We start from the raw sequence: 144,179 nt of genomic DNA, 5'->3' as shown, positions 1-144,179 counted from the left end.
GTCTCGCTGTCTTTCAGCACTCCTATGGCTTTTCCTAACTGTTTATCTGCATGAGTGCACCTCAACATTTTCCATGATGAGTTTTCCCATTCTGTGTAGGCTCAAGAGGCGCACCTGCTGTCCGTCTGTCTGTCTGTCTGTCTGTCCGTCTGTCTGTCTGTCTGTCTGTCCGTCTGTCTCTCTGCCTGTCTCAGCTCAGTTTTGTATTGCAAATTAATTTTGCTTTCATTGCTTTTTCCAAGTATTTTGCATACAAAGTGAAAATCTGTAGCAGGAGTTATAGTAACAACTACAAGTAATATGGCATTTTCATACATTTTCCAGTTTCAGTTTCCATTTGCTGTTGTCTAATGAAGCTTGAAGACTTTTAAACTGGTTTCGGTGCTTTGCATTTCTCAAAAGAATTTCCACTGTCTGTCGGGTGATAAGTTCGGATATGGCTATATGGTAGATAACTGATTGTTCTGTTAATACAGGTAGTTGCTTAACATTTCAACAGGCTATTTAGCATGGCACTAATGAGATCTGCATCTCTCACTTAATCACTTATCAATATGCGATACAATAAGAATGGAAAACTTATTGAAAACATGTGGGTATTTCAACAGGTTCTCACTTGAATAATGACTACATGTAGTTCTTATATATATGCTATATTTAATGTTTGAATCCTAACGATTTCCTCAGTTACTCGCTGACTAAGTGAAAGCCTTCATAGAAATGGAACCAAGCACATTTAGAGCTAACTTGCTTTAATTTACAACATGCAAAATGAAATAGAATCGCCGCTGCACCACAGCACCACCTCTGGACCACCGCACCACCGCACCACCACAGCACCACAGCACCACAGTGCAGCAGAGCTAAGGACTCATGCTGTGCGGAGGCAATTTATTGTGTGTTTGTTTTAAGCGCACATATGTGCTCACATATGCTCCAATGTATCTAACAGATACTCAGATACTCGGATACAACTCGTGGAAACGCTGCCTAACTGCAAATGTGAGAAAAACACAATTAGCTTTTGGCGGCGGTGCAACAGTGCGACCACCTGCTGCTCCACTCGCCTGGCTATCAAATCAAATAGGAAAAAACAAAAGCAACAACCACAGCTAAAAGGAAAAAAAATCAAATCGGAAAACAGAAAACAAAAACTTTCAACACACGACGCGAAACCTACAAAAAAAAACCAAGTTTAAATGCAGTTGAAGTCGAGTAGACTCGACTAGCAGATACACTACGCACGCTAGATGGCGCTAATTGCACTTTTACTCACTCTTCATTTCACAATAATTTCTTGAATAACTTTTGACTTCTTATTGGACTGTGAGCAAACATCAAAGATAGCTTAAAAATGTTAAAAGAAGTCCAAGTTTAAGGTAATTTTATTTTAAGAAGAAATCGAAGAAAAGAAGATACTAAAATTCAAGGCAAAAAAAATGATTTGGCTAAATTAGAAAATTTTATTAAAGATATCCTATTTTGGCATGTGCTAAGTTAGCTAAAATATTAAAATTAAATTAATTTTAACTCATTTTTAAATTAAAATAATAAGTTAAATTTAAGAAATAATCATTTAATTAAAATGAAAACTTAGATATATTTATTAATATATAATAATACAACTAATTTTTTTTTACCTAAAAAACTGTGAAATTTAAAAAAAATATATATATTATAGATTAACTATTAAATCCAATTTATTGTAAAGCCTAAAAATAAGAATTTTATAGTCATTTAAGGGCTATTTATTTAAAATGAAATGGTTACAAAATAAATAAAATTCTAGATAAAATACTACTTAGTTTCCAGATAAAACTTATAATAATAATCAACAAAAGTGTTTATTTAAAATATGATTATTATAAAGTCAAAGTTGCCTGTCACATTCATTTGCGAAGAGCTAAAACTTCAAGTTTATAAATTTTCCGAATAAATACAAAAAAAAACAGATAAACAGACAGCTGGACAGATAGAAGAGGAAAAAACTAAATACAAAGCTCCGACATATATAGTTAAAACTAATTGCACATAGAAACTGACCGCTGCATTTATTTATTTTTTATTTTGATTTTCATTCTGAATTTGCTATTTGCCCATAACAAAATCCGCATGGCAAGTTTAAGGTCAGTTTGTTGAGCAAAAAATGCAACAAATACAACAAAAGCAACAACTTGATGTAATTGCATGGCATTGCTGAGGTTGAGGTTGAGACTCCGTTTGTGGCAGCATGGAAATAAGTATATAAAATATATATAGATATGCAAAAAGCAAGACAATAAAATACACTAACAATAACAATAACAATAACAATAACAATATGGATAGTCGTATCAATAACAGACAACAAATTGAAACTAATCGAGTTTTGGCCGAAAGGCAGCTAATAAAATCAAAACAAATCAAAGAGAATAAACCAAGTCAGATACAAATTGTAATAAAAATCACTTTGAGTATCGACGAATAGGTGTGGTCCTAATTACTGATATTAAAGCGGATCTATTTCATCTGGTCGGTTGGTCGGTTGGTTGCTTGGTTTCTTGGTTTCTTAGTTTACTCCACTCTCAACCGAGACAATTTAATATGATACGATTCGATCTGCCACGCGCTGAGGAAAGAGACAATGAGAGGGGGAAGGGGGGGAAAGAGTTGCGGCTTCCTAGACTCAACTTCAAATGGACAGTGTTACAACAAAGTTGAGATTTGTGTTAATAGCATCAAATATCTGTAATTTCACTTGGCAATTCAATACAACAAATGCCCAGCAGCTTTGGGGCTTTTTTTTTTTTTTTAAATAAGGAGTGACCTCAAAGTTGTCGCAGCTGCAGACGTAAAAAGCTTTTGGACCTATCGTTCTTATCAAGGCCAAGACAAGCCTGTGCTTTAATTAGATAGCGGCACATAAAATACAATACACTTAAACTGCAACTGCAACTTCAGCTTCAACTTATAAAATCAAAAGCAGGAAGTTTGGTTTTGGGTTTGCCAACTTTCGTTGTATCAATTTCACTTGCCTCCCTCGTTTTGTTGGTAGTCTAAAGTCGATGGTCGATAGACGATAGTTGGCCAACTGGCCAGCGCTTAGAGCCATCAGTGTCAGTCTGTCGGTCTGTCAGTCAGTCAATCTTTCAGTCAATCTCAGTCTTGGCCGTCTGTCAAAACGCACGCCCATTCATAAGTTGGAGTTTTAACTTATGATTTTTTTTCTTAACATTTAATGCTCAATTATTGTGTACACTTAATGAACTCATCACATGACAGCGCATCAAACAATAACTGCAAACTGTCAAAACATTTTTGGTCAGCTTGAAGCTACAAACTGATTGAAATGCTTGCCACAAATCAAATTGGAGCACGATTCAATGGCAACTTTTGCGTGGGAGAGAGAGTCTCAATCTCTGTCTCTGTCTCTGTCTCTGTCTCAGTCGAAGTCTCAGTCTCAGTTGTCTCGTCATTAAAGAAAGCAATTAACAATTACAATTACAGCTTGATCGGACGCACCATTAGCTAAGACGACGTTAATCCGCCGCTTTTCAAACTGTTTCTATTAGCAAAAAGCTTGCAACAATGAGCAACACTTAACTCTTGCCACAAGCTGTGGCGATGTCAGTTAGAAATTGGCCCACATTAAATTCAGCCAAGAAGAAAACAAATTTATTAATATTTATTTATTTTATTTATTAAATAATACATATATTATCTCAAAATATTTCTATTCTTAATATATGTTCATATGTATTAAGAAATCTCAAGCTGTTTAATTAAACTTTAAATACATAATATATTTATATTTTATTTCTATAAAATCAATACTTTGGGCCGGATTTTCAAAGTGTAGTTTAATTTAATGAAAGACACTTTTTTTGTAATTATTAAATAAATTATATACCGCTTAGTTATGTTATTAAACCCTTTACGTGTCATTTAAAAAAAATGGATTTAAATTCTATGCTTTTTGATTTTTGATATATAAAAATTATTCTGTACACATAATTTAATTTTGCAATTTATTCTCATTGATCTGATTGATTTTATCTGGGTTATGCTTAATCCTTAATCCTTACTCAATTTTTTGGATCAATAATAAGTTTTAATATACTCCCCATTATTTCATTACTTCTATTCAAATTAAAACTATTACATTTTGTAAATTAATTGTTCCCTAAAAAAATTATAATTCTGTCTTATATTAGCAAATAATTGGTTGATGATTAACAAATAAAAAAAACAATCCATTCTATGGCGACTGTAATATTAACTGTGATATAGGATACTTTTCTTCTCTCTGTCTCTTCTTTTTTATCTCTTTCTCTAGCGTTAATATTTTAATGCACAACCTGCAACTGAAATGTCTGACAGTTACTTTCTTGGTATGACAGCCTGCTGTTCCTGCCCCAAGATTAGAGCAATGAGGCTCTTCTAAAATAGATGTGGAACTACATTCAATACAAGACACAAGATTCGAACTCGTACACCTTTCTCTTCGATCCTGAGTCATGTGAAATCTCAAATAGTATGTTAGTACTTATAACCGTTTTATTTTGTATGTTTTTGCTGTTGTTTTTGCTGTTGTTGTTGTTGTTGAGGGGGTCTAATTGATTGTTGTAGTTGCTGGCCGCCACCTACTGACCTTCACATTGATCGCAGTAGCAACATACATACATACACACATACACACATATATATTGGACAGTATCCGCAATGCGATCGATCCGATCCGATACGATCCGATCCGATCCGGCAGACAAATGTCTGGTCTTCTGTGTCTGTTTCGTGCTTAGAAACATACTCGTAGATGTTGAGACCGAACGAGTATTAGATATTGTTGTTGTTGTGGTTGGTGTTGTTGTTGTTGCTTTTGAACCAGGGTCCGACCACACAATGGGCGCCGCGTTAGATTGCTAATCGATTTGCTGCTCATTCGATTTTTATTACGTATTCAAATTGGAGCAATTACCACTTGAAACTTGTATGGCATTAAAGTGGGTGTGCCCACTGTACCACCACCACGAGCACCAACAACAACAACAACAACAGCAACAATACCAACAATAATAACAATAACTACATGTAATCAAAAACCTACGACTAGCAACATTTTTTATACCGTGTGCCCATTTAAAGTGGACAGAAAAGAGTCAAATGTGTTTGACAGAAAGTATGTAACATATTTAAATAATTAAACAAAATTTGCCTGCTTCTTTTTATAATTATATTAATTAACTAATACCTTTCATTACATTCAGTAAAGAGGATTAACTTTTTCCCACTTTAGGGCAGGTGAAATAAAGTACACATATATATAAAGTATATATTCCTAATTAATAAATCAAATTTATGCTGGAAGTCTGTCTAAAAGTTTGTTGATTAAAAGTTCTATCGGTGCTATTTTTTATTGCACAATGTATGAACATTTGTGAAATCTGGTACGAATGGGATTACCATATTATGTAGCTTTTTAAGAAACGATCGCTCCCAATTCCAAACTAATGTCTTCAAAAACTTGGTTCCTTAAGAATAAAACTCAGACACAGAAAATTATGAATACTATTTTATGGTCATTATTTTACAATGTGAATGTAGTTTATTATTATTAACACGACCAAATTAATAAAATATTTATCAAACAAACTATTTTATACATACAGAGCCCATTTTGTGCAAATCCGAAAATTATTTTATATTACTGTCAAAGGAACTGTCAGTCGAAAGTTTAATTTATAACAAGTTTTCAATCTTATTTAAAATATGTTATTTTCAGTTAACAATCCTTGTTTAATTGTCCACAGCGAGAGGGTTAAAAGAAGTCGTAGAATAAACAATTTTTTTACATCGACCGAGTACATCCCATAGACAATTAGCTAAATTTAAAATAAATCTTTTTTTTATTATACGCAAATGGGGTTAATATTCTTAGACTTACGTTGAAGTACTTTCATGCCCAGAGTAGAGCTGAGCCCAATGAGAACCAAAATGAGCAATGCCAAGTATTTCATCTTCAGGTAAGTGTTGATTGCAACTGAGCCCAAACCACAGAAGCCACTTCTTATATAGGGGCAAATGCAGGCGCTTATCACTGAGAAGGCATATTCCAAAAGCAAATAAATGCTATTCATGGTTTCTCCCAGAACTAATCAGACAAATCGTTCCTTTATTTCTATACATATGTACATAAATATGTATTTAAATATATATTTGCAGCTACAATATTCTATGAGTTTAAATCTGTATTGTAGGTCAATATGGAAAAAGCAAAGCAATAAATTTGAATTTAATGAGCAACAACTTTTGCAATTAAGCAGAAGAATTATTGTTTGTTTTCAAAATTTTATTTGTTATCACTAAAAGTGTACACTGATAAAAAAAAAGTGTTCTAAAATCAAGATTTTGGTCTCAGAACTAATATTTTTGGCTTAAAAAATGCGTCGAAAACATAAAATTCTTAATTTAAGAGAACACATCTTGATTTTAAGAACATTTTAAATAAGACCAAGTTCTTATTTTAAGAATAAATGTTCTTAAAATTAAAATCAAAAAATAAATAAATTTTTTTAATTTTAAATTTTGATTTATTTACATTTTATTATATTTTAGTAATTTAATAAATGTAATTTTAATTTGTTACGAGGGGGATTCGAACCGCCGCCTACTGCTTCACAACTGAAGCGGCCTCTCTAACCAGAGCGCCACGGTGCGACCATTTGTTTGATACAAAATAGTACCTATTTATACTTTGTTAACAATTTGAGATTTTTATATTAAGATTTTAAAATTATTTGGATTAATAATCTTAGTTTTAGTAATTTTGGTCTTAAAATAATCTTATTTTAAGAACAAAATATTCAAGATGAATATTCTTGATTTAAGAAGTTGGTCTTTTTTTTCAGTGTATATAAATATGTATTTGATTATTTATGATACTATATTTCATGTGTATAAATGTAGATTACAGGTCAATATGCGAAAAGATTGCAAAAAATTAGCAACATGTTTTGGAATTAAGCAGAAAAAAACCCCGACTTAATTTATTGTTTTTGTAGTTTTGCCAAAAGATTAAATTGTTATTTTTTAGTGGTTTTATTTTTGGTGATAACAGTCGCCGGCAGAAAAACAACTTTAATTGTGGCAGGTGTAGACTATAGCTAAAAGGGAAATTGATAGCTGAGTTGACATTTGAACTGGGATTTAGCACATATTTTTGGTTGTTTTTTTAACAATAAATATAGTTGTCTTTCTGCTGCCAACGCAAAGTCCAATTCCAATTTTTTTAGATAATTATTTTGAACTAGCTGAGATGTAATTGTATATGTTGCCATGAGTGAATTTACAACCACATTTAGCTATGTATTAAATATGTGTGCACCACTGTGCACTGAAATTTCTCTAGTAGTGTTTAAATTACCTGCCGGATTTGAAGACAATGGAGCTGAGCAGCCAGAAGGTAACTGGATACCTTCTTTCACAAGAGGAGCAGCAAAAACAAAAATACAAAAACAAAAAAAAAATAAAAATGATATTTCATTCAGTTATTGCCATGCCACAAGTGGCAAGGTATGCAGATATTTCTGTAACCACAGTGGGCAACACTTGCTGCCTGGTTGGCTACCCAGCCTTCTTTTTCCCCCACTAACTTGGCCAACTACCAACTACCAACTGCCAACTACCAACTGCCAACAACCAAGTTGGTTGAGCTCCTCTGACTTGTTGCCAATCACTCAATCAAAACGTCACTTGGCGTGGCAGTTTTGCGTGGCGTTTGTTGGAAAATTGAAATAGAAACGTCAGAATTTCTGCTCTAATTATAAGGCGGTATTTTTTTTACGTACTCGCAGCCAGAGTTTCTTGACTTCTCTATCTGTCTCTCTGTCTCTCTGTCCGTCAGTCAGTCGCTTGCACTGTCTGTGTTTTTCTTCAATGAATTTTGTTGCAGTCTGTGTTGCAAGAAAATTATGCTTTGATGCACTCACGTTAAGCTCACTTTACAGTTACAATTATTGTTTAATATCTTGACTCTCGACTCTTAACAAATACAAAACAAAACAGCAACAGAAAACAGAAAACAAAACCGCATCGCGACTTGCAACTTGCAACTTGCTGCTTTGCAACACTTGCCGCATTTTGTGTGCTTTTTGTTTTCTTGTCTTCTTGTTTTTTTTTTTTTGTCTGTTGCAATTTGAGTCGCACTGGTTTTAATTTGCAATTATTATACATTAATTGTGGGTGGGATGTCTAGGATGTCGCCAGGTTAGAGTTGTTTTTGTCAGTCTTTCCAATTGCAACACCAACATAACTGCTTTAAATTCAGCTGCTGCCAATTGTTGTTGCCAAAATAAAACGAAACGCAAATTGTTTTAGATTGGCCCAAAGCGGCTAACTGTTAACTGTTAACTCTTAACAGCTAAAAGCTAACAGCCAGCAATGGCAAATTACATGTAGTATGTTGCCACGTTTTGTGTCGCTGCTGATTATATAAATCGCCACAGAAATTGGCCAGCAAAATCAGCAGCAGCAACAGCAACTGCAACAGTAACAGTTATTTCCTGCCACGACATGCCTGAAGCACCCTGTGGTCAATTGGACTGCAGATTTGTTAGTGGCAAGTGTCTGTTGTGGCTGCCACACATGATTATTGTCAGGTGGAAGTCGAATCTATATGTAGCATATATAATATAGAGTAATAAACTTAAATAGGCTCATGCAAGCTGCGTATGCTATAAAGCAGCAGTGTTTTGCCCTCATAAATAATATAAATAAAATAATATAAATACAATTTTTATCCACCTGTTGTTCGCCCAGTAGGCATATTTCGCATCCACTTCCAAAGGCAGCTGCCACACTGCATTTTTCGGACTAAAGTATTTTTTTCCTGTTAAAGTACTGCCAATTTTTTAGTGCTCCTATTTCTGGCCTATTATTAAAAGACAAATATTTTGGAAAAAATTTTACTCAAAATTAAATTTTAGAATTGAATATTTTTTGCTACAAGAACTTGAATTGCTCAAATTAATATCAAAATATTACTCAATAGAACAGGGATCAATTGTAAGTGGCTCACCTGACTCACCAAACTCTTTCCATTATTTCTAATTAATTAACTTCTGTCAGCTTCTTTGTTTTTATATATTTTTCTAAGTTTTTACACCTATTTTCTATAATAAAAAAGTTTAAATTTGTTGCCTATACAATTTTAAAATAAATTGCATTAAAAGTAATAGAAAAATGTCACAATAATGAATAATATACATAAAAGTTGTTGAGGGTGTACAAGTTTTCAGGACATTGCCAGTAATAAATTAGAATATTCTAATTATTTTTTCTAATTACCGCAAGGACTATTATGTTTTTTATTTTTTAGCCTCTCTCCTTTAAATTGTACTTTTAACCAGTTCTTTAATTTTTCCAATTTTACAAATTTTCAGTATTGAAAGTAATATTTTTATAATTAAAGATTTTTAATTTGAGATATTACAAACGAACTAGTATAATTAAAAGTAATGCATTAAAAATAAAAAAATTAATTTAATTTCATCGAAGATTTGTTTCTTTTTTAATTTATTTGTTGTAATATTTGATTTTTTTTTTTTTTGTTGCATGTTTATTTTATCATATATTATATTTAAGGAAGATTTAGTTGACCTTGTAACATGCCAAGATTTCAAGCTCTACCCAAGTATTTATAAACACTAGTGACGTAAGTACCTTTTTGTTAAGTGTAGTGTATGCAATATTCTGTAAACTTTAGCATATATAAAATTGACTGCTCGTTTCATTTAATTCACTGTTTGAATTTCTGATTAGGCATGCAACAACACAAAGCTACGTACATGCTAAATGCTGCCGACGGCAACAGCAGCAGCAACAGCGACGGCAACGTCGACGTCGACGCTGGCGTCAGCAGAGCTGCTGCTATTTGCCGCTGGTTAAAAAATTTTGCGCGCTTTGCGAGCGTGTCAAAAAATTGGTCATTGTTCGTAATTATGAAAATTGCTTAATTGTTGCTTAACAGCGGCAGCAGCAGCAACAACAACAGTAACAACAACAGCACAATATTTCAATTTTTTTTATTTTATTTTTATTTTTTTTTATTATTTTATATGTTGTTGTTGCTGTTGTGGCAGTTGCAGTTGCAGCGAGTCGAATGCAGTCAGGATTACAGTTTGGACGCAGACAATTGTTGTTTTGGCATCTGCTTAAAAAACACAAAAATTTGTTATGAATAAAAGCATTAGTGTTGGCAACTTTTATTGCCAAATTATTAATCGCAATAATCATTTTCTGTGTGGCACTTTGTGGCAGCCGTGGGCCAAATAACTGCGCCCATTTCACGCCGCCTTTATTACCGCTTGACTAAGCAAATTTTTGTTTTTGGTTTTTGGTGCATGTGTGATTATAGCCCAGTTTCTTATTGTTGTATTGTGTGCTGGCACTTGGCTCAGAAATTGGTTTTTAATTATTATTATTGTTATTATTATGGCTAGCATTTTTTTGTACCTTCATTGTTGTTGTTGTACTTCTGCGTAATGAGCAATTTTTGCTACAAAAATTCTTTCAAATGCTGCCCCTTGTTAAGCTGCAATTAAATGTTACTCATACGACCCTGTGGCCGCCCGCAAATTAAGTCAAATTGCGGCAGCCTGACTTATTAAGGCAACAGCAGCAAAAGTCAGTCAGTAAAAAAAAAAACCAATAATTAAACGCCTTGTGCACAGTTTGTCATATGGTTTTTTTTTTTATTATTTTTGAATTTTTTTTTAATAAGTTTTGCATAGATTTATTGGCTTTGGCTTTGGCAACTCGAGCAGGAAATGCCTGACGTCTAAGCTGTAAACTGTAAATTGAAAAACGTTTAAGCGCGCTACATTAAAACGCTATAATTAACACAATGCACATATTTAACATATGATACAAACACACACACACACACACACACACACTCGTATGTTGTTCAACTTGTGGTGTAGTTGGTTAAATACGAGTATATAAATATATTTATTAGAGCTTCTGGGTATGACCGGCATTCAGCGCTATTTTAATTAGACATAAATACGCACAGCAACAACATCAATAATGATGATAACGCTGATGATCATCATGCAGATGATGATGTTGTTGTTGCTGTTGTTGTTGTTTGGGGTCTGAAAGTGTTTAGTTGGCAATTACATAAAATAAGGAGCAGTCAGCCAAGTGGCATGTAACGGCTTGTTGTTGCCGTTGCTGTTGTTGCTGTTGCTCTTTATGCAACGCACTGCGAATTAACATGTTCAACAGCAACAAGAGCAACAGCAGCAACAGTTGCAAGTGCAACTGCAACTGCTGCCTAAGATGCTGTCATCGGACTTAGCCACAAGACACACGCACACACACACACACACGCACACACACACGCACACACACACACATTAACACGCACACACGCAACTTTGAGCCTTGCCTTGCTCTGATTTCAGTCAGCGACAACAACATCGACAACAGCAACAGCAACAACAACATTGACTGTGGCAACAGGTGCCTGACAACGCCCATTGCGTGCGGCAAAAGGCGGCGACTAGAAGAAGAAAAAAGAGACACGTAAAAACGTTGACGATAAGTTGCACGTTGCGACGACGGCAACAACTGAGACTCTGCGTGAGAAGTTGCAACGGACACAGAGGCGGCCTTCAAAAGGGGCTCAGAAAAAGAGAACGACAAAGTCAAAAAAAAACGTTAAATTATTTAAATTCATCAAAACTTTAACTTAATGAAAATTATAATATACATCTTTAAATTAATGACATAGACAAAGGTTAAATAAAATTAGAATTATACAAATTGTAATCAAATGAAAACATACAATATCTCTAAGTGCTCTGATTTATTTCAACAAACAACTGAACTATATTTTGTTGTTTTTAATATATTAAAATATTTTATTATCAATTTCAGTGATTATATTTTTTTCTTAAAGCTAATGAAACTGCTTGTCTTTAATTTACACATGCTTATCAATTAAAAAAAAATTCTTTATTTGATTATTTTCTACAATAAATTAAATGAATTTAGTGATAAGAATAAGTTGGCGGTCATTTTTCAATTGAATTTTAAAAGTAATGCAAAATGAACTGTTTTATTGAATCTTCTAAGAAACTTGACAAAAGTGCTTATGCTTAAAATTGAATTAGAAAAAAACTAGTTAAGACCGCCAACTAATTCTTGTCTTTAAGTTCCACCTTAAAGACAATTACCCATATAAAAAACACAAATAACTTGCATGTAAAAAGTGTAAGCTCCATATTGTTTTTAGACCCATGATTTCTTGGGCAATTCTACATAGAGTTCATCGAGGATTACGATTTTCATTGCCGCTTTGTCGCAAAAAAAATTAACCCACTCTAATGTAGGTTGAGTAATAAGTTCAATAAAATTGAGTATTTTCTTTTCAATTATTTAAAAATAATTTTTGACAAAATTTTATCAAAGCTTAACGTTCATTTTTAATTTACTTATTTTTTAAATGGATAATATACTGAGTATGCATTTGGGGAAAGTAGACATAGATATTTGGATTAACAAATATTTTTTGAAAAATGCATAAGATATTTCTGCGATTAACTTATAGATTTTTAAATAATTGAATTTTTGACTAGTTCATTTATTTCTACGGAATGGAGAAATAAGTAAATAAAAATCGATAGGCATCGATAGTTTATCCCTTGTCGCACACCACTGGCAACTGCGATTGTCTGTCTGTCTGTCTGTCCGTCTGTCTGTCTGTCGTACTGTCTGTCTCTAGGCCTAACCGCCTGCTTTTCCAACATTAACTGCTACCTCAACTTCAACTTGGCAACGAGACGAAGATGCGTTTGCTCTGAAGCCGACGCTGAAGTTGAGGCTGGCGCTAAACGCTTTTGCCATATAAATGTCTTCATTGCGTATGAGTGATGAGGCAAGTCAGTGTGTGTGTGTGTGTGTGTGCGTATGTGCGTATTTACCTCAACTGGACAAGAGACTGCAAGGAAGCCAGACAGGCGACTGTCCGTCCTGTCCGTCTGTCCGTCTGTCTGCTGCGGTTGGGTGTTAATTTTTTATTTATGCGCTTTTAATGTGCGAGAAAACATGCATTTAAAGTGCATTTATTATGAATGAAAATCGAATCTTAATTAACAACGTGCAACGTCGACGGCAAATGAAAAAGGCGCGTCGAATTCATTTTCAATTTCATTTTCAGTGGGGATCCGATTGTAGGGTGGGGCAATTACTAAGGCATTTTTTGTGGCACAACATTTTGTCGCTGAGGGAATTGCTCAATACTCGTACTTGCCCCAACACTGCCCACATCCTGCGTGCAACGCTGTGCAACACTGTGTGGCACGCATGCGCGGCATTTTAATGTGCAAAGTGCGGCAACAAACATCAAGAGCAGCACGCCCACTTTTTATTTTATTTTTATTATTTTTTATTTTTTCTGAATTTTTTGTTTTGTTTTTTGTTTTTTTGTATAGCTGCAAACAGACTGAGACACTCTTTTCAGATTTATTATATTGTATAATAGGCCGTACGAGATTTTATTTATTGCGACGCATGCCAACCACCAAGCACCGCCAAAATCAATTGAAATGCTATAAAAACACTCGTTTATTTATTGTTGCGTTTGTTTTCGCATTTGCTGCATGTATTTTGTAAAGTATTTCAACATTTTTTGTTGCTCGCATTGCACCAAATTGCCAAAATGACCAAATGGCTAAATGGCAAAATCGTTTTCTGCTTTTTGCCAAATGCTTTTCGGGTTGGTCTCCTTAACCACCGCCGGGCTAAAATTTTAGTTACTCGTACTTGTCCATTTTACCAGCTACAAATCGAAATGATCAAAATGTGCTTATGTGAATACAAAAAAAAAAAAAACAAAAAATAGTGTGATTACTTTGCGAGTTGAATTCGTAAAAGTAACAGCTCAAAATTTATCAGCTTGTTTCATTTTTATTGTTAATTAATTGTTCAGATATGCAATGTTTATAACTTAAGTTTGTTGCAAAATTAAACTATTGGTTGTAGACAAATAGTTTAAAAATAATCGACGGACTGAAACTGAAATATTTTCATCTTTTAAAACAAAACTATTTTTAGTTGATGTAAGCTTTGACAATTTGACATTAATATCAAATTATCTGTAGTTCTACAAATGATCTATATCTATACCATATAAGTAAATTTCATCTGTGCATGATTAGATATATATTTTAAACAGAGACCTGTTTTTTATATTTTCAAAAATTAAAAATCTAAATTAATAAATTTAATAACAGCTTATATTTAGTTTTATTTATGCAACAGTCTAATATATTTATTTTTTCCATCATGTTTTAAGCATTTTAAAATATAGAACCATTGGAATCTAAATCATATATCTAAAACAAATAATAATTTATTTATTATTTACAATAATATAAACTATGATTGAGTTAGAATTACTAATTATAAAATCAACAGATCATCACATAAAGAATTTAATTAATTTTCTGCATAGTTTTGCTTTGGCTTTATGGACAACAAGTTCATGGACGATTTAAATTTGGCAAAACCTTTGGCTTCATTCATTGCGAATCAATATAAAGTACAAAAGATTCTTATAGAGCTTGAACCCCATCAAACTATTAAGCCTACAACAAAAGATGTGCTCCTTTGTAAATGGCTTAGTGGAGACTAAACAGGGTCTAAAAGATTCAAACACATAATTCTAAGTCTCATCAGAAACAACTCACAATATGAGTTCCTTTTAAGCGGAAATGCCACACCCATTTAGCCATTTTACCGGGTTTTTTTTAGTTGTTTTTGTTGCTGCTGATGTTGGTGGACCAATAAAGTTTTATGATCGTTTATGGATATGGCTAGAAAACTGAAAAAGTGTCAACACTTTTCTAAACTGATTGTAAATGCGTGTAGGCCATAAAATCAAATCAAAGCCACTTTGCCAGCTGGCCAAGTCGTTTACTGTGCGATGCGATAAACCACCCAAAAAAAAACATATAAGAAAAGTTATAAGCCAAAAGTGTTAAAGCCATAATTGTGGCGACTCTTTGACGTATTATGAATATCTATAAGTACCGCATAAAATCCATTCACTTTTTTGTTACGACGCTGCTGATGATGATTTCATAAAACCATAAATCCATAAATATATGCAGGGAATATCTATGAGTATCTAAGCAATTTTATATGTGTACACATGTATTTAACGCATCTTTAAAGTTGCCATTGTCCAACGCATTAGGCGTAATGCAAAGCCAACAAATAACTTATTGATGTTGGCTCATAAATATTGGCCAACTGTCAGGCACAACTGATTGGCATCGTTGTGGCAACAAGTGTGGATTTAATTTATGCTAATGCCACTTGAAGATCTCTTTAAAAGTGAAGCTGCTGCATTTAAGTGTGCACAAAGTAAGCCAAAATATCTGAAGACTCCGACTCAGACTCGTACTCTGCATAACAATCAGGGCCCAAAGCGCTCTAAACACCAAGATGGCCAAAGGCCTTTTTGCATTTGAATGAATGCCTCATAAGAATCTCACGGCCCGTTGCAGGCAATTAGACCTATGAATATGAACGCCCTCAGTCTCGCAGTTTAAACTCCAACTCAAACACAAACTATAACTCTAACTCTGACTCTGTCGGACTGACTAAACGTCTGACTGACTTCGCGTCTAACATGTTGGGCGTACTTGGCTTTTGTGTTGCATGTTGCATATTTGCATAAACGATCCGAGTAGCGACACCTTTGAATGGGCCACTGAAACCACGCATGAATGGCACCGACATGCATCTGAGTGTGCGGTCTCTCTCTATCTCTATCTTCCCCTCTCTCTCTCTCTCTCTCAATACCACGCTGTGTGTGATTTATGCTTGGAATTCTATTGCTACGCTTTTGGCTGGCATAACAAATTTATTAAAGTGGGAAATAGAAAACGCTGCGATGGGAACTAAAAACTCCAATGGAAACTTTATTTATTTCTCTATATATTAAGCATTTTAATAATGAAGGTAGATGCATATTTTAAGTGTCTAATTCATTATTGTTACTTTGCTGGAATTGACAATTTTCGTATTTCCTCTTTCGAAATGAAATGATTTCAACTTCAATATCTGCCTGTCAAGATTTTTCTTGGGAATTTGTTTCTTGTTTTCATAGCATTTAAATTTCTGGCTGAAAACTATTAATAGAATTGATCTAGTTGAAAATTTCTCATTTTTTTTAACTTTTAAGTTAGCAATTAAAACATTATATAGAATTTTTGTCTTGAAATAATTTTATGAAAAGTCTAGAAAAACCCAAAAAACTAAAATACATGTACCAAAAACTTGCATTATAAAATATTTTAAATCTATTATAAAATAGTTGTAGATATGTTGTCAAATTTTATTACTTGACTAATTTTTTTCAAAATATTATTTGCATTTTAAAAATTATTGTTGAAATTATTAACTTACAAAAATAAAATAATTAAAATATATTACATTAAACATCTCTACATATATTTCATTAAAATCTCTAGTGTCGACTACATTTGCCTCAATATTTCTGCTGTCTCAAATACAACAAATTAGTATTGTTAATTGCAAGACTGAGTCATCGAATTCAAGTGTGACATTCAAGCACGAGCTGATTCATTATTTATTTGGTTATATATATTTTTGGAGTTATTCTGTCTTGATGCGGAAGCCTTTGCTTGGCCACATTGCGCACTAACTTGCCCAAGGACGTTGGCCAAATTAACGCTTAATAAAGCAATCAATGGCTGGCCTGCAAATCAAATTGTTAGCCAAGTTGCAGCACCAAAATTAAACAAAATGCGCTAAATTAACTAAGTATTTTTTTTTTAAGCAATGGCAACAACAATAGCAACAACAACAGCAACAACAGCAGAAGGAAAAACAAAGGCAAGCCAAGAGTGGGAAAATAAATGTACTGTGCTAACAATGGCACATCGACTTAAATTGGGAATCGGACTTAGACTCGGTCTGAGGCTGAGGCTTGGCCTGAGTTGTCTTTTGGCTATAGCTTTGCTTTTGGCCTGATCTGCAATGGCCTGAGCCTGAGTTGAGTTGAGTTGAGTTGCAGTGGCAACTTTGTGGGCGCAGCTGCTGTCCGTGTATGCCATAACTATTTATGAACAGTTAGTTAACTCAAATGCTAGGTGGCAATTAAATGGGCGTGACCGCCTTTGCCACATAATCACAGTCACACAGTCAGACAGTTAGAGTCCGAGTCACAAATACAACAATGTTAAAGAAGTACCGGCTACAGCTTCTTGTGTTCTGTCCAAATCATAACCTTGCCCTGACCACAGCCAGAAATAGAGAGAGTTAGAAATACACTCAGAAAATTAATTTTCTATAATTAAGAAAATTGTCTTTAGGTGTAAAATAGTTTTCCCAAAAATATAAATTAAACAAAATACAATAATTAACCAAACTGAGAGCTAACAAATTATTTCATAATTAAAATAAAAATTAAAAAAAAAAAATTTATATATATATATCTTTTCTCTTTATAATAATGCCAATTTTAAAAATGTCTGCTTAAATGCCTAGGAATTTTTCGCAGACTTGAAAATATCTCTGATTAAAATTTTTGTAAATATTTAAAACATATTATGTTAATAAAGACTTGATTGATAGATAGAAATTAAAGGTTTAATTTTATTAAAGGTTAATTTTATTTGAATCGTTAAAGAATAAGCTGTTTTTTATAATTTTAAAAATGTGATGCAAAAAATATTTAGCGCTTTTTAAGGGCATAATTCTAAGTTTTAAAATACATTCTAATTTATTTTGAGCTGTTGGAGAGTAATTTAGTTTTTTTAGTGTAGTAAGAGAGCGAAAGAGAATGAATGATAGCTTCAGTTGACCATATAATTAGCATTTGTTTTTTGCAGACTTCTACTGAGGAGACTCGCCCAGTTCCACACCCCGAAAATGGCCAAGACAATTTGTGGTTGTTCTTTGTTTCGGCATCTCAATAATGGCCAGCTTAGTTGGCCACTAATTTGGCTCCGCCACATGCCTTAATTAAAATGGTAAACTCTCTAATAGATAAATTCAACATAAAATTCAATTAAACACGGCCTCCATCTTCATCTTTAAAGCATAGGTGTAAAGTTGTTAACACAAACATTGAACTTCAAATTCAGCTTGGCTGTGAGTTCGACTTCGACTTCGAATTCGACTTAAAGTTTGGCTATGGCTTAGTTTGGCTCGATGAATCCATTAATTTACGCCTGCGCCCCCAAACGGTAATAACATTAACTGAGACACAACAACAACAACAGCTACAACAACAGCAACTGCAATTGAAGTGCAAAGTTGAACAACAATGTGGCTTTATGGTTGTTGCTGTTGCTGTTGCTGTTGCGATTCCTTTGCCCATTGGAACCTCGCCTTGTCTGGTGTCTACTCTTTTGCAGTCCTAGTCCAATCTTGATCGCATTTTTTACGGCACATAAATATATGCCAAAACACTACAATGAAAATATTGTGCTATACGAAAATGTGGCAACAACAACAACAACAGCAACAACTATGGCAAAATATGAAAACGTTTTCAATGAAAATTAATGGGCAACGCCGAAAATTTTGGGGTTGCTCGCTGCGCGCATGCGCAAAAATGTTAAAATCGTGACCAAAGCTGAAGCTGGAGCAAATCTCCCAGCAACAACAACAGCCACAACAACAACTACAGCCACAACGAGAGCAACATCATATTGTTGCTGGACTGTTGTGCGGCATTGTCTTGTGGCAATGTCTGTGGAGCGCGTGTGATTTAGCAAATATTTAGACCGTATATGGAGCACCCGCTGCCCAAGCTGTCCAGCTGTCCAGCTGGTCCATTTGGTCCATTTGGTACATTTGGCACATTGGTCAAGTCAATGGCCAACAATTTCCTGCGTTGCGCAAAAACCTGAGCAACGGTTCACATTCTGTGGCACATTGCACACTGCACGTTGCACGCTGCACGATGTCACCAGGGCGGCAACAACGACGACGGCTCCATATTGATAATTCATAACGCGACCATTTTTGGTTAACCATTTGAAATTAACGCGCCAAACAACGTCTCGACTGCCTGTGGAAATGTCAGCTTCAATTTGTGAGCTCTTTGATAATACTCGTAATAATACTGCCACACACACACACACACAACAAACAAAAAAATAGTAGTCGAAAAACGTTGCCAATCTTCGCAGCAATCCATGTTGAGGCAATTAAAAATGCGCATACGCCGCGTTGTCAGCTAACTGAGCCTCACTTGGCGGCTGACTTCAAAGCAAACGCTTGACAACGCGGAAAAAATAGAAGAAATATAGAAAAAATAGACCTCATCTGGCAATAACAACTAATTTCCATTTTGATTTTTAATTTTGAAGAAATTTTTGGCGGTTGCGAAGGTGGCAAATGAAATACGTGCGTTTATTTAACACAAAGTGTCAACAGTAAAAAGGGTTAATCAAAGAGAATTAATAAAATGTTATTGAGTGTATAAATTTTACAGATATCAAGACTGAAAATAGTAAATGTGGCCAAATAAACCAATATCTAAATATATGTTACATATCTGTATTTATCCATATTATTTTGGCTTACTCTAATTGCTAAAATATAAAAAACTGTAGGGAAAATTATTAATTTTTATATATATTTTATTATGTATATATTTATTTTAAGTTTATAATATGCAAACTAATTTAAAACATTTTCTTATCTATGGAAACATATCTAAAGACTTATATATATATAAATAAATAATATTGAGAATAAACCATAAATTTAAGGCCTTCGAAAAGTGGCAAAACTTGAACAACTTGTTTAGCTAATTTGGAAAAATAGGCACAAAAAATTAATGGATTTATGTTCATACGATTATATTTAATATAGAAACGTTTTAAATTAATCTTAATCTATAATTTCAAATAAAGCGATAAATTTAAATTACATTACTTTAAAAGTAAACTCTACAGGCAACCCTCTGACAAGTGCAATTCGCAACGAAATCAGCAAATTTGAAGCAAGTATTCATTGGAAATCACGCGAATCTATTGGTGCACTCATTAGACTAATAAATCGTAATCATATTCGTATTCGTAATGATATGTATGGAGCGCACTGAATTTCATTATTCAATTTACTACGCCTCGCTGGAACAGATCACGCACTTTATAAAGCCATTATATAAAAAAAATATATATATTTCTAAGCAAATGCTTTGCTTTTAATTAGCTTATGAGTTTTTCCCGCCCGCCCTCACATCTCTCTCCTCTTTCCATTTCTTATTCATTGACAAAATATCAGTTTGCTTTGAGTTTGAATTTAAATTTGAATTGAGTTTGAATTTGAATTTGGTTTGCGTGCAAACTGTGACCAAGTTTATATAGTATATTTTTGGTTAATTAGAGTTGCAGTTCATTTGAATGTTCATTAATGTTTTTGGCCAGGTGTGAACAGGCATGAAGCTGTGTCCGTTATTGCCAAAATATTGCAATCATTGAAGCATTCCCACACACGCCCCAATCCAAAGCAAACCAAACCAAACCAAAGCAATTCTAAGCGAAACTCTGAATGGAGTCAGAGCCTATGGCGTTAATAATGCCAATTGCAAGTTTTATGTGCCACAACGACGCCAATAACAATAATAAACTGCATATTATTAAGCGCTTTAAACTATTTCCAACGTGCAACGCGACGCGACGCGACGCTCGCTTTATAACTCAAAGGCCGACCGACTGAGCGACCGACAGACAGACAGAACGACCGCAAAGCCGGATCTGAGGCTGGACGACCTCTCGCGGGGGCACACACGCTGCCCGGCCAGACACGGCGACGTGGTCAGTTCCCCAGACCCGACATTGTTGTAATGCCAACCAAAGTTGTCGCTCTTGTTGCAGTTGTTACACTTTTGCAAGTTTGTCAATACAAACATACTATAATACACTCGGGTGGTGAGTATAAATAAAGGGTCAATTTTTTTAGAGCATTTAAATTTGATTTTCAAATAAAATCACATAAAATAAATATATTTTTTCTTATTTTTAATAAGTTTCTAATATCCAAAAACTACTTGAAAACAACTTGAAAACTTTTTTTTCCATCGCCCTATTACTTGACACTTTTTCCAAAATTTCAATGTATCATAACTTTGTCAAATCTTAACCGATTTCCTTGGGGAATGTCAATTTTATCATTATTTGGCATCTACTTTGATTCTGCATCAAAACTTTACCTATCTAAAAAATTTTATTTTTTTCGATCACTGTTCATTTTCTTATTACTTTTTCCATACTTTCCCCTTGACACTTTTTTCAAAATTTCAATGTATCATAACTTTGTCAAATCTTAACCGATTTCCTTGGGGAATGTCAATTTTTTCATAATTTGGCCTATTTTTTGATTCTGCATCAAAATTTTACTTAGTTAAAAAATCTCATTTTTTTCGATCACTGTCCATTTTTTTTATTACTTTTTCCATACATTCCCCTTGACACTTTTTTCAAAACTTCAAACTGTCATAACTTTGTCAAATCTTAACCGATTTCCTTGCGGAATATCAATTTTGTCATTATTTGGGATCTATATTGATTCTGCATCAAAATTAAATTTAGTTAAAAAATTAAATTTTTTTCGATCACTGTTCATTTTCTTATTACTTTTTCCATACATTCCCTTGACACTTTTCCAAAATTTCAATGTATCATAACTTTGTCTAATCTCAACCGATTTTCTTGCGGAATATCAATTTTGTCATTATTTTGCATCTATTTTGATTCTGCATCAAAATTTTACTTAGTGAAAAAATTTCAATTTTTTTCGATCACTGTCCATTTTTTTATTACTTTTCCATACATTCCCCTTGACACTCTTTTCAAAACTTCAAACTGTCATAACTTTGTCAAATCTTAACCGATTTCCTTGCGGAATATAAATTTTGTCATTATTTGGGATCTATATTGATTCTGCATCAAAATTAAATTTAGTTAAAAAATTAAATTTTTTTCGATCACTGTTCATTTTCTTATTACTTTTTCCATACATTCCCCTTGACACTTTTTCCAAAATTTCAATGTATCATAACTTTGTCTAATCTCAACCGATTTTCTTGCGGAATATCAATTTTGTCATTATTTTGCATCTATTTTGATTCTGCATCAAAATTTTACTTAGTGAAAAAATTTCAATTTTTTTCGATCACTGTCCATTTTTTTATTACTTTTCCATACATTCCCCTTGACACTCTTTTCAAAACTTCAAACTGTCATAACTTTGTCAAATCTTAACCGATTTCCTTGCGGAATATCAATTTTGTCATTATTTGGCATCTATTTTGATTCTGCATCAAAATTTTACTTAGTTAAAAAATTTCATATTTTTTCGATCACTGTTCATTTTTTTATTACTTTTTCTATACTTTCCCCTTGACACTTTTTCCAAAATTTCAATGTATCATAACTTTGTCAAATCTTAACCGATTTCCTTGGGGAATGTCAATTTTATCATTATTTGGCCTCTATTTTGATTCTGCATCAAAATTTTACTTAGTTAAAAAATTTAAATTTTTTCGATCACTGTCAATTTTTGTATTACTTTTTCCATACATCCCTTGACACTTTTTACAAAGCTTCAAACCGTCATAACTTTGTCAAATCTTAAACAATTTCATTGCGGAATGTAAATTTTATCATCATTTTATTATTTGGCCTCTATTTTGATTCTGCATCAAAACTTGATTTACTTGAAAAATTTAATTTTTTTCGATCACTGTACATTTTTTTCCCTTGACACTTTTTCCAAAATTTCATTTCATAATATCCTATTTTTTATTATTTTGATTCTGCATCAAAATTGGTAAGTTAAATTTTTTTGCCATCACTGTCTATTTGTTCCATTCATACTTTCACCTTGACGCTTTTCCAAAATTTCAAAGTGTCATTACTATTTACACCGTTTTATTGTTCCGGTCGTAGAATCATTTATATAGCCGATTTCTAGCTTTTCCGAACTGCATTTGGCTTTGAGAAGAGGGGAGAGAAACTTTGGTTATCTGCTAAGTGATTGATGGAACTGTTGGCACCTTCATGCTTAGCCCGGCTAATGTTAATCAATTGATGGCAACGAATAATATTGAGCGAGCGTCTGCAACAAATTAATTAGTCGCTTAATAGTGACACTAAGCTCAAGTTGGCAGACCCCAAAAGCGAACAAATTACCAGGGCATTAGCATAATAAAACGATGCAACCCAAACGATACTCATAAATTATGCATAGTTTTGGACAAAACGAAACCGTTTGGGGCCATTCCAAGTTGCGATTGTTGCGATGCGATGCGATGCGTTGCGTTTTGCGGTGGCACCACTCGCTGCGGTGCTGAATGAGGCACCACAAAATTACAATAACAAAAGAAGGCGAGACGATGAAGCTGAAGCTGTTTGCTGATATCGGCGAGGCATCGTCTGTGTCTGTGTCAGCTTTCGCATATATTTCATTAGTCGAGAAAAAGGCGATTGGCGAAAACTGCACGCTAGATGGCGCTGCCGTAAACTGGTTCACATTCTGTGCCAAGCAGAGGCACGATTCACACTGGGCAAATCAGTTGAATTTGCAAAGAAAAACTCAATTTTTTAAGCATACAAATCTGACAATTTTTGATCAGCATTCGATTACAAAGAAACTAATGAGTCTGTCGATATTTTAACCATTTTTTTGGTTTATGTCTCTCTTTAGAGAATAAAATACTGAATAAATATAATGTTACGTATCTAACGAGTAAAAACAAATTTGTTTTTTTATTATTAGAATTTTTTCCTAACTACTTATGTTGGTAAAATAGAAAAATTGTTTTATAAACAAAATAGCCAATAAATATATTTTGTTTTTAAATAAAAATTATTTAATTATACACATAAAGTTCATTGTTGGATGATTACTATAGAAAAAGTATAGTCTTAAAGCAGTAATTTATTTTTTATTATCTTTCCGCTAAAACAGCTAAATCTTCCACAGTGCGTTGTGCAGAGACAGGCAGTCAGACAGGCAGGATGATGCTGATGATGATGAAAATCGTTATTGACAACGGAAGACGACGACAACGGCTTGAACGATGAACTGAACTGGACTTTGCTTAGCAGCCGTCAGCTGAGCGATTTTCATGCAAATGGCCATGAAATGGAATCTCCTCGACGGACATCGACTTATCTGCAACAAACAAACGTACTTGAACCAGAAAACGAACGACACTTTAATGCAAGCCGACATTGAAACGTTGCCGTTGTCGTTGTCGTTGTTGTTGGTTGTCGGTTGTCGCTGTTGTTCAGTTGTTGGTTGTTGCCTGTCATGGCCAGAAAGTGGCACACAGGCGAACAATGCGTAAAGGAAAGAGAAAAGTGCCGGCTGTGTAGTAAAATTAATTGAAATGTCCAGCGGAATGCGCTGCAGAAAAAGCATTTATCAATTTTTTGATTTTTCAATTTTTGGGCAATGGCATTTGCCGCAGATTGGACGCTTTTCAATTAAACCAAAGCTAATTGCATTTGACAGCGGCGTCGCCAGGCAATTTATAGCAATAAACGCAGCCAAGTTTGTTGCCTAAGTCTTTTGTTTGCCCGTGTGTGTGTCTGTGTGTGTGTGTCAACTGTGACGGGGTGGCCGAGCAGCAAGATGCTGGCAATTTTGAGCAAAATATAATAATCATAAAATAAAAACGCTGCCAACAATCAAACGGCCACAACAAAAACAACAACAACAACAACAACGGGGGGCAACCTGTGCGATAAAAAAGAAATCTTTGTGATTTCGCAAGCTCAGAGCATTGGGAAAAAGCAAAGCACAACTGAAATCAAAGCAGCCAGCAGCAAAACCGACTGTAAAACTCCCCAGAGATTTTTATGACATTTTCACAGGCAGCCCAGTCCAAGAGGGAGGGTGATACAGAGAGGAGGGGGGGGGGGGGACCGAGGGGGAAGAGATGAGGCGGCTGCTACATGGCAGCCATCTGACAGACGCGTCACTACGTGAGCGACGTGTTTAAAAGTTTAATGAGCCGCAAAATAATTGGAAATGCGGCGCATGTCGCCAAAACGTAGCACAGAGGCAGCCACAACTCGACGTCGCAGTCGCCGTCGCAGTCGCCGTCGCAGTCGCCGTCGCAGTCACCGCGCAGTCGGAGCTGAAGTCGAAGCAGCAGCCGAAGAAAGACCAAACAAGTGAGCTTGCTGTAGTCAAGGTGCTCGACCTTTACATGCCCAGTAAGCGGAATTTTGCAACCTATCGATTTAATGACCATAAATAAAATACAAACATGAGGTTAAAAAATTATTTAAAATATTAAAACAACCGTTTCTAAGCTCAAATATATTTTTGGTAATAAATTGAAAATTTTCTAATTGTTTTTTTTTTAATTTTTGCGCAGAAAAAAAATAAATTAATTGAAACTCATTTATTTATATATTTAACAAGATTACAAATTATTATTTTATCTAGTTTAGGTATAGCACAAATCAAATTAAATGAATAACTCAAGTATTCAGTAATAGGAGTAAAAAGAAATGTATGATTGATGGTGCCAAATTATTAATAACAATTAATATTTCAATTGTCTTCTCTGATTTTAATCAGTGATTAATAATTTTTAGTCGATCTTCATGAAATTTACAACAAATCCTTACACAAATTACACATTCTGTTTGCCAGATCTCAGGGCTGAAATTGTATAGCTGTCCCTGTTTTTTTATTTATATATTTACAAAGTCAAATAAATGTACAATATTTTTACCCAAGCTAAGATTTGCAAAATTATGTTAATATAAATTTAAATGAAAGTGTATAAAAAATTATAGTTAAACTTTAAGTAATAATCTATTTTTTTGTATATTATAAAATAAACTAGAGCTGCATTTGCAACAAATTTGTTTGTTTCTTACAGTCTGTGAGAAAAAGGTGGTCATACGGTCGGACAGACATGGTCACATATCTATAAGTCTGTATACCCTTTGTCTACTGGGCCTAAAAGCAAGCAGGCGCATAGAGTTAAGGCAGAGTGCAATCAGATGGCCAACACCCCCTTGCCATGCAGAGGCTGCACCTGTTCGAGGGCGTCCACAGGCCACAGTCGATGCGGTTAGTTTGGTTTACTGTTTACTGTTTACTGTTGTTGTTGTTGTTGTTGTTGGTGTTGGTGTCGTTGTTGGTGCTTGGTGTTCGGTGTTTGGTGTTGGTGTCGGTGTTGGGGGCACTTAATTGCCAAAAGCGTGACTTACATTTAAAAAATCATAAAAGCCACGAGGACCAGGCAACAGCTAACAGCAAACGTACAAAAAAGATAGCGACCAGATAAGGCTAGACGGATGCTAAGCGTTTGTCAGTTTCGCAAATTAACGAAACGAAAAGTAAAATGAAAATAAAAAATGCTTAGGACAAGATTGCAGGCCAATTAGGAGCACTTACCGCTGCCAGTTAAAAACAGACACTGGTAGACAGTGGTTAACTGAAAGGGAGACAGAGGGAGTGTCAAAAGTGGCGTCTCTGATGAGTCGCCAACTGGTTGTCTGACTGATTTGCAGTTTATGTGAGAGATGGATATTCGCAAAAAAGAATTTACATTGGCATCGAGAAAAATATCACAAGGAATATCAGCTCAAAATAAATATTTTTGTCATATACATAAAGTTAAGATTAATTGGGTAGAATAAAAAAAACCTCAAATTTTATTAATTTTTAATTTAATGAAATATTAAAAACCAAAGCTGAGTATTGGTATATTTCTTTAAACCAGTAAGTAATTTATGCAATTTGTTTATATAAAAAAATCAGCTCACAAACAAGCTAAAAAATTACAATATAATAATCTTTTCAAAACTTTTTTTTTGCTTTTTTGACAAGTATTTAAAATATGCATTTCTATGGCCTTTTTTTTTGGTGGCTTCCTCTGGGTTCGTTTTGATTAAGAAAATGTAACAATATTGAAAATAAAAATATATATTGAAATTTACTAAATCATAAATAATTTTTATTACTAGAGAAAATCAATATAATAATTATAGCTGCATATAATACTTCTATGTTATTTATATAAATATAGTGCCGATACAATATCGAAATTACCGTATTGATGCCATCGCTGGTTCGTTGCCATTTGCTTTGTTGACTTTTAATTAGCAGCGTATTAAAAGCTTTGACACATTTCTTTTGGCCAATACGTTTGGGAAATTCCAGTTGCCAATATGACAAATCCCCACCAAATACCAAATAAGACTTATGAGTGTACTCTCGTATATAAACCATAAACTGCGTCAGCTATGTGGGCGTAATTGCCTCAACACATTGTTTTAAAGCTGCAGATTGAGATTGAATGAACATACAGAGGGGAGACATAGAGAGATAGAGAGAGAGAGAGAGAGAGAGAGAGAGGGAGACTACGCACAGCACGTTAAATGCCTGGCATACATAAATCATGGCCCAAAGTGTCAACCTGGCTGACAGCGTAGACACAATATCGCTTGCCAGATTCCAATTCAAAATCAATTCCGATTTAGATACAGATACAGATTCAATTCGAGATCTGGAGCAATGGATAAAATATGTGCGAGTTTGAGTATGACTCGTATTTAACAAACAATCAAGGGGAGGGTAGAAGGGTAACATATAAGGCTAACAGTTGCTTACCAGCTACTTTTCTTTCGTTTCTTTTCAACATTGTTTCTTCCTCATCTCCGCCTTCGTCTTCGTCATCGTCTCTGTCGATTTCGATTTCGATTCATCAAAAAATTTATCAATTTCTAAATGTTTTAGCGCGTGCTTGACGCCGTCAGCTTAAAGTACCCGCTATTCATATTTCTTAGGGTATTTCCGAGCTAAGCTTTAATCCCTCGTCTAACATAATTATTTGGCATGGGGAAATATTTCTCGGGCGGATGGTTATAGTAAGAGATACAGATACAGATACATTTGTAGCGCAGGGATTAACGCGCCATTGACATTTATTTGTTTTCTAGCGGACGCACAGCAGGTGATGTTTGTTTAATGTTGTTGTTGTTGTTGTTGTTAGTGTTGTTAGTGTTGCTAACGAAGCGGGCGGATTTGTAAGCTGGAATATCTTATAATCAAGTGTAGCTGCGAGATGGTATTTGATTTATTTGCTGGCTATTTTAATGGCTGGACAACGGACTATTCGTTGTTTCATTAAACAATCATTGACTTCTATCCGTCTGTCCGCCTGTCCGTCTGTCCGCCTGTCCGTCCGCTCGTCGCTCAGTTAGCTTTTATGACCATCATATAAACATGCATAAAAATTCATCAGCAGTTTGTGAGTTGATTTTAGTTATGTGCCCGTTTTCCGTTTTGTTTGCTTTTTATAGTCTTACAATTCTGATAATGTTGTTGTTGTTGCTGTTGTTGTTGCTATCTGGTTCTACTGCTGGTCTCTCACTCTCTTGGTGTTCAGTTTTATTGGCCCAATTTGTGAATATAGCGCAAGAGTGTCGAGCATAACAATTAGCCTGCGACTGTAAGTTCTGCTCGCGTTCGTTGCCTAAGTCTTTCGTTTCATTTCTTTTGCTTTCAATTGAATTCAATTACAATGCGATTCGATACGATTTAATTCAACTCCAACGCCACAAAAACATTTCGTGCTGCATGATTTGTTGTTTATTTGTCGTTCCTAATCAAAAACAAATCAAACACGCACCTACAGTCCAACTGTGTAGAAATGCATATAAATTACAATTCTCCAAGCAAACTGGCAGCCATAGAGTCTTAGAAATCAACATTTATGCATCAATTGTGGTTTTTTTCTTGAATTTTTTTCTTAATTTTAGTTTTCATAAACAAACAGCGCAAAAATTTACGCATTATTTATGATTGCAAGGCATGTAATTCGTATGCTAATTGATAAGTATCTCAAAATTTATTAACCAGCTAGACGAATATGCAACAACGACAACAACAACAAATGCGTGCGTGCCGTGCGGCGTCAATTTTCAAGTACACAAATGCAAAAATTGAAATCTTGATATATATAAGGCAGCAGCAACAGTTGCTGTTGTTGCTGTTGTAGTTGCAATTGTTGCTGTTGTTATTGGCCTGGCTGGTTCTCACGCACAGTCCGCTGAGCGCAGCTGCATTCGGACAGCGTTCAGTTTTATTGTTGACCCCGGCAAGCGACCCCTCCCCCCGCACTCCCCGCACCCGTCCTGCCTTCCCCCGTCAATCTAGAAGTCAGCCTATGACTTTTTGTTATACCGACACCAAAATCAAGTTCAAATACAATATAAATCTAGAGTTGCTTTAATTTTGCGACGCGATTTGCAAGGCAAATTCATTTTGTGTGCTGTTTTTGTCAATAGCGCAAATATTTGTGTAACATAAAACCGCCAACAACAGCAATAACAACAAGTGCAACCAACACACACCAAACGGCAACTTTGTAACATGAAATCAAAGCAAATGCAACTGAGACCGAAACTAAAGCCGCGATTTTCGTATCAACAGCAACATTAATTATAACAGTCAAGCGAACCAACAACCACCAACCACCAACATCACTAGCAAACAACTAACAACTCATAGCTAACAACTAGCAACTAACAACAACACGAGCCAAACATGCTAAAAAAGTGCGTTTTATTTTCAAATTGAAATTAATAAATAACAATTACACTGTGCAAAATAAATAAGTGATTTTATTAGACGCATTTTTTATGCTTGTTAAGGAAACAAAAATATTTTTTTTAAATTAAGAAATATTAAATAATTTTATTTTTTTGAAATTTAAATGATTTTTTAAAGTTTTAATAGTAATATTTATGTCTAAATTTTGAGTATTTGATAAAACTAAATTGTTTTATAAGTTTTTGATAAAAAAAAAAATATTGTGCTTTTGTTAAAAGTTAACAATTAAAATTAAAAGCAGTATTTTTTATGTTTTTTAAAGAAAAAATTATTATTTAATACAAATTAAAATAATTTACATAAAACGAAATGTTAATAAATTTGTATAAAGTGACAAGCTTACTATTAAGATATATTTTAAAGACTTTTCATAAGGTCAAATAATTGATAATATAGTAAAATATATCAATAATAACGAAAAATTTAAGAAGATTTGACTTTTGACTTTAGGTTTGACATTTCGTTACTCGGTAAAAATGTTTTTTGATGATCTATCCGAAAAGTGTTTTAAATATGTTTATTGCAGTACAAATTTTGATGAGTTCTCAAGATTTAGTGCCCATTAAAGCGACTGATGTAACACAAATGATGACGTCACGAACATTCATCTCGTTAAACAAATTGCAAAAAATAAATAGATAAAATGTGTAAACTCGGGTTGAAAAGGAGTCGCCGGGGAAGCACTGTGTTTGCAATAATTAAGTTTTTTACTATAGAGGACAAACAAAATGTTACAACTGCGTGTCGATCAATAACAACAACAGCAACAACTACAACAAAGCAGGCATGCTCCGAGTGTGCGTATGTGCGTGTGTGTGTGTGTGTGAGACATTTTTGTACATTTTCGCCTTGATCTAGAATTTTTTCCTATTAATTGATCTCATAATGACAGACACTTCAAAAGCGACATCACGACATTTATTAATTAATGCACGCAGCGCCAACTCGAATGCGAACACGGTGCGTATACGTAACATAAGTTTTGCATGCATTAATAATAGCAACAACAACAACGAAAACAACAACAACAACGAGAACGAGCACGAGAACGAAAACAGAGAACAAGAACAAGAAAAATAGTGCCGGCAACTTAATTAGCATTTTAGATTACATTTGTATCAAGTGCGTAGCAAGAAATCGGCTCGATCTTATGAGGTTACAGCGAAGGTCGCAGCTAAAGTGCATTTAAATAAATTTAATAAGCGTCTAACTATGATTGAACTATGCTAATTACACTATACTTAGCTGTCGATGCATTTCCCGTTTCTGAATACTTCTCTCTCCCTCTCTCTCTCTCTCTCGCTCACTCTTCCCGTATCTCTATGAAAAGTGCTCAACACATTCGCCAAATGCCAGAGACAAAGTTAAGCGGCATCTCTTGTGCATTAATTAAAGAGGCGTTATCAATTAGCCAAGTCAAGCAGAGCCTGGCCAAGAGACGACTTGACGCTCAACGCTATTTCCCATGGACTGCTATCTGCAAATCATTGCGCAAATGCACGCAGCTCATGTTGAAACTCAATTGCAATTAAAAGTCAAAGAAAACAGAAAACAGAAAAAAAAAAGACACAAAATTACAAAAAGCGAGTCAATTGGATGCTGTGCTCGTTAGCAACTTTAAATGCTTTAATAGAAATGGCCAAGAGACTGAAAAGCATACGCTTCCCGTTGTCCAAATTGGCATTATCAAAAAGCATTTTCATAGGCCATAAAATGAATTGTAACGTCAGCTTAAGAGCTCCTGCATTTTAATTACTATAAAAAAAAAATAAAAGTTTGGTCTATAGTCAGCAAAGTAGTTATTTTGACAGAATAAACAAGTCACATATATATTATACATTTTTAAAAAGAATATAAAATATTTATTGACTTGATTTATATTTATATTTAAACAGTTTTTTTTTATGTTTTTTAAAACTATTAAGTGTTTCAGTTTATTCAAATCATTTGTTATTATATAATTTTAAACTTTTGATTAATATTTTATGATAGTCTTTTAAATAAGTCTCTTGTTATATTTTGAAAAAATAAAAAAACAATATATACTTGATTATAACTTATATTTAAATAGTGTTTTAAGATTATTAAAGTTATTAAATAAATACATTTATTTAAAACATTATTAATATATACAAATTTAAAAAAAAACTATAATGTGAATTTTTTTAATTTATCAAAACAATTTGTAGACCAATTGTATATATTTATTAGCACTTTGTGTATTAAAAAAATTGGTAATAGCTTAAATAATTGGTTTTTATATAAGCAAGTATAGTATATTGATTTTTAGTATCTGCTGATTGAGTTTGCTTTTGTTCCCTGCTGGATTTATGCAAATTTGTTGCGAATTTGTCAAATTACGTGTAGGCGAATCAAGTTGAGAGCTGGGAAGTGTCGCCGTCGCCTCATCAAGTGACGCCCCCGCCAGATCCAGCCCCGCGCCACCGTAGCAACAAGTTCATTGAACCACCTACGAGAAATATGCAAATCAAAAGTTGCAAATACAAAAAAAAGAAACAAGAAAAAAAAACAGCAAACAAGCAAAAACAATGAGCGAAACGAAAAGAAAACTAATTTTTGATTTCATTTTCATAGTCTTTGTTTATCGCAGCTGAAATTTAAAATTTATATGCATGAATTTTGCGCAGAGCTCGCATTTTTTACCCTGCACACATAGAAATTAATAAAAAAAGAGGTATAATAAAACAGGAGAGAGATATTAACTTGGGAATTTCTATGGCTTATTTCCAATTAAAATTTAAACTAATTTAAATAGATAGAGACTTTGCTTAGTAAAGGGTATTTCCAAGTCTGCTATACCATCGAGTAACTGTTGCAGCCACATCAAAGACAAATTAATTGATGTCACAAATAATATGCTGAGGAATTTTTGCTGCTGCTGACATGAAGATTTATGTTTCAAGTGTTGTTTTCCAACAATTTAGCGCAGCAACATTTGAAAATATTTGCTTAAAATTACGTATACTGCCTAGACTATCAGTTTATCAAGAAAGCTTATCAAAATTCATCCAACTGTTAAGCACATAAATAATTTATAACTAAAATTAAGAAACTGCGATGCTACAAATTATGAATGCAAAGCAACTTTTGTATTGAAATGAGTGAATCCAATCAAAGAAATAACATAAAATGTAAAGTTCGAGCCAAAAATGGCTAATGAACTTAAAGAAGTCGCATTTGCCATTATTTTTCACGGCTGTCAATTAGAAACTGTCACAGGCATTTTAATACAAATGTATCCGTAAATGCAGCAAATTAATGTCGACATGTTTGACAATTGCCAATTATCGATTAATCATTTGCAGCTTATCAGCCTGCATGTGTTTATCGATAATTATAGTGTCCATAAACTGAGCAATCACTTGTCTAATTCTCCCGCTTATTCTCTAATAATTTATATGTTGGGAAACACTCTCGACCTGCTTTCAAATCCCATGGCGATCATTGATTATTATTATAATTTTGTTGATTCTACGCCCATTTTCTGGCTTGTAGCCAAATTAAAAGGCCTAGAAAAATTCATTAGGCCACCAAATTTCTCACTTGATTACAGTTGGCTCGATCAAGGCCCCGAAAATGTTGCCCTTTTTTGGACTAACTACTTTTGTGTGTGTGTGTGTGTGTGTGTGTGTGTGTGTGTTGTTCAAGGGTCGTCAAGTCCGCCACATGCGGTGTAATTAAATTCTCTTTGTTGTTTGGGAATTCGCTACGATTTTAATTGTCGATTGGTGCTAAAGCACAGGGCCTAAAGGCATTTAGGCCCTCTCATTATGGGGCAGTCACAATCCCAGGGTTGGGCCCTTCCGCACTGCCAATGCTACAATTAGCAATTTCATGCGTTGTTTGTGTGAAATTGATTATGATTGGCAATCGCAATCGGACCTTATAAACGGATCTAGAGAGCTTTTCTCACTCACATTTTCATGATTTGAAATCATGGGAAAATGTTGCAAGTATTGTGGTTAATTAATGTAAAAGTCTAACTGTGATTAACAACTTGGCTTCAACTCCTCCTTTGAAACAACAACAACGATTTGCACATCTTTAAATGAGCCGAAGAGCGTGCTCTTTGAAGTGTGTTTTTATCAAGAGTTATCTCAATCTTAGCGACTACAACTTGGACTCAAACTCGCACTGGGACAACTTGAAGACATTATAACACACACTTGCAACAAGCACATTCAAATGACACTAACGGTTCTGTCTGTCCGTCTGTCTGTCTGTCCGTCTGTCCGTCTGACTGTTTGTGTGAGCGCCAGTAATCATGTTTTAACGACACTCACTCATATTCATAAACACACACACACACACACACACACACGCACACACACACACTCACATGCAGACAGACAGGCGCGTCATCTGCGAGTTCATATAGAAATCTTGTAATCTGATAGGCATGACAAGAAATATTTTGCTTGTCATTAAATTTACTTTTATTTATGCAGCAACGTTGATTGTTTGCTGTTTGTGTTGCCGTTGTTGTTATTGTTGCTGTTGCTGTTGTTTCATTCGCGTGTTTTGTTTCGCAGCAACTCGAAATTAGTGAAAACTCTTCACATTTGTGGCCTGAAGTTGGCTTAGAGTATCGCGAAACTTAAAATGTATGCATATTGTGTTGGCGCCTCCAAAAACAGCTGCCTAGCTCATCGATTATGTCCGTTGTTGTTGCTGTTGTTGTTGTTTTTGTGTTTTGTATTGCATAATAGACGAAATATTTGCGCATGGCTCATTACAGTTGGTTTGGTTGCCGTAATCGAAATATTCCGGGAATTCCGTTGAATGACGAAACAAAAGACTTAGGCAGCAAACTTGCCAGCATGCATCGATACAACTGCAGCCTTAGAATTATGTACGCAGCGCCTTGCTAAGAAGAGTATCAATCGAGGTTTTTCAAAGAAATTTCTAATTTTGGTTTTAAAGCCACAAAAATACTAAGAACAACGATATTTTATTTGAAAAGACATAAAAAATTCAAATTTCAGCGACAAAATTAATTTTATTTTATAACAACCTCATTTATACAAAAGTAACTTCATACGAATCAGCGACATTTTTTTTGTAAAATTAGAAAAAATTGGCGCATTTAAAACATGCAAAAGTTTCAAGTCACAATCTAAAACATATTCAATTATATGCACAATTATTATTTTACTTTTCTTATATTTAATAAAGTAAAATCATTAATATTTAAACACGGTTTTATTAATACCGAGATTGTCTAAAAAAGAAACAGTTTTCGAAAATTAAAGATAATGGTATTAACACGATATTTCGTTTGAAAACATAACAAAAACTCCAATTACCGTGTCAAAATCTAAAATTTATTGAACTACAAACAAAATTAAAGTTTGACTTTATTAATATTTTTAAATATTAAGGTATTAATTAAAGAAAACATTTTTTAAAATTAAATTTTTGTTTTTATTAAAGACAACTTTCAAAAACAAAAAAAATATATATTTTAAAAAAGATGTTTTCTCAAATATTACGAGTAATTTTTTTTCGACGCATTATTTCAACTAAAAAACTTAATGATTTGAATGTTTGAACATCTGAAAATTATTTTTCTTCTCCCCAAGCTAAAATTGTCTTTCAACATATGCATTGAGAACAACAGTTTTAGTAATCAGTGTATATGCTGCATTAGTAGATTTAGCCAGAAGTGCGTGACATTTCAAGTGCTGTCAGCCGATGACGGCGATGACATCAGAAGCTGGCAACAAATGTCAGCCAAAGTGCGTCATTGATTAAAGTAATTTATGTATAAACAAAGGGCAACATCGTTTAACTGGAAATCAAAGCATAATGCTGCTAAACGGCAGCCAACAGACAGACACATTGACAACGACTGACTGACTGACTGAATGACGGACGTGCAAACGATCAGCAAATGACTGGCGCACAGACAGACAGACAGACAGACAGTTGGACAGACAGTTTGTCTGCCGCCTAGACAACATGTGTAATGACGCGAACGACAAAAAAATCATAAAATACAATATGAAAATAACAACAATAGCAACAATTAGAGGCAAAGCAAATCAAATGCAACGCGTTACTTTGAATCAGTCACAATAATTGCATTGCGCATAAAAACAGCAGCAGCAACAACAAAAAAAAAAAATTGTTAATAAATTATGGCAGCGGCAAAAAAAAAAGTATTAATTAAAAAAAAGCATAGCGAGAAAAACATGGCAACGGCAACAAGATTAAACAAAATGCAGCCAGACGGCTATTAAGAAAATTTTCTTGTTGACTCATCCATTCAGGCTGGCCAAGTCAGTTCTGGCCAGGCCGGCCCACAATTAACAACTCGGCTGAGGCTGTTACCAAGAAAAACCGTCCGGCAACATTTGTTGTTGAACTCATTTGCCGCGCTCGGCAATTTCTTTGTCAGCAGTTGCAATTAAACAATTGCCGACTTTTGTTGTTGTTATTGTTGCTGCTGCTGTTCTTACTGTTATTGATGCTGCTGTTGTTATTGTTGTTATTGTTGTGGTTGTGGTTGTGGTTGCTGCTGCTGACAATAAATTTAATTTAATTCGCTTTATGTACCGAGTACACGCCCAATTGGATCTGGAATCTCGTGACTTGCGTTTCGCAATTGTGAGAATTAAATAATTCTTTGCATATTTATTTGCAACTTATTTTTTTGTTTAATTTCCTTAATGTTGATTAATATTTTTTTGCTGCTTTAATTAGTGCATTTTAATTGTCTTTGTTGCATATACAAAAAAATCAGCCTGAAAGCAGAATGCAAAATACAAATACTGAGAGAACCACAGGGGGAATCAAGTTAATTGTTAATAAAAATTTTAATTTCAAGCTTAGCTTCCGCTTTTCCAATTTCCTAATGAAAGTCGCAATGAGAATAAAGTATTCTATTTTATTTTAATAATAATAATCATAATAATTATCATTATTGTTATTTAAGGAAAAAACTCAAGCTGTGCGTGTAAATATTGAAATGTAATTTCAATTAGGCATGCCTATAAAACGTTTTTCCAATAAATTGCATCACAGTCGACGCGTACATTAAGCCTGATAATTAGACGGACAGTCAGAGAGTCGCAGAGTCAGAGACAATCAGCTGACGACTTTGATTTGTCGATTGTTAAAGTGTTGAAGTGTTTTTATTTAAATTGTTCAACTGAACTTGTAATTATGGCAACGTACTCCCAATATAGTTAACTTTGTTGTTGTTGTTGTTGGCCTGAACATAGCGGCTACTCTTTGGATTTGTTTTACATAAAGCTAGGAAATAGCTAAAAGCCAAGTGGCCCGTTTTCTCTGTGTTTCAAATCACTGCAATTAATGATTGTGGTAAAACTTTTAACTAACGGTTTTACAGCCGAACGCACCAACAACAGTAACAACAACAACAACAACAGCCACAACTCTAAAACTAACAACTAACTGCGATCAAGGCAGCTGCTTTAGTCTGTTTAATTGTAAATTGAAATCGTTGTTGTGGCTCCGTTGTTAATTGATGAATCTATACGATTTTAGCCCTGTCTAAACTTAGTCAGCTGGATGTCTGCTTAATGACTGTTTTGCATCAATTTGGTCTGTAGCTGATGCTGCACATAAAGTGCAATTAAAGCCGCATAAAACTAAATAATAATAATGAACGAATTGAAAACAATTACACTTACCGCATTCGAAATTCAAATCAACAGCAATTAACGCACTGTCGACTCTAGTATAATTTTATTTTGTATTTTGTTTAACTATTATTTTGCATTTAGCAGATATTCTCTGACACTCACACACACACGCACACACACACATAGAACACAGTGCACAGTGTAAATAGACAAATCTCAATCTTTGCAACGCGGATGTGACGACAGTTGCAAAAAGCAGCACGTGAAATATTTATGTAAATTTATTTGGCTTTTTTTTTGTTGTGGCAAGACATTAAGAGGCACACTTGCAATTGTCGTTTGGCTGTGATTTGATTAAAGCTGCAGCCAGCAGCCAACGACGACGACGACGACGATGACGATGACGACGAACTGTCCGTCGATTGTTTTTCTTTTCGTTTTATTTCGCTTCGTTTCGTTTCGTTTTTGTTTAGCTTTTTTGTTTGCCAGCTGTGCAGGATTTGACTTGTCAATTAGTTTGTTGCTTGTTGCATTTTGTTGTTGTTGTTGTTGTTGTTGCTGATATCAACCGAACCGAAGCACCGTTATCTGGCGCAACACTCACAACACTCAACTCACGAGAGCTATGAAAACAGCAGCAAGTTCGTTGCCTAAGTCTTTTGTTTAGCAGTTGTGTTGTGTTATCGCTTCTGTTGTTTGTGGCATTTGTTTTGGGTTTGTTGTCGTTGCTGCTGCCTATTCGTGTAGTATACCACATATATACATATTTTTTTTTGTTATTTTAAAATCGTAAACTTTTTTTATCGCATCATGTTTTTCTATATACAATATAATTAATTTGCTGATATATTTCTTTTAACTGCACGCTTTTTATGTGATCTTTTGGCGGCAATTAAAATTAATTTAATTTAATTTGTTTTATATTTATTTGTTACTGCGCGCTGCCGTTGATGGAAACAAGTTTCTGTCTTTTTTGATTATACTACTAAATGTATTATATATACACGTGTATACATATAGCTTTATATATAAGTGTGCTTAAACATTTGGTAGCTTAACGAAGGGCATATGCCATGTACATGCATATTTAATTACATACACCAAATGTGTATGTTTGTGTATATAATATCATTTGATTTTAATTTTATGGCAGCTTTGAATTGCTTTTTACTGTTGCTCTGACTGTATTTGATTTTATGAGTGATTTGGCAGCCACAGATGCTATAACATTAAAAATATTCAAAGCTTTTGCTTTCGTTGTTGCAGCTGCAGCTTTGGAGCATATGCCTCAAGATTCGTATCAACAAAGACGCACACAAATCGCATGTAAAACGCGCACGCGACTGCAAATAAATATATTAAACTAAAACAGTTTGATTTGTTGTCTGTTTGTGATTTTTCGCAACGCGCGCAGCCCGCAAAAAATGTTTAAACAGTCCCGCAAGAAAGTCGCACAGAAACTGCAAGAGGATGAAAATTGCAGGCAGCTCGAGCTCGAGCCGAACTCGAAGTTGCCGCTAAATGCAGCGCAGCAGCGGCAGCAGCAGCAGCGACAGCGACAGCAGCAACAGTTGAGTGCAATTGCCGTTGTCGTTGCCGGTGCAGCGGCAACAGCTACAACAACAACAACAACAACAAGTTGCAAGACACCAACGAAGCGCAGCGAGCGAAAAAATCGCGCAAAACAAAAAAAAAAGTGGCAAAATAGCAACAACCTCTCAAAGACCGACTGACCGAGTAATACAGTCCAGCAACAGCAACAGCAACAACAATACGCTGCCAACAGGCAACAGGCAACCGAATGGAGCCGAACATACGAGCATACGAACGGAGCAACGGCAAAATAAAAAGCCGCTAAAAAACCTGTTGATCTGGGCTGCGTTTTGTCTCTCTGCCAGCGTCGTTCGTTGCTTCGTTTATCGCCGATCGACGCTGCTCTCTCTCTCTCTCTCTCTGGTTCTTGCTCTCTCGCTGATTCAACGTTGTTGAGTTTCGTTGTTGACTTTCCAGTTAGCGGTTAATTTCCAGCCCAGCTGCGCTATCAGTTGCCGATCAGCTTTTGACCAATAAAAAGACGTCTCAGCAACGTCACTGGAAAGCAGCGCAGCAACTGCGACGCTTACAGCAAAAGAGAGAGAGACAGAGAGAGAACGACGAGCCAAAGAGCATTTAAGACATCAGTTAAGAGCGCTGCCTTTTGGCCATTTGGCTGATAACAAATTGAATAAAATTATGCGAATTTTATTAGCCAAAAAAGCGAGTCAAGCTTAAACTTTTTTTTTGCTATACAACTTCTTGCTGCTGTTAGTGTTGTTGTTGTCCATTTTATGGCATTATTTTGCAGGCAATGCTGCAACGCCTCTTCACAAGTTTGAGCTGAAAAATATCAAGGCTCATTTATCAGCGCTGAGCAAAAAAATTGCCAATTTTCATGTGCGAAAAGAACAAAAAAAAAGGAAGAAAGAAAAAACTAAAGTAAAAAAAAAAAAATAATAAAATGAAATAAAGCTGTTGCTGTTGATTAAAATCATAATTGAAAAGCGCAGCTTGCGCCAAGTGTTGCACATGGCCACAAGCAACAGCAACAGCAGCAACAGCAGCAACAGCAACAGCAGCAACAACAACAACAACTTTGACACTTGCCACGCGTCAATGTCAAAGGCCTGCGCTTGACAATTTAATTGTCACACGCCCGCCGCATTTGGTCAGTGGCTGCCACACGAAGCGAGACGCGACTCTCTCAGTTGCCACAGTTGCCACACGAGGCTCGAACTCAAGCTCGAACTCGAACTCTATTAACGATGCCAATTGACGGACACTTGAATGCAGCAGCGCTGTCAGCAAGAAGGAAGGGAAAGAAGGAGTAAAAGAGGGAATAAAGAGGACAGTCTCGAACTTGGCATTAACATAAACAGTTTTTGGGCAACAGCAGATGATGTTGCAACAAGGGAAGCTGCAACTGCAACAGCAACAGCAACAGCAACATCTTTGAACATTGTCATAAATAACGCGCCAATGACAACTTGTTTGTTGCCCAGGCAGCGCATGAAATGGAATAAAATTGGAATGGGATGGGATTTCGGATCGCTGCTCGAATTGGACACAGCGAATAAGAATGAGACTTGAACTGAGCTGGAGACTGAGACTGAGACGGAGACTGAGACTGAGACTGTCTTCTAATACAGCAATTGACGTGCGGCGTTTGCACCTACCACGTTTTTGAAGCATCCGCAGCAGCAGCAGCAGAGGAGGAAGAGGAAGATGTAGCTCCCCAGGCGGAGTCCACATAAAAGTGGCGCGGCAATTGCCAACTTTGGTCAATGCCGGCGACAAGTGTAAAACGACTGTTGACTGTCGACTGGCGGCGACTGTTATTGTTGTTGTTGTTGTTGTCCTAGCTCACAGTGGGAAAAAACAGACAATATAAGTCTTACAATAAATAATAAGATTTGTAATATTTACTTAAATATTAATAAATTTAGCACATTAATTTCCTTATTTCTTTCTTTATTTTTTTTTATCTATTTATTTAATGTTCACTGTACACAGAGTTGACCTAGAATAAATAAATATTAAAAATGATTTAAAAAGGGCTTCAAATTGAAAATTTTATTTTATTTTGTAAAAATTAAAATTAAGACTAAAAAAATAAAACAAAAACTTTTGAATATTGAAAATTAAAAAGGTCTGAAGAAGCTAAAAAATTATTAGGAGATCCAACATTTGTGGCATGGCTTGAGAAAAAAAATAAAAAAAAAAAATTAATAAGTATTAGTATTGGCATTAGTAATAGTTTTAATTTATTTTTGATTAAGTGTGGATCATAACATTTTTTAGTAAAAGAGATTTTAATTATTATATTTGCTTACTCAAATATATTTTTAATATACAATAATTTAAAATTAATTTTAATTAAAATTATTTTGCTTTGCAGACCACTCTGCAAACACAAATTTCTTTCGAATACTTAGGCTATTTTTTATACAAATAAAATTATTTATTTCTCCAATTGATTTCTTAAATTACAACCATTCAAAGCCTGTACTTATTTGAAAAATTGTTTTTTTTTTTACTTTAAAAAGAAAATCAAACTGATTTTAATATAATTTTTAAATGTTTCAAAATCAAGATTAAAAAAAAGGTTTACATAGTAAATTTTAAAAAAATTTTGAAAATACTTAAATTATCCAAGCGAAAAGACAAACAAATTTTACCTTTAAATATGTACTATAATATGTTAAGTAATTGTTTTGACATTGTTTGATTGTGTAATAAAAGTGGTAAGTAAAATAGTTCAACTAACCATAAATCTAAACTATATAAAATACATATGTATCTTAAATTAAAATTAATTGACTATATGTTAGACTAAACAATTAAATTTAAATAAATATCTGTTGGACTAAACATTTTTCCCACTGTGCTGTTGCTCCAGCTACAGCATGTTGCTGTTGTTGCTGTTGCTGGTGCAAGTTGGTTCCTTTCGAGTTGTCGCGTCGACGCGTTGACGGCGTGTTTGTGTGTTTATGGCAGCTGCCGTTTGATACTCATTCAAGTGCCGCCTAACATGATTTTGGTGTCATCTGCTTTTCAGCTTTAATATCGCCAGTTTAATGTGACATTTGGTAGCTGCATGTTGTTGCTGTGGCTATTGCTATTGCTGTTGCATTATTTATGAGGTGTTCTTGTTGCATGCAACAGCATCTAACATTTCCCTCATGCTGGAATCTTAAATGTTTTTTAATTTAGTGATGATTGATGTCTTGTCCACATTGCCTTGACAACGAAACACACACACACACACACTCAGCTCAGATACATTTAAAGATTGTTGCAACTGTGGCAACTGAGGCAAGTGCCTGTGGGGATACGCAGTCCAAACCATACAAAAGTCAATTAAGCGTCGATTTAAATGCAGCCAGGGTCAATGTCAGTCTGCAGTCTACAGTCTGCAGTCTTCAGTCTACAGACTAGAAAGCATTGCCAACAATTGCCAGCCAGATTTGGCCTAATGGTCTTTTCGCTCTACGTGCTGCCCATTGTGCCCCATTTGACCTGATTTTATTTGCAGTATTTTGCTTTTATTACTCACTGTGCTCAGGTCTATGGTGCAGCTTGGCAATGATGCGGAACTGAATTCGAAATGAAATTGCAACCACAAATTGCAAGTCGGCCCATCGACAATTTCATTTTTCTCAATGCTGTCGAGTTCAAAAGGTTTGCCAAATTATAAATTAAAAGTAAATCGAATCGAATGCGCGTCCATTTGTCTTTGAACTTGAAAGTCGCTTAGTCTTCTGGCCTGGTCTTCTGGTCTTCTGGTCTTTTGGTCTCCTGGTCTTGGCCAGCTTGGAAAGCTGTGAAAGTCACTGCGATATCTGCTGGGGTCAGAGCCCAGTTAACAGCAACAGCAGCTGACAACAGGTGCATGCCAAATCCGTTTGTCAGCGTGTGTTTTTCTACTACTTTTTTTCTATTTTATTTTATGCCAACTTGTTCTAATTTGCATGCAAACGGAACTGAAGCCGGACTAAAACTGGCATCCAGATGCGGGAACTTGCACTTGCCACATGCCATGACGAATTACTTGACACTGGCAGCCAGTTTACCGAGTGACTCGTAGCTCGTTACTCGTAAATCGATGTGTGGGCGGAAAAAGTGATTGCGATTGCGATTGCGTTGTAGAGTCTCATTTTTATCGATATTGATATCAGCGGAAATATCACACATGATATAGTATCATAATAAATATGGGGCATTATGAATTCAATACCCATCGAAAATACTATTTTAATAAAAGAAGCAGTTTGTTAGAGAATGAAGCACATAAAATTAAAATATTATCAATGGCTGCATTCTGCAGTTACTGATGATGGATCAATATATCTGTGACTGCCAAATATATTTTAAAACGTATCCAAGAATTTTATACTAGTCGTTCAAAATAAGAAATCTGTATCAGAAATATCTTTTTTTCATAAGAAAACATTTTAATTTTTGGTATATCAGTTGACGGAGGGATTTGGAAAAAATACAAAGAATTTTGTGGAAGCTCTGTTGTCTTTTATAAAATAATTTTCATTCATTAGTTTAAATTCTTGTACTTCAAATTTCACAAAGCGTCTTATTGCACAATAAATTTGTCTCATCTATGTTTGGTCAAAATATCAGCCTACTAGCTCTTACCGTTTGGGCTGCACAAAGATCGGTCAGTCAGTCGTATAGAGTATAAATTATTGTTTTTTAGTGTAAGGGTCGATATTTCAATATCTTCTTAAACTTTATCAAATAGATATTTTTAAATTTGACACTAATTAACTTTGATTCTATACATTTCACGTCAAAACATAGCCGATATAGTTATCAAACCCCTTATATAGACATTGAAAAATCGGCCCTAAATCGGTTTTAATTATTTTTAATATTTTCGATATCGATATCATTTTTTTTAACTGATTTCCATCACTAGTCCAAAACGTTTGCGATTGCATTGTCGATTCTCATTGCGATTGCTGCAATCTCAATTCATAACGATTATGACCATCATTAGTGTGAAGTGGGGCAAGGGGAACAACGGCAGCAACAGTTGCTCCATTGCTAATTGCTATTGGCGACTTTAACGAGTCCTCGTTGGCCATGGCAATGGCAATGGCTTTTGGTCGTCGCCTGATTTATGCCCACGCAATGCCATTGCTGTTGCCATTGTGGAAGTGGAAGATTCCTTTTGGCCATTGCTATCGCCATTGGCAATTTGCTGTCAGGTTTTAGTGCGTGCATCACTCATTGTTACAGTTAGAGAGTTGGCGTCTCTAATTTAATTTAAATGAAACTCCATGTGGCCAAAACACCCGCGCATGCCACATGCCCCATTCCCCATGCCGCACGTTGCACATTTATCTGCCAGCGGCGGCAACTCTGGACTCAAAACTGCAAGCGGATCTTGGTCAACATCCAATTGGCTACAACTTTTCAACTAGGTGAAATTTTGAGCTGACGTGGGCGTTGCGATATTTTCGTTTTTATGGCTCGTCGATTTCTGTCGCTCGGCAGGCCAAAACATGGCCAAAACTGGGACTGCCATTAACCCATTAGGTTGCATGTACCTGCTGAGTATCAGCAATTTTACAATCATTGCCTTATCACAACTGCATAGATTGTAAATAACAGATTTGAGATCTAATTGATTAATTATTTAGCAGTTTGTTATCTGAAATTAATTGGAAAAACTAATGCATCAACTGTCGACTTGAGCTTGTCTCATTTTTGATCAATTTTGCTGGCAAGTGGAATCTGCAATTGTCATCGTCCGTCTCATTGCTGTTAATTCATTTTGCTTGCGCTTATCAACAGCGCCATCAGCGCAAAAGCGAACATTTGTTAAACACTAAATGCACTTATTTGTTTTCTGGCAGTGGCATCCACATCCGCAGTTTCAGTTGCAGTTGCAGTTGCAGTTGCAATTGCAGCCACCGATGTGGCAGCACTCACTGAAGAATGCAATCAGCGCCGGCCACACAACAGCGTCGTCGCTGCTGACAGCAGTTACACTGACAGAAAAATCACAGAAATTTGTAGAAATATATATTAACGCATATGCTTATATAAAAATTAAATATTCGTTATTTAAGTAAGTACATTAAATTAGTAGGAGTTTGAATATAAGGAATATATATCCTTTTAAAGTTTTAAATTTAAGTACATGAAAATATTTATTATTTATGTATATATATATTTTTTGATATTTCTTCTTTAAAATATTATACGTTAAATATTATAATTCATTAAAGTGAATATATTATCATTTAAAGTTTAAAATTTTAACACATTAAAATAATTTATTATTAATAATAAAAATTTATAATTTCTGCTTTACTATTATACTTCTTAAAACGTATATTTCAATAGAGCTTGAAATAATATTACATTAAAATATTTCATTATAAAAAAAGATAATAAAAATGTATAACTTGTGAATAATGGGATTCTTAAAGTTATTGTTTAAAATACAAAATATATTTTTATAAATAATTTTATTTGTGATTTGTAATTACTAATTTTAAAATTGCTACACTTTTTAGCAGTGTAGGAGCTGCAACTGTGGCTGCTCAGTGGGGAAGCTACTAAAATGAGCAGCAAAGTCAAAGTAAGCCCCATGGCGGCGGCATTAACTCCAACTCCAACTGCAACTAAGACACCAACTCCGAATCCGACTCCATCTCCGTCTCCGACTCCGAGTTCGTCTCCAACTCTGAATGAGACTGAGACTCCCACGTTTGCGCAGGCGCATTGCACAAATTGCATTATTTGCACGCCGCGCAGTTGTCTGCCAGTTGAGAGTGTTTGTTGTTGTTGCTGTTGTTGGTCGGTTGTTGTTACTATTATCATCAACATTGTTCTTGTTTGGATTTTGGCCGCTTTGGTGCGCAAATTTTCTAACGTTTTGTGGCTCGATGCATGACGGCAGCAGCGGCACTTGACGCCACGAGAACATAAACATAAAAATGCTTTTCAGCACTCAAATGGATGACGCTGAAGCTGCAGTTGAAGCTGAAGCTGAAGCTAAAGCAGACGCTGCCGCGGTTGTTCAACTAAACTACTCCAGTCAAAATAGCATTTTAATAGACGCAACAACAACTGCAACAACAACAACAGTGAGTCGACACGACGACCTGGCAACGGCTTTATGACGCTGCAACATGTGAAAATGCTTGAGAAGATGAAGCAGAAGAAATTACAAGCACACGCTTTTCTAATCTAAGAACCTTTTGCTACAAGTCCAAAAACAACAACTACAGAGACAGAGAAAACTAGTCGAAAATGCTATAGCCGAGATCCCGACCATAGAATACCTGTTACTTATTTAAATTTATATTTAAATAACTTAAAGAATTTTGACATAATAAAAACTACTGCATACTTTTGGGTGCTTGTATTGCCTTAGTTTTTAATAACTTTGGTAAGCTATTACAGCCATTCTACTTCTCCGATCTGTCTGCGATTAAGTGGAATAATAGATAATATTAATAGATAACGTTAATTACCATAAAAAACGTCTTATCTTAAAAACTGTGGGTGTAGTGAGCCTGTTTAACCTGTGTATTTGTGTGCCAAATTTGGTTGCTCTATCTCTTATGTTCATTTAGACGAACAGACGGACTTGGCTATGTCGACTCGGCTGTTGATGCTGATCAAGCATATATATGTACTTTATGGGGTTGGAGATGCCCCCTTCTTCCTGTTACAGACATTCCAACGAACACAATATACCCTTTAACTGATTTTTTAAGTAACGGGTATACAAAAATTTGAAATTTTTTTTTTGACAGTGGGTTGCGGGCGGTCAAAACTTTAGTTTGTGTTTTATGTTTGCGTCAAGTCCAGGGTATAAAATGCAGTTAGCTTCCTTGGCCCAAAGCAAATAGCACTTGCAACGCCCAGCTTGTCGGCTCTCAGACTCTGATGGTGGTAAGTGTTGTTCATGTTGTTGTTGCTGTTGCTGTTGTTGTTTCGTGTTTACTTTGCTGCTGAGTTGATGCTCATTTGGCTGAACGCTTAGCGCTTTTTTGTGCTTACCTTTAGCCCATTAACTTAGTCGCTTTTTGGGTGGGTGTTTTGTGTAATGAGCAACTGTTTATTGCTGTCTGAAGTTGGCAACATTCAAGTGCTCATCATGACAGCTGTTGAATTTTGTTTTTCTTTTTTGTTTTTTTTTTGTTATAGCCAAGGCAAAGATGATTTATAATTGTCATAGACTTCCTGGTTTTATTTGAGTGAAATGCACTGTAAATGGCAAACTGCATGTTCAGCTTAGATACTCGTAATCGTAATCGCACACATGGCATATACATTTCAGCCATTTCAGCCAACTCAGCCTGTCAGTTGTTGGCATCATGACCTGGCCCAAAACAAACACTACAATGTGTTAAGTGCTTAACACAAGGAAGGGCAACACTTTTGTGTTGATAACATTAACTGCACTTTATAATTGCTAAATATGCTCTGCGCTGCATTTGAGTTTTAGCAAAAAAACAAATATATATTAAATGAAAACATGATTAATAAAAATAATGATGCATATTATTATATTTTTAAAGAAGAATTGAAGGCAACTGAATAATCTAATTCAAGCTGAAAAAGAGATTATCTACAAGTTTAACTCAATTATTTTGTTGACAACCAATCAAGTTAATTAATTCGATTTTCATGAAATTCAAACTATTATATCTTTGTCAAATCTTAACCGATTTTCGTAAGGAATATCAATTTAATCATTATTTGCCCTTTATTTTGATTCTGCATCAAAATTTAACTTAGTTAAAAAATTTCATTTTTTTCGATCACTGTCAATTTTTTTATTACTTTTTCCATACTTTCCCCTTGACACTTTTTCCAAAACTTCAATCTCACATAACTTTGTCAAATCTTAACCGATTTCCTTGCGGAATGTCAATTTTATCATTATTTGGCCTCTATTTTGATTCTGCATCAAAATTTTACTTCGTTAAAAAATTTCATATTTTTCGATCACTGTCATTTTCTTATTACTTTTCCATACTCTCCCCTTGACACTTTTTCCAAAATTTCAAACTGTCATAACTTTGTCAAATCTTAACCGATTTCCTTGCGGAATGTCAATTTTATCATTATTTGGCCTCTATTTTGATTCTGCATCAACATTTTACTGACTTCAAAAATTTCATTTTTTTCGATCACTGTTCATTTTCTTATTACTTTTTCCATACATTTCCCTTGACACTTTTTCCAAAACTTCAATCTCACATAACTTTGTCAAATTTAACTGATTTCCTTGGGAATGTCAATTTTATCATTATTTGGCCTCTATTTTGATTCTGCATCAAAATTTTACTTTACTTGAAAATCTCATTTTTCCGATCACTGTCAATTTTCTTATTACTTCTTCCATACTTTCCCCTTGACACTTTTTCCAAAATTTCAATGTATCATAACTTTGTCAAATCTTAACCGATTTCCTTGGGGAATGTCAATTTTATCATTATTTGGCCTCTTTTTTGATTCTGCATCAAAATTTTACTTAGTTAAAAAATTTCATTTTTTTCGATCACTGTCAATTTTTTATTACTATTTCCATACTTTCCCCTTGACACTTTTTCCAAAACTTCAATCTCACATAACTTTGTCAAATCTTAACCGATTTCCTTGCGGAATGTCAATTTTATCATTATTTGGCCTGTATTTTGATTCTGCATCAAAATTTTACTTAGTGAAAAAATTTAATTTTTTTCGATCACTGTTCATTTTCTTATTACTTTTTCCATACATTTCCCTTGACACTTTTTCCAAAACTTCAATCTCACATAACTTTGTCAAATCTTAACCGATTTCCTTGCGGAATGTCAATTTTATCATTATTTGGCCTCTATTTTGATTCTGCATCAAAATTTTACTTACTTGAAAAATCTCATTTTTTCCGATCACTGTCAATTTTCTTATTACTTTTTCCATACTTTCCCCTTGACACTTTTTCCAAAATTTCAATATATCATAACTTTGTCAAATCTTAACCGATTTCCTTGGGGAAGGTCAATTTTATCATTATTTGGCCTCTATTTTGATTCTGCATCAAAATTTTACTTAGTTAAAAAATTTCATTTTTTTCGATCGATTTTTCAATACTTTCCCCTTGACACTTTTTCCAAAACTTCAATATATCATAACTTTGTCAAATCTTAACCGATTTCCTTGGGGAAGATCAATTTTATCATTATTTGGCCTCTTTTTTGATTCTGCATCAAAATATTACTTCGTTAAAAAATTTAATTTTTTTCGATCACTGTCAATTTTTGTATTACTTTTTCCATACTTTCCCCTTGACACTTTTCCAAAATTTCAATGTATTCTTAACCGATTTTCTTGAGGTTTCTCAATTTTGTCTATTTTTATTAATATGTATTTTAGTTATTCATAAAATTTTATTTTATTTCATCACTTTGTATTTTTTTCATTCTTTCTTGACATTTTATCTTTTCACCTACCTTGGTTAAATTCTTGAAATTCCAACTTTTTGCTCAACTGTCACATTATATGGAAATTGATCAATCACATTTCATTCATATGCATATTTGCGAGTCCATAAAATTAACTTGCAACTGCAAATCGCGTAAATGGCGAAAATTATGCAACTTTAGCCTGACCAGAGGCAGAGGCAGTCAGTGGCAATTAAATTAATTACAACTGCATGAAAAAGCACACCACGCCCGGTAGTAAGTATTTTAATTATTATCAAATGGGATTCATTACAACAGACACAAAGACTAAAACAAGACAGAGAGTCGAGTGAGGCAACTCAGTGAAGCGGACCACAACTTGGCCAAAAGAAATAAAACAAAAAAAGTAAATGAGACAGAAAAATGCGAAAATAGTTCGATATAACGAGGGTCATTTGTAATTTTATTAGCTATACTGCAATCGACTATTCACTAGTCTGTTCTGGGGCGCAGTTTTGAAATTTGGCGCAACAGAAGCGCCCCCTGGCGTTGGATATGTGCGATTGGCCAACAAGTTGTTGCTGCATTTTTCGACATTAGCTTGCAATTTGATGGCCCAAAGCTGTCACGCCGGCAACTCAGACTTTGGGAGCAAGAGAAAGAGAGGCAAAAATAAGTAAAGCAGTAACACATTTGCAACATTTTGACTTCTCGTCAAAACCAAAAAAAAAAAAACTGACTTTTCCGCCGACCCGACAATGTTTGCTAAACAGGCACACGTCGAGCCACCGAGACACTGAACCGTCGCACTATGGAATAAAAGCCCGATATTTTGGCATCAAATCTATATTTAAAGCTAGACTTGAAGTTTGATATGACTTATGTAGAATATAATTTTTTATTTTTACCTTTACCTTTTTTATATATTTACAAAAAATCCAATTAGGAAATTACATAAAATCTAAACGCTTTAAATTTAGCATGAACATTAGTTCGACTAAAGTGGATTTTAAGAATTTTGTATTTTTGAGATGGATTGTATCAATTTTGATTATAAAAACTCTAAAAGCTATACACTTCAAATTTGGAATATTTGTTAGTTATACCTAAGCAAAATTTATATTTTTTGGTTTTTTATTTAACCTAATTCGCATTGCAAGTTGCAAAGAAATTTGTCGAGCCTTTTTAGTTCTCATGGCAACTCTAAATCATTTGACATTAAGGGTAGTCCCGACAAAACTAAAAAAGTTTTTTTTCTATCTTGGGCATTTAGAAAATCCAAATATTTGTAAGATACTAAACCACAAAAAATTTGAATTAAAGGCAAAAAAATTTGGACTCTTTTTCCCATAGTAGAGCGGAGCAAACGTTGAGGTCTCAGATAGAGTTAAAGCTTCAGCCTCTGACATATTCCTTGTTGACGGCTCACGACTTGGCTAAGGACGGTCTGGCAAACGGATTGAGGGCATCATTATGATGTGACTGTGACTGTAACTGTGACTGTGACTATGACGGTGACTAAGACGGTGACGGTGACGGTGACGGCAACCTTTCGGGAGGGGCATACATAAACATTTTCATTTTCATTTTCGTTTGGCATAGAAACGTTGCCGCTTGGCACATTTATCAAAAAATGCCTTACTGACATTTGCCAGCCACTTGAAGTGGGTTAGCACAGTTTTTCGAATTTTTTATCTATTTTTTCTCGTATTATTTTGTTGTCCAGTTCGAGTTGTAAGCTCATTAATATTACTATATTTTTTTGCCTCGGGCATTGCCACGTGGCGATTTCTCAATACGCAGTTTTATAGCCCAAAATTTAGTTGATCGAATTTGCCAAGTAGAGTTTCAAGTTTACAAGTTAAAACATCAAAGGGCGGCCCTGTAATGAAATCAAACCCAAATCTGTACATTGATAATGCATGTTTATTTTAAACGATTCAAGCACTAAATCAATTAACGCCTCAAGCTGAAACTGGTCCAGATAACAAGCCAGAAAACACAGCTAAGCTAATTTCAAAAGCAAATTATTTTGACATTTGCAACCGCAATACGCCCCGCTTTATACCACTGAGCTCTGATGTAATCAGATTGTAAAATATGTTTTATCGCATTTATTATCAGCTGCACAAAATCGTCTATAATTGAAAAACTGTTAACTAGATTAGCGGCCATTAGAGACGAACGCGTTTTGAACAACATTCAAAGCAGCCAGTATTTTTCAGCCAGTTTATTGACGTCAGTCAGTCAGTCAGTCAGTCAGCTACTCAATCATTTACTCAGTCAGTTGGTTAGTTAGTTTGTTACCAAAATGCCGCTCAAGTCAAATAAATCAACCTCAATTGCCCAAAGGGACATGCTCTCCATTTATTTTGTGTTTATTTAAGTGCATTCAAATATGCCTTTTTACTTTTCCAAATCTAATTAAGTTGTTTAAGTGGAATTTGTGGCCATAAAATTATGCAAATATTGCTGCACTCTCACGAATCATTCGCTTTATTCATTTTTGCATTCGTAATTTGCGCATTAACGCCCTCGGGTGTCATTCGGGGACTCGTAAATCACATAATGAATAACTTTGGTTTATTGCCACACTGTATGGCAGCGACATCGTCAAGCGAGGGTGGAAACAACAATTACTTTACACTTGTAAGCCAAGGATTTTGTAAGCAGTGGCTGATAAAACTTAAATAAATTTATCAATTTGAGTTTGGTAAATTCGGTTTTAATTTTTTTTACTTATTGTAAGTAATTACGGTTGCGTCAATATTTATTTAAAACTCACACTGTTAATTATCCTATTTTTTAATAAAAATTTTTTATCAGGACTTCAATAACATAGTCCTAAAAATTCTAGAATATTCATATGTAAACTTTAAGCGAATTTTATACATTGTTTATTTTATAAATTTGTTGAGAAAGTTTTTCAAATCTCAACCAATTTGAATAATTGGTTTAAAGCTCTTGTCGTTCTTCCTGATATTAGCCTTGGATGTTTTTTATTTCAATATATCGAAGAGATTTGGTAAAATTAAAAACTTATTAAATTAATTTTGATATGTTATATGTTGCATAAAATATTTGAAAAAACTAAATATTTTTTTTACATTTTAATTAGGTCTAGGCCGATTTTTTGTGACTACCAAATTGATTAAATTTAACAGAGATAAGTGCATCACAGCTGATTAAATTTAAAGCACAACTATTTTAATTTAATTTTATTATTTTTAAGTTAAATTTTTCATTTTACTATATTTATTTACATATAAATTTTGCGTTCTAAGTTCTCTTTTAGTTTAAATAATGCTTAAGTAGGTCTATTTATTGTAAGTATCAACAGGCTAAACGTATAATTGGCCTTGTGACTCTTAAAACTTCCTCAAGCAATTTTACAGCTTGCTCGTTACAGTTACAGTTACGCCACATGACTGTGTGTGTGTGTGTGTGTGTGTGTGTGTGTGTGAGTGTGGAGGTGCACTTATAAAAATGTTCTCATGATCGTAAAAAAAGTGCATCATGAATTTTTAATTGTCATTGAGAGCTGAAGACGCGAGTTAAACCTAAAATGTAAACGCATTTTATTTATTTGATTTTTATGACGGCTTCTACGTGGTCCACTGTCGATAATGATGATGATAGTGAAGATGATGATGATGATGATCATCGATGATGATGATGTTGTGTTCTCTTGCTTGTTTAGTGCCCACACACGCACATAAAGATGTCAACGCTTAACTTATCAAGCGAATGCAGAAGAAGTGAAGAACTGAAGCAACAACAACAACAGCTACAATAACAACAACGCTGCCGACGTTAATACGACTACAATAAAAACTACAATAATTTTCTTGTTTTGAGTTTTATTTGCGTGCCGTTGTTGTTGTTGTTAATACAGAAAAAATACAAAATACAAGTAGCGCCCACCGTTCGTCGTTTATCAAACAACAATAAACAGTAATTTATGAAAAATGCTTGTAAAATGACGATAAAACAAGTGCCAGGCAGTCGGCCAGCCAAGTGGACAGACGGACATGGAGGCAACAAACACGACAAACAACAACAGAGACAACAACAACAGCAACGATGATGATGACATGGACATGGACATTGCTGCCAGTCTTGTATAGAGTTTAAGCCATGTGGGTGTCTCTCTCTCTTTCCCCCCCTCTCTCTCTCTCTCTATGTGTGTGTGTGTGTGTGTGTGTGTTTCTGTGGGTGCCCCAAAGCCAAGACAAACAATTCATTGTATGCAAGTGTCTCGTGGTCGTAGTCTTTGGGGTCTTGCCATCATCCCAGCTGCATCTTCACTTTTTGGCCTGAACATTTGACCATTGTCGACACGCTTGCTTCTTCTTCTTCTTCTTCCTCCTCTTCTTTTTATTTTTTTGTTGTCTGCGCCAGAGTCAAGTGGGCAACCAGCAATAACAACAACAACAATACAAATAACAAGCTTAACAACAGCAACTGGACAGTGTTTAGGCCAGTCTGGTGACAGTTCAAGCCAACAGCAACAGCAATTGCCCAAGTCGACAACTTTTGCTTTTTATTTAGCTCTTTACCTAATTGTTAGCCACAACAAAGTTGCAAGTCAGCCCTTAAAAATGCTGATGCCACACTTTAAGCAAACGCACCCTTTAATGTTACCTGGACTAACAGTTTTAGTGGGAATTTACTAAGAATTAACAGTCTAGAATAACTACTGACAAAAATGTCAGTTGTATTGTTTAATTTATTCATTTCTGATTTTAACGCTAGATATATATAATATATGTCTTAAATTTTGACCATACCCTTTTTTAAGTAGAATTGAATTCTGAAATACATAAATGCTAAGCTGCAAATTTGTCAAATCATATCAAATTTATCATATTTGAAATAGTTAATTAATTTTGAAGCACATCTCTTGATTTAAAAAACACTTGCTTTCAATATTATGTAAAGATGTTTATTGTAAATATTTGAAATTTCATTGGCACTAAATTTTTAGAAAACATTTTTTAAATAAGAGATATATAATATGATTTCTAAATAAAATGAGTTAAAATAACGATAAGAAGAAAATAAAATCATATTATTGTAAATAAGTTTATAATAAAGGATTAAATATGCTAAGCATGCTGAGGAACTTAAAGACACAGCTAAGAATAATATCATGCGAAATTGAGTCCCGTAATTTTTAATTTTGTTGACCAGTGTAAGTTCTTAGGCTCGGCACACACGTCGAATGCGCAATATTTGTATCAGCTAAACAGCACACATGACAACAAGGAGTTATTTCTATAGATAAGAATGTTGAGTTATTTCTGCCATCTCATGGTTGGTTAAAAACAATTAAGTTGTCTATGATAAGATTCAAGATAGCCTGCAAGCAATTAGTCATGCTTGTTAGCCTCGATATGGGACAAGTCTGTTGTATTTTGGATCCTGTCGAAGTAAGTCGCGAATCAGAAACGACTTTTGCCTAATACGTTTGTTGTGAGTGAATAATTTGCAAGCTAATCACGAATAAAGCTACTGCTTAGCAAAATAGAAGAAAACCAAATGCAAATAAACCCGCGAAGATGCGACACGACTCATTTGAGCCACAGCAATGAGAAACAAGCCAAGAATTCTGTAGAAAACCAAACGAATTATGTAAAACACTCAAAGAAACAAGCGCCCAACTACGAGTACGAGTTCGAGTACTCGTATCAGCTAACAAATTGTGACTCACTCCCCATTGGGGGAGTGTTGAGTGTTGATCCTGAGTCTCTGGCTAATTTGCATAAAACGAGGAGAACTGACATTTAGCTTGTCAGCACGACTTGTCTATAGAGAATTCCACCAGGTGTCAGTTTTAAATAGTTGCAACAGTCCCAAGACTGCATTAAAACATTAAACATTAAAAGAAAATACTATCTTGTACATTTTTAAGATGTTAACTATGAATTTTCATTAAGTGTCTACTCTGACAACTTCTACAAAATTTTAACGACTTTTGATAATGATTTATCTTAGTCAAATAAATTACTGTGTATATTTATAAAGTGTCAACTCTCGTCATAATGGACGGAATTTCATTAATTGATTGATTAATGGTTTATTTTCGACATTATTAAATTATACACAAAATTATACGTCAAATAGAAGAACTTTATATTAACTTAAAAGATTGCTTTGAAAAATATCCTTTTAATGATATATTTTATTTAATTCCGAATGTAAATTATGTCACATTAAAAAGTTCATTGTGGATCATTACATATCTAAATTTTATAGCCTACTGTGAGGGAATTTCATTAATTGATTGATTAATGATTTATTTTCGATATTATTGAAAATTACACAAAATAATACGTCAAATTTTAGAACTTTATATTAACTTAAGAGATTGGTTAAAAAAAAATCCTTTTAATGATATATTTTATATATTTCCGAATGTAAATTATGTCACATTAAAAAGTTCATTGTGGATCATTAAATATCTCAATTTTATAGCCTACTGTTAGGGTATTAAATGTTAGGCATTTCCTATTGTGTCTAGGGTATGAAAAGAGTCATCATAATGTCTGATAGAGTTAACAAATGTCTAAATAAATCTTAGGATATAATAATAGATTATGGGCTTGACTATTTACTTTTAAGAACCCATATTTTTAAGCCTTGAGCATGCATTGAGACAATTGGCGTACAAGTTGAGAGAAATAAAAACAATTTATGGCGCCACGATTTGTTGACAAATTTCTCACAACACGATCCATAAATTATGTGGCCGTGACCGTGGGCAGGCAATGACAGTCAGCCTGTGGAAATGTGGAAAAGTGGAAATGTGGAACCAGAGATGGCAACGGAGTCTGATCTGCCAGCCGCACGACATGTGAGACAATTTGGAATCGTAATCGTGCTCTTGGTGTCAACTGGCAACTGCAGACTGCTGACACTATTTCCCTCCCAGGCCACAGACGCTTATACTCCGCAAATTACGGCAAATTATTATTTAAAAAAAAAAAAAAGAATATGAAAAATACTCTTTTCACTGCGTCTCGAAGGTCGACACTGAAATTTCAGCAAAGTTTTGCATGCTGACCTCAAAATTGAGATGGGAGAGGTTCATATAACTTTCTCTGCAGCTGCTTGAGCCATTGTCGCTTAAGGATCCGTTGCGACGATCATTAAATTTTATTACACACATAAAGAACTCCCGAATGAACTTTGACATGCAAACAAAAAACTTGTTTAAATATTATATTTTTGCTTCAAGCTCTACAGCTGTAGGGAATAACAAAAGAGTCGCGTTATTTGTTTGCCAAAACTCTTAAAAAAAACAAATATTCCTCTCAAAAATTCTACAGCTTGCTGTTGCTCACATTTTTATTTATTTTTCTTTGTTTGAAAAAATACTATAAGCATTCGACACTGAATTTAAATGAAGAATGAAAGTAACAATTAGAAAATTTACATTTTCTTGTTCATGAATTATTAATTTTACATTTTCAACTATTCAGTTGGGCTTTAAATTCTTTATTAATTTTTATTTCATTTTAATAAAAATGTAATAAATAAATGAATAATTTTTCTATATTTTCCCTAGTCCTTTTTCACAATAAATCATGTGGTTTAATGGAAACAAGAATTGTGTCTCGGAATTGTATTCTCTGTACGCTTTGATAATGCAAATGATTGGAGAGAGAAGCATCTTTTATTATAATCCAAATAATCGCGAATGCAATTGGAGCTGTTATCAGCAACAGAATTTCACCTCCCAGCCAACGTGGGTGTGGCACACACAATTGCCACATTATACATTGAAGGAACAACACAACAAAGAATTCTTTGTGCTGGCATGTCTATCTGAGCAACTCTACAAGACTGAACTGGAGGGATTATTGAAGAGTGTAAGTCCTTTGCAGAATGTCCGAGTGCTAATCGAGCTGGCAAGTCTTAATAAAGTTCCACAAGAGGATTATCTGGCCTTGGACATACTCAAATGTTTATGGAGAAGAAGTATGCTCAACTTGTTGTTGTATTTTCAACATGCTACAACTCCATTAAAACTCTACAGCTACAAAGTATTTCCACAGTTTACGTTAATCCAGCAACGTTTGGATTTTATTAAAAAGCCAGAAGATTTGTTTCCCAATCAGCTGAAGGATCTTAAAGGCTACGAATTGCGAGTCTTGCATGGTTATTCTGAACCAAATACGATTCTCCATCGCGATGCCAGTGGCAAGAGGCATCTCTCGGGTTTCATGTGGCATTTCATAAAAACATTTGCCAGCAATCTTGGCGCCAATTTAATCCCATTGCATCCAACGTGGAGAGCAGGAAGACTTTTATCCGAATCGCATATTCTGGAGTTTACCAGAAATGGCACCGTGGATTTTGGTCTAGTATCTGCGTCTGCGAAGAATATATATAAAAGGTAAACAAATAGAGTCGGGGAAATTTAACAATTTTTGGGCCAAAGATTTGCATCGATTTGTGCCCAAAAAAATTTAAAGATTGTCACTCAAATTAATTTTATACCATCTAAGATTTTTCGAGTTAAAAACAAATTTAAAAAAAAAAAAAAAAAAGCACGCAATTTTTGAATCAAAAATCGGGGAGTAGGTATTGATTTTAGAAATATGGTTTCTTGGTGAATACTTCTTAGAATTGGCATTATATTAAGAATTTGGGTAGCCCTTAATTTGTAAAAAATAAAATAGATGCACCCTAATGCACAGTGGATAACTTTCATTCAGTTTTGGATAAAATTTTTATGACAAAATTTTTTTAAATAAAATATAATTTATAGAAAAGAAAGTATTTAATAATATATTCTATACTTTAAACTAATTTCAGGTTTCAACAATATTCATATCCCATATACTCTGCAAATTGGTGCATTATGATGCCATTAGAGCGTCCGATGGGAAGAAGTGTGTTATTTAAGCACATTCTGGAGAACAAGGCATTAACATTGCTATTAGTGAGCTTTCTGTGTTTATACCTACACCGAGGAGTTAAATTCAACCGTCTGCCTCTCTGGATTCATCATTGTTGGCGTTGTTGGCGTCTAGCTCCCAGATTATTGGCTCTATTTCTGCTAAGTCTTTGCCTGGCTCAACTGTATCAGCTGCTGATACGACGCCCAGAGAAAACCCATATCAATAGCTTTGAAGATTTACTGGAATCGGATCTACACATCTTTGGCTTAAGAGCTGAGTTTGATATGCTGTCGGATGAGTTTCGGGCAAAATATGCGTCGGCTTTTAGACTGACTGACAGTCTAGCTGAGTTCTTTAGAATGCGCAGCTCCCTCAACACCAGTTGGGCGTACAGTGTTACCTCGACCAAGTGGATTCTGTTTGAGGAGCAACAGCGACACTTTCAACGTCCGCTCTTTCGCTATTCCGACATATGTCTGCATGGAAGTACTCCCGATAGCATTCTACTGACTGATGATTCTATATACCGGGGGATATTGAAGCTATACACCATGAGGACTCAGCAGTCGGGACTTCTCTTGCACTGGATGCAACACAGTCTCTACGACATGGTAAAAGCGGGAAAAATGCAATTCAAGGATTATAGTACACCGATCCCAATGAGTCCCTTGAATGTGGAGGACTTTCGGCTGGCCTGGCGTTGTTGTTGTTGCGGATTGTTTCTGGCACTGTTCGTGTTTGCTGTAGAGTTGCTGCGGTTCTATGTCAATGTATGCCTGAATCACTTGTAGACTTATTCAGCCACAAAAGTCACTGTTGTTGTTGTTGTTGTTGTGGCACATAAAACCAAATGCAAATTGGCTGTCAGGAAGCCACCGCAACATCACGACGAACTGAACGAAAACTCATTTCAGCCACAGAATTGAGAATTGAGGTGCAACCACAAGAAAAACAACCAAATTATGCTAAATCCAGACAACAAGCATCAACGAATTAAGGCCTAAAACCAACCAACACCTGCAAAATAAGACATCAGTCACCATCAAAGCTGCAAAAAGAAATGCTTTTCACATCTTGTAAGCTCTGATTCGGATTTCGAGTATTTTACACTTTGAATTTGTATATCAATTTCTTTATTTATCTGGATATACTTTTAGCACTAGGAAATAAGAAAACTAATAAATTTGGTAGCTTAAAAAATTTAGTAGGTAAAGAAAATTCTTTTTCTTGGTGGTAACCTCTATTTATTATTTGTTAAAGTAGGAATTTATAATTTATATTTATGGTTAATTGAAAGCTAGCATACATTTAGAATTACAGAGCTGAGACTTGGTTATATCTATGCATCTTTTTAAAGATTTAAAACTAATCGTCCATGGAAAAATATTTAAGATTGTAATTTAATTCTACAAATAAAAAATTTTAATTACACTGGAAATTATTCCCGGAGCCGCTAACTAAAAATAATCATTTCGTTTTTAGTAACGTAAGCTAAGCCGTAACCGAAATAATTTTACTGGCATAAATTTTGACGTTTACAGTTCTTAGAGAATTTAACCGAAGTCAAATATTAATATCTTTATCATACTGATACTGATTTGTAAGCGGGCAGAATGTCATTTTGATCATAATTCGACTTTTTAATTTATTCTGCATTAAAATATATTTAATTTTGTAAAATAATAATTCTTGCCCACTGTGTCTTGGCTCCAATTTCAACTTAAGGCATTCATCATATTATGAAAGGATTTAGCAATGTTTTCTAAATTTTGTTTCTTTAGATATTTTGTTGACTATTGCTGGCGATTGAGTGCATAATAATATGCAGGAATTTATTAAAGCTCTGAAATGCAAAAGTCTTGCCCTTACCTTGGAACCAATCGCATGACTCACTGTCAGTCTGTCAGACAGTCATTCCGGCCAATCGGCCGGATTGTTGACCGCGTCATCGTCATCGAGGTCCGCGTGGTCGTCCAGGTGTTCAATTAAACACTGACGTTGACCTTAATACTCGAGACTGCCAGAATTTTTGACAAATTGTCGCTGAATGTGCACAGAAATCAAGTTTATGGTCAATTTGCTTGAGCAACTTTTAAAAAATACTCATTCACACACACACAGAGTGCAGAGTAGCCCATAAAACCAAAAAAGAGCTGGCAGATTTCAACTCTATCAGAGTGTGTTGAGCTCGTGTAGAAAGTTGCCACAAAGCTGGCATTAAAATACCAAAAATAGTCAACGGCTAAAACCGATTGCAACCGATGCCAATTTCAAAGGTGTTAAAATACGTTAACGTATGCATTAAAATTGCTGATGAAGCGTCTTGTTGTCTCGGCTAAGGAGGATTACCAAATATTTGCGATTGCTGCCAAAAGTCAAAAGAAATCAATCAAAATGCCACAATCAACAACAATAGCAGCAGCAGCAGCAGCAACAACAACAACAACAACAAAAGCAAGACAACAACAAACAGCAACTGAAATTGCAATTGCAACTGCAACAACACACGCCAAAAAAAAAAAAATAACGACAGAAGCGACAGTCTGACGTGTGCCTTAGACGCTTAGTGGCTGCCTGGCTGGCAAACTAACAGATAGACCAACAGACAGACGGCCGGACAGACAGTCGGACAGACAGACCCTCGTCTCTAAGTGGACAACAAAACGCCTCCAACACTTTTGGGCGCGAAAAATGTGTTGCCATTGCCAGCGATTCACAGTGGGTTAAACAGCTAGTTTAGCGTTTATACACTGATAGAAATAACGTATAGATTACTTTAAAGCAATTTAAATTTAATATGAAATATATTTGCAAAATAGTAAAATCAATGTGAATATATAAAAATTTCACAGCAATTTTCTATTAGTGTAAATTCAAATTTTAATATCTTTAACGTAGCTATATTTTTAACCGTTATCATTTTTTACTAAGGATAATTTTTGTTCAATTTTAACATAGATTTTTGTATTGTTGTGATCCTTTTGAAAGCAATGGCAAATTTTTTGAATACATCAACTTACTTTAACTTAGTGCACATAAAATGTTATTTACTACAATTCAACAAAAATTATTTAAGTAATTAGTTAAATACTAACTAAAAAAAAACTAAATATTGTCTGCATTTCTTTGTATTTTTGGACAAAAGCAGCAATAGAGCGTTTCATTTAAAAAGTCGATTGCTCAGAGTTGTAAGCTTATTTTCTTTCTCTAAATCTGATTTCAATTTTAATGTTAGTGTAAATTATCACACTTGCTTAAATGAAATAACATTAATTTAATATATTTTTCTTAGCTTAGTTATTATATTAAAACGTTTTTTTTATTTTCTTATGCCTCATGAGAATTTTTTCCAACATAGAACTTTTATCACCAAAATGTGACTCTTTTTAATATTAATAATACAATAAATAATAGTGCTTAGATGCAAACAAATTTAAATTAAATGGTTTATTAAGTTTTATGAAATAGAAATGATTGAAAAAAGTATTATTTACATATTACACTTAAAAAAAACAATAGACGAGTGACATCTTTGTTATTTTTGAGGACATTCATTTTCAGTTTTACCACTGTGAGATGCTGCTGCTGCTGATGTTGCTGTTGTTGTTGTTGTTGTCTTAAGCTTTTCTAAGCCAAGTGTTTACCAAGTGCTCTGGCAGTCTCTAGCTAAAGTCGCAACAGTTGCCACGGCTGTTGCAGTTGCAGGGGCGTAACAGCTTTTGTGCTCAACGAGAGAAAGAGACAGAGATAGAGAGAGAGGGAGAGAGTGAGAGATTTAAGACTCATGTGTTGCATATAAAATAAATAAGGCAGCGTTGATCTTCATTTGTTGTTGTCAAGAAGTTGACATGACTCTGCCATTGCCATCGGGTCTTGACACATATTTGCATACTTTGTGCCGAAGGAACCGAAAATGTTGACAAGTGTCAGTCAGGCGAACGATTCGGATTCGACTTTGAATTCAACTGCCTTCTTTCTGTTCGTGTTGTGTACAAAATTTGCATGTGGTAGCATCTCACGCTTTGGCCTATGGATTTTTTTTGGTTTTTGTTTCTCTTTTTCCATTTATTTTTATTTTTATTTTTTTTTGAATTTGGAATACATTTTGTGGTTTTGGGCCAAAGAAATTTCATTGGGATCTATTGAGCGCACCTTTATGGTCTATTATACTAACGGGAATGGCCCGAGAGCAAAAACCGTTGATGTCGATGTCGGCAATAATAATAAGTAAATTGATTGAAATGTGCGATATCATGTTAGCCGCAATTGAACGGAAATGGCCAACAGACAACCGACAACCGACAACCAACAATCGACAACCGACACACACAATTTTTGTGGTAGCGCATTCAATGTCGATTTCATTTTGCACCCGAGGCGCAGATACGCAACCAACGATAGACGATAGGTCTGCGTCTCGAAGTGGGAGTGGAAGGGGGAGGGGAAGGGGGAGTGGGAGGGAGTCGCTGCCAATGCCACTACGCAGGCGGTTGCGTTTGGGTGCGGCACTGAGCGACCATGACGCCCACCCAGCTAGCCCAGCGGGCAATCAGTTAAGGTCGGGGTCGGGGTCGGGATCGTCTATCCACATGGCTTAAATAAATCATTAACGCTTTGGTTATGGCTTAAAACGGTTGCCGAGTTCTATGTTCACAAGCGAGTGAATTACATAATTACCTATTAATTCATTAAGTTTTATAAAACCTTTGAACTCATTTAAATTCATTCAGCGATCGTATATAAGTTTTAACATAAAATATTAACGACAGAACAATTATTTATTAAGATATATATATTTATTTATTTGTTTTTTATATATTTATTTTATTTGTTTTAAAATATATATTTTTTTTAATATTAATTTTAAACTAGCAATATAATAATTACACTAAAACTTTTTATTTAAAAATTAAAATATATTTTAAATTACATTTTCAAGTATAGTTTACGAAAGGAAAAAATCAAAGAGATAATTGAGTTTACAAATAAAATATATTTTGAATAAAAAAAAAATCTATAAGTACGCTTTTAAATTTAAAGCACCAATAACTATTTTTATTAATGTAAATTTTTATTTGTAATAGATTGCTTATTTCCATAAATAGGACTAAATAAAAACATTGATGTAATATATCATATTCTATCATATTGCCTTCACATTGATTTATTTGGATTAATTTGTAGCCTGGTTTTTTCATTTATTTCAAATATTGCGCAAGTTCGTTGCCTAAGTCTTTTGATGTGCGTGTGTGACAAAAAAATGCAATCTGCATCAAATTTGCAACTCCTTGGCGACATGTTGCCGGCATGTAATTAGCATGCTAACTGGCTGTCAGTCCGACACTCTGACACTCTGTCATTGACGCTCTGACGCTTTGACGCTCTGCTGCGGCTACACCAAAGTCTGGGCGCACCTGCAACAGTTGCCGCTTCCGTTGCCGCCGTCATCGTCATTTCAAATGATCTCATAAAAATGCTACTTAACACGTCGTTGTCGTTGTCTTTTGTTGTTGTTGCTGTTGTTGTTGCTGTTGATTTTGGTCGGCACCTTAAGCTCAGCCGCAATGATAACTTTTTGGCTCGTGCATGCGACTGGCTGCCGATTTTTATTGACTTTTCATTTCATTGATTGCCGACGAGAAGCAAAAAATCAAACCTTAAAAAAATTCTTTTTAACGTTGCCGGCTTTTTTGGCACTTGCGTAATTAAAACACAGTTGAAACTCGCAAATTGTCGCTCATGTGATTTCTTTTTTTTGTAATTTTTTTTATTGTGAAAAAAAGGTGTTACATGTGCCACTTATAAAAGAAGGCATTTTTGACAATCAACAGCCGAGTATCTATCCTATTTTCTGTTAGTTTGTCTTAAAATAAATTTGGAAAGACAGATTTTTGTATATCAATGTATAAATGATAATGATAGTGTATTGAATTAGAAAAAAAATAATTAATAAAACGCGTTTAAATTATTTCGATTAATGATAATTTCCCAGATAACCTATTTTTGCATGAAGCAAAAATAAATAGTTAATTTCTAAGTTTCTTTTTTATTTATCGTCACTTTAACTTTTTTCTTTAAATGAAAAAAAGAAACTAAAAATAGTAGTAATATTTTTATTTTTATTAGGATGTCACAATATAAATCTCATCATTAGTTGTAATACCAAAATGATATTTATATACAAATTGAAATTATTTAAGTTAAAAAAATGTATACCTATTTTTATATTTGTTGACTTATTTATAAGAAAAATGTTTTACATTTTATTTTGTTGATAGAAATCTACAAATAAAAATTATTTTAAAACATTTAATTAATGCAAAACCTGAATATAATAGAAGGTAATCGAAAGTTAAATTATTTACTGCGTATCTTGTAGTCCATCACTGTCTCTTTTACATGGTTTTCATATGGTATTTATAATTTATTTTGGTGCATTTAGTAATTCACCTCCTTATAGGTTAAAAAAATCGAGCTGATGTAATACGTTTTAATGCGATACATTAATGGATTCTGTTTTTATGCGCATGCAAATAAATGGTTTCCTGTCTGCTGACTGTCAGCAATAGCTGTAGTTATAACAACAACTGACAGCGAGAGCAAAAACTATGGCCCATAAATAGGCAATTTTCGCTTTGGCCGTTTAACGCCAACACCCAAATTGAGGCTTGAAACAGCCCCAAAATAACTGGAGCTAGTTGGCAACGAATCAAATCAAATCAAATCGAATCGATTATCGTGCACTTAACACCAAGCAGCTCTTTAACCTGTGCACTGTATTCGAGCCAAGTTGGCTGTGAAGAGGAGGCGGGGAGGGAGAGGGAATGTGTTACCCTTTAAGGTTGCTTTCTGCAACAATTTTCCAAAAATATTTTCAATCAAAAACTAGGCGGTAACTGCACCGAGCGTTGATTGCGCTCGAACATGATTGAAACACAGAGCAAATCACGGCCAAGAGAGCCACAATCAAGGCCAAAAAGCACTGGCATCATTATCAGCTGCAGCTTCGGCATTGACTTCGTGCTGATTATCAGCATGTGCACTGGCTGCCCGACAACAACGACGACAGCAAACGACAGCAACAACAACAGCAGCAACAACAGCAACAACAACAACAACAACGTCGCCGCATGTGCTTTTGCCCTCGATCCATAGATCAAGATCATAAATAGCAATAAGCCCCGGCCAGACAATGTCTGCTAACTGTTTCAGGCAATCAATCAATCCATCTAGCCAATGCTGCCGCTGCTACGTCGACTGCAACTGCAGCTGCTCAGCTGACGCCGACAGCATTTCGCGAGCTGCGCTGCCCATTTGGAAAGTTCATTCAGTTGCGCTTCAGTTTTTACTTGACTTTTTTATTCTCGTCTCTAAAACCAAGTATAAAACGTGATCGATTGATTTGTGTGATCGTAGCGGGAACTGCGGCAACAGGCACCGACTCCGCTAGAGCTCTACACTGAGAAAAATTCGGCAAATCAAACTCAAAGGTTGTTAAGGCTTCAGTGATCTTAATAGTTTCCTAAGAATACAAAATCAGAGATCGCAAATCAGAGTTATAAAATTTAAAAACAAAATTATTTGGATGAATGGATATTTTAAAATTTTTGACGAAACTCTCCTCAAAACAGGATAAACATTTATTCCGAGTTTTTTTTATCTATTATTTTATATTTACATTAAAAATATCAAATTATGATTAAATTAAAATTTTAATTTAAAAATAATAGAATAGCGCATATAAAAATCAAAAGTAAAAACAGAGTTTTTTTAGTTATGCATTTTCAAAATAATAATTTAAAATAAGAGTGATTTGTAGTCAATGCCAAATTTATCTTAAATTTTAAATATTAATACTTGCGTTTTAGAATAATTTGTTTTTTTTTCAGTGTACAGCTGGAGCGCCGCAGCGGTTGCAAGTTCAACGAGCCGATTGACTGACTGACTGCTGACTAGATAATTGTGGCGTTCTGCTGCCGCTGACGCTACTTTTTTTTTATTTTGCACTAAACAGCTGAAGCTGAAGCTGAAGCTTGAGCTAGAGCTGTGTCGATTGTTGTTGCTGTTGCTGTTGTTGTTGTTGTTGAAGAGCTGCCACATTGTTGAGGCATGCAGCGCATTCCACTTGGCCTGGCCAACTGCAACTGCAACTTCTCCTTCTCCGGTTTCCTGCTCTCGCTGAAAGCGGCCAATCTGTCAGCCTGACAGTTGGCCCAGTCACAGAATTTAGCCGGCCGCTGTCGGCATTGCATTTGATGATTGATGATTGTTGAAACGCGAACAAAATTATGATTAAATAAGTAATTGTAGTTAAACAAAATGGTGATAGCGATAGCGAAGACGACGACTACGACTACGACGACAAGCACGATTGAGTCAAAGTGACCAGTGACAGCCACTGAAAAAATCAGATAGAATAATTAACTATTTGACGAAGAAGATTAGACACTCTATTGCAGCTTATAGCAATCGAATTTATATGTTTTATCTTCTAACGTTGCCTTATTTATTTTACAACCTCTTGTTGATACAACAGTTTTGATAACACAACAGGTATAAACAAAAAATAAATAATTTTTCTTCTATAAAATGCATTAGCTTAAGCATTTACTTATATGATGTTTTTAAGATCAAATAATTTCTTTTTTAATTTGTGGATTATCTCACAATATTGTCTTTTTTTTAAATAAAATAATTAAGATAAATAATCTTGATTTTTGACATCGTTTTATAATATTAAGATATATTTTCCAATAATTATATTTTTATTTTTAAATTGACCTTAATTAATATTGCTTTTTTTTATGATAACAATTCGATATAATTTATGCATTCACTGACAAATAAAAGATACCTGAAAAATAAGTAAGAATAATCTAATTCTAAATGTGTAACATATTTGGTAAACAAATAGGAATACACTGAATAAGAGTATAAGAAAAGTAGGAAAATGCTAAGCAGTTGACCATTGCGACAACTCGATTTTAATTCAACAGCAGATGATGGCCAAATGCGACGGCGCAGTTGAATATGGAATGGATGGGACACTGTTGTTGTTGTTTTTAATGCAGCTGACGGTCTTCCAGCGCCATTCAATAATCGAATCCAAAGCAAGGATATCGTACAGCGATATGGATGTACTCCCTTTTTGGCTTAATAGTCGAATCAGATGCTGAAGCTGCTTAGTTGGCCTGGTCTGGTCAACTCAAGCTAAGGTCGAAAGCTTTTATAAAACAGACCATACACTCACGATCAAGCACAAAACAGACACACACACGTACACACACATTGACAGTTTACTAAATAGCACGAAATATGAAAATAATAAAATAACTTAGCACTTATAATAAATTCAAAACGCTCAGCAATTAAATCGTAAATTTTTACAACTACAAATTTACAGTTATTAAAAGCATAATTTGTTGTTGCCGACTGCTATTATTAATTACTACAACAGTTTGGTGTCACGCTGCAAAAACAACAGGCAACGCGACGCGACGCGACGGTCGCGTCGTTATTTGTTGCATTCGTTAAATAAGTAGTCGAACGAAAGACTTAGGCAACGAACTTGAGTTCAATCAACAATTTTCAATTTAAAAGCATTTGTTGTTGTTATTGTTGTTGTCGCTGCAGCAAGTCATTGGTACAGTGGCACGTTTTTGTTATGTGTGCAACGACGGCTTCGAGGGCTGCTTGAAAACTTTCGAAAATTGTTAGAGAGGAAATTGAGTAGAGAATTGTTTTGCAATTAATCTGATTAGTTAAGATTATTTTTAAAATACTTTCCATGTACTTGAGAAGGTAAATTTGTATATGTTATATTACAAATAATTCAATATATATCTGAGGTCATTGATGGCATAAAAGGAAAATGAAGTGGAGTACATTTAAGTCAATAAAAAATAAATTATAAATATTTGAATCATTAAAATTGGAATTAGTCTGCATATTTTATAAGCTCCAATCTCTGCCCGACTTCCCGACCACTGTTATGGCGCACTATGGAGCACGTGTTCCTTCAATAGACCCCATTGCTAATCGTCCATAGTTACCAATGTCGTTTGTTGCCTTCGCCCGCGTTGTGTTCGCTTTGGTTTTGGCTCAATTCAGTTGGCCCGATCGATGCTTATCGGCAAACGTGTTGAATGCTTGGCGAGTGCGCGCAGTTGTTGCTTTAAAATAAAAATTAATTAGAACAAAATACAAAATACAAAACGCGAAAATATTTACAATAATGGGCGTGCCAAGTTTGAAAGATTTTGTTTATTTGTTTAGGCAAACAATTGGCAACAATTTGTGGCAAACAACTGCCAGTCAGAGTTGCAGTCAAAGTCACAATGCTCAGACAGGCATGACGATGTGGCAGCCATGGCGCTATCGCGATTTATGTTTCTATGAATTATTTGTTAAATTGGCTGCCCGCACATGTGCCCCAACTGCAACTATTGACGAAAGGTTTTTTTGCAGGCCAATCAAAAGGCCTGAATGCCTGCTTACCTGCCTACTCCAGCTCTGTCAATACTACAATAACATACATAGTTTGTATTTGTATGTACAGAAAAATACACTCAGAAAATTAAAAAAATATATATAATTTTAAAACAATTCAATAAACTATTATTTATTACTAAAATGAATATAATTTAACGTTAAACTAAATATGTAATCATATTTAATCTAATTGTCTTACAATTTGGATTTATTATATTTTTATAAAACATGTTTTGTATGAATTCATAGAGTTTTTTATTTAATCTTAGTACGTTTTCTATTTAATTGTAATCTTATCAAATCACATCAAATTTATTTTTACAAGCATATGTTTTTTCTCTGGCTGTAGGTACATTTAGATTTATTCGTTCATCTAAAACCAGTTTGAGGCAAAATTTCCAACTAATTAGGCGTGGTGGCTTTTAATCAAAACGATTAAAATGCTTTCCGACAATATTTTTCCACGCCTAATCAAAGACTTTATGCCATTTTTTGCATTGCACTCATGACAGCTGCAATAAGCGACTAAGTAAAACCTGAAGCTGATGCTGAAGCTCAAAACTTAACCCAAAGCTGAAGCCGGGGGCGGGGCGTGGCTTGGCGTGGCGTTGCCATATCAAATTGTGCTTTAATTTATTAAAAACGAAATATGTGCGACTCGACTGGAAGTCTGGGACAAACAGGGAGACTGCACAAAGGGGGTGACACGACGAGCGATAACAAGTTGTCGAACCAGATGTCAAAGCGATTTGCAAATATTTGACAAGCGCAAAACACCGACACCGAAAACCGTAAACCGTAAACCGAAAATGCGAAATGCGGCAGGACAACAAGTTGCAATAATAAACGATCATCACAAGCGACGGGATGTGGCACTAAAATAGCCACAAATCTGATAACAGAAGAAAGATGATACTTAATTAATGACCTAATTGATATTTATAGAGGTTATGGGAAATTATTAGCTCAAATTGGATATTATTGTAATGCGAGTAATGACGGAATAAAATATATTAAAAAAACACTTAAGTTTGATCTGGAATTTATAAGGGACTTTAATGACAATTAATTCTAAATTAATTCCTGACAACTCAGAGATTTAATTTTCAAATGCATTGGCATACTTAATCTATGTTTAAATATATTATAAATTCACTTAAAATATATTTTATGACTGTTTTATTCAATTTGAAAAATATATTTCATTTTATTTTATTATTCTAAAATGTTATTTGATCTCTCAACAAGATATTGACTTTTAAAAACATTAGTTTTTTGGTTTTAGAAACAGCAAATATTATATTTTATTAACCTAAATTCCGTTTACATGTTTTATAAATTACAGCCTAATTGAATTGTTATTTCAAGTACCTGCAAGAGCTGTGTACATTTTTTTAAGCCGTTTTCGAAACTATCGGAACGATCTTCGTTGTGGCATCGTCAGTGCGGCGTCAACATAATAATAACATAAAAATTTATTTTATTTTTATTTTCAATTTAATTTTATTGAAAATCATCAGAAAGATCATGATCGAGAGAGAAAAATAAACCAAAAAAAGTGAAATAAAATAAAAAATAAAGACGCGTGTCGAGGGGGAATCTTGTTTCATTTTTTTAAAATTTTGTTTTTTCTTTTTGTGCGAGTTGCAAAGGGAAAACAAAATTTAATACAATACTGGACAGCGGCGCACGCATTAAAACCGCAACAGAACCGACGACGGTATTAAGACTGTTGCCTATTCCCGGTTCCCTTTGCTTGCCCCCTTTCAGGCACCTCTGCTTTAACCTTCGCGGTTGTTGCCACCGTTACCTGGGACGGCCACTTTTCGGCCATTGTCAGCTTGGCAAAAATCTGATAAGTCGCATTATAAGAACATAAAAACACCCAAGCCAGAAAAACATAAGCGAAACTTACACGAGCGAGAGAAAATAATTTCGGCCTGTCTTCTGTCTGCTGTCTGCTGTCTTCCTCAGTCAACAACAAGGCCGAAACCGAAATATGCAACATGCATGTTGTTATTGCAACTGCTGTTGTTGTTGTTGTTGTTGTTGTTGTTACTTATGTTGTGGTCGCCAAAGCAAAGCCGAAACGATGCAAAAATATTTGGGGCCATGCCACGAAATGAAGTTGCAACAAGATACTGTACTTTACTTAAGGGCAAGTAGATGCACAACTGATACATGCACATCATTGCAGGGGGACTTGATTTCGCCTTTATGGGTATTTCTTCAGCTACTCGCCTCATTCGATTCGATTCGAGTCGATTCGATCGTTGCGAGCTTTAATTTCTTGTGCAAACTTCGGGCCATCAAGTGATGGGGCGTGTTAAGTCTTACGTCTCTGCATGTTGCATGTGGCAACGGCAACGGCAACTGCAACTGCAACTACAGCGATTGCCCTCATTAAGCTCGACAAGGATGCCAAGAGGACATGGGCCAGGTTACAAGCATTGTTTTCTTTAGTCTCTCATCTCCTGCTCATTGCCATTGAAAATCTGCATTACGTGCTCATCATTTTAAGGTGTTCAATCAGACTTGATTGCAATTTGAGCCTGGTCACACTTTAAGCTCGTTTGCCAACTAATTACGAGTGCATTACGCAACTAATCTACTTCCATGTCAAGTTGTTATTAAAAAAAGAAAATATCTATTTCATTTCCTTAATTTTTCATAATTTATCAATTTAATAAAACTGATTAACTTTGAAATAGCAATTTCTAAGCAATTCCAGCTAAGTTTGTGATGTAATAATCATTATTATAATATATGTCAACTGTTATTAGTTGAAATTAAATAAATAAATAATAAATAATTAAGTGATTTATTATTTTTGACTTTTTTAGTCGGTTTCTCAAATAATAAAATAATAAAATTGAATATACATAATTAAATAATTAAATTAGGAATACTTTTAAGATTGAACTTAACTTAATATTAAACTTAAGATTCTCGAATTTAAACGTAGAGAAAGATTTGAAATATTTTAATAAGCTTTGATTTTAAATTATTAAAAAAAATAATAAAAATTTAAACGTAGAGAAAGGTTTGAAATATTTTAATAAGCTTTGATTTTAAACTAATTAAAAAAATAATATGAAAAACATTTAATATTTGGACCCAAATTTATTAATATTAAATTAAATAAATAAACTTAATATAAAATGTTGTTCGATATATTCAGTGAGTATTTATTATTGTTATTAGCTTTGACATTTAAGTAGTCATGTTTTTAGTTAAGTCATAGTGTTATATTGAATTTTAATATATTTTATATTTGAGAGTTATATGTTGAAATGTCTTTTCTCTGGATGTAAATACAAATGTATAAATTTTTTTATTTATGTGTTCAGTTGTAGCTCAAATGTTGTTTTTTTTTTTTCGTTATTGCTGGATATTATTAACTTCAATTATTGATTGCCAGCTGTTTATGTGGCTTATTCACTTGACTGTGCTTTGTTTATTTTTAGCCATCTACATATGGATTGGCCTCTCGGTGAAACTGTAAAACGCCTTTGGCCTCGTTGGATTTACTTGATCCAGCAGCATCAGCAGCTTTATCTTCATCTCCAGCTCTGATTGATGGCGTCGACAACAACAAACGATTTGGTTTGATTTATTTTTAGCTGTTATTTACTTTTATTCGCTTTGATGAAGCGACAGAAGGTGGAAAATAGAAGATAGAAGGGAGAAGACAAGAGACAGACCAAAGATGATGAAGCATGTTGAAGTGCATTTTGAAAATCGTTTAACATTTCAAACATTTGGAATGTTAATCAATTAAGTCGATTTATTTGGCCCATGTTTGGCATTTAGGCCTAATAAACAGCGATGCGGAACTGCAAGCTTGCCCAAATTTCTATGTTATTTTTGTCCAATTTTTTTTCAAATATTTTCCAGTTTTATTTTGCTAGTAGACTAATTACTTTGGCACTCGGCTCAACATAGAGCACTTACTTCTAAACAACTCGGCATGCTTTCATCTAACTCTGGCATCTCACTGACCAAATGCAGCCAAACTGCCACATCAATGAGGCATTTGTGGATGTGGTTGCTGTTGTTGTTGTGGTTGTGGATGTGGTTGACGCTGTGGGTCACCCGGACGGTCAGTTCAACCTACTTTGGCAGCACGCCAGTTTGCCACAAAAGGTGATGATGAGGTTGATTACTTCGACTTCGACTTCGACTTGGACTTGCATTGGCGACTTTCCTTCTAATTTCAGCTGTACAAATAATCAAAATTTTTAGCGTTCGCTTTGTGTGCATTTAATTTGATTTTCAGCACGTTTCGGACTTTAATTGAAAACGATTTTCAGTAGGCCATTGAATGATTCAAGTGCGATTCAAGTGCGACTCTCTGCACTTTGTTGAGTGTCAAAATGAGCGCACGTTTTTGGACCACAACTTTCACCCATCTCGTGGGCGTTGGCTAGGGCAAAAGTTTGCAATAATTTCGTTTCGTTTTCGAACTCATTAAATTGCCTCATTTCGAGGGCATTTTCTGTGGATGAACTGGAATAGGATTTCAAGTAACGATGTATATCATAAAATTTCACTGTAGGCCACATTCAGATGCTCAACTGATGTAAAAACAGACATTAATATTTTATTTTGATATGTCGTGGCTTTTTCCCACACACGTATTGATTTTATTTACTTTTTTATTTAACGTGTACTTAAAGCTATCGTCAAAAAGACTTTATGGTTGGAAAGTGTGATTTTAATTCACAAACTCAAGCTTATACTAAATATTTAAGAAACTGTCTTAACGTTATTAAAATCTTCATACTTATGCTTCATTTTAAATATTTATTAAAGTTTTTGCTTTTAAATATTAATCATAAAGATTAAAATTCTTTGATTTGTTATGTCGAGGCTTATTTCTTTTCTATTTTATTAAGCTGATTCACTTTCACTTTCTTCTTCTAAATATTGCTTTTAAAAAATTTGTCTAATTAATCTACATTTTATCTTTTAAAAATAATTCTTAAAATTTAGTTTGATGATGAAATTCAATATGTATTAATCTAAAATTTTTCCTTGAAATATTAATCTGAAAAGTTTGATTTATCTTAAGTGTATTTTTATGTAAGTTAAATTCACTTGAATTTTAATATTTTTGATATTACTTATGCTTTTCAGTTTAAATCTTTGAGTCGGTTTCCAATATAAATAAATAATAGTCTGGAGGTGTTCAACAATTTTTTGAACACCTATAAAAACCAAAATTGTCTATTATAATATTTAAATGAATAAAACACCATCGATATTCAAAATAAATTTTGCTGTTCACACTTTTGTGATTTTATCGTCGATATCAATGTCTTTATTTTTGATAAAAATTCTTTTGTTCAAAAATATAGATAATTGATATTTATAATTATTAAGAAATGTAAGCTAGACAAATAAAAAATAAAATAAAAATTAAGAAAAAAGGGCGCTAAATCATCAAAAAGCTGCACGCGGCACATGCCACACGCTACTTGCCACATGCCACACGCCACGCGCAACATCGACTTGGCTGTCAGCACTTGACCCATTGCCCAGACAATGGCTATAATTTCAGGCTGTCCATTTGTAAAGTTTAGCATTATTTTGGGTTACGTTGCGGGTGTGGCGCATCTTTTTCTATTTTATTATTTATTGTTAAATTTTGGTTTTTTTTTTGTTTTTGTATTTCGTTTTGTTTTGATCTTTGCGCGTCGGAAAACAATAAAAAAAAAAAAGTATTACAAGCAAATTGTCTGGCAGCTTTGATGATGGCCTGGTCAAAATGCTTGATGCCCTTACAAATGGCGCTTTTTTCGAATTCGTTTTTCGTTTTCGTTTTCATTTTTGGCGTCGGCTTGGGTCAACTTTCTGGGCGTCTTGACCTGGCTTAAATGAAAAACCATATTTCTGTAGATCTGTCTGGCCCCAGTTTTTGACGTGCGATCGATTGCGACTGTCGGCCGAAAATTTGTTGCTGTCTTCGTTGTCGATTTGTTGGCCTGTCTTGACCTGATTTCAATTTTTTAGGTTGGGCAGCAAAGAGTCATGCACTTGCCAGGGTTCGAGTCTGAAACCAAATCCAACTCCAAATCCAAATCCAAATGCGAGTTGCGAGCTCGCATTCAACAAGTTGCGATTTTTAAAGCTATTGCCATTGGAAATTGCCTTCTAATTAAGTGCATTTCATTTAATTAATTTAAACTAACTGTAAATTGGGCGCGGTGGCGGCGTTTGCCGACCAATCGACCATTTCAACTGGCCAGGCCCAATAGCGGCTGGTAGAAGCAACAAGCTCGTTAAGAGGACCCAAAAAATCGAGGGCCAAAGACGACGACCAAGTTTATTAGTTCGTGCCTTCATTTCGTAATTACTTCAATTGATTTTGTGCTGCTGATGGCTTTGCCACGGCCAACTCAGTGGCTAAGACAGGTGGAGGAGTCCGGGGAGGGAGTTGAACGGCATCTAAGAAACGAATTGAACGGAACTAAACCGAAAACTGAACCGAACTCAACTTCAACTTCATTGCGACTCTTTGCGCGCTTCGTTGCCTTTGATTGTAAATCAGTTTACTTTGCCATTTAGAAGCATTTGTGTTGTTGTTGTTACTGTTGTTGTTGTTGCCAGTTTGCCTGCCTTGGCTTTGCCTTGTACAAAAGGTGAAATCACGATTTTCAAGTGCATCGCCATCGATATACAATGAGTACAAGCCAGGAACCTGGCCAGGTCCGTTGCAAATTGTAACTCTAACTGTACAACAGGTTCAAAGTATCTCTTAACAGGTACGCCTGACAATGTGCCCCCAACTTGCAACTTGCAACTTGCAACTTGCAACCACAATGAACACGAGCACTCATTGCACTGCATTTCTGTAGTTTACCTTTAATTATCGCCAAGCATTTCAACGATTTCCACCCAACTAAGCAAATAAATTTCAAATACTTGTGACTACACAAAAACTAAAAAAGTTAATTAGTTTTTTTTTTTGGGGGGGAACTGAAGCAGAAATCGGGAAATCACTCAATTAGATCAACTCAACTCTTTGACCGGCGAAAGGCTGCCAAAATGTGGCAATCACTTGCCTGCAACTTAACTTAAAACTCTGTTGGCCTCAAGTGCATATAAGAAAAAAATAAAATAATAAACAAAACAAAACATAGCAAGGGTTAAGTGTGCTTTAATTTATTTTAGTGTGGCGAACACTAAATACTCTTTGAAAATATTCTTTAGAATAATTTTTTTTTATTAATTAGTCTTGTATTTATTCTGGTGACAGTAAATGTTATTGCGCCAAATATAATTAATTGAGTGAAAAATGCAATGTCCACTTTGTTAATTTATTTTAATAGTCAGAAATCACAAAGTGAATCCCTTTGCATCGGAATCTGTACCGAGAGCGGGAGGCAAAAAATTTATTTTAAGAAATTCATTAACTTTAAATGCTTTTTAAATATAAAGACCAATCAGAAGAATCAAATTTAAAGTGTTGTTTTATACTCATTACGATATAAGCAGTTGATTAAAAGTGAAAACTCTAGATTTAAAAATTTCAATTTTCAAAATTCCAAAGGGGGGACCCTTACCATCAACATAGAACCATGGCTTCGACAGTCGAAAAATAAAAAAATTTTCTAAATGAACAAAATTTGAATACAGAATGAATAAAGAGGCCAAACCATGATCAAAATGATATTCCGCTTGATAATCGGTACAGTTTTGCCAAAGTTATGACAGTTCGAAGTTGCTCAAGCCTCTGATCTAGCAACTTTACAAGTTAAAATTCTTGTACAATTTAACATGATTTTTTACATGAAAATGAAACCTCTCAGAATCAAATTTAAAGTGTCAATTTATACTAATAACGATATAAGGAGATGATTAAAAGTGAAAACTTGAGACTTAAAATTTTGAATTTTCAAAATTCCAAAGGGGGGACCCTTACCATCAACATAGAACCATGGCTTCGACAGTCGAAAAATAATAAAATTTTCTAAATGAACAAAATTTGAATACAGAATGAATAAAGAGGCCAAGCCATGATCAAAATGACATTCCGCTTGAAAATCGGTGTAGTTTTGCCAAAGTTATCACAGTTTGAACTTGCTCAAGCCTCTGATCTAGCAACTTTACAAGTCAAAATTGTTGTACAATTTAACATAATTTTTTACAAGAAAATGAAACCTCTCAGAATCAAATTCAAAGTGTTGTTTTATACTAATTACGATATAAGGAGTTGAATAAAAGTGAAAACTTGAGATTTAAAATTTTGAATTTTCAAAATTTCAAAGGGGGGACCCTTAGCATGGAAATCGGAGAAGAGATGCAGGGGACAAAATTTGATTTTCTTGAGGCTTTCATTACTTTTCCTTTACTAATATTAAAAAGGTTAATTTCGTTTATCAGTGCAAGTATTATACCCTGGTTTTTATTATTTCAATTTGTTAGTCCAATTAAGAATATATTCTTAAACACATTTCGCCAAAATTATAGTACCCACAGAGAGGGTATACAAGAAAGCAATGGCCATAAACATGAGCAGCGTGTGAGGTCAACGAGGCATAAGCGACTCACGTGATAATCATGTGAAAATACTCGTACTTTGATTTAATAAAGTAGCCAACTTTTGGCAGAACTGGCAGCCAACTATAACAATAACTTTGCAGCCTTAATCGCATCTAAACGTTGCAGCTGCGAGCCGAATGGATTCCCCAATTTTGTGGCCTCCCTCGGGGTCAGAAGGCAGTCGGCAAAGTTCGTCGGCATCAACACCTTGGTTAAAGTTGAAGATGGAGGTGGAGATGGCGATGGCGATGGAGTTTAAAATGGAGATGGAGAGCCTGGCTTTGGTTTTGGCTGTGGCTTTGGCTTGTCGGGGACGGGACAACTGACCCATGGCTGGGCTAATTGACAGTATCGTGACTAAAATCAATTTGTTGTGTGCTGCAAAAGCAACAAATTTCCAGTTGTTGCGGCTGCCGATGCTGATCCCTCTATGAATGATTTACGATGCGTCGTATGCAGCTATGACCCCAAAGTTCGACGTTGTTGAAACATCAAAAAACGAAGAGAAAAATGGCAGAAAAAAAATCAGCTAACATCGCAGCTAATCCAGAGTCGCGGTTGCAATTCAGCTGAAGATTATGTGTTTGCCAGTGACGCCGCCTCATAATCAGCAGCACATAAACAACAACAACAACAATATTATTGACCACCGCAATGCTGAAGATGTTGATAATGATGATGATGTTGTTGTTGATGATGCTCGAAGAGCGTCTGAGATTTTCACTATACAGACATTGGCCCAGACGAACATAATCAACAGTGGGTGTCCCACTGTAGCCGACAATAGCTAAAAAAAAATGTTAAAAAAAAGATTTAAAGTTTATCGACAGTCTGGCGAATCGGCACGATCATCAACATGATCATTAAGTTTGTTTATTGGCGAAAATTTAGAAATTTATTGCTCATTTGTTATTATGACTGAACAGTCAAAGCAGTTCTCACACTTTTGTACTATTGACAGGTAAATAGCCCTAAGATTGTCACGCCTCCCTACCCCTCCCCTCAAACCACCACCCACCCCGCTTTGTATGTTAAATGTGCATTAAGCCGGCATTATAGCCAATCAGCAGGCGACTCTTAACCACAACATTATAACAAATTTGTTAACTTTACGTACATTTCCATTCGATTTAAAAACTTTGTCTGCTTTGATTCGTCAAAGAGTTGATTACATTTGTTTTGAGCTTGTGTTAATTAGAATAACAGATATCTTTCGTTTCATATTTGTTATTTGTATACGAAACTCTGATTGATTTATGGGATTGACCTCAATTTGCACTGATGAACCACTAATAGGATTTTGACTAGCTGGGCAAATCTTATATCAGCAGATAAACTTAACAAGATATATATTTTACAAATAATTTCTATATAAATAATTTATTTTATTTTGTTCAAACATTTTCTTGACCTACTGTATTTCCTCTTCGCATTATTCTGACCAGTTTTTCTTATTGTTTTCTTTTTGCTGCTGTCATGCTCGTAATGTGCCTGAGCCACCCATGAAATGACGTGATAAAGTCGCGTAATTAAAATATGAACAGCGTTCATCTGTTGCTCCAACATTCGTCTAAGAGTTCGGAGTCAGCGGGGGGTGGTCTAAACATTGGTAGTTGCTCCATTGCCTGTGGTAAGGAAAAGCGTTGCTCTATTTTAAATAAATGTTTCTTGCGGTGCAAGCAGAGCAAAAAAGTTATTTGTATTGGCTCAAGGATAGAAACCGGCAGCGAGTCGGGAACACGATGTGCGGCTCTCACGGATGCAACTGCAACTGTTGACTATCAGCAACTGAGGCCCAACACATGGTATGGCAGAGTATGGCAGAGTATGGCAAAGTATGCCCGCTCCTTAAGCTCAATCTGACTGCCACAGCTGCGGGAGCTAATAAATTTTTAGTCAAGACGGTTTGCCTGTTTGCCTGCCGCGCTATTGATCGTTAAGTAAATTGTCTGCAATTATGCCAAAAGGGAAAATAATAGAAATTATAACGAAAATGCTGTTGACTTTTGCCTGAAATTGTGGGAAGACACCACAATGTGGCCTCCACTTTGTTAACTTCACTTCATTTTACTTCGTTTTTATACCCGTTACTTAAAAAATAAGTAAAAGGGTGTATTGTGGTCGTTGAAATGTATATAACAAAGAGAAGGAGGCAAGTATATATATTCTTGATCAGCATTAACAGCAGAGTCGATATAGCCATGTGTGTCTATCCGTCTGTCCGTCTATCCGTCTGTCCGTCTATCCGTCTATGTGAGCGCCTGAATCTCAGAGATTATAAGAGCTAGAGTAACCAAATTTTGGGACACAGATGTCTATAGATCCCACGCATGTCAAGTTCGTTTTAAATTTTTGACACACTCACCGTTTTTAAGATAATACGGTTTTTATGCTAATTAACTGTATCTATTAATATTACCTATTATCTCACTTAATCGCAGCAAGATAGGACAAGTAGAACGGCAGTAATAGCTAACCAAAGTTATTAAAAAATTAATGCTATACAAGCACCCAAAAGTATGCAGTAGTTTTTATTAGTTAAAAATTCTTTAATGTACTTTAAAATATATATGCAGTACTTTTTATTAGTTAAAAACTCTTTAGTGTACTTTAATATATATTGAAAAAGGTTACGGGTATTCTATGGTCGGGATCTCGAATAAAGTCATTCCGACTTGCTATTTTTTTTTGTTAGTTTTCCAGTTGAGTTCCCATTTGATGCACAAATGTGAATTTGTTTTTATTGTCGATCGTTTGTATCGAAAGAGTAAATGCTGGTGCTCATAATTTTCTTTTAGGTGGCAAATTGCTGGCAGTTTTCCGCTTTGCCATGTGGGTCAAAAACCACACGAATACGAGTTGAATCGGATCTCAGCTTTGGCATCTTGACATTCATATTTATTTATTTGTAACTCGTGCAAATTCATTTAATTGTTTGCTGATAAGTGAAACTTACAAATCCCGCCCGATTTCTGCAATCAAATTGAAAACTCACCAACAAACTAAGCGACTAACTAACTGACTGTCTGTCGTACGGACTGATCGACTGATCCACTGTCTGACAACTGACTGACCGAACTGTCTGCGGTCTTTTGGGTTTCTGGTTTGACTTTGTACAAGACGACTATCGACATGTTACATCCGCGCCGACTCTCAGCCGTTCAATTAACATGGCCAACAACAAAATCAATTAAGCAATTGCCATGCGATGCTAATAATAACAATGCCACGCCCCAAAGTCATCGCCTGCCTTTCAGAACCAGAGCCTGTCATTCAACATGAGATCGAACTCTAGGAATTTGCATTTAACCTAAACAGCGCACAGATCGTGCGAGGGTTGCTCAATCAGCTGTAGCGTGATTAAAACCGACTTCAATAGCTATATAAAGTATATTAGGTAGAGCCTGAGAGCTAGACGACTGCATTTTGTACAGTAGCTTTTAATTAAAAGACGGAAAATATTGTTAAATATCACTCTCAGTTGTAGAGAATGATTCAACAGCCTTTGTGCCGTTTATACTCTACAATGATTAGTCAGTGAGTCAGTCAGGACAAAGAGTTTTATACACCCAAAATAAACAATTTCATTTTTAGTACTTTTTGACAAATTTCAAGCATTCATAACTTTGTCAAAACTGGAGCGATTTTTATTACAAACTTGGTTTGGTTTCTAAAAAATTTGTTTTCCTTTTCTGAAACTTGGTTTTGATTTTACTGCTTAGCGAATTTTTGAAAATCTAAAATTTTAAGTCTCAAGTTTTCACGTTTAAACAACTCCTTAAATTTGATTCTGAGACCTTTAATTTTTCTGTAAAAAATCAAGTCAAATTGATAAAAACTTTTGACTTGTAAACTTACTAGATCCGAAGACTAACTAACTTAAAACTGTCATAACTTTGTCAAAACTGACTTGATATTGAAGCGGAATGTCATTTTAAAGATTGTTTGGCCTCTAAATTAAGTTAAAAAAAATTATTGTTTTCTCTAGGCGGAATTTTTATGATATTTCAATAGAATGTAAAAATAAAGTCGTGAAATTAAAATCATCGTCAGCGAATTTAGTTATTTTGTTAAGTTGTAAAGTAAACCTCGTTGCTCATGTTGCATGTTGTTTTGGCCCAACGAAGTAGCGATCGTTTGATTGACTGACTGACTGAGTGACTGACTGCAGCTATGTTTATCCTGCAGACATTTGATTGATGCATGTTCGGCGAGCATACGGACAAAATGCTTAATTGGCGCATATTCATGACAAGTCTCGCAGTGCAAAAAATGCAGATTACATAAATGTGTAGAGGTTGACAAATGTCTGGGCAGGACTTTGATCCTGTTTTCACACATTGTGCAACACGCCCCAGTTGGAATAGTTGGACAACTGGACAACTGGACAACACAGTTGTTGCCCCGCCCGCGCATTGTCACTCTTTCAATTCCAATTGGAAATCGCAACGTGTAAAAATATTTGTGTAACTGAATTCGATTTGATTTGATTTTTTTTTATATTTTTTTATAGTTTATTTTTATTTTTTAGTTTATTTTCTGTTTCTGATTGCTGCAGTTGATGCATTTCAAATGAGTTGATTTATGGCAACATTTCGGCTGGCTTTTGACTGACTAACTGACTGACTGACTGACGAACTGACTGACTGACTTAGCTAACTGGCTGGCTGCCTGTCGCGTTGCATGAATGAAGGCTTGTTGATGTTGTGACAGCTCCAAAAACTGTCCAAAACACAGGCCAACATCCAGTCAAAAATCAGACATGTTAAACTGCTTTAATTACTCAGCTAGCAATATGTAGAAATGTATAACTCTACAAATGTACAACTCTACAAATGTACAAATGTGCATATGTACACATGTATATTTTGCATTTGTAGGCCAAAAGATTTATGAGAATTTATGCCGCGCCCAGTTGGCAAGTTTTTGTTGTTGTTTGTTGACTGTGGCCCTTTTGGCCAAGTTGGAAAGTTGTTGGACATGCGACGACTCGACTTATCTTAACTGACCTGCAGTTACGTTTTTGTTTGTTTGAAAGCCAACATTTTGACTCCCACGCGACAACAACAACTAAAGCGACACGAATTGTACCCCTCACCCCTCTCCCAACTACCACCACCCTCACCCCTCTTGGCCATCTCAGTCGCCCTCACACAGTTGCTGCCTCCTCAGTCCGAGACTTTGATAAATTCCGCACAAACACACACGAGCATTTGAATAATGAAGCGGGGGCTCTCTCCCTCTCTCTCTCTCCCCCTCTCTCTCTCTCTCTCTCCGTCACTGTCTGAGCCACAGCATCCGCTGCCTGGCGACTGTTGGGGGCATCAATCTGTCAACGCCGTCGCCGTCGTCGTCGCAGTTTGTTGCATGCGCGTGCGCACAGTTTGAGTTCGATGGGTTTTCTGCCACTGGCGGCCTGGCCAAAGGCAAAGTCAAACAACCAACAACCAACAAACAGCAACAACAAAAAGAGAGCAATATGCAACAGTTAAATCGCGTGTCGCATGAGCTTGTGTCGCCGTGCCACAGTGGGCCTTATCGGCACTTTACTACCAACAAATTACTAAAATATACCACTTTTATTCTAAAAACATATATATATATACATAACTCTTTGTCCTGACTCACTCATTCACTGATCATTGCACAGCCCAAACCATAATAACTAGGAAGTTGAAATTTTCACACAACATAGCTGAGACAATTTTATATTTTATACAATATTTGAACAGTTAAAAAGTTTTCTGCGCATAAATAGGGGGAAAATATATTGTGAATAGGAATAGGATTGGTGCTAAAGTTGCAAACACATATTTTTTAATATAAACCGCCATACTTATGCATATGCAACTATATTTTAACGATCGATCAAGTTAATTACTCTTTTCCAAAACTTCAATCTCCCATAACTTTGTCAAATCTTAACCGATTTTCGTGAGGAATATCAATTTTATCATTATTTGGCCTCTATTTTGATTCTGCATCAAAATTTTACTTAGTTAAAGAATTTCATTTTTTTCGATCACTGTCAATTTTTTATTACTTTTTCCATACTCTCCCCTTGACACTTTTTCCAAAACTTCAATCTGACATAGCTTTGTCAAATCTTAACCGATTTCCTTGCGGAATGTCAATTTTATTATTATTTGGCCTCTTTTTTGACTCTGCATCAAAATTTTGCTTACTTAAAAAATGTCATTTTTTTCGATCACTGTCAATTTTTGTATTACTTTTTCCATGCTTTCCCCTTGACACTTTTTCCAAAATTTCAATGTATCATAACTTTGTCAAATCTTAACCGATTTCCTTGGGGAATGTCAATTTTTTCATTATTTGGCCTCCATTTTGATTCTGCATCAAAACTTTACTTACTTAAAAAATCTCATTTTTTTCGATCATTGTCAATTTTTGTATTACTTTTCCCCTTGACATTTATTCTAAAATTTCAATGTATCATAACTTTGTCAAATCTTAACCGATTTCCTTGGGGAATGTCAATTTTTTCATTATTTGGCCTCCATTTTGATTCTGCATCAAAATTTTACTTACTTGAAAAATCTCATTTTTTTCGATCACTGTCAATTTTTGTATTACTTTTTCCATACTTTCCCCTTGACACTTTTTCAGAAATTTCAAACTTGCATAACTTTGTCAAATCTTAACCGATTTCCTTGGGGAATGTCAATTATATCATTATTTGGCCTCTATTTTGATTCTGCATCAAAATTTTACTTAGTTAAAAAATTTCATTTTTTTCGATTACTGTCAAATTTTGTATTACTTTTTCCATACTTTCCCCTTGACACTTTTTCCAAAATTTCAATGTATCATAACTTTGTCAAATTTTAACCGATTTCCTTGGGGAATGTCAATTTTATCATTATTTGGCCTGTGTTTTGATTCTGCATCAAAATTTTACTTAGTTAAAAAAATTTCATTTTTTTCGATCACTGTCAATTTTTGTATTACTTTTTCCATACTTTCCCCTTGACACTTTTTCAGAAATTTCAAACTTGCATAACTTTGTCAAATCTTAACCGATTTCCTTGGGAATGTCAATTTTTTCATTATTTGGCCTTTTTTTTGATTCTGCATAAAAATTTTACTTACTTAAAAAATCTCATTTTTTCGATCACTGTCCATTTTTTTATTACTTTTTCCATACTCTCCCCTTGACACTTTTTCAAAAATTTCAATGTAACATAACTTTGGCAAATCTTATCCGATTTCCTTGGGGAAGGTAAACTTTATCATTATTTGGCCTCTATTTTGATTCTGCATCACAATTTCACTTAGTTAAAAAATTTCATTTTTATCGATCACTGTCCATTTTTTTTATAAATTTTTCCATACTTTAATGAGATAATAATAAGATAATAAATATTATGTGATACTCTTATATTTAATCATTGTTATATCTCAGATTTTGTGAGGATACAATTTGCAGTTAATTGAGCAAAATGTACCACTGTGCGTGGCGTGGGTCGTCTATCAATTAAACAAAGCGGCAGCTACGACTTCGGTTGCAATATCAAATGCAAGGCCGGCCATGACGGCCACCCAAAACGCTGCTCCAGTTGCCAGTTGCGAGTTGCCAGTTGCCTTTTGTGGCATCAACATTGGCATGGCAACGCTTGTCGCTTCCGCTCTGTGGCAACGTGGCAGCGTCTCAGCGAGGCGACCATGCAACCAGTTTGTGTCGCGTCTCGTCTTGTGGCAGGATTTGCGCGACATGGCGCATTATTTAACGACACAATTCGTGCAACTCCCACGCATTGAACAAACTGAAAGCGAAAAATGCAGCACACAGAGAGTTGTGCCGCTAAATGTTGCAGTTGTTGCAGTTGTTGCAGTTGTGCAGTTGTTGTTGTTGCTTAACTGATGCCCCAGCGACCGAAATTGGCGCAAAAATGTCACCAGGTTGCACTCCCTGGATATGCATCGATCATCGCCAGCGAAAATGTCAAATTGGCGGCGCGTTTATCGACCCACCAAAAAAGCAGCTTTAATGTCAGTTAAGCAATTTGACAAATGACTTGAGATACCACCTAAAAAAAAACAACAAACACACACACACAAAATGTTGAAAGCTGAGAGTGTACACTGATAAAAAAAAATGTTCTAAAACCAAGAATTTAGTCTCAAAACTAAGAGCTTTGTTCTAAAAAATCAAAATTCCTGAAGTTCGAAAGCTTATCTTGGTTTTGAGAATATTTCCAATAAGACCAAGTGCTTATTATAAGAACATATGTTCTTAAAATTTAATTCAACATATAAAAACAAATAAAGAAGATTTTGAAATTTATCTTTTTATTTGTTGTTTATTTTTAAAAAATATACATTTTTCTCTGGCTTGGAAATTTTTTGAATATTACTTAACAATGTTTTTCTTCAACAACAAAAAAGAGTTGGGGAGATTTATCTTTTTCTTTGTTGATTAATTTTGAAAAATATACATTTTTATCTGGCTTGGTAATTTTATAAATATTCGTTAACAATGTTTTTCTTCAGCAAAAAAAAAGAGTTAGAGAGATTTTTAAATTTATAATTTTGTATTGTTTTATTTTGATATTACAATGCATACATTTTTTTCTGGCTTGCTAATTTTTTAAATATACCTTTACAATGTTTTTACTTTGGAAAGAGTGGATCTTTGGAGCTCTTACCAGAGCGCAAAGGGACCACTATTGAATATAAATAAAATATGACATATTTAAACTTTCCTTACAGCATAAGATTTTATATAAGCTGAGATTTATTAGATTAATATTCTAAGTATTAGTAATTTGATCTTAAAATGATCCTTTTTAAAAAACAAATTATTCAAGATGAGTGTTCTTGATTTTAGAATTTGTTCATTTTCTTCAGTGTACAAACACAAAATGTTGAAAGCTGAGGGAGATAGAGAGATGAGAAGCCAACTCAGTTACATTTATAAGCGCAGCTACCTGTGCGATTTAGTATTTAACTCGATTTTATATTTATATATTTTTGGGGTTATCGACTGCGTCTAATCGGCGTTTAAAATGTTTGTGTGCATGTAAGATCAGTGGAAGATCGATGCGATCGTCAGACAGTCATAAATGCGAGCGTATCGCATTTCAGCAAACAAGCTGCAACTGCCACAAATTACACGCAGCAAAGCGACAACAGGCATTAATAATTGGCCAACTAAATCGGCTAGCGTTATCAATAAGTAACTGTTGCAAGTGCCACGCCCTCGCACGCACTGAAGTCTCTTTTGGGGCATGCAACAGGCAACTGGCAACAGGATGGATGACAAATTGCGCAAATCCATGAGATAGTTTTGCACACTGGACACTCGCAGCATTCATTCCATTGCCAATTGCAATTGCCAATTGCATAATGCATTGCAGCTTAGATTTGTATCTTTTTGCATGCGGCCAACAACGTTGTTGTTGTTGTTGTTGCTGTTGCTGTTGTTGTTGGTCATGTTGTTGACTCAAAACGCTGTCAAAAGTGGCAAAAGCAAAAATGATTCGTGCGATAAAAGCAACTGAGCCAACCAAACAAATGAACACTCCAAAATACTCAAGTTGGCCCAAAGCTGGGCTAGGCCTGGCCAATAGTCTATAGCCTATAGACTATAGACTATAGTCAATGGTCAATGGCCATGTGCATTTAATAAACAATTTTGCACCATTTATTTTGCTTCTTTTTTTTTAAGTTAAGACAGGCGGCAACTGCAAATGTTGTTGTTGCCGTTGTTGTTGTTGTTGCTGTGGTTGTTGTGCTTGCTGCTGCCACTTGTGTTAATTGCCATCGTTAGCTGGTCATCTGCAAGCGACTCTTATCAATTATCTGAGCTGAGCTGGCCACATCGATGGCAATTAGCCAGGCTAAGCGTCTAATTAAGTTGCCCCTGCCTTCAGTTTGCAGTTGGCAATTTGCAATTGGTGTACACTCGACTATCAATTCAGTGTAACATAGTGTATATTAATGAGGAATTCAGACCAAATGTAGACTGCAGTTCTTATATGTTCAGAACCACAAATATGTGTATAAGAATAAATGTTTCTAATTAATCAAAGACAATAAATATAATGATATAAAATATTTTCTTTTGGCTTGGTATTTTGAAAATAATCATTTTTTCTTGACAAATGTGGGATTCGAACCCTCGATTTCTTTTCTTTAAATGGTCTTATTTTAAAAACAAAATATGTACGTTGAATGTTCTTGATTTTAGAAGTTGGTTTTATTCAGTGCACTGAAGCGACTCAAAACTTTATTTAATCTTTATCAAACTTTTGTGATGCAAAGTTAAAAATTGTACTTTTAACTGAAAATATCGTAATAAGTGAAATTAAGCAATTAGCTTAATATTCAAGATATTTAATATTCAAGAAAACGAGTCTTTTTAAGCATTAAAAATAAAATTTTTAATTTAAAATTTTTAATTTTAAAAATAAAATTTTTTTTAAAAAGTAAATTTTATAACGATAAAAACTATTAAAAAAAAAAGTTACAAAAGAAATGTTATGTTTTCCTGCCTAAAGTAGTGGACAGAATAAAAATCTGATGTATTTCTTCAGCTAGTATTACGAAACAAACAAATCTGTAATATTGATATTTTCAAAAATTATCCCAAAATTAATGCAGCATAAGTCTGTAAATTTTATATACAATATCTAAAGATTTATTGTAATTTTTGCTAATAAATTAGCATGATGTTGATAAGAATATGACATGCTAACAAAATTAACCATACTTTGTGTGCTTACGAGTGTTTTGTTAAATTGTACAGGAAAAGGAAGTGTTAAAAAAATAAGATTTGAATAGATGAGGATAGGTAGTGTATTTAAGTGTAGTTGTATGCAAATTCCCTGCCCCTGACAATACACGATTCAGTTGAATCTGCAGCCGAAGTCTGTCGCTGATCCTCGCGAAGTGCACCCTCATAGAGATCGGCAAACAGACGAATTTCCTCATCCGTGAGAGTGAGCACCAAAGTATCGTTTAGCATATCAATGTCAATATCGAAGAGATGCAGAAACTGCTCTGAATTCCGAACATCTTCGTGTTGAGTGGCTGAATGTGGTAGTGGTGGTGACGACATGGCTGCTGGGACAACATGCGGATCTGGAGCTGTGGTGCTGTCATTGGAATCTTCAGCTGGTTCGCCAGCGCTCACCTGAAACTCACGACGACACAGTGGGCACCGAGCATCCCCCCTCACCTGTAAATATCGCTCTAGGCAATCGGAACAAAACGAGTGTGCACACGGTAAACGACGAGGACGCTGCTGTTCATCGAAACAGAATATGCATGGGCTAAGGATACTCTTCATGATATGTTATATACTATACTATATACTATATACAATATACTGAGATGCACGCGAACTTTCTACTGACAACTTGAGAAATCTTTCAATTAAACACATTCGATTGTTAAACTCGCTGCTGGGATTCAATAATGAATGAAATATAATCTCAACAAAAAAAGCAAAGCATTCTTGATAAATTACGGCAACTGATATGATTTAAATAATAATTTGTTTTCAGATAATTTCAATTATTTAAACCACAATTTGTAAATAAACTTTATTTGTACATTTGCACATAAATAATTTAAATAACTTATTTTTTGTTTGTTTTTATAATCAAAGTCAAGTAACATTTTTTTAATTTGATTTAATTTTTTATTTTGATTTTATATATTGTAATAAAAAAGACAAGAAATACAGCACATGTTTTTTAGATATAATATTGATATGTATTATTTTGTGCATATTCAACCCACAATTGAATTGCATAGGTTGATAAAAATAGAATACTTGGAAATAAATTTTTTGTGCCATTTTTACATTTAATTTTATGTTGATAATCTTGAAAATTCACCATTTCATTTTGACACTTCTGCACTTTCTAACTGCCCGCAGAAATTTAAATTTAATAAACAATTAACACGTTAAAAAAGTTTAATAAACCCATTTGACATTCAATTTGAATTGTGGATTTCAATGCCAAAAAGAAGTTAAAATTAATCTGTTATTTTTTATGGCAACCATATGACAGAGTCTGGGAATATTCTGTTTGCTTGCATATAATAATTTCGTTTAATCTTGGCCAAAAGTTTATGGCAATTTTCAAACTGTTGACGGCTACGTTACTGCACCCGTTGTTCTATTCATAGTTGTTGCTGTTGGCATTGTTGTTCTTGTTGCTGTTGTTGTTGTTGTTGGGCTCCACTCATTCAAATTGTATTCAAATCAATTACATTCGAACTAAACATAATTCATGTGGTATGGGTTAATACAACAAATTACAACTGACATTTAAACAGAAACATGAAACGGACAATTTAACATGAGGCACAGCACAAACGGCCAAAAAAAAAATAAAAGCCTCAAAAGAAGCAAAACAAAGGCTGCAACCAAAACCAAAAAGGCCGCTGCCAGGCATCATATGAGGCATTGGGCAAAAGGCAAAAATTGCAACAACAACAACAACTACACAAAAATGGAATAAGCCAAAATGATACGAAAACAAAATTTCAGCATAAAAAAAAAAATAAATAAATAAATAAAGGCGCACAAAAAATCGGAGCCACTCAGGCCAAAAGTGACCTTCAGTGGTCACAGTAAAAATATATATAGCAAGCGAAAAAAAATACTGCAGCCCCACACAGGCAAGAAAAATACAACAGCGAAAAAACCAAAAACCCAAACAAAACAAAACAATAAAATTCTTTTCTCACGATTGTTGACTTTAACACTTACAGCGTCGAAAAGTTACGGGCCATATTCACTGTCATTGCCCGGCAAGAAAATTAAGCCTGACAGCGTGCACTCGTATACAAAACTTAGGGTAACAATAATAACAACAACAACTGCAACAACTGGAATTACTTGAGCTACTGTATTGGCGACAAATTTCCAGCTGACGACCACGGAAAGCAGGAGCAGGAAGAACTGCTCGTACTCGCCTCGTTTCAATGGAATTGCAAGAGTAAGAGATAAATGTTCTTTTTGCAGGTCATTTGCAAAATTTTTACTTAATTTTATGTGCTTTGCATATATTTTTTTTGTTTTAGCTGCAATGCCATTAAAATTTTGCCAGCGTGTTGAACTCATTTATATCGCATGCTGTTGTTGTTGTTGTTGTTGATTTCCTTTATCGATTTAATGCATTTTGTAGTTGTCTGCAGGGGCTTTAAATCTGTTTGTTTTTGTTTCTTTTGCAATTAAGTGAAATTTATGTTACTGCAAGTTCGTCGCTTAAGTCTTTTGTTTGCGCGACGCGCGTCGTGGCACGTAAATTGCCAAAAACGACGAGTATGTATGTATTTCGAGGTATGCAGTATATACGAGTATATTTCCTACTTAGTTGTAGCCCCGGGGCCGCTGCGTGGGTCGATATGCCACATACCCCGCCCTCTTTCCCTCTGCCACAGTGCCCACCCCATGAGGTCTCCCCTGACTGGAGCTGCAGTTGTCCTGCCAGCGATCTTCTCTCTCTCTGCCAGCGGTAGCTTATTTTAATCCGCCGCGTTGGTGGCGTGCATACATAATATATAATTACCGGTTTCACTTTTGCCTGCCAGTGATTATCGTGGCATTTCTTGACGTTTTTTCTTTTTTGTTTTTTATTTTTATTTTCTGCCTTTCTGCCCCCTCCCCTTCGGAAACCATTGCGGTTTTTTATTACCCTTCTGTTTGCATGCATCGTATGGTTTCTTCATTTTTAATTTTTATGATGTGTTAATGGATATTTTTGTGACATGACCTCCTGGCGAGCTGTTGTTATGGCCGTAGCCAAACCGCCTACTTGATGAGTTCTGCAGCCTGTCTGTCCGATTTGTTTAGGCTTCATTCCATAGAGACAGACAGTACACTAAGCAAAGTTTAACTATTTATATTTTAGGAATTTGCTTTTTCATTAAATTTGTCCTACAATTATGAATATTTATCTCTTAACAACAGCCAATTTATTCTTTTTAAAAATACCAAAAAGTAAAGTTTCCATACTTAAAACAAATCTTTTAAATAATGGCAAACCCTTTTTTTTAATTCAAGAATTACTCAAAAATTAAATTTTTAAATTAAAAATAAAAATATGCGTTTAATTTAAAAAATGTTGGAATCAAATTTCTAATAAAATCGCAGTAAAATTAAAATTGATGTAACTTGCAAAAAACTCTAAGACAGTGAAAAACATGATTGTTTAAATATAGTGTTTACTATAACTATTTAAATATATTTACTGTACACATTATTTTGAAAAAAATATATTCATTATTGCAGAAAAATTCTCCTTTATAAAACGATAACACTATTTTCTATTCGTATTTCTGTTATTTTCAGAGACAAATTTCTAAAGATGAGGTCACCTCGCTTTTGAAATATATTTTTTTCTATAATAGATTTCTAATCTGTAGGTCGAATATCAAAAGTATATTTATTGATTGATTTAAGATCTAGATTTTTTCGAGTGTAAATGAGGAAAACCATCTCAGACATTATGCAATACAACGCAATGCATGTCGTGTTAAAGTGCGCTATAATTGAAGCTATTTAAAGCTCGTTAAATGGCAAGGACAAACCGATTGCAAGGCTGCCTGTCGACTAGTCAAAGGCGAAGTCCTGTTCTCAGCTCAGACAGACTGTCAATCAAATTGATGTGCAGCGCGAATTTTTGAATACCAAGCTGTCGTGTGGCATGCGATTAATATCTTAATAGCATTTGGCGGCGCTAGATGGCGCCAATGTGCACAGGCTCCCTAACACATTCGCCAGATCATCAAACTTAAGTGAATCGCACATCAAATTCTGACCCAGTTTCCTATCGAGATGCAAGTTCTGCGAACTGGAGACGAAGTTGGAGACGGAGTTGTTGGGGCAAGTTGTCGCTCAAATTACACGCACTGTGCTCGGATCGGCTGAAAGCTGATTACAGGCCTCGAAGGCATGCAATTTGCATCAATAAAACTTGAAGTCTTGCCTCGGCAACGTCAGCTGCTGTAGGTCAGTTAGTGATTCCTGTTCCTATCCCTTTCCTTGTCCCTGATGCTGCCCTTAAATGCCGTTCATCTTGTTCAGCCTGGCGTTGATTTGTTGACTGCTTCGGCTTCTGCATTTGCCTTACCTCAAGTGACGACGGCTACAAACAAGAATTAAAAAATATAAAAAAAATATACATACGTATTCTGGGACCAAACTAACGCACGCCCCATTTACTTTCATCTTTGATCTGGAACCGATCAGCTCTCTTATCGGATAAGAGTCGGCTTTTTGATGGTGTCTGGCCACTTGACCGGGCCAATAATTACTTTCTCCATATTGGGTGAGTGGGCAACGACTGTTATTGATTTCTGATTGTGGCCATAATTTTATTATGCATCATTAGGCTGATAAAGTCTCTGCTCGCACACAACAACGCACATTTTCAACCATTTGCAAATTGCAGAACCCTGAGCAAAGTGAAAAAAAGAAGAAGAAGAAGGAAAGGAAAAAAAAAACTCCCATGAAATCAGAGATCATTTTCATGATCATAAAACTTTCCCAAAATTATGTGTAAATGTGAAAGGTTCATGGCCTGTTCAAGCCGAAATTGAAAACACTCATTTGTTTTTTATTTTCAGGTTGAGGGTTCAACTCATTTGCATGTGAAAAGCTGCTGTTATTATCATAATTATCGATTAATAAATGTTGCCTAATGGTTTGCAACAAAGACAAATACTAATTGAGATGTTGAGCCCAATAACAAAAGGGCAACAAATGTTAATACTGTAAGCTTTTGTATACTCCTATTGCACAACAACATCTTTAAAGTTCTCCAATCAGTTGTCCATCAAAAGCGTTACACGATCAATCTTTGGCCCGATTAATGTCGCTGGCCATAAGCTTACAGCATTTTGACTTTAAGCCCCATCAAACGGCCCTTTTGTTATACATACTATATTTATATGTGTATCATTGTGCAATTTCTTTTGTGGCAGCTCAAGCTGGCTAAATTAACTTCACTTCACATCAAAAGCTGCCGAAATAAAGCAAAACTGCAGTGCCAAAAAGTGTTTAATAACATTCAAATGATAGACTTTAAGTTACTATTTAGACAAAAATATTAATTAATTGTTTCAAGCATTTCAGAAAAATATTTCCGATGAGAAAATTATGAGGAGAAATAAAAAATATATATTTGATCATTATACAAATACGTATAAATTTGTATGTAGACTTAATTTTTATAGAGCATGTAGCCCTGACATTTCGCACTCCCCAAAGATTGACGCAAATTATTAATTCAAATCTGAATCAACTCAATAAACACACAAATTTTTATTATTATTAGTGCCATTAATATGCAACTGTCAAAAATTTTAACGCGATTGCAGCAAAACATTAATTACTAATTTCGTTTTGAACTTGGATAACTTAAAATAACTAATCCTATTTCCATGCTAAAAGTCAATTTGACTTTTGCTAGACACTAAATTTAATTAGTCATCTAAACTTTATGCGTTTAAAAAATTAAAAAAAAGTTTTCTGAATTTTTCAGATATTATTACAAATTTTATAGAGTGACTTTGACTTTTAAAAAATTTAATTGATTTTGTCTTTAATTGTATTTAATATGGAAATATTATTATTTTTTAAAAGCATTCATTGTTTTCATGCATTTAAATAACATAGTTTTAGTGAATACATTTTTAAGCTCTCTTATTTTTTTGTTGCCAATTTATTTATTTTTTCTTATACTAAATTATTTTGACTTATATTTATATTAATATTGACACCTTTTTGTGCATTCCCTGTTTACACTTTTAATTAGTGCAGGGTATATTAACTGCAGCTTCTCCACAGTGCTCAAGTGTTATTTCTGACAGCTCTGACGTCCACTCCAAAGTGAGATCTGTCATAAAAGCGACCTGTGCCGCTCTTGATTGTGATTGTGATTGTGATTTTGATTTTCATTTTGATTTTGGCTGGTTTCGGATGACGGGCTGACGGGCTGTCGGACTTGGACTTGGCTGCCATTTCAAAACGCAACTGCCCAAAAATGTATGCAGATTTTAAATTAAAGCGCGTTATCAGCGCCAACAACAAAGTAAAAACAAAATACAAAGTACAAAAAAAAAAAACATCCATAACCGGTTGCCCCGATAGCCAATTTGGTCTGGATCTCAGTTTCAGTTGATGGGTTTTCTGTTTTTTATTTTCTTATATTTTGTTTTTGGAGTGGCACTTCCTTAATTGGAGCAGGCATTGCAACAAGTGCAGCGCTAATTTATGATGTTATTTAATAAATATAATTAATGTGAATATCAAGCAACAAAACAAAAAAAAAAAAATGAAATAAAACGAGGCAAGAGAAGCTCATTTGTTGGCAACATAAAAATTACTTAATAATTTCCATCAAAACTAATTAATTTCAATATTATTCAGTCAAGCAGAAGCTGCCCCGGGGGCATCCTCAACTCGCAGACGAATTTTGGCAAGGGCAACAGCAACAGTAACATCAACGGCAGCGGTGTGTTAAGCATATTTCCTTGCAACTTAACCCTTTTTTGCCGACTTGCCGCATTAAAGATTGTTGTTGTGGCACATAAAAATGCTTATTACTTGCAGCAGCAGTTGCAGCATCGCCCAAAGGCGATTTACATTTATTATATGTACATGTACAGTTAGTCAAGTAATTCTTTTGACAAAATCAATAAACACAAAAGTTTTTTTACCATATATACATTTTTTTTAACTTTCTTTTTTTATTTATTTTTTCTATTTTTAGTTCTTAGAACGATTTAAAAAAATAAGATATATTAAGAATAAATTTGCTTAAATATTTTGAAATATAAAATGCAGATATGAGAATTATTTTTTACTGTTTTCACAAAATAAAAACTGTTGTAATTTTACCTTTTTTTTGCAAACACAAAATAAAGTTTCTGAACTTTTTGTTTCTTATATTCAATATTTCTTATAGGTTTTACTACAAGTTTAAGATCTATTCTAAATTTAAAAACAAATCTTTGTCAAAACAATTCCGTCACTAACTGTATATGTCTCTCACTCGCTCTCATGTTCAGCATCTCTCTTTCTTTCTTGGTATTTTTGGGGTAACTTAAATCAATTGCTGCACAAAGCGTCAACTGCTGTTAGCCATTGCTGCAGTTGCAACCCGCGACTTCATCTCCATCTTCAACCTCCTCCTCTCTTCTCCACCTCCCGCATTCTTCCCCTGTTCTGTTAACCCATTCGCTACGCTTGAGTAATTTCATTTTTGGCGGCTTTGTCCTTACTGGCAAATGACTTGAATCTTCAGAGTCGGGCTTCCTGGCCAGCTTTTATGGCATTTATGCTACTTACTACATATGCAGCGTCTTTTACTGTGGCTGCAACAGTTGCTGTTGCAGTTGCAGTTGCTGCTGCAGACTGCACCGTGGCCAAAATGACCGTAATTAATCAATTTGAGGCAAAGTGGCAGGCAACATGAGGAGTGGCAGGGCGTTCGGTCAACGGCAATGTCCGTGTAATAACAATGAAAAACAGCGTGTGTTGCAGACGCAATATGTGCACTGAGAAAAAAATGCAATGACTCCGATATCAAGTCAAATTCAAGTGATGTCTCAGAAGATATTTCTATTTTAGGGGATCTATTAAGAATAATTCAGACTTATCTGCCTAGTATTATATAGCTTTAATTTAACAATTATATCCAATTTTTAATGATAATAAAAATAATATCTTTCCTGTCCTTTCCATTCTTGCGACCTAGCAAAACACGATCAAATGTTAATTCAAAATAAATGCTAGCTTTGACCTCGGACTTGACGCTCTTGCAGGTCGAATTTTGCAAATTTCCAAGCTGAATTCATCTTATCCATGTTTTGTCCGAATTTCAAGTTCTCACGTCAAACGGCTTGGCCTGTACAATGCTCAGTCAGTCAGTCCGGTCAAGCAATTTCATAAATATCCAATATATCGAATTATTTATTTAAAAAGATTTTCTAAATTAACATATCTTAAACTAGCTTTTAACAATGATTACTATAATATATATTTATAGTTAATAATAATATTTATATTATTTCCAAACTATTTAAATAATATAAACAGAAAGTAAACAAAATGTGATTTTAGTATATTTTTATATTTTAACATTTCGGTATTTGAAAATATTTGTTGAACTTATTTAAATTTCTTTAAATTTTTATTTTATTTACGCGTATTAAATCGCATGACTGCAAAGATGCGTGTACTGTGCAGCTAACAGTAGCTTTCTTAATTGTATTTTTTGCAGTGTATGCATACATACTTGTACATACATGTGTAGCTCTTGTTGTGCTACTCATGTATATCTGCACACCATAAATTATGTTCGCACAGGGTTAAGCGCATTATTTAAGCATTCATCACGAGCTCCGACCCAGTCCCCCCTTTTCCCCACCTCCCTCTCTCTCTCTCTCTCTCTCTCTCTCTCTGTCTGACAGCTCTCATCTGTTGCCGTGTAATAATTTTTGAAATTTATGTAAACAGTGTTGATTATGGATGAGTTATGTTGCATGTTCTACCCTTTTGTTGGCGTTGCCGTTGCCGTTGCAGTTAATTTAAAGCTTGTTTTGTTGCAGGAACTTGGCCAGAGCCTGCTTGGGGACTCGCTTTTGGGACTGGGACTGGGACTGAGACTTGAGTCATCGCATTGCCAATTGATGTCTTTATTAGGCTAACCGCTGCATACGAGTACACACACTTTAATTCCAGCTAAATATCAAGAGTATACAAGTATTTTCGCCAACTTGCAACAATAAAATGCCACTAGCTCTTGACTCTGACTCTGACTCTGAATCTGACTCTGAATGTGCTGACAGCTTGAATTTAAGGCGTGTTTGGGGCACTTAGCTTAAAACCATGGGAAGCCAAATGTCGATCACGGAGTCTTCTAAGACACCAATACATGCATATGCCACATTCATAAATAGAGCCGAATTTTGTATGTGGCATAATAAAATGACACGAACAATTACTTGTCACACACATACACACACACGCGGGGAAAAATATGAATCTAAAGCCAGAGGTAAAACCGTTTGGGTGGCGCTTTTGTCTTTGGAAACGTGCCTATGCTCGTGCCACATGCAGCGCAACGTTGCAAGCGCCAATAATATTTTAATTTTTATTTATTTTTCATTTTTTCTCGATTTTTTTTTTGGTTTTTGTTTTGTTGCTTATTTATTCAGCCATGTCATGCACGTTGCAGCACGTAGCCACCCCTGAGTTGAGTTGGTGGAGCTGGGGCACGTTTAGTGGGTACAATCACTCGCTGGAGTGGCACATGTCCGCCATGCAACGCATGCCACCTGAACTCTCAGCTTCTTCTGTGGCAACTTGGCTAATAGCTAAATGGCCTGCGCTTTGTGGCTTTTAAACATTTTGGCTGCTGATAAGCACGACAAACATTTAACAAGTAATTAAACAAACTCGTAAACTCTCAGCTCAAGTCTCTATCTGACTCTGAGTCTCCATTTCAGTCTCAGTTTCTGTCTCAGTTTCAATCTCAGTCTCAGCTTCAGTTGCAGCCTGGACAGGCGTGTTCTGCGGGCAAAAGTGGGTTAAGGACGCACAGAACTTAACGGTCGCCGCCCCTTGCCGTTGGCAGTCAAACGTTCATTTTGTTAACACTGCTAAAAAAAATATCATACTTAATTACATAACACTGTAGGCTAACAGATAAACACGTAATATAAAAAGCCTATGTTTAATTTAAATATTAATTTCAAAAAAGAAAAAATCGTATTTAATGCAACACGAACAAAATTTTAATTACATATATTTTATTTGTAATCTATAATAATAAAGAACTCAGACTAAGCGCGAAATAAAAATATTTAAAATTGTTCTCAACTATGTTGTGTTAAAATTTCAGCCTCCTAGGTCTAACGGTTTGAGCAGTGCAATGATCAGTCAGTCAGTGAGTGAGTCAGGACAAAGAGTTTTATATTGATTTCACCTTGTAAGTCATTTAATTTAAGATTTAAAAAAAACTACACAATTAAATAAATTCACAATCAATTTAATAATTATGTATTAAAAACAACAACAAAACAAACAAACAAAAATATTTTTAAGAATATATTTAAACAAAAAATGATATATAAAATAATATGCACCTTTTTTGCGCCACTAAGAAAAGTCGTTTTATATTCAATATTTGAATTTAAAAAATTTTTACTTCAGATAATTCTTTAATAACTTTTCCATTTAATAGCTTACGTGTATATTTATTTACTCTGATGGAATCATTTCTATTGTCTTTCCATTTTTTCTGTCAGTGTAGGCATTAGTTTTTTGGGATATTTGGTGCAGTTTGTATAATAGAGTTGCTGCAAATTTGGCATTGTATTTATGGGCAACGGCACACAGATGTCTGACCCACACCCACATTTCATTAGACCCCACTCCAGTTGCACCACTGGCACCACTGGCACCACTCGGTCCACTCCACGATCCGCTCGCTGGGTTGCCGTGTGATAAATGTGATAATAAATATTCGAGTTGTTTGTGAGTGTTATAATTTAGTGTTGATTAGTTTGCGCAAATAAGAGTTATTGATTCAATTTCAATTAAAAGGATATGAATGTTTTGCGTTAGCGCCAGAAAAAACCCCACCCCCACACCCGCCACTTGCACCACCTCCTCCATTCACATCCTCTGCTCTCCCACTCTCTGCTCTCAGTACAGAAATCAAAAGACTTAAACAACAAACTTGTTCTGTGTTTTATTGAATGTGTGTTTGTGTTTGTTTTTTTTTTTCTTTTGTCACCTTTGCATTGATAATTCAGCAGCGGTATTATTAATGATGCCTAATGAGTGGGCTGGGCACTGGAACTGAAACTGAAACTGGAACTGGAATTGGAAGTGGAACTGCAATTGGGAAATACATTTGCAACAAGCGGAGGCAAAGTGGCAATTATGTGTCATTTATAGTATATGAGACGACGGTACGTGTAATTTTATGTTAACTAAAAGCTCAAACATTTATTAACTTAATTTCGTAAGAAGTAAACAAGAACAAGTACTCGCACTCGTAGTTCATGTGTACTCGTACTTCAGCTGCCAGCGCCGACAGCGACCGGAGTTGTTGCCGGAGCTGTTGGACTGCGTCGAGGAGGTCGAGGGATTGGGCGAACAGCACATCGGGGCAACTGAAAAGACAAATCTTTAAATGATACCCAAAGAATCAAATCGAAATGTCCAGGGAGCGTAACAGTTAACAGTTAACAAATTTTTTTTATTTCTAAATTTAATGTTTCAAAAATACTAATTGTTTATGATTGTTAGTCAATTACTAAACAAATAAAAATAATTTTAAATGTCTATTTAATTTGTCATATTATAACAACGTTTAATGTCTTTTACTTAAAAGAGTCCTGAATAAAAATCTGCCATTGATATATTTAAGTGTCATCAATAATAGCAATTATATTATAAAAAAATAAATACAAATTAAGATCTTGTCTAGAATAGAGTTACAGCTTAAAAGTTCTTAAGCACAAAAAAAAATCTTGATTGTATGTCAAAAATTTTTCATTTAAATGTAAAATTTTCCTATGTCATTAATATTTACTAGTTTGAATTTGTCTAATACAAATCAAAAATATGTTTTTATTAAAATTTAACAAAATTATTTACTTTAATTTAAAAAGCAGACAAAAAGAAATAATTTAAATATCAATATACAATTTTTTTTTAAATAAAAAATAGGATTTCTTTAAAAAAAATTTTATTTATAGAATTAACACTTAAATTTTTTTTTATTAATTTGTGATTCAAATAAGAAATAATTTGTTTGGATCTGTCAAAAAATTTGTATTGAAATTTGTATAAGAATCGAATAAAAATGTAGTATGCTCGAATTTATAAATGAAAATTAAAAATCAATTTTTGTTACTTTTGAAAAAACATTCAAATTACATTAAAACTGTTATCTGCGCTCCCTGGAAACAACACAACTTACTTGGGAAACGAATCGGAGGGAGGAAGGAGTTGGTATAACAAATCTACAAGCTACAACAAATAGGAAGACGAGACGTTGGACGAGACAGAAGAATTATGAGGCCTGATCGGAATGATTGTTGGACAGCTGACGCATGGTGAATGTGGTTTCTGCATGGACAAAGGTACAAAAAGCATTAGCTTAAGTTAAGTTATACCTCTGGAAGCTCTACCTGGTGTGCGAAAGCCCTCCTGTATCTTGTAGATCTCGTTCAGCTCGCGGGCGCTGCAAAGGGGCGTGTCCACCTGAGTGGTCTCATTGAAGCGCGCATAGTCGATCTCGTAGGCCTGCAGATCCTTATTGTAGAGGACGACAGGATCAAAGCGATGGCCCCACAGTATCTCAGTATTAATATAGCTGGATCTGGCCTGTGTGGATTGACCCGTGGACTCCACAGTGCCTTCCAGAATAACCACAATCTCGAACTTGTCCTGCAACATGTCCGTGGCATTCATATTGTAGAGCGGCGAGTTCTCATCGATCCTGTGCTCAATCACCATCGGCCAGATGAAGAACAGATCCGATCCGGACTCATCTGTGCCTATCTGCAGTTCCGTAAAGTGCTGGGTCATCACCTCGCCCTCCTTTGTGTTGCGGGTTCTAATTAACTGGGCTCTCACTCCGGCCCCAATGATGTGGGATTTCCGCATGTCGCCCACTCGGAACATTAGGGAGAGACAGCCATCCCGTTGACAGATCACCGCGTGCTTGGAGAAGAGCAGAGTCTGAGCCCGCTGCTTGGACCGCGTCATCTTGGCAAAGACAATGCCGGCCATAAAGGCCGATGACATGACGCCATAGATCGACTGGAAGCACATCATAAATATGGCCTCGGGACACTCGGGTGAAGTGGTTCTAACGCCATAGCCAATGGTGTGCTGTGTCTCAATGGAGAACAGAAAGCAGGAGGTGAAGCCATCGATGGCCGAGACACAAGGCGCCCAGCCGGAATCCTCTGATGAAAAAAAATATATAAAAATTAAGGAAATAAATAAATATGTTCTTATAAAAATGTAATTAAAATTTAAAATTAATAAATAATATATTTGCACTTATTAATTCATTATCATTCACATAATTCACTCACCCTGATTGTGTGGCAGATGCAGCTCCTCCAGATCGCCGTGAGTGAACATGATGAGCCACCAGATGAGTGCAAAGAACAGCCAGGACAATATGAAACTGAGTGCAAAGGCCAGCAGAGTCCAGCGCCATTGCCAGTCCACCATTGTTGTGTACATGTCCTGCAGAAATCGCACTCTCCTTCGCTGCAGATGCTTCTGCACCACGTTGCAGTCGCCATTCTTGAAAACTGCCCGTCGTCGCACACGTCGCATGCTGCCAGGTCGAAAGTTGCGGGATCTAATATATAAGGAAAATTGATTGGTCATTAAAACAATTATTCTATCATACTTCAGTAAGAATTTACTGAACTTTATGCAATGTATGCGAAATCAGCATGTTTTTTTAATGACTGCCTAAAAGTATGCAACATTTTTTTACAACATTTTATTTTTTAATTAAATAGAATTAAGGTTTGGTCCTATTTTAAATTACTATAATGGCGCTGTTATGTTACTTTTTCTTGTATTGTATGGATTCAACGGTTAAAAAAAATTTCAAAAAAAAAAAATTAAATAGATTTGAATACTCAGTAAATAAATTTTTGCACTTTTCAATTATTTAGAATCAGCATTTATATTTTTCGAGAAATCTGTGTACTTAAAATCAATTAAAGAACAACCTAGCTTTATTGTATAAAAACTTACTATGAAAAAATTCTACTCGATAATGTACACAAAAAAAAAAAGTAAAAGAATTACAATCCCAAATTCTATTCTGCTTTAAGTGATGCAGCTTATCGAATCTCTCATACGCTTACTTATGAAATTACTTACGCAAAATTTTTTCATTAGTAACATTAGCTAAGGAATTAATGAAACACCTTTGTTTATATGAGAGCATAGCATGAATAAATGTAATCCTCGCTGATATGCAAATGCATAGATTCACTGGCAAATGAACAAATTCACTTGCAGTTTACACTTCAATGTCATCTAGTCTGTCTATGACTGAATTGCCTGTCCAGACTTACAGGCTAATTGTCTAAATTAAAAGTGCACATGGAAGCAGCAAAGTGCAGCTAATTAACACGACATTTCATTCGGTCAATGTCAGCTGAAAGTACTAAAGATACACCAGACACTATGCTCAATTTATGACAATCAAATTGCAACACTCTCAGCTGATAATTGCAACATGGATTTAATCCTAAGCTAATCCAAACCCACATGCAATTCCCAATTGAAATTGTGTTAATTTGATGCCCCTTTGGCACTTGAAGTGAGCTTGGGCGATTAATTGACATTGTTCTGGTTCCATAAATAAAATTTAATCGAATTTAACGCACAACTCGGGCCTCAAATGATTCATATGGCTTTGAAGATGGATAGAAAAGCCGCCGTCGCGTCAGTTAATTGTTAATTGCCTGAACTTGTCTGCTTTTTTTTTTTATTTTTAACAATGTGTGCCGTCAACGCAGTCAGATGAAGAGGAAATGACTTCATATTGTGGGAAAAAATGCGGGAGCAGTGATTGATAAAATGTGGAAGCGATAAAGTTGAAACAAATCGTTTAACGAGTGAGAAATAAATACGAAAAATGTCACTTTTGACAGCTGAATAATGCGTCGAGTGGACTCAATTTCAAATAGCAGGCTAATGAGTCGACTTGAATAAGGGAAACATATATCTGAGAGACTTTTCATTTAGATAATGCCCGTAACTCAAGTCCAAATGCAACAAGTCAAGTTGCGGCGTGGGCGGTTGTATAAATTACAACCGCAAACAGCGCACGGAGCACTTAAAACCAAATAAGCGTCGTACTGCTAATCAGCTAAACAAATCGTATCTGCGAGACCTTTGTGTGTATCTATGAGATACACAGAAAAATATAAAATTATTCTAAAATTCAAATTTTTATATATATTTATATTTATTTAAGTTTTTAATCGGGACAGACTTGAGAATAATAATTCATTTTTAGAAGGATTTTTTTTTGTTTAGCTAAACTTTTTAACTCACAAAATAATATATTAAATATAATTAAGAAAGAAATTAGTATAAGAAATAAAAGTTGAGCAATTTGAAAGGTCGCTTAAAATCACAAATTAAAATAATAAATAATAATATAAATAAAATACATTTTATTCACTAATTCTGACCATAAAATAAAAAAAAAAATAAAAAAAAAAACCTTAAAACCATGTTTAATATGTCTTGTCAAAGGCTTTGATAACTTTAGGAGAAATTTGTGTGTTGAATGCATAAAATATTCTTTTCAAATTATAAAATATTTATTTAATAAATAAAGTTAAATATTTCAACAAACACTTAACCCCATTGAAACGAGTTTTATTTAAATCAATACTATTTTTGAAATCCCTTAAAAAATATAGTAGATATATTCTAAGGTTTATAAAAAGTTGAAAAATTCAGTTTTCACTCAATTAATTCTTGGATTTGTGTTTAGTCCACTATTATTTAATATACACATATTCTCACCACTAAAATGTTACTTAATGTGGATTAGAAAATAAAGCTGACTGGAAACTTTTAATTTATTTAAAAACATCAGTGATCACTGCACTTTTTTCACAGTTTAAATTTGAATTTTTGCCTGATTTTTTGCAGTGTATTTTCGCACAGAAAGTACACTTCTGATTAGGCAGCAAGTTCAAGTTGAATGTCGAGCTGCAGTTGTGAATTATATAAGTCAAATAGGCGCACCCTTTTGCCAGTGAATGACTGGATCCTTTGAGGGCCTCATAGTAGACGCCTGCCTGGGAGGGCGTATGAGAGATGCCCCTCATATACTGTCGCTTCCACTCCTTCATCTGGGCAAAGGTCTCATCCTTATCCCCCTCGGCATCCACTGGATCCTGCAGCACCTGTACATCGCTTAAAGGCACCTGCATTTCGATCACTTAACACGATCACGCACTAAACACAACTGAAACGGCGATTAAAGATTGTGATCGCAGGCCAACATCATCAATGCCTAAGTTGTCAGTGTTTGGCTTGGGAATTAGAGCAGCTCTAACTAATAATCCTCTATTGACTTTATCACTTAGACACTTGCCAAAACATGGGCAAATACAAGTACTCATTGTTGTTGTTGTTGTTCCCCTGCGACTTACCTGCAACTCGGCTGACGCTGAAAAGATTTGCCATTTGTGGAGAGGCCATAGAAGCTGGCCGGACGATTGGGCACTATCGTAATGGGATACGATTGTGGATTGCTGATCACACTGTCCAACGAATCCGGATCCTCCTCAATTGTCGACGGTCTCTTCAACGGTTGTGCTGACTTCTCTTTATTAAAGCCCGAAGTTGTCATCGCTGGTGTTGTTGCTGTCACCGTTGTTGCCGTGTGACTTGAGAAATTAAACCGCATCTGTGGATGTCACATTGAGACCCATTAAATATCTTTGAATTACTTTTCTTTATACTTTATATTTTAAATTTAAATTATTTAGAAATTTTATTTATTTGTATGATTGTTTAATTTATTTTCTATTTCCTAAATTAATTTTAGTTTTAGTCTTAGTTGACTTTAAGCAAATAAATAAAATTATTTTTAAAATACTCCTTTTGTATCATTGTATGCATTCAGCAGGCAATTTATATCATCAATTATTGTAACTGACTATTTCTTTTTGCATTTATCTGTTAATATTGAAAACAAAAAACAACAGCAAACTTTTACATGGTTTTCGCAATTAATAAATCGTAAAAATGTCTAATACTGATTGTTTTTATTTTAACCATGAATATATTTACTTCACAAAATTTTAAAATATTGTAAACTGATTTGCATAAATACATTTTATGTTATTTAGTTAATGCTTACTGATCTAACTGATTGATATTACCAGCTTCAACAGATACTTGCAAAGTGTGAAAAGTGTATCGAGTATAATAGATTTAGTAGATTTTCACAATACTTGAACGTGCTCACAAATAACAGAGTTTTTTATCAGTCTAGAAAACCAACCCCTGCAGCACCCAAAGGGGTGTTGAATTTGTCACTCTTACAACACATTGTTTGCTGTTGGATGATGCAAACATTTACTGTGTAAGAATTTATCTCTAAAAGTCTTTGTGCTGATTGAATAACTAACTAGCTGATGGATGGACTGACTGACTCATTGACTGACTGTTTGGCTGATTTCAATCAGATTTATTGATTGATAGTGTAACAGATTAACTGATTGATTGACTGTTCAAATGATTGAGTGACTTGCTGACTGATCATCTGATTAACAAACTAAAATACTGATTGAATGTCTGATAAACTGACTGATTGATTGAGCGACTGATAGACTGACTAATTCAATAAGAGACGAACTATCAGATTGACTGTATGATTGACTGATTGGCTGATTTCAATCAGATTTATTGATTGATAGTGTAACAGATTAACTGATTGATTGACTGTTCAAATGATTGAGTGACTTGCTGACTGATCATCTGATTAACAAACTAAAAAACTGATTGATTGTCTGATAAACTGACTGATTGATTGAGCGACTGATAGACTGACTATCTCAGTAAGAGACGAACTATCAGATTGACTGTATGATTGACTGATTGATTGCTTAATTTACGGACTGACTGATTGATAGTCATACATACTGATTAGAAAAATGATTGATTAGTACAAAATTTAATAAATTTGACAATATAATAAAAAAGTTAAAATAGATTTTTTTTTTTTAGAATATTCTCAGAGGCAGAAACTGTTGATTTTAGCTGAGAAATGTGAGATTTTAAATATCAAAAACTCTTTGTCTAATAAGTATATATACACCGAAGTTTTAAGTATCTATTTAAAATCACTATAAAGTTTATTAAGTTTAGTTTTTTTCATGGGAAGAAGGTCGAAAAGAATTCACAGCAGCTTCCGTCTTTGTTTTACCTAATCCTATTTGATCTTTTAAAAATGTGTTGGGCCGGTTAAAAATACATAAAAAAAAATCAAACTCAAACACAGACACACCTTTCAATTATTTTCTTTTCTATTTATTTTTTGTATTTGGCTCGTTTGCGATTAAATATTTTTAGCACCTTTTTACGAGCGGATTATTTTCAATTAATTGGCACCTTTAAAACGAGCATTAGGCGTGTTTTTTTTTATTTTTTGTTATGCAAAACACTTTAACACATCTTTAAAAATTTATGTTGGTTTTTTATTCGGTATAAAAACCGCTAAAATTTTGGCATTGTGTACGAACGAACGCGCGTCGAACCAGAAATAAAACTAGCGAGAGGAAGAGATCACAGAGCAACTGCAGGCAAGTCAAAACAGAAGCGGACAATGCCACAGAAGCTGGACTGTAAGTCAGTCCAACGGATTAAATGATGAGCGACGAACGGCGACAACGAGAGTGACAACGACAGCAAGAAAATATCAAAACTAAACAAAAGTTGTGAACAAAAGGCGGCTCTGCTGTAAATGAGCTCAGTTACGCACACTTGCACACACACACACACACACACAATGCCAGTTCGCACTCAGAGCAGATTGATGCTCTCACAGATACAGCAGCAGATAGAGAAAGATATATAGATACGAATACAGATACAGATACATTTACAGCCACTGAACACACACAGAGATAAAAGTGCCGTTTTGATACGAGAAAAGTTCAATTGAAATGATTCTTAAATTGAAAATGAGGCGGAAGATAAGCACGATAACATATAAGTGCCTGCTGCTTATCTATATTTGATGTAGTCAATGGACAAAAGAAATGTAAAAAAATATATATATGAAAAATAAAAACACAGTGAGAGTAAAGTATGACCTTGTGATTCAATGTGCAATTTTTTCACAAGGGTGGCGTATACGTAATATTGAGTATACGCCGCGCAATCAGCGCTTACCTCGGCAATATTCGTGAATCTGTCTGACGGGGGGTAAACATTGATAGCAGTTGATAGAACTCACAAGCGATTTATGACACACAAACAGAAGTGAAGAGGAGCGAGGCGTATACGTAATATTTACGCACCGTTGACTGTTTAAGGGGTCACGTGTCATTTTGTTGCATGCCTCAAATAAATTTGGCTGTGAAACGCGGAAGCAAAAGAATGGCAATTGAGCTGGAGTTACGCCTCATAAATATGAGTACAAATTGTATTAATATTTTCTGCAATTAAAGAAATGTAGATGAATAATATAACAAAGTTTATGAATCAACTGCAGTTAATAATTATAAAAAACAAATATGATTTATGAGATAAATAGACCAATCATTAAAAAAATATAATCTGATTGAATGGATCAACTTAAGCATTAAATTTGTATAACAAATATTTATTTAAGCTACACCTTTTAATATATATATAATTGTTATATTAAGTTTAATATTAAAATTAATTTCAACTGACAAAAATAATATTTATATATTTAATATTTAAATCAAATCCAAATGCCAAAAATAATACAATAGCAAAAAGAAGAAAACTCATTTGTATTGTGTTTTTATTTCCAATATTAATTAAAATTTATAAAAACTGTTGAAAATATGTGTTGTAAATAAAAATCATGTTATAAATTAAATCAAAGTTGTTTCAATGTTTTTGTCCAAGCTATTTTTTGAATTTATTTCTTAAGACTTGCACAAACATATATTTAAAAAATTACAAAAATAAAAAATGGTTCCTGCGTTACTCTTATTCATGTCTGATCTGCAGAAAAGGATGTTTGCGTATCTCTGTAGCCGATATACGACAAAGTCGCGACTTGTCTAACAGTGAATTTATGAGATGTTGTGCTTCAATGCTGAGACTTGACACGTATTCGGAAGGTATGCTATGAAAGTCCTTTTGAATGCTATCAAGGACTTCTTCCTGCTTACTGCAATCATTGCCATAAGGCAGCTGATTGCAGAGCAGAAAGTATAAAGACACTCCCAAAGACCAGCAGTCAACACGAAAGTCATAGCCCGCATAGCTGACCAACTCCGGAGCCATGTAGTGAGGTGTGCCACACCATTGATAGAGGTCACGACCCTCGTAATACGTGGCCAGTCCAAAATCGCCAATTTTCACCACAGAAATATCCAAAGATTGTAAATCTGTTTGCGTTTTAAGCTGCACCAGCAGATTTTCCAGTTTAATGTCACGATGAATTATCTGCGAGGAATGTATATACTCGAGTCCCTTGGCCACATCGATCATGATGCGTTGCACGAATTTCTCATCGAAAGCGGGATTACTTATCAACAAATTAAGTAGATCACAGTTCAAACGTTCAGCCACAATGTAATCATACTTGGATTGCTCCACCGTATAAAACAAATCAATGATATTTTCATGACTCTGTAATTTGCGTAAAATCGCAATTTCCGAGTAGGTGTTGTTGGTCCTCACATTCATGTGCTGCTTGTCGACCATTTTGACGATATAGGCCAAGTTGCCTTTGGCTCTACCATAACCCTCGAATATAGCCGACCATTTGGTTTGCGACATAAGTCGAGATATAGCGATATAAAGAGTTATCGACTCTGGCAGCTGATCAGTTGTAATGTTTGACAGAAAGTTGTTTTCATTTCCATTGAACTTCTCATTCATGCGCATTATGGAACCGAGAAGTTGCACATAGCTTTTGTTCATTTTATAGCCAACGTCAAGAAAAGCTTCTTTCTTACAACAACAAACGATGATGTCGCCATCAAAAATGTCATCCAAATCAAAGATTTGAGTGCCATCAACACGATATATTCGATTTATAGCCGATTTGAGCAACACATGCCGTGAAAGTGACACTGTAAGTGACTCCAGCAATTTTCCGATTACCTGGTAATGCTTCTTCGATATGGTCAATAAAATACCTCCGAAATTTGGATCCATATTTCGCAGAAAACATGCGCGTCTTGCCTTGTTTGGACGCCGTTCCGTCAACGGACAGAGGCTGACACTTTGCGGATCCTGCAACTCGGTTGCATGCCCCAACTTGCGCTCACACTCATACATGGACGAGAAGATACTCATGCTCCTATCTGATCTGTATTAATATGTATAAATAATGTAAGACGGGTGTTATTGCTTGAAATTGTAAGTAATAATGGTGACTTAACTCTAGTTTTCTTTTGAAAATTTTGATAAATTATGCTAAGGGATTTTCGATTTAACGGTTTACTAAAACATTGAAAAAACGGCACTAGGAAGAGGAAAAACTTGGAAAAACAGAAAACTTACGAATTTTCAAATATTTGAATGCAGAATAAATTAAGAGACAAAACCATGATCAAAATGACATTCTGCTTCAAAATCGGTTCAGTTTTGATCAAGTTATGACAGTTTGAAGTTGGTCAGACTGCGGATTTAGCCTCTTTACAAGTCAAAATTTTTGTTTAATTTTGCTTGATTTTTTACAAAAAAATGAAAGGTCTCAGAATTAAGTTTAAAGTGTTGTTTTATACTAATTATGATATAAGGAGTTGATTAAAAGTGAAAACTTGAAATTTAAAATTTTGAATTTTCGAAAATCCTAAGGGGGGACCCTTAGCATCGAATCAATATCTAGCAGAATCTAGAGGAAAATATTTTTTTTTTGAATTTAATAAAATTTAAATGCAGAATGAATTAAAATGCCAAATAATGATTAAAATGGCATTCCGCTTAAAAATTGGTTCAGTTTTGATCAAGCTAAGACAGTTTAAAGTTGGTCAGACTTCGAAGCTAAGCACTTTGCAAGTCTAAATTTTTTGCGGGGTTACCAATTTTTTTTCATGACAATCGGTTCACTCTTATGTATTTTGGGACAATTCTCTGGATTTTCTATAAGAATTTTAATATAAAATAATACTAAGAATAATAATATTGAAGATCAAAAAAACCAACTAGGAAAAAAAAGGTGTAGTATTTTATTTATTATTTTTTTTAAATTAAAAAGTGCGAAATTTTCATAAAATATGATAGTTTCTATGCGGCAGTTGCAGCTTAAAAAACGTAGATATATATAGATATGAGAGTAGGGAGAATGATAACAACAACTACACGAATTACGAGCATTTCTCGCTAAATTGTGAATGGCAGTCGTCGGTCGTCAGTCGACAGCTGATGCTGTTGATGATGCTGATGATGAAGAGCGTCCAAGCAGCTGTGATAATTGAATAATCAGCTTTGTTACGCAGCTTGACAATGAGCGTGACCCAAGATACAAGATACATACAATTGCACTACCGCATTGTCTGATCACAGACTGCACATTCGCTGATCTGTTCCTGCTTTCGTCTACTGCAAATTTGTAGGCAATTATGTGGACACTTTGTAATCTCAACACACGGGGAGGTAGTGTTAATTTATTTTTAATGCCCATTCGAGTCTATTTTTAAATTACAAACCTCTTTTGTCTTTGCAATTAACGTATTTTTGAGAATTATATATGTTTTGTTTAGCAATTATCAACAAGATTTTGTATTGTACTGAGAATTAACTAATCGTATATTAATCCAAATTGGGTCGAATTGTATTATTAATATCAATGCAAGACCGAGACAACTAACATTCCATTTACATATTAGGTAATCTATTCAATAAAAATTTAATATGTGTAAAGGTATTTAAATATTTATCAAAGTAGGGAATATTCTTTAGTATTTCTCTTAATATTGGAGGCCAAGAGGATTTAAAATTTATAGCCATGCTATAACTAAACTAACAAACCTAATCAACTTCCTTGTGGATTGCCCTTCCTATCAAATTTGGGTTTATGTCATTTTAAAATATATTTGGAATAGAATCGAATATGACTCAAGTCTGTTTAATCTGGTTTTTTCTGAAAACATTTTCGATATAGTCATTTCAGTAAAAGATTTTGCCAATTTAAAGTCGTGCATATAAGTTGCCTAACTGATCGCTCATATATTCCAAGCATTTGCTGGCGCCCTCTTCCGCATAAGTTTGACATTTGAATTCAGCCAAAAAGTATGCAACAATTTATATAATTCCATGCATGAATTTTATAAAAAGTACAGTAAGACTTAGTGGGACAATTTTAACACATTTAATCATCAACAGTAACTTTATCCTCTGGATCTTGGTTTCGATTTCAATGCTAAGGGTCCCCCCTGTGAAATTTTGAAAATTCAAAATTTTAAATTCCAAGTTTTTACTTTTATTCAACTCCTAATATCGTTATTAGTATAAAACAACACCTTAAATTTGTTTCTGACAATTTTCATTTTTTTGTAAAAAATCATGTCAAAATTAAGAAATATTTTGACTTGTAAAGTTGCTAGGTCAGAGGCTTGAGCAAATTCGAACTGTCATAACTTTGGCAAAACTGTACCGATTTTCAAGCGGAATGTCATTTTGATCATGATTTGGCATTTTAATTCATTCTGCATTTAAATTTGATTAAATTCTTAAAAAAAAATATTTTTTTCTAGATTCTACTAGATATTGATTTCGATGCTAAGGGTCCCCCCTTTGAAATTTTGAAAATTCAAAATTTTAAATCTCAAGTTTTCACTTTTAATCAACTCCTTATATCGTAGTTAGTATAAAACAACACTTTAAATTTCTGACTATTTTCATTTTTTTTGTAAAAATTCATGATAAAATTAAGAAAAATTCTGACTTGTAAAGTTGCTAAGTTCAAGGGTCGACCAACTTCAAACTTTCTTAACTTAGTCAAAACTGAACCAATTGTCAAACGGAATGTCATTTTAATCATGGTATGTCCTCTTCATTCATTCTAAATTCAATATATTTTACATTCCCATTCCCAATAAAAAACTCTTGTGATTTCTTTTACATACGATACAAAAAGACGTGTGTCAAGGATTTTGCCGGCATACACGTTAACAAATTTATTATGGGCCTGGTCAGTTGACTCAGTATTCAAATTGAACAGTGGACACTTGTAAGACTTTTGACTATTTACACCTGATATTGCATATGAGAAGTAAGGAAAAGATTTGTTGGCTTTGGGTATGCTTAAACTACGTATTGGTATTGGTATGCACGTGTGTGTGTGTGTATGTGTGTGTGTGTGTATTTGTGTATAAATGCTGCAACACTTATGTACAAACTAAACGCTAAATCAACTAAATAACTAATTGCTACAGACTAAGATAATTTTACAATGATATTTGCATTAAATATTCTTCTGCTCACTCTGTCACAAAATGGCAAAAACGTGTAAATGTATGTGTGTTTGTGTGTGTGTGTGTGTGTGTATGGGTGAGCAATGTGCATGGTGATATATGTGTATATATGTGGCATGCAACTTCACATTGCCGCACCATTATAATGTTGATACATCTCATCCCAGAATCGTTGACGCTCTGGCTCCGGATTTGTTTTCATATTGATTTCATGTGAAATATCCAAATAGTTGAGACTATTCATCACATTTGTGGCATCAATTGGAGTCCATTTGGTGGTCAGTATGGGATCCTCAAAATTCGGCGTGGGTGAGCTGCAAAGAAAACATAATGTAAGACTCTAAAAGCAAGGGAAATTCATCTCTTCTTACCCGTATTTGGCAAAGTTTGTCCACATGCGAACCATGCGATTTTTCACCTGCACCTCCATCGACTTTGGATCCAAGCTCAGATTGAAGAAGCCAAATTTGAACAGATAGCCCATCTCATCGCCATGACAGACACCTGGCCGAGGAATGCCCAACATGCGCTTATACAAGCCGAGAGCTCCATCGAAGGCAAAGCGATACATATAGACGGGAGCGTTGCCATATCGGGCATGATTTCGAGCTGTGCGTCGAATGCCTTGCAGGAACATCAGATCAGTGAGGAGCTAAAACCAATTGAAATCAATAAATACGTCATTCGAATTTTGATAATTTGTATAGTATTTACAGAAATAATGAGAAATTAGAAATGAGAAAAAGTTAAAAATAAAATTTAAGGGTAGTAGAAAAAGAATGCAGAATCTTGAAAGGTCAGTTCATTTATCAAGAAAAAAAAGATGTGTTTATTTTGAGCCCGGTTTAGTTTTCTTTTCAAACAGTAATTCATATAAGTTTTAACTTATGTTAATTTCATTTGTTTCCTAAAAATATAATACCATACCATAAACTTAATGAATCCCTAATAATTTTAAATAAATCGTTTAACTGTTTTTTTTTGTCAGGTTCCATTTATGAAGCACTTCCGAAACTTGAACAAAATATTAAGCAATAGTATGAAAAATGGAAAATGTTAAAATAGAAAATATTTTATTTGTAGACAAAAAAATGTCTTTAATTTAAAATTTAGCAAAAATTTTACTGTTCTAATTTTGTATTCCTAACTTTGGTTTAAAAATAGTTATAAAGCTTGTTGGATTTGTATATCTAGTTTTGTTATTTTTATAATTCATGGACAATCCTTTAGATGTAGAATAAAAACAAATTAAAAAATCAAGAACATATTTTAAAACTTGAGCAATTATAAAATGAAAATTTGATTTAATTAATTTTGTAATTTTAATTTCTAAATCTATATTTTCTTATTACAAGTTTATTATTTATGTGTCCCTAATTTGATGCTATGATGGAATATTTTGATATGTGTGTTCTTTACATACCGCTATCATCTCATCCACAGACTCAAAAAGTCAAAATAAAAATTATTTATTTCAAGACAAAAAAAATGTCTTTAATTTAAAATTTACCTAAGTTTTACTGTTCTAATTTTGTATTCCTAACTTTGGCTTAAGAATGCTTAATAAGCTTGTTGGATTTGTATTTCTAGTTTTGTTATTTTTATAATTTATGGACAATCCTTTAGATGTAGAATAAAAACAAGTTAAAAAATCATTGACATTTTTGAAAACTTGAGCGATTATTAAAATAAAATTTGATTTCCCAGCATTTTTTTTTCCAGATTTAATTTTTGTATTTTTAGTTTCTCAATCTATATTTTCTTATTACAAGTTTATGATTTATGTGTCCCTAATGAATTTTAATATTATTATGGAATATTATGGTAAATTAAGTGTGTTCTTTGCATACCGCTATCATCTCATCCACAGACTCGAGGCCCACATGCTTGTTGCCCAGATAAAAGGATCGTATTTCCCGGGTAGCTCTGTCATGGACTTGGCTAGCATTTAGATCATGTGGCACAAGGCGTCCAAAGTCGTTCTCAATGATGCCCAGCAGCTGTGGATTTTTGCGCAGCCCTGTAAATAGCATAGAAATCTCATCATTAATAAATGATGTCCTTTAAGTATTCAAGTGTTTACACACTTCTTATAAAAAGCATCGCTTCATGTGTGTTATAACCCGTCATGTAGGGCACATCGCTGTTGAAGTTGTGCTCCTTGTACATATCACTGGGATGTTGGGTTAAAAAGGGCTGTTCCAGGTAGTTCTCCTCCTGCGACTCCTGATTCCAGTATCCTTCCACAACGGGCACAAACGGCAGTCCGATGTTGTTGCGTTGATCCTCCGCCGTGATTGTTGTGGGCGCTGCTTCCACCAGTTTCATGGCGGGAACGCGTCTCAGAAAGTCCAAAATGTCCTCAGTATTATTGGCACCCACATAGCCAAGATTGGCAGCCAGACGAGCTGCCCTTTGACCTGAACCGGCTGCCATGGACCAGGGATTCAAGGCGGAGCCACTCTGCGAAATGGCGCGATGGAAGAGACCCTTGCCCAGGGGGGAAAGCAGCAGGAACTGCACTGAAGAAGCGCCAGCGGATTCCCCAAATATCGTCACTTGATTGGGATCTCCACCAAAGGCTTCGATGTTATCCCTGACCCATTTGAGAGCCAATACCTGATCTTTTAATCCCTGATTGCCTGGTGCATCTGGTCCGGCAGTTAGAAAGCCAAGTGGACCAAGCCTATAGTTTATGGTGACCAGAACTATGTCCTCGGCTACCAGATAGTCCGGGCCATAGAGAAATGAATTGCCGGAGCCAAAGGAGAAGCCGCCGCCATGCAACCAAACCATGACAGGTAATTTAGGCTGTGACCTGAAAATAAATATTTTTATTAAAGTCAAAAATAGCATAAAAGAGTAATATGTATACAAAATCTAAAGGGAAAAATATCCTCTGAATTAATGAGAAAATTTAAGATAGGAATAAAATTTTGGGACCAACTGCGGTTGTAAGCTTAGTCACAAAATTAAGTTTTAATTTTCTTAAAAATATTATAAAAAAAAAAACATTTTTTTTTCTATTACAACAAGCTCGGAGTGAACATACAAAAATATAAAAAAAATACAAAAAATGCTAATGTACATTCTATTAATACCCTTTGCTTAAAAAATAATTAACAACGTATATTGAGTTCTTGTTTTCTATTCTATTTTATATTCAATCCAACTAGAATACAACATTTGTTTTTATTTTAAATGCTTCTCCAGAATGTTCAGTGTATGTATAATAAATAATTTATTATAAATTTTTCTAATAATCATATTTAAAAATAATTTAAATTAAGAACTATGCCTTTATTTAAAAAAAAATTAAGATTTAATTTTTGTTTAATATTTTTATTCGAAAAAATGCGAATATTTTTCTAATAATCATATTTAAAAATAATGTAAATTAAGAACTCTGTCTTTATTTAAAAAAAAAATTAAAACTTAATTTTTATTTAATATTTTTATTCTGAAAAAAATGCAAATATTTTTTTAAATTTTTAGATAAAAATCAACAGATATATTTTAATTTGTAATTTAAAATTTACAAAAAGTTTCATACTCATCTTCCTTGGGCATGCGTGTGGTGAACACATTCAAAAACAGACAATCCTCATCTCCCTTGAAGGTGTCCAGTATCATGTTCTTGTGTGGACAACTTTGACCCTCCCTCGAGGCATCTCTCACACCCGACCAAGGCTTCTCTGGCTCCGCAGCACGGAATCTGAAAAAAAGTCATCGCAGTCATCAGAAATGAATTATGGAATAAGAGTAGTTGAACCCACCTCCTGGCTCCAATTGGCGCTGCACCATATCGCATTCCCTTGAAGCTGTAGTATCCCCCCCTCTCACCCGAGCGATACTTCTGGTACCTGCCCCGCACCTTGCCCAATGTTGTGCTTGCCACAATTTCACGCTCCTTCTGCAAATAACCGTAAACAAGTCTTTAACTTTACCAAAAGTCGAGCGTGCGAACTTCTCTAATTTATGAGTTTATTCAAAATCAAGAAAAAATTAAAATGTCAAAACTTGAATACCCTTACTGATTGTTTATATAGCAAAAATGAATAAAATAAAATTTGTAAGCCAAAGAATCAAACCGAAACCAATAAGGGTTACGGTTTCGGATCAAGTACGTTCCGAAACAACTTTTTCGGTAAATGGTTCTATTTCAGTTTTTTTCTTTCGGTTTCGGTATCAGTACCGGTACGTAACAATGCAACAAATCCATTTGAAACATTTTAAAATGTTAAGATGTCGAATGAATTTAATAAAATTTGAATGCAGAATAAATGTAGATGCCAAACCATGAACAAAATGACTTTCCGCTTCAAAATCGGTAAGGTCTTGCCAAAGTTATACCAGTTCGAAGCTTCTCAAACCTCTGATCTAGCAACTTTACAAGTCAAAAAATTTCTTAATTTTGACATGATTTTTTACAAAAAAATGAAAGGTCTCAGAATCAAGTTTAAAGTGTTGTTTTATACTAATTACGATATAAGGAGTTGATTAAAAGTGAAAACTTGAAATTTAAAATTTTGAATTTTCGAAATTTCAAAGGGGGGACCCTTAGCTTCAATATCGAATTTTGGCCAAAAATAATTAAATTTTTTAAATGAACAAAATTTAAATGCAGAATGAATTTAAAGGTCAAATGATGATCAAAATGACATTCCGCTTGAAAATCGGTTCAGTTTTGATCAAGTTATGACAGCTTTAAGTTGGTCAGACTTCGGATTTAACCACTTTACAAGTTAAAATTTATATCAATTTATTCATGATTTTTTACAATTTTTTGATTTGTTTTTTTCGATTTAAGAAGTTCAATTGAAGTAAAAACTTGAAATTTAAATTTTGAATTTTGAAAATTTCAAAGGGGGGACCCTTACCATCAAGTAAGTGAATACCTTATAGAGAAACAATTGAATGCACTATATAGATTCAAAATATAGTAAGTAACTAAATTTATAGAGAAACAATTTAATGCACTTATTATGAACATAATATTATAATATATCTACTTAAATGTGTAACACATTCATATTGAATTTATAAGACTTTCAGTAAGGGTATTAACACCATTGCAAGTGTTTAGTGAAGTGCTACTAATTTTTGCAGCATGCAAAGTATCCATGAGTTGGCAATTTTGTTAGTGTATGTTTGTGTGTATTTGTGATGTATCTGAGAATGTAACAAGTAGCTGTGAATGTGTGTGTGTAATAATTGTGCAACACTTTACAAGAATTTGTTAGAATTAATCTTGAGCAGTGTAAGCGTTGGAGTTAACGGAGAGAACGAGGCCATGGTGCAAAAATTGCGCAATCGTTTCGGCCAATGGCCAAATAGCCAATGGCCAAATCTAGCTAGAATTTGTTGCTGAAAATACTATGTAATTAAATTTTCGTGTGGTATGCAACTCTTTCTTTGTTCTTGAAGCCAGTTGGCCAAATGAGCCAGTCTTGACCCGGTTAACGCTGCAGCTGTCCATTTTGGGCCAAAACAAGAATCAATCGTGACGTTCAAGTTGAGCTTTGATTAATGCTCTTAAGGCACATAAGTATTTGGCATTTAAGGCGACAAGGTCGTCGTGATTGTGTGTGGTTGTGTGTGTGTGTGGCTGTGTGTGTGGCTTGGCTTACCCGCAGTGATCGCACCACCTCCTGCACCACTCGCATGGCTCGCGAGGGCAACAATTGCACCAGCGAATTGGGATGCGAGGTCAATGTTTTCCATGCCGTCGTCTCCTGCAATTACAAAGGTCGAGCTTGTATTTTTCATTTCTTAATTTTAATCAGCAGCAATTTACAAGCATGTCAGCGCGCTTTGTGCAAACGCAATACTCAAGTTCAGTACTCACTATTCGCTACTCATTACTCACTACTCAGTATTCACAATTCACTCGCTTGTTGCATTAATGGTTGACAATTTCATTATTATATTGCCCTCTCTCTTTCACTTACCATCGCTGTCTCTGTCTGTATGTTGGGGCTGCCCAGTTTTAATGATGTTAACGGGCAACCTTGCCGCCAAGCAAATTTCATTTAATTGAATTGCCATTTACATAATACCAAAAACAAAACAATATCAAGACAAATAAATTAAGCTATTCACTCGCTTGAATTATTGAAGTTTGCATACACTTGCCAATTCTTCTTTCTTGAAAACTGTAAAATTATTAGTTTTTTTTACACTAAAAGCATTTTAAATTGATCAAGTCAAATAATTTAATTTAATTAATTAGAAAATTTACAATAGATACAATTAAATTGAGAACACATTTTTTATTTATTCTTTATTTTATTAAATCAGCTCACAAATCATAAGACGAAGCAATTGAGTTTTCCAAAGTAACATAAAAAATATAACTTTTAATTTGACTTTAATTTCTTTAAATACCTAATCTTATAATATATTGTATTAATTTCTTTTTTACTTTTGAAATTCGAATATCTTTTTTTTTTAAGAAATCAGTTTTAATTTCATAATATTAAAAATATACCTTTTAATTTGACTTTAATTTCTTTTAATACCTAATCTTATAATATATTGTGTTATTTTCTTTTTTACTTTTGAATTTTAAATTTCTTTTTTTTTTAAGAAATCAGTTTTAATCTTAAATTTTAACTTTCATTAACTCTTCTTAGTTGACACTAAATATAATAACATAAATAATAAATAACTAAAAAAATTGATTTCAGTAGTCAGAATTAATAAATTTAATTGATATCATATATGTGTAAGATTATTACTAAATATTTATTATGGTTGTTGAAAGACATAAACAAAAAAAGTCTCACTACATAAATAGTTATATCCTTCCTTCGATCAATTTCTATAATAAACTTTTAAAGTATCTGCAAATTTTTATTCAATAAAATCTTCTCATCTGGATGATCAAATACTTAACAAATAAAAGATTACTTTAAATTTTTTTATATTAAATAACTGAAATGTCTGTAGAAACAAGAACATTTTTTAAACAAACTATCTGTCTCTTTACTCACATTAAAATTCTTAAAATTCAAATCCTTGGCTAAAAGTTAGGAATTATTGCTTAGAAAACGCATTGAGAGGCAAAAATCCTTATTTTTTATTTATATATATAACTTTCTCCCGTCTAATGTGTTGCACGCTTTGAGACAGAATTACAATACCTTCTGGTAGGGTATAGAAAGAAAATAAAAACACTTTGCCAGCGGCGGCAACAAGAGCTCTCAAGTGGCAACAACAATGGCAACAGTCACGTGCAGTCAACGTAGTTAGATCTACTCATAGACTCACACATATATATACTTTTATTTATCCACATAACTGTACACAAATCTCTGTCTGTCTGTCTGTCCGTCTGTCTGTCTGTCTGTCTGTCTGTCTGTGCGTCTGCTTGTCAGCTGTCACATTAGCCGGCGTGTGCCCCACAGCTGAAATGTATCTGTATCTTTAACTTGAAGTGAATCATGACACAGTTGGACAGTTAACCAGTTGCTCACTTGGCCAGTTGAACAGCTAAACAGCTGAACAGTTAAAGAGTTGTCTTTAACGCAGCAAATAGACATCTTTTTGGCCAGTTTCAAGTTCACATTTTATAACACTTTATGCTAATTTCATTCATTTCATTTATTTATCATTTTTTATGCTGTCTGCCCAAACACTTGACCCGCTATCTGAATATGGTGAATATGCAAGTGGGTCTCTCAGAGTCTCGGCATTATCGATGGCATTATGCAAATGTGGGTGTAGCCGGTTATAAAACAGTATTATTTAAATTGATTTCTATAAGCTGCACTGATTATTATTTATAACTGTTTCACGATGGCAATGTTATCAATTTAATTGAATTTCCTATATCTGAAGCTTCTCCGAAAGTGGGTCAGAGTTAAATCCCTATATTAAAATGAGTACAGAAATTGCATAATTGATTTTTTCAACTGTTAATTGCTTATATGATTTTTATGTTATAGTTGAATATATTTTGTAAAGATTACCTCCGCTTAAAATTAATAAAATTAAATATTCACATTTATGAACCAAACGTATTTAAATTACATGGAATACGATTTTATTTATTAGTTTAAAATTAGTTTATAACTACAATATAATGTTCATGAATAAATAATGCTAAATATAATTCAAATTAAATTTTCTTAAATAATTTTAGTTATTATTTAGCTAGTTGTAAATTGAAGACTATAAAATTAGTCGATAAATATATGTTTTTTTGAAGTTGAAAAAAGTTAATTAATTTTGCAAATAGTTTTCTCTCATCTCTAAACTTGTATAAAAACTATACCCTTTAAAAAGTGTTAGATGCAATTTTGCTGGCACATTGTAAATGGGACTTAAATATGTCTTCTTCAGGCTGCAACTGACAATTTAATAAACGCATTGTAAGATACAAATGATGCCATTTATAAAGCACACAAATTACGCAATAGCAGCAGCAACAACAACAATAAAATTTATAACAACAACAACAAAGACAGATGGCCACTTTCACGCTACGCTTGAAATATAAAAATAAATATGAAGAGGAAAAAAAGAGGAAAAATAAATGCAGTCCGGCAGATCGCCAACATGGCAGTGCACTCAGCGAAAAAATGCATATTAAATAAAAATACAGTCGTCTTTGAGTATAACAAATTATGTACAATTAAAAACAGAATAAATTCAAATAATTAAAATAATAAACTAATATGTTAAATGTTAATTTCATTCAAACGAAATTTGATTTATATTATTTCATATTATTGTATTTTTATCTCTTGAAATCAAATCATTTTCAAATCATTAAAGAACTCGAAAAAAAAATATTTAAGTAAAATATTTATATTTTAGTTTTAATTTAGAGCTCAAAATCGGTTCTAGCAATGATTTCACTATAATAAAAACAAATTTAATTTAATTTGTTACAAAATTGAAGGTGCGATTTTAACTGTTTTTTTCTCTGTGTTACTGCAACATGCAACACAGTAGAAAGTTGCAACAACAATGGCAATATAAAAGTGTTGCGTAAATATAATTTAAATATAATGCAAACAAACCTCTATTGGGGGAATTGTAGAATAATCAAAAGGAATTTCAGTTGAACCGGAAACGGAAGCAGATTCTGCCGTAGTTAACGAAGGTGTTGTTGTTGTTGTTGTTGTTGTTTTGGCCACCAGGAATAAGGCTTTGATGAAAATATCCTGCAGATCGCCAGATGCAGAGCCTGCCACGCCCCCATCGATGGGCAGCACAGCATCCGACTCAGCATAATCCCAATCCCAATCGGAATCCTTGACTTTCTCCATGATCAGTTGATTACTAGGCGTGGGACGACGCTCCATGCAGATGGCAAAGAGAATGAAGCCAAGGGAAAGGAAGAGGGCAACACTGGCGAACACATAGGGCAGATAGGGGCGGCAGGTCATTGTAATAAGTGGGCGTGGCAATGCTAATGATAATTGCAGACTGTGCACAGGGCAGGCAATAAAATGTTGCTGCTGTTGCAGTTGCTGTGGCAGTTGCAAGTACTGTTGCAACTGTTGCAACTACTGTACGAAATGGCAAGGCACGCGTCGCAATGCGAGACAGTAAAACTTTTGAGTTATTTGAATACTTTTGTTTGCTATTTGTAGTTGTGTACTTTGTTTTCACAGTGGGGCAATTGGCACACTTCACTAGCTAAAAAATCGGTACACTCTGTGGTATCCACTTGGAAGTATATCCGTTAATGTTGCACTCGCGGCCAGAGTCAATCGACTTTTGAGCCAAAACCAAAACAAACGCTTCAAATTTAATTGAAATTTTCGCTTCTCGCTTTTCGTTTTTCATTTTTCGCTTTGATTTCAGCTGCACTTGAGTTATCGCCTCAAATTGTGGCGATTTAACGTGTAAGTACGAGTTGTTATTTTTGCTTTTATTCTCATTATTTTTATTGCTCGAAACAGTTATTTGCTTTAATACCCTGTGGACTGTGAGAGTCCAGAAAGGGTTGCATAAATATTTATGCATAGAAAATTTTTTGAGAAATCGTTGATTTTGAAACTGATTATTTTTATAAGGGTACGAAATTTGTTTTTGAAAAAAAAAATATGTATGTTTTTACAAAACATTTTTTGACACCAACTCTTAGTTTCTATTCTTTTTAAAAGCTTTTACTTTAAGTGAGCAAAACAAGCTATGAAAGACGGTTAAACAATATGCAGGGTATCTTCTGCTCGATCATATTCAATCATTAATAACATCTCTGTCGAGTAGATTAATTTGGTTTGGAATAGATTATCTCGCTTTACGTGGTATGTGCTCGTCGAGCATACTCTTTTAAGCCCTAGCAACATAAATGTATTTGGGTAAACTTGTTTTTATTTTTCCCCAACAAAATCTTAAGATTTCAAATTGTGCAGGGTATCTACTAGTAAGGCACACTCAGTCAACATATCAAATATGTTAAACAGAAACACTTGGGCTACTTTTTTCCTGCATAATTCCAACAACTTAGAAACTGTGGAGTGTTCATGAAATATACAGGTCATCTGTTAGTCGAGCACTCCCAAGCTTTATTAACGAGTTGAACTGCAGGTAATACCCGAATGCAGATGTTGTCATTGTTGTTATTAAGGTTCTTGTTGTTGTTGTTGTTGTTGTTTATTTACTAGTTGTTAAGGTTTGTAACCGATATTAATTAATCTCTCAATGTTATCTGTTAAAGCCAACGGAAATGTTTGATCGTAATTGAATTATTTATTTAATTACACAAATTTAATTGCATTAACTACATAATTTTATAATAAATTGTTAGTTGGTGTTAGCTTTGATAAAAACATGTATTTTGAAAGTTTTTAATGTTTAAATATCAACTAATCTATATACAATTTGGAATTTTAATTACACTTGTGACACACATAAAGGGAGGGCAAATTTCCAGCTCACCTGATGACAATCATCAATTATTATTAATAATATTTGCTGCAGAGTTGACATATTATACTGTCCTCTCAAACAATAAAATACCTCTAATAATAATGAAAATTTTTGTATTATTTTCGGTTTATTTTATAAATTAATCAGCAATTGGGTATAGACAGAAACAGAATCGGAATTGTATGCATTTTTTAAGCAGACAAAATATCGAAATAATCAAAATAAATATTATTAAATTTCTAAATCAGAAAAAAATTATTTTTCTAAAACAAAATTAAAATATTTATATCAAATAAGTATCATAAATTACACATTATAAAAAAAGTGATTAGTAAATATTTAACTAAAGACTTCATAGAGTATTCAACACACACATTTAAGTTAGTTCTTTTAAATTTTTCTATACACGTATTTTTAAGTGATTTACTATCAATAAACATAATGCAGTCATCTTTAAAAGTCGAAGTTCATTGGCATAAGTGCATGATAAACTGCAAGTTAAATTGGCATTGGCAATGCAAATGATGTAAATAAATCGCACAAGATTCAAGATCGGTTGCCAAATACACACACTCAGTGACCACTTGTCATTCACGCGCATTGCGCACAGATTCTTTAAAGCCATGGCCAGAAAGCAATTGAAAATACCGAAAATATTTGTGTTTTGGCTCATAAAGCACAGTCGAGACTTGTAATGAGAATGACTCTATGCAAATCTTTTATTGAGACAGAGGCTGAAACGAATAACGTATGCATATGGCCATAAAATCCATTAACAGCCACCTGTAAATGCAGTCAAAAGCGTTTACAGCCAGCTACAAAGGCGGCAACTCAGTTCCAACAGTTTAGGCCAAAATAAAACTAAACACAATAGCTTCATGTTTATTCCAGACTCAACTCAAGTGTTGGATTTCTTTGGGAATAGCAACAACAAGTTTGCGACATGCCAGAGACAGCGAAAGAGATGGCAATAATGAGAGAGAGAGAGACAGCAACTGTGATTTAAAGTCAAAAAGCGTTGTAAGCAAATTTTAACTCTGGCACGCTTCATGTGTTGTCAATTGTTGCTGCTTCTTTGTTTAAGTACATATATATATACATATATTTGTGAATATTAGTTGGTTGAAGCCGGCATTGCCCGCGATTTTATACACATTCCAATAAATATTTTCTTTTTATATATTTCCTTCAGTGAAATTTGCTTAAAGCTGTGAAAATTCATTGAAAATCGCACATAAAATAATAAAGAATTGAAAACAAAATTTTCATGCAACAATTTTCTGCATAATTTTCACTTTTTAGAAGTCATAGTTTCTCTGACATTAATTTAATATTAATTTATTAGTTTCTTGTCTAACGCTCTACTTATTACCTTTTTTTATATTACTCCTTCAAACGTGTTGTTTACCAATTAATTCGCTAATTACTGATAAGTTGTATAGTCGCAGATGAAAGAATTAACTAACAATACTTTATTGTAATCAATTAGTTATTCGTAGCAAACCTAAAATGTAATGAAAATACACTTAAAAATTATTTCTAGACGTCTGCTTAAGACTTCTTAAATTTTGTTATATTTTGAAAAGGTTATTTTGGCATTTTGGTCATTAGAAGAGAATATTACAATCAATTATTAATAGCCTTACGTATATATTTAATGAATATATGTATAAGTTATTCTTATGCACTTTTAAAAATTAATTCATTACTTTTAATTGCTGTATTTTTTTAAGAAATCTGAGAAAATTATCAAAGAATATATTGTAATTTTTTCATAACCAAACTTATCAATTTCTGTTCTCACATAAAAACTTAAATTGTAATATTATTAGTTTATAAGCTTTGTCTTGTAGCGTTAGGAATCATATAATAAATAAGTAAATAAATTAAAAATCTGTTTTGCAAATTATTTTGTAATAAATTAATCATACATTTTCAACAACTTCTTAGAACAAACATCAATTTAATAAAGGGAAAACTTTATTGCACACAAATTAAGCTAAGAGAAGTTGATTATTATATGTTATTTTCTTGTTTCTTGAGACTTACCTTTAATGTATTTGAAATCTTTCCAGCTCGTGCGATGGCCGTGCCAAATGTTGAGGGCGCAATGGCAATGGAATTTGTCTCATGGCAGAGCAAGAGTCCGATGAGGGGGAGGAGGAGGAGCGGGGGCAGCAAAAGCACCGGACACGAGAGTCTTTTGGATATCATGTTGAGACTGCGACTAAGCAAATAGAAGCGTATAATGCATTAGTCGATTGTCTTCAACGATAATGTGTTTGCAAAAGCACAACACACACACACACACACTAAACAAACACACACACAGAGAGCACACAACAAAACACACAGAGCGACTAAACCGAACTGAGGTACGACGCTTCTCAGACTACTTCTTGGTCAGGGCCGAGTTATGCGAATGTCAACAGCAGCAACTGACGACAGCAACGGCAACAGCAACACAACAGCAACACAACAGCAACAGCAACAGCAACAACAACAACACTGCTTAGCTAAGCTTGAACCACTTCAGTCAGATTTTTCCGCTGCGTTGTCTTTTACATTTAATTGGCTGATATTATTTTCGCATTTGTTGACTTTATGCCGGCCAATTGTTGTCGCTGTTAGTTGTTCTCTGTTGTTGTGTTTACTCTTTGTATCAAAACTAATACAGACTTTATTCAATTCTGCTTTGGCTATTTGAGGTCATTGTGCGCACTTGGCAGCAACGTTAGATTAACTAAATATTTGCATGCTCACAGGGCGTATGATTAATTAGCTATGCATATGGTGTCGTTTTTATATGTGATTGTATTTGGTTTCCATTTAAGCGCCAAGTTTGTTAACAACCTGTTAATACTCGTAAATAAATAAAAGACGAGGTTAATTAACTTTGCGGAAAACTTTTCAGAAGGTTAAGCTTTAATCTAATTTTGGCAGCTGTTCTAATTAATCTAAACGAATTTTAAAAGTAATCTTTAGTAACACTTATATGCAACTTTTCATATTAAACGTATCATTTACATTAACAAGTTTTAGAAACATAAGTGTATGTTGAATTAAGGCATTTATTTTATTATTTCGTTTTTTTTTATTTTATCAATTGTTTTAAATATTATTTTTATTAAATATGATGACGAAAATCTTAATTAATTAATCATAAAAATTTAGCAGCTCTGAGAGGTTCTATTTAATCTAATTAAACTATTGTAAATTTAATTTAGCTAAGCACAATTTCCTGCTTTAATTGTGGAATATTTCAACAATAAACTTGTCACATAAATTAGCAATTTTTTAAATTAAATACGATGCCATGCCCACAAATATGAAGCCAAACAACGCAATGCATAACATAGCATTGGAGTGAGGAGGTGGGTGAAAAGTGGAGAAAAGAGGAGAAAAGAGGAGAAAAGAGGAGGAAAGAGGAGGAGGTAGACAGACAGACAACGCTTAAAACAGTAACCCACTTCCTACTTGAGGCTCCAAACAGACGGCTTCAAGTGCGACGACATTGCCGTCATTGTTGTTGATAATGATGATAATGATGATAATGGTGATAATCATAATAATGATGATAATAATGAAGATTGTGGCCTGAGCTGGAAGCCAACAATGCTAAGGAAACACTTGCACTTTCGTGGAAAGTTGTTTGGCCAGTTGCAGACCATGCTGAGTGAGAAAGAGAGAGAGATAGAGAGAGAGAGAGAGATGGAATGAAGTCAGCTGTGCCTGTGTACATTGGCTACCAAAAGTATTTATACAAGTGTAAATATGGAAATTAGCTTAAGCAATGCAGCAGATAAATTGGTAACAAGGCGAGCGAAGGCGTAAAGAGTGAGAAAAAGAGAGAGAAAAACAAAGAGAAAGAGAGAGAGAAAAAGAGAGAGAAAAAGAGAGAAGAAGATAGAGAGTCAAACATAAGCCAAAGTGCAAATTAACAGTCAATCAAACAAGAAATAAAATGCAGAAAGCAGCTGACAACAAGAGACTGAGACAGCAGCTAAAAAAAAAGAGATGGAAAATGAGCTGAAGCTGCAGATAAAGATGTAGTTGGAGATGGAGACCGAAACTGGGAACTAGGAACAACTGGGAACTGGGAGCAGACTGTCCAGAGATCCAGCTGACAGGTCTTCAACTCGGATTCGGACTCGGATAAAATTCGGTCAGGTTGCGGCTGCGATTGTTGATCGTTGAGTTGCCTCCAAATACCGCTATGCAATGCATTACGTAAGCGCCGATCAAAACAAAAAAGGTAAATATTGAAGAAAAAATGAAGAAAATACAAAAAAAAAAAAGCAAAATAAAATACAAAATAAATAAATAAGTCAAACATGTTGAAGAGCTTGAAGGCGGACCAACAAAATAAGCAGTTAAAATGAACTGCGAAAAAAGCTGCAAAGGCGTAAGAGTTTGAAAGAGAGAAAGAGAGAGAGAGAGAGAGAGAGGGAGAGAGAGGGAGAGAGTGACAGCTTGAGAGAGTGTGTGTGTGTGTGTTTCTAAGAGCAACAAGATGCGATTTAATGTTGATAACGTGATCAAAAATAAGTTTCCATTTTTTTTTGCCCATTTTATTTATGGCTATGGAAACTCTCTCTTATATAAGCCGGTAGATCGAGCAAACGGAACTAATATGCCTATATGCCCATATGATTATTTATGTGCCATCTGCCAAACCATTGTCTGACGCTGAGTCAGACAACTGGCACGGGTAATGTGTTTTCCTTTTTTTTTTTGTTATAAGACAAATATTAGAGTAACATTTTGGCGGACAAATTAAAATAAATTCGACATACATACATTTAAAAAATATACGGTGCAAATGTATATGTATTTTGTGTGTGTGTGTGTTTTTTTAAATTTAATTTTTTAACAAATATTTTTGAAAAATAATTTCAATAAAATTGTTAACCGTTTAACATTAGCCGTTTAACGTTTAACCGTTTAGCCGTTTAACCCGTTATGCGTGTACCGTTTAGTGTTAGGCATTTACCGTTATTTTATGTTTATAAACTCTTTTACATACACAATGCACAAACTGCACACATATAGGCAAGTTCAAGTTTGTCGCCTAAGTCTTTCGTTTTGGAAGGCGCGTTTCGCTTATGCTTCTTCTTATCGTTTACAGCAGCGAAAAATATGTAATTCGTGCTTCACGTTTGACTGTCGCCGTTGAACTGAGTCTGTGACTGTCCAACGTTGCGCTTAAGCGTCAAATTGCTCTTCGCTGAGTCTCTAGCGAGAGTGGGAGAGGGGAGGCAGTTGGCAAAAGAGACAAAAAGACAAAATGTGTGTGTGTGTGTGTATGTGTGGCTGGAGGAGGCAAATTGTGTGAGCAGCATCCTAAAGCCTAAGCAGTTTTTATTTAGCTCTCTATGAAAAATGCAAAACGAATTATTTGAATTCGAACGCGTCAAGTCACGCATAAATTATGCAAAAATCTTGTTTAAATTTAAGTTTTGGTAATTTGTATGTATAACAACGACAACATTAACAGACCACATTAAACAGACCAACGGCGTATTCTTGACCAAGATTAGCCTGCCTTTTTTTTGATAAACTTTATTATGTGCCTCGTTAATCTATGGACACGTGCAATTAGTTGATGTTGTTGTTGCTGCCTCTGCTGTTGGCCACGTTAAGAGCCACGCTTGGAAAAGCCGTTGGCAATGAACCGCGCGATACGAGCATCTGGATTTTTTGGACACTCCTCATTTGAGATCAAGGATAAAACATTAGTTGCAACATCATTAACTAAATCATATTTAAAATCTCACATTTCTTAGTTCAAATTGCAAGAATGACGAGCTGTAAATATTTTTAGTAATACTAATCAATGTGTTAGGGTAATTAAGTTTTCACTAATCAACCAAAAAAATATTCATTGTGCAAGCGTTTTGTCAATTAACGAAAATTAATTCACATTTCTCATGTGCCTCATGTGACCTTATTGGCGTTTTGTTCCCAGCCTCTGCACTTGACTAAACAGAACACACATTCGAAAGCTCTTGAAAATGATTTGAAAATTATTCAAATACTTCACTTGCGAGAGTGGAGTGATAAGTTAATGGACCAAGTTAGGTATCGACACTTTAATGAATGATTTTAAATTTACTTTTTTTAGCATTGATTTAAAACATATATTTTTTTTTTTTGTTTACTCCGATTCGTATGACATTTTATATATTTATATACTTTTTGTCTAAGCTATAAATTATTTTATTTTTTGTTACATATTATATTAACTTTTTTTATATTTTGATTTTCTGTTGAAAAAAATATTTACTATATTATTACTTAAATATTTTGTGACTAAGCTTCGTGTTACTTTAACAGCTTTTAGTTAAAGAATTACTCAAACCAACAATATTATTATATTATTAAAAACGTTTTTCCGGTTCGTCCACCCTCGTATTTGTATTTACGAATTCATATTGTGCATTCTTGTTTGCTCTTCTCGAGTGGAAAGTATGTCACCATATTGTTCTATACAAATATGTATTTGGCCCCGGCGTGAATTACAAAAATATGCATACAATTTGAGTATAATAACGAGTATGTTTGAGTACTCGTATGAATATCGTTTCCCGGGGCAACAACTCTGCATCGCTTGGGCAAACAAGAATTTCGAAAGCGAGCCTCTTCTTAAATAACCATTAATAAAAACATGTTCTGTATTTAGATAAGCACTGAGATTATCGAATGTGGCAGTGTTGACATGGCAGTTAAAGGAGCAAAAAAAAAATATAAAAAAATTGTTAAGGAAACTTGAAGTCCCGTTGATCGATTTTCAAGGTCAATTGTAAGGTCAATGCACCAAGTTGACGTCATCACAGCACAAAGACTTTTTCAAAAGTGACAATTGCATTTAATTGCAGACTGCAGTCTCAATTGCACATCTTAAATTATACCCTGTAATCTTAAAACTGCATTTCGATAATATACCCTATACAGCACATATCAATACAATACAATTACACTTGTCATAAAACGCAAAAATAAAGATAATTTGGTGTTTTAAATGTGCGTTAAACTTCATTCACAAAATATAGCTGGCGCTAGTAAACGCTTTTGTCAATGGTTCAACTAATTTACAAAATATAGATGGCGCTAAGCAAACCGTAATGTGACTGGTTAATTTCTTTGCTGCAAATGCGCAAGTTTATGACTCCCGTGAAGTTGGCTGCGCGCAAGTTTCGACTCGATTGAAGTTGGCTGCGCGCAATTAATTGACTCGAGTGAAGTTGACCGCGCGCAACTTTTCGACTCACTTGAAGCTGGCTGCGCGCAAAATTTCGACTCGAGTGAAGTTGGTTGCGCGCAAGTTTCGACTCAAGTGAAGTTGGCTGCGAGCAAGTTTTCGCAGCCTTTCAACACGCGCGGTATTAATTTGTGCCGATATAATTAATTTAAGAGAAAATAATGACATTTGTAACATATTAAGTGCGGTTATTTATTGTCGAAAGAGATTTCAGTTCTTATGTGGCATAATGATTTCACCAAAGCTCAAACACAAAAACATATATCAAGATGGTGATCGTAAAATATACTTAACATACATATGTACATATATATTACTTGTGGCGAATAACGGTTTTTTTTTGGGGATGTACAACGCAGTTTTAAGAAATTGGCGAGCGAAATAACCGACGAAATTCCTTCAAGACGCATTTGACAAACATGAAGGTTAGTATGAATACTATGAATGCAGTAAATGCAATGCGTCCGTAGAGTATCGAAAAGAACTGAATACTATAGTAAGGAACGAAGCCCATCTCGTGCTCGGTCATGCGCATATGGGGTGCTCCCTTGTGCCGTAGAACATACTCCGTCCACCAAACGGCCCTCTCGAGCGGACTTGTCGGCTGGTCACGAAATCGAGCAGATAATTCCTTAGCCTTGAGTGCATAGCAGGGATTCTCTAACAGTTCCTTGATGTTGTGTGTTAATTGCTCGGCGGTCACCTTATTAATATCGATAGTACGTGAAACACCTGCCTGTTTCATGCGCTCCACATTGTCAAACTGATCAAAAAATATGGGTATTCCCAACATGGGAACGGCCGCGTAGGCCGCCTCAAAAAGACTGAGGAGACCGCCGTGTGTTATAAAGAGTTTCACATTGGGATGCTCCAGGAGCAGACGCTGTGATGTCATCGAAGTCAGATATATATTATCCGACTTGTTAGGCAGCGTATCCAACTCGTGCTTCCATACGACACGCTGTTTCAAGTGGGAGAAGCTTTCCAGCATATTTTTTTCAATATTTTTGGGCAACCACTTGTTCAAAATCTCCATGCCCAAGGAAAAGTAGATAGCGCCATGCTCAGCCCCATCGAGAAAGTCGAGTAGTTCCGGTTCAAGGGGTACGCTTGGCTCTGCCATATGCATTCCCCCCACTTCGATAACATTGGGAACATTAGACCTAACGCGGCCTAGACTAAAGTGCTGATTAATTAACATCAGCGAGAAGTTTCTGCGTCTTTCATAGAACGTAGCATCTGAAAATGAAAAGTAACGTCGGAACAGCTCCTGCTGTACCGGCAGGTAAACCAGTCGCTCCATCAACCACTCCTCTACTATCATTATCCAATTATTCCACTTATCTACCAGGCCCTCACCACGGGAATATCCCATTGGTGATATTGGCCTATAAATACTGGGAGCTGAGTTCCCAGCCTGATAGTCAATTAACCACGAGGATCCAAAAGCCGACACACCCACTTGCAAAGCGTCAAAATGTGCCGCAAATCCAATAAGTGAATCTGAAAATGTCGGATCCATGACGATCATGTCGAAGTGCTCGCTTTCATCCTTTAGCATAGACTGCACTTTCAAGTCGCTTAAAATGGCATTCGTCGTATTGTAATAGAAACCGGCCGCCAACAATGCTCCTTTCCATTTGTTTGTAAGATAGTCCGATTCAAAATTATAATTCATTATATCTGAAAATGCGAATCGTTAAAGAGTAACATTGATAAACTTTACGAGCTTTATCTACCAATAATCTTTCCACATATTGGGGACGTCGCCAATATATAACTAGTCGGCCGGTGCTGCAGTAGAGCATAGTCGACTGTCGACCTTGGCAAAAACTACTAATGGAAAAAAGTTTTTCTTACTTAGACTTGATTTACGTCCGATCAGTCCTATCACAGCTATATGATATAGTGGTCCGATTTGAACCAACTTTGTATATTCTATAAGTTTGGTTACGATATCTCATTAAACAAAAAAATTTTTTATATTAAGACTTCATTTTCACCCGATCGGTCCTATGACCTATGGTCCTGCCTGCAATATAGAGAAATCTTCTTACCAAATTTGATGTCACTACCTTTTAAATTGTTTCTATAATTTGGATATCAAATTTTTTTTTCAATTTGTGGGCGATAAAGGGGGCGTGGCTGAATTTTGAAACAAACTTGATCTGCTTGCAATATAGAGGAGCCTACATCCCAAGTTTGGTGTCTCTCTCTCTTATGGTCTCTGAGATCTAGGCGCTCATACAGACGGACAGACGGACAGACAGACGGACAGACAGACAGACAGACAGACAGACAGACAGACAGACAGACGGACATTGCTATATCGACTCGGTTATTGATGCTGATCAAGAATATATATACTTTTTAGGGTCTTCTGCCTGTTACGCACATATTCGTTAAAACAAACATAAAAGACACCTGTACTTTTTTTAAGTACGGGGTCTAAAAATACTTACCCTCTATCGCCTGATCTAGATTTGAAACACGAATGTGTCGTACTCCCTCAATGTCGGGTAGGAATCTGACGGATGAAATCACAGTGACATTATGTCCTTTGGCAATAAGTGCTTTTATATAAGGTTTTACAACCAAATAGGGAGTACCAAATGTATACGAAAATATGCCCAATATATTTGCCGATTGTGTTACTCGCGAGCACAACAAAAGTGCTAATACAACAACCACAACTTTTGTGGTCTTCATGTTAATCTACGTCCGTTCATCGCGATATTCGACGTTCAACTAACGTTCTACTTGGACTGTATTTTCTACTTAATGGTTATCTTATCAGCTCACACTATTGATAAGTGTAAACAATGATTTCAATCTACCTCTCTATTTCTCTTTGATTCATTCGCTATGTTTTGGTGGACACTGCCGAGTGCGAACTATTATAAATGAGCAATAATTTCAATTTGATTAAAAACATTATTTACTATCTATGTTTACGGTTTACGTTGGATTTTACTTTTTAGCTACAAGCATTTTGTGATTTGTTGGTGAAATATTGGAATAGCTTTCTGTTTACTTAGTCAACTCTCAATAATTTAATTTTAATATTTTGTACTTCAAATATCTCGGCCGATTTAAAAGACTTACCGTTTGCCAGACTACTAGTCTGAGGAACAAAAATACGTTTTCCTGTTTTACACATTTATTTGGTTTATTTATGATAATAGGAGATTTCAGATCTTAAATTGCATAAGGATTTCGTCACTTTGGACACTTAAGTAGATATCAGAAAATAGACAACAATGATTTAATAAATTACGAATATTCTTTGTGGCATTTAACGGTTAACACTAGACTTACTTTCTCTCTAATTGACATTCTTATCTGGTGGTGTTTGCTATAATGCAGTGTAAAATACTGGCGGTCCAAATATCCTTCGTAATTCCTTCAAGACGCAATTGACGACCATGAATGTGACAAAGATTAATATGAAAGCGGCAATTGCAATGCGTCCGTAGAGTATTGCGATGAAATGAATTCTATAGTAAGGAACGAAGCCCATCTCGTGCTCAGCCATGCGCATATGGGGTGCTCCCTTGTGCCGTAGAACGTACTCCGTCCACCAAACGGCCCTCTCGAGCGGACTTGTCGGCTGGTCACGAAATCGAGCAGATAATTCCTTAGCTTTGAGTGCATAGCAGGGATTCTCTAACAGTTCCTTGATGTTGTGTGTTAGTTGCTCGGCGGTCACCGCGTTGAAATCCATTGAAAGTGCTACACCTGCCTGCTGCATGCGCTCTACATTGTCAAACTGATCGAAATATATCGGCAATCCCAGCATGGGAACTCCCGAATAGGCCGCCTCGATAAGACTGAGGAGACCGCCGTGTGTGATGAAAAGCTTCACATTGGGATGCTCTAGAAGTTGACGTTGGGATGCCATCGAGCTTAGATATATGTTGTCAGATTTGTTCGGCATCGTTTCCATCTCGTGCTTCCATACGACACGTTGTTTTAACTGTGAGAAGGTTTGCAGCATCGTTTGCTCCATGTTTTTGGGCAACCACTTGTTCAAAATCTCCATGCCCAAGGAAAAGTAGATAGCGCCATGCTCAGCCCCATTGAGAAAGTCGAGTAGTTCCGGTTCAAGGGGTACGCTTGGCTCTGCCATATGCATTCCCCCCACCTCGATAACATTGGGAACATTAGACCTAACGCGGCCTAAACTAAAGTGCTGATTAATTAACATCAGCGAGAAGTTTCTGCGTCTTTCGTAGAACTTTTCTGGTGGGAATGAAAAATAGCTGACAAACAACTCGAGCTGTCCAGGCAGGTAAACCAGTCGATCCATCATCCATTCCTCTGTTATGTAAATCCAATTGTTCCACTTATCCACCAAGCTTTTACCACGGGAATAGCCCATTGGAGATATTGGCCTGTATACACTTGGAGCTGAATTCCCAGCTTGATAGTCAACCAACCAGGAGCAACCAATTGCCGACAATCCCACTTGGGGGGCATTAAAGTGTTCTGCAAAGCCAATGAGTGCATCTGAATGGGTTGGTTCCAAGACGACCATGTCGAAGTGCTCGCTTTGATCCTTAAGTAAAGATTGTACCTTCACGTCGCTTAAAATGCTACGAGAGATATTGTAATGAAATCTGGCCGATAATGATCCTTCTTTCCATTTGTTTGTCAGAACATCCGTGTCAAATTCAAAGTTTATAATATCTGCAATGACGATACAAGAGAATTTTGTTTAGTTTATGGTTTAACCTGTGGGAATACTGCGAAAGTAATTGAAAATATTTCCAAGTAACATCGATACGAAATGTTTGTATTAATGATAAGCTTTACGGGCTTTAACAACACGAATTGCGTTGATGCATCTAAAAATAACCTTGCCATTAATTAAGGCATTTCCTACATATATACTTACGATCTATTACTTGATCCAAAGCTGCAGCACGAATATGTCGCACTCCATCAATGTCCGGAAGCAAATTAACGGAAGAGATCACGGTCACGTTATGTCCTTTGGCAATAAGTGCTTTTATATAGGGTTTTACAACCAAATACGGAGTACTAAAGGTATACGAAAATATGGCTAATATATTTGCCGACTGGTTACTGTTATCCGCGTGCACAACAAAAGTGCAAATAAAACAGCGACTATTCGTGTTGTCTTCATGTTATTCTACGTCCGTTCATCGCGATATTCGACGGTCAACTAAATTCCACTTGAACTGCATACTCAACTGAACGGTAATCTTATCACCTGCTATCGATAAGAAATAACAACAATCTAAGTCTATGTTTCTGTTTCTCTTTGAGTTAATGAATTCATGGGTAATCATTTTGTCTACACATTAGCAAGCAATAATTTCAATTTTTTATTTTATCATTTTCTATAACTTACGTTAGATTTTCGTATGAGAAAGAGGCATTTTATAGTCAAATTGATTAAATCAAATAAATTGTAAATTGTGATAGAATTAGCGTTCCACGAAAAAATCGGTTAATTTTTGACGATGTTTTGACAATTTAAAATTTAAATTTGTAATGCTCTATAGCTGACCCTTTCATAAAAACATTAGCTTATTCACTCGAATTCTGAAAATATAGTTGTTTCACTCTCTTTCTATCTCTTTCTTTGAATTAAAAAGAACTGCGCATGTGCGATATTCGCCCTCTATGAAGAATTTTAAATGTGCTCTTAAAAAAACAAATAGGGGTAACAGTAGCGCCATCTATGTTGCTGACAAAGAACCTTGCATTGGGATTATTATAACAGGGGCTGTTAACAGAGATTAATCCTTCAAGAAATACGTTTTTAAAGGTTTCTGTTTCTGCTAACAATATTATCCCATTATTATCAAAAATATATAAAATATAAATGGTTCTAGGGTGTAATTATATTTAATATATTAAAATTTTATTCACTTTTGGATGCCAATTTAATGAAAAACCCGATAATAGACCAACTAAAGAATAGGTCAGTCCATGTTCGCCTTTTTTACTATTACGTGTATGTAATGAACCAATTTGGGAGTTAAAAAAAGAAGGCTGTGATCCAATTATTCTGAAATTTGGGATTGAGCGTATCAAATAAAAAAAGGTTGTCTTTATAGGTATTACTTATGGCCTAATGGAGCTCACTATAGTTAGTACATTTGTTTTTTCTTGTCTTAAAAATAACAATACAAATAAAGAAAGGTTTTTTCTTTTTAAAATCAGTTTTGTCTAAATAATTGCATAATAAATTGTATACACTTACACGTGAATATCATTATAATTTAGACCGAAGTCCCTTGCCCACTTCCCAAGAGGTTAGCAGGTACAATTAGCTATTCTTTCTTCAGGGATGTCAGTTGGGGAAGTAGGTCTAAAAGGCCATCTATTTTGTTTCACCTCAGATGCATGCACTATAAATGCATGCACTATAAATGAAACTGTGCGTTTTATATTTTGACTATAACTCAAAGTGCAATTCTGTCCGTGCTTGCAACCTTTGTGTGTCGGCAGAATAGCTCTGAGTGTGTGTGTGTGTGAGTGTGTGTGTGCCTCTCAAAAATGCATGTGCCGCATGAACAGAGTGCCCGAAAATGTGAAGCAGTGGCAACAGCGGTTGCTGCAGTGGGAGATGCAACCTCGCCTGACAGCCCAAATTAACTTAACACTCATAAATCAGCGTTAAGGGCGACCGCAAAAGCGTTGCATAAAAAATAGTTATGACGCTTATTTTTTTCCTCAGTTTTTCGCGTTATTATACCCGTTACTTCAAAAATATTTTAAAGGGTATATTGTGTTTGTTGGAATGTATGCAACAGGGAAAAGGAGGTGTCTCCGACCCCATAAAGTATATATATTTTTGATCAGCTTCAACAGCCGAGTCGATATAGCCATGTGTGTCTGTCCGTCCGTCCGTCCGTCTGTCCGTCTGTCCGTCCGTCCGTCTGTTCGTCCGTGTGAGCGTCTAGATCTCAGAGACTATAAGAGACAGAGATATCAAATTTTTTACACAGATTTCTGTAGACTCCCACCACACCCACAGTTGTTTAGATAATACAGTTTTATTGGTAACTAACGCTGTCTATATATTTTATCTATAATATCACTTAACCGAAGCAAGATCGGACAAGTAGAACGGGAGTAATAGCTAACCAAAGTCATTAATAAAGTTATTACTTCAATAAAATCACCTAAAAGTATGCAGTAGTTTTTATTAGGCATTAATTTCTTTGAAATATTTTTAAATATATTGAAATAAGTAACGGGTATCCTATGGTCGGGATCTCGATTATAGCCTTTGAAACCGAAAATGAAATCGTAACCAAAACTGAAAAAAAAAAAATGAAACAGGGAAATGGCAACAGGGTTGCAGTTCGTCAGTCAGCGGAGTTGCATGCCAAATAAACGATACTCATAAAACGCGTGCGTTTGCATTGCCAACTTGATGAGCACCGTTCCTACTCCCTTACTCCCCTACTTCCTTCCTCCGTCCCTCCCTCTTTCCTCTCTGCCATCCGTCACCTCTTCGACTGTCAATGAAACGGCTCGGCAATTTCGTTTGCCAGGCAAAATGGCGGCTGTCATTCTTGGTAATCAAATTGTAGTGCGCAATTTGGTTACTTTTTATCATTTTTTTTTTTTATATTTGTTGGTACTGTGTGTGCTCTCGTATTTGTATTTGCAGCAGAGTGTCCAATTGCATAGAAGATGGGCAGCCATCATTTTTTATTCAACGATGAGTAATACGCATAATTGAGTAAATCGTGTAATCGCTCACTAAATGAAAACAGTTTACCGAACCGCTTAAAATGTCAGTTTCAGCATTCAACTGCAGCTTAAATCACTGTCATATTTAAAGAAAAAGGTTTAATTAATTAAATCCTTGAAATATGTCGAATCATTTTGAATGCTTGAAGGATTTAATCTTGTTTTAAAGAATGTACTTAAATGATGAAAAAAGATTCATAATTTTAAAGCTTGAATTGTCACCTTTAACAAATGTTAAAATGGAATGATAACGATTTAAGTTTATAGATCTTTAATATTTATTACAACTTTATTAATATTTAATAGTTTTTAAGGTTTGTAATATTTTCATTATTTTAGTGTTTTATTATAAACTATGACTTGCAAAATGCTCGAAAGTAATGTTTAACGACTGACAAGGAACGAGAGCGGAGTTTCCCAGTTCTTAAAATAATTTGCATTTTCATTAAGTAACCCTTTGAGGGAGTTGAGAGTTGAGGTCGCTTTTAATTATCTAAATGCGGCAACTGAGCGTATGTGGTACATTGACTTTGAGCACAGTGTAAATCAGGCACACACCTACTCTTCTGAGGTGTTGTCGCATTGCATTAAAAGCAAAACATTAAAATGCTTGCCAACTTGCGCCGGCAGGTGTCGCCACCGTGATAATGTCAACAGAGGAAACAATAAAAGCCGCAGTTGTCTTTTACTTTTGCTGCGGGATACGTGGCACGTCAGGATGCACGCCAGGCTGCCATTTTAAAGTAGAAGACAGCAAGTGTGTGATTGTGTGTGTGTTTGTGTGTGAAGGAAGCATAGCAAAAGGATGCTCTTCACAAACGCTAAAAGTGCCATTCCCGTTTATTCACATTCCCAGAGACGTACGTGCGGGGTATCTTTATAGACTGGTGAATAGGAATTGCCTCAACCAACCTGATGACTTTTATTATTGATCTGGCTGGGAAAGGAAAAGATAACAAAGATGCTTCATTGTTTTAAAAAAGTTGATTTTACTTCAGGGTATATCTTGTCGTTCATTCTGCACCATAATCTTGCTCAAGTATCTAAAAAAACAATTGAAGTATTTTTTTATTAGTATAAAAATGTCTGTGGTAGTTAAATTTAAATTTTTGCAAAAATATAATAATTATAAAACTAACAGAAAATAACATAATTCTAACACCCAAGCTTAAAATTCTTAATTTTAGCATGTGATGTACTCAGAATTTTATTCTTAAATTCAAGGAATCAAACTTAAACCAATAAAGGTTACGGTTTCGGTTTCGGTACGTTTCGAAACAACTATTTCGGTAAAAGGTTCTATTTCAGTTATCTTCTTTCGGTTTCGGTACCAGTACCGGGACGTAACGGTACACTGAATCAATTTCGAAACATTTTAAATTTAGAATTTTCAAAATTTCAACATAGAACCATGGCTTCGATAGTCGAAAAAAAAAATTTTTTTTATGAACAAAATTTGAATACATAATGAATAAAGAGGCCAAGCCATGATTAAAATGACATTGCGCTTCAAAATCGGTATAGTTTTGCCAAAGTTATGACAGTTCGAAGTTGCTGAAGCCTCTGACCTAGCAACTTTACAAGTCAAAATATTTCTTAATTTTGACATGATTTTGTACAAAAAATGGACAGTCTCAGAATCAAATTTAAAGTGCTGTTTTATACTAATTACGATATAAGGAGTGGATTGAAAGTGAAAATACGAGATTTAAAATTTTGAATTTTCGATAGTCGATAGTGGAAAAATAATAAAACTTTCTAAATGCAAAAAATTTTAATGCAGTTTAAATTAAGAAACCGAATTATGATCAAAATGGCATTCCGATTGAAAATCGGGTCAGTTTTCATCAAGTTATGACAGTTGGAAGTTTGTCAACTCTTTGACCTAGCAACTTTACCACAACCGTACCGGCTCAAGCGTTTCGTTTTTTGGTTCTTGAAAGAGAATTAATTTCAGTTACACTTTTAGTTCTGGTACTCAATATGATACGGTTAGTTTCGGTTAAGGGTTCCGTTACCGATTACGGTGTTATTCCCTGGTTAAATTAGGTCAATATGCGAATAAAAGGGCCACGACTTAACCTTAAAAAATCAAAAATTAAATATGTTTTACTTAAATTCTTGTGTCTAGCTCTTCGTTTATCTTTACTTTATTCCCTCTCTCTAGCATTTACTTAGTCTTTCTCCCGCTATCATCAATTTGAGCATTTACTGCTTCTTGGCGAGCCACTGACAGGTGTCAGACTTAATAAATTACATTGAAATTTTGGCGCTTGTGCCTGTCTTTGTTTACCAAAATGGAGCTGCTACTTTGGCCTTGAAGCGTGTCCCTGTCTAGTATTTTGCATCGTTTTGTGGCTACTTTTAATGTAATAGGAAGAAACAGCTGAGTTGCGTGGGCTTGCCGCAGAAATCCCACTCAGGGGGGAATGAAAATTTATGTGTCAAGCATGCAGAAAGTTGCAGAAGAACTCTGTGGCCTCAGGTCACAGCTATAAGTAGAGCAGATAACGTTGTGCCACTTTGGGGCACAATAATACTATGAGGGCAATAACAATATTATTCAGCAACCAGAACAAGAGCAACCACAACAAGAAGAAGCAGAAGAAGAGTCTCAACTGGCACAAGTCTAATGCAAACTAATGCAAAGTTCACCACAGGAAAGCTGAAAACTGCCAGATGGCTTAGAGTCAGCAACAACATCAGCATTAGAATCAGCATCAGCATCACAATCCGAATCCGAATCAAAATTCGTATAACGAGTAATGTGGCTCTAGCTGTGGCTCCGACTGTGGTTTCTTTGCTCCCAGTGGTGCACTTTGTTGTTGCTATTATGCATGCCACACACACACACGCACACATACACACAACTGCACAGCTGCTCAACTGCACAACTGCACAAATGCAAATGTGATCTGCAACGGGGTTAAATGTGTCAGCTGCGGTTTCGCCACGTGCTTGTTTGGGCAGCCAAGTTTTTAATTGTCAGAAACAAGTTGAAATTAGCTGCAGGATATCTTGAAAATCCCATGAACACTGAAAAAAAAAACCAACAGTACTTTATTAATTAATTAATAAGTAATAGATAATCATAATTTATACAAATTACAAGATTCAAATTAATGTGTACATTTAAATTTAAATTTTTTGATTTAAGAACTCTTATGTTTTAACCCAATAATTTATAAGTTTTCTGGTAGTGCTAAGCCAAATAAATAAATAAATAAAAATAAAACATCTTAAATATATTGTTCTTAAAATAATTTTATATTGTTCTTAAAATTGTTTTATATTGTTCTTAAAATAAAACCATTTTAAGACCAATTTGCCAATAGTCAGAATATTAATTTTAAAAATCCTAGGCTCTTAATTAGTTGGGAAAGTATAGAAAGTTCATATTTTTTTAAAGCCCGTGGCGCTCTGGCTAGAGTTGCCACTTCAGTTGAAAGCATGTGCGGGCTCGAGTCCCACTCTCTCCAAGAAAAAATAATTATAGCCAGAATAAAGTTTAAAAATTTAAAAAACAACAAAAAATCTAAAAAAAATATTGAACTTATTTTTTTTTATTTGCTGACTTACATTTTAAGAGCTTTTATTCTTACAACAATACCAAGATGTGTTTTCCAACTTTAGAATCTAATGTTTTCGACGCACTTTTTAAGCTAATATTATCAATTTTGTAATTTTTTTAGTCAGTGTAAGAGAAAGAGAGAAAGATGAACTAAAGTTTTCATTTCGTGTGCTCTGCTTATTATCATATAGATAAGCTCAATATGATGTTATCGTTGTTGCTTTGTTAAGTGGCAGCCACCAAAATGGTGCAACAGTTTCTGCTTTTAGCTTTCATCTTCACCTCAAACTCTGTTGGCTTCTGATCCTGTCCAGCTTTTAAGCGTTCAAATATTTATAATGCGAATAACGTTATGTTTACACGTTGCGGGTCTTGGTCGTTTAGAGTTACAGCTTAAGTGCTGCAAATGAGAGTAAATGCAAAGTAAAAGTGCCAGAGTGGCCAAAATGTTTTAGAGCTCTAACCTGGCTGTGTCAGTGTTGTCACTTTGCCATAAAGCTTGAATTGAGTCTGGTCTTACATTTTATTAAAGAAAGCGAAGAAAGTAACGCATCATCAGTTCGCATTTTAATTAAAACCTTCATTAAATATGCCGTTGAGCACAAAAAGACTAAGCTCTATTTTCAGCAGCAGCAACAAAGAAAGCTTGCATTACAAATATTGCGTATACGCCGCGTTGTCGGCTGTAAGGCCCTTTGCACTATTTGCCTTTATAACAAACTGTCTGCGTCTATAGACTGAGACAGAGACTGAGACAGAGACAGAGATAGTGACAGTGACAGCATTGCGGTATTAAGACCTCAGCTGAAATGATTACATGCCTGTTTAGATTTGTCAGTCGACAGCGACGACGGCTTCGTTGGCTTCTCTTTGCTTCGTTTGGCTTCTCTTTTGATTTACAGCCATGGCTGAGAGAACGCGTCGAGACGGTTGCCAGCTTCTGCATTTTACACTTGATAAATGATCAAATTAGGCAAGCAAAGCGGCAACTTGCATATGTATATGTGTATATGTATATTTATATGTATATATATCTGCAACTGCCTGCAACACGGCATTGTCCCAACGTTGCACGGACTTTGTGAGACTTGGCTGCTTTATATGCGTTGCATGTCTTGCACTTTTACAGCTGCGAGTTGCCTTTACTTTTGCGGCTACTTGCTGCTTAGATTGTGGCATCTTTGCATCGTGTTGCATGACTCGTTACTCTTTGGCAACATCATGCACGTTTTCATTTAGCTGAGTGCATGCATCTCGACTCCATACATACATACGTACACGTATGTATTCAACCAAAAGCAGATGCCTCAAGTCTGCTACCACAGGCAAATATATACATATTATCCTCGTACATGTTGCAAGTTCAAGTTACTCGTAATACGGCTCAAATGCTGCCATTGACTATTACGGTTTAGGCCATAATTTGCAATACATCAATTACGAATTTAATGCCAGTCAACATCCTTAACCAATTAGGTACATTGTGCTGATTTCGGCAGATGTTAATTTCACCTTCAATATTTCATATTCAATACCTCAAACTTAGCCGGTTCAGTAATTTCCTAACTGATTGCAATAATAATTCCCGAAATTATTCAAGCAACTCAGCAAATATAGTCAACAAAATTCTCTCTGGACAATCTTTATATGATACATAGATACTCATAGTTACAACTAGTTGAAAAAACGTTGAGAATAAAAACAACAATAGCCATATCACCTAATGATAATGTCTAAATTAAATAAAAGAAATTTTGAGGCCTGAACAGGTATAATTAACGTTCAGCTGTTCGAGGTATAAATTTAAATTTAATATTTTTAATATTTTACAACACTGTTGCTTAAGGTCTGACTTTATTTATGTTGTGTGTTTAGAGCTGCGTACGGTGGTCTCCCAAATATCTACTGATATTAAATTTATTTCTCTTTTATTTTAGACGTAGAATCATGCAAAAAGTGTACAAAATATATTTTAATTTTTTTTATTTCTTAATAAAACACTTTTATTTTAAATTTAATAAAATTTACTTTTGTTCACAAATTTTGCATCAGTTCAAAAAATTTGTAATAAATTATATTTAAATTATTATTATTATTACTATTAAATAACTATAAGTTTCGCATTCAACGTTTTAAATGATGATATTATTTCTGAAAATAAATTCTTTGTTTAAGGACCTTCAGGAATAATGTTTCAGGAATAATGTTTTTTGGAGTGTCGCAAAAGGTCTAAAGGGCAACTCTGTTGAAAAATGTTAAAATAGGCTTCAAAGTGTGATTTACTTTCTTCTGCAA

At 34.6% G+C, this 144,179-nt stretch overlaps 6 protein-coding genes and 1 long non-coding RNA gene across 10 annotated transcripts; 1 reads left to right on the top strand and 6 right to left on the bottom strand.

The window, feature by feature from the left end:
* Positions 1 to 5,561: 5,561 nt before the first annotated feature.
* On the bottom strand, positions 5,562 to 6,019 carry LOC117790984. Its single transcript, XR_004618012.1, has 2 exons — positions 5,924 to 6,019; positions 5,562 to 5,861 (listed from the first exon to the last, which is right to left on the bottom strand). It is a non-coding gene; the product is annotated as an uncharacterized LOC117790984 (long non-coding RNA).
* Positions 6,020 to 56,868: 50,849 nt separating this feature from the next.
* Positions 56,869 to 58,979, top strand: LOC117789540. The gene is made up of 2 exons (XM_034628572.1): positions 56,869 to 57,680; positions 58,352 to 58,979. Exons 1-2 carry the CDS (start codon positions 56,869 to 56,871, stop codon positions 58,977 to 58,979), a joined length of 1,440 nt encoding a protein of 479 aa, XP_034484463.1.
* A 39,979-nt stretch (positions 58,980 to 98,958) lies between these two features.
* LOC117790732 (G protein-activated inward rectifier potassium channel 3) lies at positions 98,959 to 106,702 on the bottom strand. 2 transcript variants are annotated; one of them, XM_034630275.1, is made up of 6 exons: positions 106,305 to 106,702; positions 104,443 to 104,699; positions 101,332 to 101,606; positions 100,417 to 101,199; positions 100,206 to 100,354; positions 98,959 to 99,393 (listed from the first exon to the last, which is right to left on the bottom strand). In XM_034630275.1, the coding sequence occupies exons 2-5, from the start codon at positions 104,697 to 104,699 to the stop codon at positions 100,299 to 100,301; spliced, it is 1,371 nt and encodes a 456-aa protein (XP_034486166.1). In that variant the 5' UTR covers positions 106,305 to 106,702; the 3' UTR covers positions 98,959 to 99,393; positions 100,206 to 100,298. The 2 variants fall into 2 exon arrangements, with proteins under 2 accessions (XP_034486166.1, XP_034486167.1); XM_034630276.1 differs by lacking the exons at positions 104,443 to 104,699; positions 106,305 to 106,702 and adding an exon at positions 104,033 to 104,267.
* A 1,281-nt stretch (positions 106,703 to 107,983) lies between these two features.
* On the bottom strand, positions 107,984 to 109,303 carry LOC117789539 (serine/threonine-protein kinase DCLK1). The gene has a single exon (XM_034628570.1). The coding sequence runs from the start codon at positions 109,301 to 109,303 to the stop codon at positions 107,984 to 107,986; it is 1,320 nt and encodes a 439-aa protein (XP_034484461.1).
* Positions 109,304 to 112,067: 2,764 nt separating this feature from the next.
* LOC117791444 (esterase B1) lies at positions 112,068 to 128,487 on the bottom strand. Of its 3 annotated transcripts, none has more exons than XM_034631203.1 (9): positions 128,288 to 128,487; positions 125,365 to 125,542; positions 118,056 to 118,160; positions 116,202 to 116,338; positions 115,979 to 116,140; positions 114,513 to 115,243; positions 114,276 to 114,445; positions 112,797 to 113,077; positions 112,068 to 112,739 (listed from the first exon to the last, which is right to left on the bottom strand). In XM_034631203.1, exons 1-9 carry the CDS (start codon positions 128,302 to 128,304, stop codon positions 112,550 to 112,552), a joined length of 1,971 nt encoding a protein of 656 aa, XP_034487094.1. In that variant the 5' UTR covers positions 128,305 to 128,487; the 3' UTR covers positions 112,068 to 112,549. The 3 variants fall into 3 exon arrangements, with proteins under 3 accessions (XP_034487094.1, XP_034487095.1, XP_034487096.1); XM_034631204.1 differs by having other exon boundaries at positions 128,309 to 128,487; XM_034631205.1 differs by having other exon boundaries at positions 128,342 to 128,487.
* Positions 128,488 to 130,754: 2,267 nt separating this feature from the next.
* Positions 130,755 to 133,313, bottom strand: LOC117791758 (2-hydroxyacylsphingosine 1-beta-galactosyltransferase-like). The gene is made up of 2 exons (XM_034631633.1): positions 133,039 to 133,313; positions 130,755 to 132,259 (listed from the first exon to the last, which is right to left on the bottom strand). Exons 1-2 carry the CDS (start codon positions 133,283 to 133,285, stop codon positions 130,938 to 130,940), a joined length of 1,569 nt encoding a protein of 522 aa, XP_034487524.1. The 5' UTR covers positions 133,286 to 133,313; the 3' UTR covers positions 130,755 to 130,937.
* Positions 133,314 to 133,724: 411 nt separating this feature from the next.
* On the bottom strand, positions 133,725 to 136,824 carry LOC117789538 (UDP-glucuronosyltransferase 2C1-like). Its single transcript, XM_034628569.1, has 3 exons — positions 136,812 to 136,824; positions 135,474 to 135,719; positions 133,725 to 135,265 (listed from the first exon to the last, which is right to left on the bottom strand). Exons 1-3 carry the CDS (start codon positions 136,822 to 136,824, stop codon positions 133,932 to 133,934), a joined length of 1,593 nt encoding a protein of 530 aa, XP_034484460.1. The 3' UTR covers positions 133,725 to 133,931.
* Positions 136,825 to 144,179: the final 7,355 nt, after the last annotated feature.

The sequence above is a fragment of the Drosophila innubila genome (assembly GCF_004354385.1).
Source record: "Drosophila innubila isolate TH190305 chromosome 3R unlocalized genomic scaffold, UK_Dinn_1.0 2_E_3R, whole genome shotgun sequence".
Classification (NCBI taxonomy): Eukaryota; Metazoa; Arthropoda; class Insecta; order Diptera; family Drosophilidae; genus Drosophila; species Drosophila innubila.
This window is presented reverse-complemented; position numbering and strand designations above follow the sequence as displayed.

Excerpts from the sequence above, each read along its gene's own strand:
- LOC117789540 (XM_034628572.1), top strand. The coding sequence starts at position 56,869 with ATGTGGTTTAATGGAAACAAGAATTGTGTCTCGGAATTGTATTCTCTG. Across the intron at positions 57,681-58,351 it reads GCGAAGAATATATATAAAAG|TCTTTGCCTGGCTCAACTGT; the intron begins GTAAACAAATAG and ends ATTTCTGCTAAG.
- LOC117791444 (XM_034631203.1), bottom strand. Across the intron at positions 116,339-118,055 it reads AGGTGGTGCGATCACTGCGG|AAGGAGCGTGAAATTGTGGC; the intron begins GTAAGCCAAGCC and ends GGTTATTTGCAG. Across the intron at positions 116,141-116,201 it reads GCGCCAATTGGAGCCAGGAG|ATTCCGTGCTGCGGAGCCAG; the intron begins GTGGGTTCAACT and ends ACTTTTTTTCAG.
- LOC117790732 (XM_034630275.1), bottom strand. The coding sequence starts at position 104,699 with ATGCGGTTTAATTTCTCAAGTCACACGGCAACAACGGTGACAGCAACA. Across the intron at positions 101,607-104,442 it reads CAGCGTCAGCCGAGTTGCAG|ATCCCGCAACTTTCGACCTG; the intron begins GTAAGTCGCAGG and ends CTTATATATTAG. Across the intron at positions 101,200-101,331 it reads GCATCTGCCACACAATCAGG|AGGATTCCGGCTGGGCGCCT; the intron begins GTGAGTGAATTA and ends TTTTTTCATCAG.
- LOC117789539 (XM_034628570.1), bottom strand. The coding sequence starts at position 109,303 with ATGAGTATCTTCTCGTCCATGTATGAGTGTGAGCGCAAGTTGGGGCAT.
- LOC117791758 (XM_034631633.1), bottom strand. The coding sequence starts at position 133,285 with ATGAAGACCACAAAAGTTGTGGTTGTTGTATTAGCACTTTTGTTGTGC. Across the intron at positions 132,260-133,038 it reads TCTAGATCAGGCGATAGAGG|ATATAATGAATTATAATTTT; the intron begins GTAAGTATTTTT and ends TCGCATTTTCAG.
- LOC117789538 (XM_034628569.1), bottom strand. Across the intron at positions 135,266-135,473 it reads TTTGGATCAAGTAATAGATC|ATATTATAAACTTTGAATTT; the intron begins GTAAGTATATAT and ends TCGTCATTGCAG.